This window comes from Quercus robur, chromosome 11, assembly GCF_932294415.1.
Source record: "Quercus robur chromosome 11, dhQueRobu3.1, whole genome shotgun sequence".
NCBI classification, from domain to species: domain Eukaryota; kingdom Viridiplantae; phylum Streptophyta; class Magnoliopsida; order Fagales; family Fagaceae; genus Quercus; species Quercus robur.
Genome location: NC_065544.1, coordinates 25,629,686 through 25,773,339, shown reverse-complemented (window position 1 = coordinate 25,773,339; position 143,654 = coordinate 25,629,686). Strand labels below are relative to the sequence as shown.

Here is a 143,654-nt window from a genome sequence, read left to right as displayed (position 1 = left end):
GATTAAATCAAAGGCCTAACCATATATGAGATGTGTACTTGTGTGACTGTTATGTGTTTAAGTATTTAATATGCCAAGCTTCAAACCCTCCCAACTTTTCTCTCTCTCATGTTACTTTCTTCCACTAAAGTGCAGCTCTGAGATGGTTAGAGAATGAGCCTAATGTAACAATCAGGCGCAAAGAATGCTTTGATGGATACTTGGGTTCAACTGAGGATGATGGTTCAAATGTTTTTGTGGATTGGGTGAAGAAGAATCAGATCAAAGCCGTAAGTATTTTAAATATTTGCTGGAGCTTGTCTAGCCTTATGTTATTTTCCTTGGTTAATTATGAGCTGTTAGTGCATTTTATCTTCCTAATTTTTTGGTTTTTATAAGCATGATTTCTTTTTGGTGTAGATATTGGTTGTAGGGATATGCACAGATATCTGTGTTCTGGACTTCGTTTGCTCTACATTATCTGCAAGAAACCTTGGTTTTCTCACCCCTCTTAAGGATGTAGTGGTGTATTCCCATGGATGCGCTACATTTGATGTTCCTATCCAAGTTGCCAAAAATACCAAAGGAGCTTTAGTTCATCCCCAGGTAAATAGGATTACATTAACCTTCCTCATACACTGCCTTCTCATAGATCAAACAGGGAATTTGAAATATACAAACTTTGGTACTTTAAAAAGGACTCATTATGAATCTAAAACCTGTTTGTAAATGGAATTCATAGGAACTTTACCAAGGAAAAAGAAGACCTTAACGTCACAATATTTCTGCCAAATTTTGTAACATCTATATTTGCCAAATCCCCAAGCTATGGACATGATTCAGAAAACTAGCTATATTTAATTGTATATGTGCTAGCCTCACTATATTTAATACAAAAATGAGTGAATGAACGAATAGAAGCCACTCTCAAAGGTATTCTTGTGTTACTTGCAGGAGTTTATGCATCATGTCGGCCTATACATGGCTAAACAAAGGGGAGCAAAAATAGCAAGTGAAGTGTCATTTGATGCACCAAAGAAGCTATGAGCTAGCTAGGATGCAACATTACTAATATAGAACTTGTGTTAATGGAGTACTTTGTTAAAAGGATTTGTATCTTCTGTTCTGAATAAAGTTGTGCAGGTATAGGAATGGAGCTTGACATAAAGAAAGTTGTGTTGGAGTGTGGAGATATGAAAAAAAAATTATAATAAATATATATATATATATATATATATATATACTGATTATAAATATAAAAGCAGAGACTTCATGTGGGAGTGCATGAGCTCCTGTCATGTGACGCTCTAATATTGCGTTTAGCCTTTTTAACCTTTTCTCATTAAGTTGCTTTTACTGTTACCTAAAAATCACGTTAACTTCTTCTTACTATCATCTAAAAGATGGGTTATTGTTGAAAATTAAACAAAACCTTATGAAAAGTTCAAGCCCACTTATTCCCTTACATATTTTGACCTAAGTATGATCATTTTCTATGTGTAGATGAAAGCCAAGACCTTAACCCACTTACAGACTCTCTTTCTCCTCCCACATGCGTAGATGAAACTTGAAAGCCAAGACCCTGACTCATTTAGAAGCTCTCTTCCTCCATACAAGCTTCCCTTCAGACTACACACTCTCTTCAACTTCTTTACAAACAACGGTTTGTAGTTTGGATTCACTAATCCTATCTGACCAAAACAATGTTCCTACTGATTTTTCAAGTCTTAATTCAACCATTTTATGTAAAGAAATGGAGATGTATGGTCAAGGAAGATATATAATCACTCTAAAAAATAAAAATAAAAAGGAAATGTACAGTCTGACCTCAACAGTACCACAACTCTATTTTCTCTTCCTCTTCCAAAACCTCTCTCTCTCTCTCTCTCTCTCATATTTTGAGTGCTATATTAGGATTCTCCAAATTGAAGATAATATTCATCTTACCAATGGACTACACATTGGAAGGATTGTCTACTAAGATAACAAATGCTTCTCTTGCTGTGTTACAAGAGTAATTCTTAGGTAGCTAAAAGCCTTGTAGCTAAATTGGCACCTCCCTATATACAAAGTGCTTGAGAGTCTAGGGGGGAAAGGGTTCGAACTGCGGGATTAGCAGCATGTTGTAATTATTTTCTCAACAAAAAAAAATAATAATAAAGAGTAATTCTTAGGTATTCCCGAAGCATAGTAAATAGTGCTTCCCTATCTTATATTTTTGGTAGAATCTACTCATTATATTCATGGTGGGGTCCATCATGAATGTGAGAGGAGGGAGAACCATTTTACTATACTCCAAGAATACCTAAAAATTTTCCGTGTTAAAGAAAAATTCAAATGCTATGTGATATGGCATAGTCACCAATAGTCATATTGCATTCAACTATATTCATATTAAATTTTGAGTCGTCTATGATGCTATGGTACTAGATATGAAAACCAATTTGTTAACGACTTTTGATATGCTCCTACAACTGATTCAGAAATTCACAACAAATTGAAACAAACTGTTTGTGTGCCTTCGCATTGCAGGTTTTTTTTTTTTTTTTAAATACAAATGCATGAAAGTGGTAGGTCCATCATAAGCGTAACGACGATCATAATTTCAGATATTGACAAACAATTGAGATACTAAGGTAATAGATTCTAATAGCATAGAAACTAGAGAGAACTACAGAAACATTTAGTTAGTTGCACACCAAATTTTTTTTTTTTTTTTTAAGTCTTCATGTAGTATTTATTTCAATTTGAGGCCAATATAATTTAATTATACTTTTTATGCAAAACTTGAGACCAACATACTTTTAGACAAAGTTTTCCCATGCATCACATGAGTTCCCGACTAGTATATATAATAATGGAAACCTTGTAATAAATTTTGCAAAGCTCCTATTGCATCACGTCATCAACATCATTTTTTTAAAACTTTGTGCAACCTTTCATCTCCTTTGACCGTTGTCTTCTTATTTTAACATTTCATCTTCTCCAATCATTATTTTCTTAAATTTTCCATTTTATACACTTTATACATTTATAAATTTTTATATTTATATCTTTTTAAATTCTACCATTTTACCTTGTTCAACCTTTCATCTCCTTCAACCCTTCCTCTTCTATTTTATTTTTCATATAAATATCTTAAACTTCCTTTCCACCCCTCTTACATACTCCTTCCAAGTTCTATGCAAAAAAAAAAAAAAAGGGTCAATACTCTCTATTTTTTCAATTTTGTTTATCTTTTGGTGAATTTTTTTTTAATTGTTTCTACAACTTTTTTCCTCCACTAATGGTTCTTTTTGTTATTGTTAATTTAATTGTCAAATAGATTTTTTTTTTTAACAAATATGTTATGGCTTAAGCATTTAGGCCTTTTCTTGTTTCAATTCCTGATCACATGTTCTTTCTTTATATCACTTAGATTTGATTTGAGTTTGGTATAATAATTAGTTGTTGTGGAAGTGAGAATTTGATTTTTTTTTTTTTTTTTTAATAATCTGTTTAAATGTTGAACTATGAGACTTTGCTAGGTTTTATTTATATCCCTTTGGATGTAGAATTTGTAGTTTGTGTAGAGAAAATACTCACAATAGTTGTTTTTAAAGTACTCTATAGTGGCACCTACTCAGGCAAAAAAAAAAAAAAAAAAAAAAAAAAGGTTAATTAAGAAAATAATCAAATAAGTGACATATTTAAGATTTTGCAATTGGATTTTTTTTTTAAATAATGATGTGTATAGAAGCTTAATTATGAGATTTTGCTAATTTTTTTTATTTGATAATCTTTTTGAGTGTGGAAATTTGCAGTTTCTGTGGTGAAAGTAATCTTAATAGGTTATTAAAAGCAAGTTATTTTCTTAATAGGTGCACTTAATCACTATTAAGCAAAAAATCTTAATATGACATTTTGTGCTTTTTTCGCAAAGCGTATTCGTATGGGTATATTTTTGAATTTGGAAGATATTTATGAATGTATAATGTACGGGGCAGGGTCCCAGGCCCATCGCTCCTTGGGCCCTGGCCTTGTGGTACTGTACATTGGGCCTTGGGCCCTGACCTTGTGGTACAGTACATGACCCCGTCCCCGTTGCACCTATGGCCTTGATTCGGACACACTATAAGGCCCAATCTGAACCCAAAAACCACAATGAGTTCATCCTGTATTGAACTTGTCAAAAGCAAACCCTTGCTAATCAACTTTAACTTGGTCGAGAGCGCGAGTGCTTGGGGGTAGCCAAGTTCTCAGCAGCCCGATATTGCCTTAGGGTTCATCACTGTCAAGCGGACTTTTAGAGGCTGGAATCAATTCCAATGCCATTACCATTGTTTCGATCAGAGCGCATTTTCATCAGGAATAATTAGATTGGACCCCACCCACATGAGTGAGCTGAGGGAATAATCATGACGCCTCCACCAACATGAAGCTATAAAAAGGAGAAGAGAATGAGAAGGTAGGGGGTTAGCAATCTTGAGAGGAAAAGAAGAAAGGAAGAAAAGAGAGAGAGAAAGTAAACAAGCGAAACCCGGGAGTGACTAACACAGAGAGGAGAGTAAGGGTATTCATTGGGATTAAGGGAAGCCATATAGTGATTTGAGGTGGAACTGCCCATAGTAGGAGAAATTATAAGATCCACATAGTGGACAAGTGATGTGGTTCACCATTCCACTAAAAAACTTCCACCTGTTTAAAATTGTTAGTTAGAAATTTTTTTAAAATAGAAATTAATTACTGACTTAACAATTTTAAACAAGTGGAAGTTTTTTAGTGGAATGGTGAACAAGTGACGTGGTCCACCAGATGACTCTATAATTTCTCCCATAGTAGGAAATACTAGGCTCACTATACAAGTAGATTGTGAGCCCAATTCTAAACCTGATCCACATAGCAAAATTTGGGTACGCACATATAAAAAAAAGAAATGTATTTGGTAAGAAATGTCATGGTCATACTTTTCTATACTTAAATAAGGTATCAAACTATAATATTAAATGATAATGTACTGGATTGGGATTAAAAATTAACATTAAAATAGATGATTACAAGTTGAAGTTTTGAAAGGTGGGAAAGTTTTACTTTTCAGTTTTCTCTTTCCTTTCTAACTATTGTAATTGGAAAACAAATTGGTCCTACAAAGGATTCAATTGGTACCTTATTTGAACCACCAATGTTCCTTGATGACCAAGCAAAATTATTGATCTTCCAGTGTTTTGAAGCAAATATTTCGCAAGCATTACTGATCATAGGAGTGTACAAATATTTCCTTTATAGTGAAGAAATGATTGAAAGCAAACAATTGATTCAAAATGTTGCTACAACTACAAGTGGTGATATAAACGCCACGTACATTTATGGGAATAGATCACATTTTGCATGTCTTGGATGACAAACATGGCAAACATAGAATTATGACTTGCCAATAAACCCTTTGATGACAAACATGGCACTCCTATCTGAATCAAAATTCATCAAAATTAATCTCTTTAAAATAAAATCACACATGGATGGTAGTGCTTGCTTTGAAAAACTTGGTTCTCAAGATTCAAGAGTTCTTCTCAATCCCAACTCTTGATTTCAAGAAAATCAAGAAAGCGGAAATTAAATCAATTAGGTAGGGCCATAGGAGAGCTTTTGTGTTGATGATTTAAAAAAAAAAAAAAAAAAAAAATCTAATTAGACGTTGATGAATATGAATCTAGTAATATTTGCTCTCTCTTCACGTAGAGCTCTTTGTATTTCTTTTTCTTTTTAAAAAATAAATAAATAAACAGAGCTCTTTGTATTAAATAGGTAATGTAGGGTCACGCTTCGCGACGAACCGCAATAGAGTTGGGTTCGCACGTGAATGGGCCCAAACAATATCATTTGTAGAGAGTGGATTCGAAAGGCTAGGCCTTAGTTATCTAGTGGTGGTTCTGATGGTGTTCATATGTGATTTAAGCGTTTTCACCCTTGGGGCCTTTCTTCTGGAGATAGACTGGGAGCCCCCTTTCTTAGATTACTTAATTTTTCTTTTATACTAGTCTGCATTCACTTTCCTTCGTCCACGTGTAGGGTCGACATTTCCAAGACTGATACTTGTCCTGTCAATCCAAACCCAAAGTTGTTGGGAGTGGTTAATAAAGTTAAAGGATAAGGCTCTGTTAGGCGCAGAGATACGCATGGGGAACATGGTAATAGCAGCCTTTTCTAGATATTTTAGATTTCCCTTCAAGCATGTCCCCTTACCGCTTTGCCCCTCTTCTTGGTGGATCTTTGGGTCAGCCGAGGACTGCACTGTCCTCGGCTGCTTCTCCGGGCCAATTGGGCCTTATTATTCTTGAGCTCGGGCCATGTCCTTTTTCGGCTTAGGCCTTTGAACTCTCCATCAGCAAGTGGGCCTGGCCCATCAATTATTGGACCCCACAATAGCCCCTCAAAACCCTGCTATCCGACGTCATGGTTGGAGAGGGGGGTTTTGGTAATACCGAGCCTTTATTATGGCTCATTTAATTCATCCCTTGACTGGTGCTGGCGACTCTTCACCTGACCAGAGAATGTACCGGCCTACAAGACGTTTCCCTTGATTTGCGCACGATGCGTTTATGCCATTTGGTTATCTGAAGCGTGCCTTTAATGTCTTCTCTTTACGAGGCCTCCCAGATTCAACGGTTTTTGATGATGTGGGGGAATGAAACGGACGCATTCATGTTTACAGATTTCCTTGGAGATCTGAGCGTATTAGGTACTCCTTTCCTCGTCCCCTATATAAAGAGGGAAGACAAAGCTTACTTTCTCATACCTGAGTCCTTCAGATTCCTCCCAGGGTCTACCTCTTCTCTCTGATTATACCTTATTCGATAGAAAGTTCACCACAGTAGTCAGCCATGAATAAGCCACTTCACTCCCAAAAACACCATGTCCCAATAAAGCTCAAGATGGCTCGGTCAGGGCAAGGATGGCGGAGACTCAAGATTCGTCTCCTCTTCCTTTTAGCCAAAATTCGAAGCAGGGACTCGTCACATCTCACTCTCGGTGTGACCGAGTCAAAGACATCCATTATCACCTCCCTCCGCTCTGTCATGAGCATATCTAACATGGCACCAGTGTGTTAGGAGTCAGGACTGGGGCAGGGACCAAGTGCCCCTGCTTTTTCCTCTCTTTGTTCACTGGCGCCTCCTTCTGCCTCTCTTTCTTCTTCTTTCCACCACCAGATCCATCCTGGTGCTTTTCCTTTTCCCTCTTTTGCTCCTCTTTCTTTCTTTTCATCTCTTCCCTCTTCTTCTCCTCCTTCTTTTACTCATGTCCTCCACCTTCCTCATTCATCTCCTCCATCTTCTGCTCATGTCCTCCATCTTCTTCTTCCTTGGCGCTCTTTGATGACAAGAGCTTGCTGAAGTGCTTCCATGTGTTCCAATTCTTCTTCCTTCTCCTTTATCTTTTTCTAAAGAAGGTTCTTCTCCTGATACGAGCAGCACTGAGGCAGAGGTTGGAGAAACTTTGAAGGCGAGTTTAAAAGACACCTGACTGTTTACTTATCTGTATTGCGGATGCTATTGTTGCTTTGGCAGTTCATCTTTTGTATAGGCTTGTTTAAGCCCTTCTTTGTACGTTGTAATGATTTTTCACATTAATAAAAGTTGTCGTTACCTTATTTCGCATGTTATGTTTTTATGTTTTTATAAGTTTACAAACGCTTCTCGGCACCGTAATGTAGCATTTGAATCAATGACAACTAAGGCTAAAATGTTTGCTAATAAAAAGGTGTCACCATAACTTTAATAAAATTATTTAACATAGCAAAGCCGACCAGTGAGGAACGAAACTCACCTTAAAATTAGCCAAGATGAGGACTAAGTACTCGATACGGTGTAGGAAGTAACTATCCGAGGACATGTCACTCGCCAAATGGACAGTTTCCTTAGGTTAATGAAAGTTGGGTCGTTTCGCCATCTTCTTAACACACTGGCTTTAACCTTTTACAGTATTTGAGCCGAGAACCTTCCCAATTCGAGTAGTCGGTTTCCCAAAAGGCTTGAGTCCGAGGACTTCGTAACGCCTGGGTTCTGTCTAGAGCTTAGATTTTTTCTCAGTGCTTGGTTTCCCCATAGGCCTGAGTCCGAGGACCGTGTAAGCCCTAGGTTCTGTCCAAAACTTTTTGAGTTCAGTTTCTCCCTGTCCTCAGGTATTTCACGAGGTGCCGAGCAAGAAGTTGTCCTCGGCAACAGTTATTCCTCGGTGTAGGCCATTGCCCCTGGGCCCCCATGCAGAACAGGCCTGGGCCGCGAATTCACTTGGCCCACAACTTAAAGGGTATTTCTGTAGTTTTTGGTTACGTAGTACTTTTTGGCGTCCCAATGTTCGAGGTGCACCTTCCAGAGACTCCTTTAATCTCCTGGTTGCAGGTGGCGTTGGAGATTGAGCCTAAGCCATCTTGTCTGTAGCGTTCCTTGGGACGCTGCACGAATTAAATGCCACCACCTTATCTCTTTAAATAAATAGGAGAGAAAGTTACTTCACCCTCGCACCAATTCTTTAGTTTTCTCCCAAATCACAGCTCCTATACTCAGTTCTGTCCTCCCTTAGTACAACATGTTTGAGGCGAGGGCTGGGAAGAAGGAACTCTCTCCGCCACGGAAGCGCCGTGCCCTCATGAGACTCAAAATAGTGAGGTATGGGCACAGGAAGCATAAGTTCAAGAGAATACTCCATTTCGATCGAGGGGAAAGGATGTCTCTCCCTCTTTTAGTCAAAATCCGAAGCAGGTTCTGTTCATGCCAGAATTTTGGTGTGTCAGAAGAAAGATTCTCCGCCATCAGCGCCTCTGCCTTGTGGCAGGCAAATATTTAGAGAAAGCCCCTCAACTTCCAACTCCCTGCACCTTTCCTTCAGCGGTGTCAGGATCAAGTTGGGTCTCTTTTGCTGTTTGAGTTGTGGGCATGTGAAAGCATTGAGGAAGAACAAGGTCTTGGAGCTGTAACCAACCTCTCCTCTGATCTACTTCCTCGGCTTTATCTTATTCTCTTGTATCTTCCTTTCTTTTTGGTTATGTAGTGAGCTTTGACATAAACTGATTCCAGCTTTTCATTGTACGCTGTACTATTTCTTTGTTTTAGTAAAAAAAAATGGAAATTTCTTTACTTGTTTTGAATACAGTTCCTTTGACAACACTACTTTGTGAATGGGTGTGCTCCATGTGTGTGTTTCTCCTCGGCGGTGTTTAAAGCAAGAACTCTTGAAACACAATTCAACTAATTCTAATTTACCGACACTATCAGGCATAATAGTAATAACTCATAGTAAGTTAAACTTAGGAAACTAACCGAGATAACGGCTGAACGTTCTGTAATAAGTGCAAGAATACTGTCTGAGAACGACAAATTCTAAGTAATTCATCCGAGGGAGTGACCGAGCATTGCATGACTTCAATTATGCTTCTGGAAACACGTTACTCCATTCCGTACTGGTCCCTTTAGTGTTGAGGATCCGAGGGCCAACTAGAGGATCCATGTAGTTTTTCCTTTGTAAGTAGTTGGTTTCCCCAGAGGCTTGGGTCCGAGGACCATACAAGGCCTTGGTTCTGTCCAAAACTTGTATTCTCTTTGTAAGTAGTTGGTTTCCCCAGAGGCTTGGGTCCGAGGACCATACAAGGCCTTGGTTCCGTCCAAAACTTGTATTGTCTTTGTAAGTAGTTGGTTTCCCCAGAGGCTTGGGTTCGAGGACCATACAAGGCCTTGGTTCTGTCCAAAACTTGTATTGTCTTTTTAAGTAGTTGGTTTCCCCAGAGGCTTGGGTCTGAGGACCATACAAGGCCTTGGTTCTGTCCAAAACTTGTATTGTCTTTTTAAGTAGTTGGTTTCCCCAGAGGCTTGGGTCCGAGGACCATACAAGGCCTTGGTTCTGTCCAAAACTTGTATTGTCTTTGTAAGTAGTTGGTTTCCCCAGAGGCTTGGGTCCGAGGACCATACAAGGCCTTGGTTCTGTCCAAAACTTGTATTGTCTTTTTAAGTAGTTGGTTTCCCTAGAGGCTTGGGTCCGAGGACCATACAAGACCTTGGTTCTGTCCAAAACTTGTATTCTCTTTGTAAGTAGTTGGTTTCCCCAGAGGCTTGGGTCCGAGGACCATACAAGGCCTTGGTTCTGTCCAAAACTTGTATTGTCTTTTTAAGTAGTTGGTTTCCCCAGAGGCTTGGGTCCGAGGACCATACAAGGCCTTGGTTCTGTCCAAAACTTGTATTGTCTTTTTAAGTAGTTGGTTTCCCCAGAGGCTTGGGTCCGAGGACCATACAAGGCCTTGGTTCTGTCCAAAACTTGTATTCTCTTTGTAAGTAGTTGGTTTCCCCAGAGGCTTGGGTCCGAGGACCATACAAGGCATTGGTTCTGTCCAAAACTTGTATTCTCTTTATAAGTAGTTGGTTTCCCCAGAGGCTTGGGTCCGAGGACCATACAAGGCCTTGGTTCTGTTCAAAACTTATATTGTCTTTTTAAGTAGTTGGTTTCCCCAGAGGCTTGGGTCCGAGGACCATACAAGGCCTTGGTTCTGTCCAAAACTTGTATTGTCTTTTTAAGTAGTTGGTTTCCCCAGAGGCTTGGGTCCGAGGACCATACAAGGCCTTGGTTCTGTCCAAAACTTGTATTCTCTTTGTAAGTAGTTGGTTTCCCCAAAGGCTTGGGTCCGAGGACCATACAAGACCTTGGTTCTGTCCAAAACTTGTATTCTCTTTGTAAGTAGTTGGTTTCCCCAGAGGCTTGGGTCCGAGGACCATACAAGGCCTTGGTTCTGTCCAAAACTTGTATTCTCTTTGTAAGTAGTTGGTTTCCCCAGAGGCTTGGGTCCGAGGACCATACAAGGCCTTGGTTCTGTCCAAAACTTGTATTCTCTTTGTAAGTAGTTGGTTTCCCCAGAGGCTTGGGTCCGAGGACCATACAAGGCCTTGGTTCTGTCCAAAACTTGTATTCTTCTTTATTTATTTATCTTCCAAAGGTTTAGCTCCTCGAACAAGGTGGGGGAAGCTAGTCTGATGTTTGAAGCCCCTAGACTTGCCCATGCCTTCGACACTGTAAGACGTAGCCCCTAATGGGAACTTATGTTGGAATAGCAACAATGTGTCGCCGGTCATAAAGGCACCCTCCTAGACCCTTGTTCGACAGAAGCTCAACTTCACCACCGCTCGAGCTAACACGCAAGCCTTTCCCACAGACGGCGCCAATTGTAGGGTCACGCTTCGCGACAAACCGCAATAGAGTTGGGTTCGCACGTGAATGGGCCCAAACAATATCATTTGTAGAGAGTGGATTCGAAAGGCTAGGCCTTAGTTATCTAGTGGTGGTTCTGATGGTGTTCATATGTGATTTAAGCGTTTTCACCCTTGGGGCCTTTCTTCTGGAGATAGACTGGGAGCCCCCTTTCTTAGATTACTTAATTTTTCTTTTATACTAGTCTGCATTCACTTTCCTTCGTCCACGTGTAGGGTCGACATTTCCAAGACTGATACTTGTCCTGTCAATCCAAACCCAAAGTTGTTGGGAGTGGTTAATAAAGTTAAAGGATAAGGCTCTGTTAGGCGCAGAGATACGCATGGGGAACATGGTAATAGCAGCCTTTTCTAGATATTTTAGATTTCCCTTCAAGCATGTCCCCTTACCGCTTTGCCCCTCTTCTTGGTGGATCTTTGGGTCAGCCGAGGACTGCACTGTCCTCGGCTGCTTCTCCGGGCCAATTGGGCCTTATTATTCTTGAGCTCGGGCCATGTCCTTTTTCGGCTTAGGCCTTTGAACTCTCCATCAGCAAGTGGGCCTGGCCCATCAATTATTGGACCCCACAGGTAACTATACAAAATACAATACGTTTTCATAAAGCCATGTACAGCAAAGAATTTGAAATTAAATAGATATAAAATTCATCAAATGGAAATTATCATTATATATCTGTGTTGATAAAAGAATAAGCTTAATTAATATTAATATTATCTTTATCTTCAACGTTGAGGTTGAGGTTAATTTGAGCTTGAACTCTGCATTGTAACTGTATAAAACATCAATGCTCATTTGCTTCTCTCATCCCTGTATAAAACCTAACTCCTCTTCTCTAGCCCCCAATTTCCCTGCCTCCTAAGTGTTAGAAATATTGAATGAATGTATTGTATCTCTCTCAAATAATAAAATATACATGAGTACCTTTATATAGGAGGCTGAGTGTGTATTACAAGTAAACAAGGTGGGCCTAAAGCCCACAGCCTATTACACATTCACAACCCCTCTCAAACTCAATGTGGGTGTGAGACCAACTTGAGGTTGTCAACCAAAGCAAGAAGGCGTCCCTTAGGATGTGACTTGTTAAAGATATCTACAAGTTGATCTTTAGAGGAGACCAAGAACAGCTTGAGAGCACCATAAACAAAATGATAACAGATAAAATGACAATCAATCTCAATGTGTTTAGTCCGTTCATGGAAGACATCATTGTGAGTAATATGAATGGCACTCTGGTTGTCACAATAAGAGAAGTAGCAGAGGATGTGGATACACCTAAGTCCTTAAGAAGCCATCATAGCCAAAGGAGTTCAGATGTGGTATCAGTAAGGGCACAATATTCTACTTCAATACTAGAGCAAACCACAAGGGTTTGTTTCTTGCTTCACCAAGAAATCAAAGAAGAACCAAGAAGAAAGCAATAGCCAGTGGTGGACTTGCAATCAGTGGGATCTCCTGCCCAATCAACATCAGAGAATGCATGGAGAACAAAAGGAGACTAAGTAGAGCAGAAAAGGCAATGGAAGAGAGTGCCCTTCAGGTATCGAAGAATGCGCAAAACAACAGCATAGTGAGTCAATCGTGGAGCAGACAGATACTGGCTCAACTAGTGAACAACATAAGAAATGTTTGGACGAATGACAGTGAGATAAACTAAGTTGTCAACCAAGCATTTGTAAAGAGAGGAATTAGACAATGGTTTCCCCCCGAGGGAGTCAGATGCGCATTAAGTTCAACTGGAGTGTCAACAATCTTGCTATCAATGAGTCCAACTCAAGAAAAAAGTTCAGAAGTATTCTTGGCTTGATTAATATAAAGTCTATCTGTAGAATAAGTGATTTCAAGACCCAAGAAGTAGCTGAGATATCCAAGATATTTCATTTCAAACTGCTGACTGAGCCTTGAGTTCTTGAATGCCACTAAGGTCATTACCAGTTATGATCATATCATCCACATATTGGAGAAGCAAAATAGTGTCTTTGTTAGTGCGACGAAAAAAATAAGGCAGAATCATAATGATTGACAATGTAACCCAAGTGAGAGATGACAAAGCTGAACTTGGTAAACCAAGTTCGTGGAGCTTGTTTAAGGCCATAAAATGCACGTCGAAGGTGACAAACCTTATTTGGTTCAATAGAGAGACCAGGAGGAGGTTGTATATAAACTTCTTCACTTAAATTCCCATTAAGGAAGGCATTTTTAACATCCATCTGAAAAGGTCCCATTTAATGGCAGCGGTAACAGCTAAGAGGGCACGAACAGATGAGATTCGAGCAACCAGAGTAAAGGTCTCTTCATAATCAATCACATACTCCTGTGTAAAACCTTTTACAACAAGACGAGTTTTATATCGCCCAATGGACCCATCAGAGCGAGTCTTGATCTTGTAGATCGACTTACAACCAACCACAGATTTCCCAAGAGGGAGAGTCACCAAATCTCAAGTTTGATTTTTAGATAATGCATCAAGTTCATTTTTCATTGCAAGCTGCCATAAAAGGTCAATGGAGGTCTCACGATTTGTGTGAGGTTCGTGCAGTGTAACAAGGGCAGTGTAACAATGATAATCAAGTAAATGTGCAGGAATGGATTTTACCCGAGTTGAGTGACGAGGTGGAATGTCTTGTGCAAGATCTTCAGGTGGAGCAGGAGTAGGGGACCCAAGCTCAAGGTTTGGTGGCTCGTCTTCGACCTGTTCATTAGAGGGTGATCTAGGAGATGTATAAAAAATATCTGGTGGTTGAACAGAGAAGTCTATAGGAGGATCAAGAGCAACTATAGAAAGAATATGTGGCTCATTTGGAAAAAGATCTAACACAAAAGAGGTCAATAGGGAGGCACGAAAGTGAGAGAGCTCTACAAAGGAGCGATGTTCCCAAAAGACAACATTGCGGGAGATACGAAGACGATGAAAGACAGGATCATAACACCAATACTGCTCTTGAGTTTCACCATAGCCAAGAAAACAACAAAGTCTAGACTGAGGCTCAAGTTTGTTATATTCATACGGCTGAAGAAGAACGAAACAGGCAGAATCAAAGGAGCAAAGGTGGTGATAGTCTGGAGGTGACCCAAAAAGGCGCTCATATGGAGTTTGATTTTGGATGATAGGACTGGGAATACGATTAATAACATGAACAACATGAAAAGTAGTTTCACCCCAAAAAGGAGCAGAAACTTTGGCAGAGAGAAGGAGAGCACGAACAGTGTCAAGAATATGACGAAGTTTTCATTCGACTCTACCATTTTGCTGAGAGGTACCTGGACAAGTTAGTTGATTCATAGTGCCATAGGAATGTAAAATAGCTTGGAAAGCATATTGAGTGTATTCAAGAGCATTATCAGATCGAAAAATTTTTATTTGTTTGGAAAATTGAGTTTCAACCATTTTTGCAAAATTAAAATATACTTGCAAAAAATCATAATGATATTTCATATGAAAAATCCAACTATAGCGAGAATAATCATCAAAAAAGACAACAAAATATCGAGATCCACCAATACTAGAGACAGAGGAAGGTTCTTAGACATCAAAATAAATTAGGTCAAAGATATCAGTGGATATTGATTCACTAGTATTGAAAGGCAAGGCTGGTTGTTTTCCTAACTAACACGAAACACAATCAAAATTTTCCAAGGACATTAATCCTAACAAACCTCTAGAAGCCAAGTGTTGTATTCAAAGGAAGATGAGTGACCAAGTTGGGCATGCCAAAGTGCAAGGGAAGGAATAGAAGAAACTGTAGCAGCTGCAGCAGGAACAAAATCCAAAGCAACAAGTGGAAGATGAAGGTTGTCCACGGGAAACATACAGCCAATTCTGGGACTGGTCCCAAGCTCTTGTCTCGTCCTCGTATCTTGCACAATACACCAGAATAATCAAAGGTAATGCAATAACCCAACTCAACTAATTGTCCCACAGAAAATAAATTGTAAGAAAAATTAGGAACATTAAATACCCCAGGAACTGAGAGGTTGGAGGTCGAGATAGAACCTATATTATGACCAAACATTGTGGAACCATTAGTTGTGCGAATATTAAGAGGGTATGGTGCAGGTTCAAGTTGAGAAAATGAGGATGGGTGAGGTATCTTGTGGTTGCAATAAGCAGAATCCATAAGCCAAGAGGAATGATACATACCAAATGAAACTGAAAGAGAAGAGGAATAAAATGCATTACCAACCATATGAATGGTATTAGCGATGATATTTTGTAGGTCAACTGTGAAAATGGAGATAATAGATCCAAAAGACTTGGACTTTGCAGAGACGGGAGCCATTGGTTGGATACTCTTAGTTTTAGCAATAGTAGCAGCAAAAATGAAAACAATTGATTTGTTGCGTTGATAGCAAGTCTTAATATTATGGCCAAGACATTTGCAAAAATGTTTGTTGGATTGTCGGTGACGATTGTTGCAATAAAAAGAAAACTTGTCCTTATTCTTCGTTTAGAAGCAAAATATGCACACCAAAAAAAAAAAAAAAAAAAGAAGGACTGCAAAAATGAAATCTACTCGAAAAACTAGGTAATGAGCACTTGGACTGCAAAAAGTCAACTATGGGTCAAAGTCAACAGTCAACGCATGGTCAACAGTCAAGATAGGGCTTACGTGACAGATGACTTCAACAAGCGACGTGGTAAATGACATCAGCAAGATAGGGCTTATGTGACAGATGACGTCAGTAGGGCTAGCGTGGCAGTGTGACGTCAAAGATGACGTTAGCAACGACAGTGGCACGCGTAAATGAAGATGCAAAAACTTCAGGCGTCACGTGAGGGCGCGTGGAGCTTCCGTTGATGCCGATTCTTTTTCGATGAGGTAGATCGGAGAAAGACAATTCTGATGGTGGTGACGGCATCAAGATTGGAACAATACTTAAGGCGCGTGGAAGATCTTCGCTAAAACTTTGACCGACATGTGGCAACATGTGAAAGGTCAGATGGGGATGATTCCGACGACGTTGAGTAGATCAGTTTAAGATCTACAAAATGATATTTCTGGTGTCATAATCGGAGAGCACAATGGACAATCCTAGAAGGCAGTGGTCTTTGGCGGTGGAGATTCAACCTTGAGGACCTCTGAAGGCGACGGAGCAGTCGGGAGAGGACGCAAAAAGCTTACTAACTAGAGAAGTTGAGGCAGCAGAGAATACCAACAAAAAAAGACTACAAGACACAAGAAAAAGTTAGAGTAGTGGCTCTAATACCATGTTAGAAATACTGAATGAATGTATTGTATCTCTCTCAAATAATAAAATATACATGAGTGTCTTTATATAGGAGGCAGTGTATAGTACAAGTATGTGTGCTATACAAGTAAATAAGGTGGGCCTAAAGCCCACAACCTATTGCAGGTTAACCCCAAGAAACAACCTAGAAAATCCCTCATCCATCCAAGAAAGTAAGAAAGAATACCCTAGCCATGCAACTGCGGCCACAGCCACAGCCACACGTCATGAGAATCCCCAATCCACAGCCATAGCCACAGCCACCACCACTGCCACCACCACACAACACTTTCAGCCATATCTTGGTGGAATACCACTGCTTGCCGCATTGTGAAGTCCTGCATTCCAATGGTACTCGTTCTTGCAATCTTTGATGCAATCGCTATTGCAATAGTATATTTAATTAATAATGTACACTATAAAAATCAGCCTGAGATGTTCTGCACATGCCTTCGTCGTCATTAGCAAAATCGATCCTTGAACAGTGTGCTCTTGGTAATATTATTTTCTTCATTATTATTCTTTTACTTTTACTTGTTTGTGCACACTTTTGTTGTATAATCCTAAATGGGTTTTTCTTGTCTTTGATAATTGTGGATTTTATTGAGCATAGAATTATAACATAGTATAGGTTTAAAAATGTTTGAAAAACAATTACTGATATTACAACCCAATGCTCTATCATGTTTGATAGTTCTGCTATAATGGTTTTTATTTTTATAAAAAATCAAATCAAATCAAATTGCCCGTGATCATGAAGAATGAATTATGGGTGAGAAACTTGGTTCTTAGAGGACTAACCTAGGATGCACGGATGCGGCAAAACGGCTACCGCACCCATGTCCGACGCGGGGACGCGCTAGCGACGCCGCTGCCTGCGAATCTGTGCCGCATCCTTTTTTTTTTTTTTTTCGTTTCCTGACTCATGCCAATTCACGCTGACTCGACTCAAACTTGGGCCGACTCGGGCAAAACCTTCGAAACACACCGATACTAGCGTCGAACCGGCCGATTTAGGCCGAAATTCAAAAAAAAAAAACGGGGGGGGGGGGGACGTTTTGAGGTATGGGGGTGATGTGAGAGTTAAGAAAAAGTTATTCCCTATGAAGCACGGGTGCATTTTCGGGTGCGGAACTCGGCAATTTTTGAAAAAATTGGGTGTGGGTGCAGCGGGGTGTGGCGATTAAAAAATTTCTAAAAATATTTTTATTTATATTTTTGATCTGCCAAAAGAGTTATAATCAATCCCCAAAAGAGTTATAATCTTGATCTGCCATCTCTCCAAAAAAAAATTTGTCATTCGATTTTCTTGATCAACTTGAATTGCATAAAAAAACATAAGATCTTCTGCTTGCTTCTGTTTAAAGTGGTTTACTAAACTTTGAGCATTTCCAACCTCAACATTGATTAACTTCTGCTTGTTCACCACATTATAGCAATCTCGTTTTATAAATCCAACATTTTCAAACCCTCCAGCTTCCTCAACTAAATAGGAATATGCGCTTATTGTTCTTATACCCGCTTCCTTGAAAGTTTTTATAACACCTAACTGAGCATCAATTATTTTTCAATTTGACCTTAGAAATGACCTTTCTTCTAGCTTTGCAAGCTCATGATTATGAGTAGGATTGAAGTGAGTAACTTTCCACTCACCATTTGTCACTATAAACCGGATACTAACTTCACAACTGGTCCTAGTTGGTAATTTTTTGAACTTCTTATCATCCAAATTGTCACTATCTCGTGGGAATCCTTCTTTTGAACACACATAATCTCGTTGTCTTACAACATTTTTTGCATATCTGATTTTTTCTTTCCGAACACTGAACCCAATTCGAATGGCATAGTCATTGTACAATTTATATGCTTCATCCTCACTATGCACCACCATTCCAAGCAAAGTTTCAATATCTTCAACGCCTTCCTCATTGACTCTAATATCTATGATTAAAAACACCACAACATTCAAATGCATCAGCAACAACAACAATCAAATGCAAAAAAAAAAAAAAAAAAAAAAAAAGAAAAAAAAAAGAGGAGGAACCCAACAATCTTTATAATACTGAACTTCAGGTCTCAATCAAAGACTCATTCTAAAATAAAATACCTGCAATCTAGAGTTAAAAAACAAGGGCTCATAGTCAAGAAAACTAAATAGAAAGAAAATAAAAATAAAAATTTCATTCTTTTAAAACTTTTTTATCTTGGGCTTTTTATCAAACATGTAGAAGGCACTGTATTATAAACTACATATTATAAATCCTCACTATGCACCACCATTCCAAGCAAAGTTTCAATATCTTCAACGCCTTCCTCATTGACTCTAATATCTATGATTAAAAACACCACAACATTCAAATGCATCAGCAACAACAACAATCAAATGCAAAAAAAAAAAAAAAAAAAAAAAAAAAGAAAAAAAAAAAAAAAAGAAAAAAAAAGAAAGAAAAGGAGGAACCCAACAACGTTATAATACTGAACTTAAGGTCTCAATCAAAGACTCATTCTAAAATAAAAGACCTGCAATCTAGAGTTAAAAACAAGGGCTCATAGTTAGGAAAACTAAATAGAAAGAAAATAAAAATAAAAATTTCATTATTTTAAAACTTTTTTATCTTGGGTTTTTTATCAAACATATAGAAGGCACTGTATTATAAACTACATAGAGACAGAACAGAGCAAGAAAATAAGACTTTGAAGAGTGAAATGAGACTTTGTAACATACCTTGATCAACCATGGTTAGTTACGATGGTGAGCATTGGATTCCAGCAACCACTTCAATCATAAGGGAAAAGAGGGAAACAAGCTAAAAAGAGTTAGACCCAAGAACAAAGTTAGCTTAAAATCTCATAGAGCTTGTTCATGCAAAGATAATTTTCTTCAATGATGCAGGGAGGGAGAGAGAAGAGAGCTGGGCGGCTTGGAAATTTTTGGGTTTTAGAATTTTTGGTGAAGTGGCTAAAGCAGGATTATAGAAGTGGAAGTGTATTTCAAGTTTTGTTATTTTAAAAGGCTGAAGTAGTATTGTAGCAGGTGTGTTGCTGACTAAGCTTTTCTTTTAATACATGGCTGCTTTTTATTGGTTCATATCACCAGGAAGACCACGTCATTCCTCCACCCGGAAGGAGCAAATAATTTCTCGTAGAATGGGTTGTGGGTGGGGTAATAAATGGGGGAGATATTTAAACAAATTTATTACTTTTTTATTCTACCATTTGATAGATCAAGAGATTTTATCTATTTGTTTAATTATTTTTTTGGGATGTGTATTGCACTTTGCACATGTGGTAGAGAGCTAATGTTTCACACAAACTCAATAATGTAGTGGGTAATTGAGGGGAAAAATAAATAAATAAATAAGAAAGAATAAAAATTTATGGGTTTTAGCAAGTTAATATTTAGTTGTTTAACGTTATTTTGATATTAAAGCTTTCAACTCAGGTATCAAACTAATTAAAGCTTTCAATCTCAATTTTTTAATCTCAAGCTCATTATACTCTCACATGCTCTGAGCCTCTGACTATTACTTATTGTGAATCTGTGATCTGGTTTTTTTAAAAAAATTAATTAATTTTTTATATAAGTTGTAATGTTGTGACTTAGGTTTGATTTATTATTTAGTTAATAGTTACTATTGCTCTTAAATTTGGTATATGTTTACATAATGTGAAAAAGTATGCTTAGCAATATATTAAAAATATAAATAAAAATATTTTTAGAAATTTTTTAATTGCCGCATCCTACCACACCCGCATCCAACTTTTTCAAAAATTGCCGAGTCCCGCACCCGGAAATGCACCCGTGCTTCATAGGGACTAACTCTTTCTTAATTCTCATAAGCACAATATTTTTTTCCAACACCAGATTTAGCTAACCTTTTTTTTTTTTTTTTTACCTACTCAACCTAATAATAACTTATTACAAGGTAACTAGTTAATTTGGTTTGTCTCAAAAAAAAAAAAACAACAGGTCAATTGCACTATCATAACATGCAAAATTGTCCAAACTTTAACTATGAAAAACTAATTCAAACTTATGAAACAAAAATCATCTATGTTAAATTGAATTGATATAATCTGGATGAACTTATTTTCATCTTTCAGTAGAATTTACAGTTTATTGTTTAAACGTCTTTTTAAATGTAGAGTTACTTTTGCACAATAAATAAACTAAATGGATGGAAATAGACTTGCAACACTAGGAGGCTAGTGATTAAAACCAAAACACAGTTTGAGAAAGTCAAATATGGAAAACCATTTCCTTGTATAATATATTCTCCTATGGATCTTTTATTCCTTGGATTACAAACTGACTTATCTTCTAAAATTTTTCTTATCTGTAAATCAGGTCCAGAAGTATGTTGAATGGAATTAGATGCATTCCATATGGTCATGTTCAATCTCTGGATTTGCTACCACAACTAGAATTACTAGAAGAAGTTCCAACTTATTGATACGCCACCACATCAATATCAAGTAAAAAAACTAGTTAAATTTATGTAGGATTGAACATGGGGGATAATTATAATTTTTTTTTAAAAAAAAATTATGTGATTTCCCTAACCCTAGGTTTAGGGTTATTATTTCCTAGAATTAGGAATATTTAGTGCTTTTCTAGCCAAATTAGGATATCAATTCAAATCTCTTCTAGAATATTTTTACTTCAAAAATTAGCATTTTTTGGAGACTTTAAATATGCCTACAATATGCAGAATGAAAATTGAGGTTCAAAATTTCATGAATAATAATATTTTTATAGAGTTTTTTTTTTTTTTTTTTTTTTTTCCTAATAGATTCCAGATTTTCCTTGTGGATACACAAGAACTCCTATGTAACATTTTTTTGTAAGAATGTTACAAAAGATACTTTTTCTTTTTTAGATCTTACTCGTTTGTTTTTCACTTTTGAACTATTGCGTACCATAATTACTTTTGATCAATTCATTCGATTTTGGCATTTCATCTGATAAAAATATTTTCTTGAACAGTGATCCATCGACAAAATCGAGAATTATTATCCTGTTGTAATTTTTTACCAAAGAAAAATATATCTAGTCATAATATATATAAATATATACACGCACTTTACCCTCATATTAAATACAAAGTTGGATTATAAAGGCAAAAAGAAAGAAAATATAGAATACAATGCGTTAATGATATTTAATGAGCTTCAGAGCCACACCAAAATTATCTATTTAATGCGTTTTTCAATTAAAATAGGTGTTATAGCATTAAAAACAAAATAATGGTTAAAAATATAGATGAACGTTGATAATAAATGTTAACTTCAGTTTCTAAAATGACAATCCACTCAAATTTAAAGCATATAATTTGTATTTTTGCTACCAATTGGGACGTGTTCATATACAATATATGTACTTTTTAAAAAGTATAACCGTTTTCAAGATACAGCTATACTTCACGCGATAAACAAAATAGCTAATAAAAATAACCTCATCCAAACACAAGTTATCGTATCTTCAAGGGTATACACCAAGGGAAACTTTTTCTCTAGGTTCAGTTAATGGTACAGGTACACAACTTCCAAGAAAATTCAATGCATCCTACCATGGTGTTTATGGTGTTTATCTAGCCACATTACTTTCAAGTCTTGCATAGCATAACACAAGAATATGACATAATAAATTGAAAAAGAATTATGATGAGTTGATTACATGGCACTTAAGTTTTATCATTTTGAACTAAACCCCAAAGATAAGGCCATCAGGCCTCACATATTTACATCTCCAGTTAAGGTAGTTCACAAGACCCATCCAAGGTTTGGAGCTATCAAATAAGAGTTAAAATATAAAGCATATTCTGATCAAGTTACCAGACAAAGCCCTGATAATTAGCAATTAATTTGTAGTAAAACAAAAACTAAAAAATACATTGATGTAAGGGGTTGCTCCAATAAATGAGAAATGGGAGCACCATTTGTTGCAATTTAAAGCTACAATACACCCCAGTGAATAGTCAGATACTCGAAAATGTCTGAATACCCTTGTTTGTCAAAAAACAAACAAAAAACTGCAATGGTTACATTGAGTCAATAAGCCAGTCAGTTGGGTGAGCATAGGACATACAGCCAAAGATCTTCAGGCTTTCTCTGCTGCTTTGGGGAGAAAAACCAACTTTTCGCTAATATAGGACATACAGCCGAAGATCTTCAGGCTTTCTCTGCTGCTTTGGGGAGAAAAACCAACTTTTCGCTAATATATATCTTCTACAACTGCACAACAAAGATGATACAGGAAGGCCTGTAATGATAGGCTCTACTATCTGTCATTATAGGAGATATTTGCAAAATCAAATGCACATAGAGAAGGCCTGTAATGATAATTTTCTATCGAATAAGGTCAAAGTTCTCATCCAAGAAAACCTTTGGTTGTGTTTGGATGAAATTAATACTTGCACAGAAGATTTCCTGTAATGATAATTTCCTCTAAATTAACACCCATCAAATACTAATTTCATTGTTGTATAATTCATACATAAACAAGGAAACTCATTTATACAACCTGCAATATATATATATATATATATATATATATATATGAATCCCATCCATTACACCACGGCCACCCACTGTCAAACCATATTTTGACATATAAAGTCGTGAACATGATCAACACCTACCCATTATAGTACACATACAAACACAGTTTAAATACAAATATATAAAAATTTTGTGAGCTATGGGAGTTGAAGACCATGAAGAAAACATAAAGGTCTCAATTCAGAAACCAAAAAACCTTTTGGGAGAGATTTCAACTCATAGAAATTGCCATTAATTTCTGGTTTTCAACTTCATCTTTTAGCAAGTAATTTTAGAAAATAGGGCAGAAGTCTACAAATAACAATGGGTCTGCCATACTAAGAATCACAGACACAGGACACAACATGACAAGATACAGAGATGACAACATGGCAATTGAGGAAAAAGTAGAACACGATATGGGGAGACAGAAATTAATTAATTAACATTTATTTTAAGCATATGTTATGTTTATTTTGGATTTTAAAAATAAGTAACAACCGTTAAAATGTTTGTGGCCTAAAATCCATACTTATCATTGAATGGTGTTGTATGTGCAAGTCAGTTGGAATTTGTTTCTTCATTGCCCTATTGCTCAAGAGCTATGGAGTATGGTGCTTGTTCTGTTTGGGGTCATGTGGGTTATGCTTTGGTGTGGAGGAGCTTCTAGCTAGTTGGAAAGGCATATTTGGTAGAGCTGACAATAGTATGATTTGGAACACAATCTGCCTCATGTGGTGTCTTTGGTGTGAGAGAATGCAGTGACTTTTACAGGAAGGGAGAAATCTGTGCCAGATCTTAAGCTTTCTTTGTGGATGAATGCTTTCCCTTTATTTTCTTTTGCTAATATGTTTGAAATGCTTTCATTTTGTGCTTAATGTTGATGTACTTTATGTACACATCCTGTGTACGCGGTTACTTTGTTCCCCATTGTTTGATGTGGTGTATTTGGCAGGAAAGGAATGCTAGAACTTTTGATGGGTGTGTAGTGTGTACGAATAATTGTGGATTTGAAACTCCAAGTGATCGTAACATTATTCTAGTGGATGCTGGCCATGGGACATATCCTTTTTGTAATTTATTGGAGTTATGGATCATTGTTATTTCTGATTTGCATTATGTTGTTCATATACTCCCTATGTACTTGATGCATTTTTTCTAATAAAGCGTATTATTTATCAAAAAAAAGAGGACATAAATTTTTTTTTTCTTGTCAGATATAAACTTTTTTTTTTATTGAGAGAATAAATTATTAGAATGAAGGAGATGTAAACAATTAATACCAAAAAGAAACATCAGGCCAAAAAGTTGGAATACAAACCCTCATATAAGCAAAGACGGAAGAATCCCAATGAGAGAAACTAGCAGGGAAGGAAATGTTGGAAACAAAACAATGTACAAGCTATCAGGGATAATGTTAGAGGAGGGGAAATCAAAAAAGTTGGAGGAAGTAGTGGATCGCATCCTTTCCATTTCCATGCTTCAGAAGAGTAGAAGATCATGAACCAGGCAAGAAAGAAAGACAGCTGATGAGTTTGGAGGGGCACAAATGAGATTCAAGAGCATCGATTTGATTGTTCTGAGTGGCCAGAGTGCAGTTGTGTTGCAACCATGTCTTCTTCATATCTTGATGTATATGAGAAAAAACTAAACACACATGCAGCCGTGTCCCCAACACGTTTCAGACACGAACATGCAAGGGGTTTGCCATGTCTTTGGTTCCATGCTGCCACATCACAGACGGAAAAGCTGATTGGCTACCAGTTAAAGGAAACTATGAGTTGAGGTACTCCCTGGATGTCGATTGGGTTACAGGATGGATGACAAGGCTGAGCCCCTTGGAGAGGGCTTAGGAGGAGAGTGGCGAGCAGAGCTCCTCAAGCTAATTGATGAGTGCAAAGATGGCAAGCTTGAAGCAGAGGACTTCCTCTTGCTCCTCATTGATGAGATTTCCTTAGTTAATAGCTTCTTCCATCTTATTCTTCCTTTTTTATAGGTAATAGAATTTTTATTGAAAAAATGAACATCGTGTTAATAGCTTCCTCCATCAAGAGGAAGAGAAAGCCGGGGACTAGGTAATTTAACACCTCAAAGGCCATAGTGGTAGTCATTGAATCCAATTTTGAGGGGGTTTGTGCAATTGATGGAAGAGCAATATCAGGTTTTGTGTTCATACAAGGACCAATAATATGATGATGAGAGACGACCTGTCACAGAGTAAGTTGGAAAAAGACATCTATTTAGGAGGAATTTGTACCCAGGATTTTGAGACGACAAATTCCACCTAATAGTTTCAGAGGAATTTTTTATTTGCCACTTTTAGCTTGACCAAATTCAGAAATCACAAGTATTAGAATTTAAAATGCCAACCTAAACCCAAAATTCAAGGTAAAAAATGCTGCACCCAAACACACAGTAAAATCACCCATTAACATAAAGGTGTAGGCCATATTTGGTTCTCTAGTGAACAGGAAAGCCTCTAATTAAGGATTTTAAGGTGTCATTCAGTGCATAACCTTTTTCAATTTATGCCAAACATATTATATATAACAGGCCAGTAAATATGCTCTCTTTTTCTGGGCCTTCCCCAGATACTACCAATCATGGTCATAAGGAAGTTAGTGACACCTTATGTGGTTGAAAGTCATATTGTAGCAACATACTAGTTAGAAATTCCAATATCAATAGATGCATAAAATGCTTCCTTTTTCAACATGCAAGGTTCAGGGATTTAATCTGTTGTGTGTGCATGTGCAAATCAAAGAAAGCTTAATTCTAAACTGAGCTTAGAGGGGGTGAAAAAATGTATGTAAGCTGTATGCAAGGTTCTGGGATTTACTCTGTTGTGCATGTGCAAATAAAGAAATCTTGATTCTAAGCTCAACTTAGAGGGGGGACTAAAATGTATGCAAGCAATTCAGTATTCACGAGTTGCTATGTGATCCCCTTTTCCAAAGGAGAGATGGCGATGATGGTGATCCATGACTATGACCACACCCAACAATGATACGCACATGATAATGAGTTAGAAATTGCCAACATTTGTAAGGTTATACTAACATTTCAACTTAGCTGATAAAATAATTTCTTATCAAAGCATTTCAACTTTGCTAATTGTCTAAAGAAAGTAAACCCCAGTTAATCATGAGCACAACATGAAACTTATTTTCTTTTTGCACAAGGGGAACTTACCTACAAAATCTGAACAAAGGATTTACATGCTGGAACATAGTATGTACAGCGAGAATCTACTCTTGAAGCCTTAGCCTATTGAAGAACACCAAGAAATGTAGTTCAGGGGCCCAATAGACAAATCCAACAACAGGCCCTCCTTTAATGTACTGCAAAATTTCATTGAAGGTACATAACACAATCAGTACGCATTTGAGAAAGAAAGAAAAAAAAAACAGTATAGTACATGTTCAAGAAAAACATAGTGAATACTACAAAACAGTTAGACAAGATAAATAGTGAAATGTAGACCTTTCCATCAAGAATGACAAGTTCACCATCAACCCATCGAGGATTGCGAAACCCAGGATCAGCAAGCCTACCTTGACCTTTATAACGAGCAATCTGAGTAGCCAACATGATCACAAGAAGCACTTAAATTTATGGAAAAGAGAAAGTGGTGACAATGAACAAGAGAAATGCATACAAGAGATTAGAAAAATTCAGATGCATAAGTTAAAATGATACCACTCCAAATTCTTCTGGAATAATCCCCTTATGTGGAAGCTGATATCTTTTTCCAACCTTTGCACGGAATGCCACCTGCGGACCAACAATGTCATGATTATGGGGATAAACTTCATAAAAGGATGATTATCGTGTCTCAGGACCATTGTTTTTTTCTTTTCTTTTTTTGGGTATTCAGCACCAGCAATATGCTCAACCTTTAGATTATGAGCTAACCCAATCTCCATAATCTATGGAACTATAGTATCCTAGACTCAAAAGAGAATACTAATAACAAATCCCTCAGAAATATTACAAGGTTTCATTTCAGTAAAAAATTTAAAACATATTTTACTTGCACTAATATATGAGCAAGAAAATTCACAAGAAAAGCTAAAAATGAGTAACAAGATTTTATTTTCCTAAAAACAGTGCCAACAAACTTATTAATGCCAAGAGGTTGTTATTAATACCTTCTACATTCATTCTATCTATATACAAACAATAGAAATTTTTTTTAATAACTATATACAAACATAGAATCTTGCCGAAACCAAGTAACCCTTGTTGTTGCAAAGACACAGCAAGTGTAGCAAAAATCCCCAAGGGGTTGGCCTAGTAGTTTCTAAAGCCTCATGAGATTCATGAGGTCTTGGGTTCGAAAACTCTAGCCAACATCTTGCTGCCACCCCCAAGGAATTCCTTCTTATAATTACTTGGTGTGTGAGGAACGGGAGACTACACACACCTGGGGCAGTCAGGTACTCAAAAAACTCTAGACATCCTTGTTAATCAAAATAACATGTAGCAAAAAACACACAAAATTTTCAGTTGGATTTTAAGTTAGGAAGCACATATACCGCATAATAGCCACAATACCTGTATGTGATACATATCAGCTATAGATGCTAAGATATGTATTGGATGCATATCCTTAATAGCAGGATATAGTTGGAATATAGAACAGATCTGACATGATACTTTTGGAGGTAAAAGTTGAATGTTCATAAGGAAAAAAGAGGGGGGCTCCATGTAAAATACAAGACTAGTGCCCTTGAAAGTTTTATAAATATCAGATATGGATCATGGATCATGCTTTCTTTTGTTATTTATTGCTTCTAAAATAGTTTCATCATTTATACATATTCTATGCCTTCTATTGATTGCTGCTTGTCTCGTAACCTAAAAACTAAAATAATAAATACTCCAGACATATAAGCTTTTGAAAGCCCACATTTTTCCACATCATTGGTCTACTACATATTTTTTTATTGAGTTTAAAACCTACTACCCCTCTTGGTGTTTCCAAAGGAGACATCCAAATCCCCCCCCCCCCCCCCACGCGGTCCCTTCCCATTGTTATAAATATTGAATTATCTCAACAAAAAAAAAAAAAAAAAAAAAAAAACCTCCATTAGAATTTCGCCACAACATATTTTCTTTAAATAATACAATAAATAATTCCATATACAAACATAATCATAAATGTATATTAAAAATTTCAAATTCTATAAAAATAAATCAGAAAAATATCATATTTTGTTGAACTTTTTTGTGCATTGCATAAGTTACTAACTAGTTATGTTATTTAATTTACCCCTATTGTACTGATCCTATATTTTCAAGAATTGACATCACCGTGTATGTATCATATTGCATCTTTATCCCATATAATGCGTCACAAATTTAGAGAAACATAATAAATGTATTCTTTTCCACATATACAAAGCACAAATAGCGTATTTAACTACTTATGACCTAATTTAAGTCAGCCACATTGATACAAGAGCAAAAAGGTTTTAAAACAATATCAAATGCTTCATATCGGTTAAAGCAGACCAACCAGTTTTGTTATTTTATATCATGACTACCATAATTATTGTGAAGTATTCATAACATTAAAAGCTGACCCTTTGCATCATCAAACTGAAATCACATATTAGAGGTTATGGTAAAGTCTAACATAACCCAAAAAAAAAATTCCACCTGGGTTTATAGGAGCTGCATGGGGCTCCATGGTATATTTTGACACCCAAGCTCCTTTGCATCTACAGGGTGGGCATCTTATTGAATTTAAAAACAAACTGATGCAGGCAGTAACTCACTAATTTAGTTGTATTCTAGAAATATTTTATTTTAGGGGACAGGTTTTTTTGTCCTCCAGCACCGTTCCCAGTAGATGGTTAGTTGTGCTTGATCATGTGCGAGGTTTTATAAGGCATGTATCGATATTTTAGATGGCCAAATGAAAAGTTGGGTAAGTAGAAGCCTATATAAGGCATTAATTGTTATTTTCAGAAGTCAAATACAAAACACAGTCATTTGTTTGATGTGCCATGCATCTTTCACTTGAGTGTGATGCTAGGTTAATCTTTCTTCTTCTTTCCCTCTATTTTCTTTATCTTTTCTATTCTCTCTCTATCTGCACAGATATGTTAGTTTTCCCTGAACCAGTGCCAAAATTCTTACATTCCAAGTCATAACTCACAAGGTACTGAACTATAAGATTCCACATCTACTTATTTAAAAATAAAAAAATAAAAAGAACTATAATATTCCGCACCACAAACTGCAGCAAATTCCAATGGTCAGCAGAACATTTCAATGTTCAACTTTCCTTGCCAGTATAATAGGCTTGTTTTGGGCAAGAATTCACATAAAAAAATTTCCCAAAAAAAAAAAACCAGCGAAAAATCATAAAAGCTAAAAGATAATATGATACAAATTCAAAAAGAGAGGTAAAAGAGAAAGAATGAGACACCCACTGACTTGAATTAAAGTAAATACCTACCCTTTTTGGAAAAAATACAAAATGGCCTTCTTTGTTTTTCCTTTTTTTCCTGCATTTCATTGAGGCTCTCTAGGGTGAGTGCCTCACTAAAGGCACCTTGCCTTAGGACCTCAAAGGCACCTTAGTGGCACCTTGCCTCACATGTGCACCTAAGAAAGTGCCCAGTTTGTCTTTGACTACACTACCTACCCCTTCAGGCATGAAGTCACATCCAAAAGTATCAAAAAGGGATTTCATGCCATCTTACATACCAATGTCTGACACTTAGAACCGTTAACTTCTATTTTCTAGCTAGCCAATAAGAATTTACTTTCAGCAAAGCTCATTTACATCCAATACCAAGTATTAAACTACCAGCTGTAGCAGACTGAGCTGCAAGTATCTCTTGTATAAGAACAAGATTCCTAACAATTCAAAGTTTTTTTTTTTTTTTTGCGAAAGAAAAAACACACAAAAGACAGTGAAAATTTGTAGAAACACTAGTCACTAATAGGAACCATACAAACTTGTTAATAAGCTCCACTAAATCTGGTGTCAATACCATGGTAACATAAAATAATCAAATTTAAGAAATTACCTTGCCAGCTGGTACATAAGGATCACCCGTAAGTTTCACAGCTTCTACATATTCATAAAATTCAAGATCTGAAGGCTCCTTTTTCCCACCATCTTCTTGCCACTGACCAAATTTGCGTCTCAGATGAATGACTTCCGAGGTGTACAGCCCATGTGCACCAATGTAAAGTCCTGACAAAATGGACATTTTCTCAACTTTTAGTCTTTACACTGGAAGTTGGTTCAAGGTCCCAAGAAAGAGACAGTCCAGTCAAGTATTTAGAAATAAAATAAAAAAAGTACTATAAGTAGCTAATTGTATATAAAGATATATAAAAAATGAACATGTTCTTATATAAAAATCACCATTCAGAGGATCTGATGAAGTTGGTATTTCAATGCGATTGAAGGTTGTTGATCCAGACAATGATTGATAATTTTGAGCCTGGATGAGTGTGAGATTTATTAATTCACCAACATCTTTGAGTACCTGGAAGTGAAGCATAAGATTATAAACTAAGCATTGATGTGGGTCTACACTACAAAATAAAATTCGTAAAAAGATATGCCAAGTAAAAACTTCAAACCAACCTTCAAAGGTATCTTCTCCCTACCGATGAATTTAGAAAGATCAAACATAACATGGTCGATGCTGCGTTGAACTCGACGCTTAGCTGATTTATCTACTGAAGCTTGTTCCTTGCCACCAGAATCATGCTGAGTGATATTTTTCTCTATAGAAAAGCAAAATGACAAATGCCCCTTCTTCTCTAGCTTAGCAGGTACACGGAGTAAATCTTTAGTAGGCCCACTGTTGGAAAGTTTCTGAGCAAGACCGCCAACAACAAATTTAACAGCAATTTCATTTCGGTCTTCACTTTCAATAATTTCAGGATCATCATCCATTTCACTTTCATCACTTTGTTGGTCACTTTCCTCATTAACTCCATCACTCTCTTGGTCACTTTCCCCATTAACTTCATCTTTTGCTTCTACACTTTCTATCTCATTGTCCTTCTCTTCATCTTCTTCCTCAATTATCTGCTCAATAACCTTGGATATTAAATCCCTGTCTACCTTCCCCGGTGCCGTCACTTTTAAAACCTTGACCTTCACACCAGGAATCATATCTCTCAAGATGTTCTGGAAACCAGACAGACCTTCAGCTAGATCAGAACTATCATCCCTATCATCACCATCTTCAGGATCTTCAGTATTCACAACAATTAGATCACTTTTGTCTTCAGTTGAGTCTAACGGATTCAAATTTCCAGTGGCATCCAATGCTTTAGAGCGAACTGTTGGAGAATCTTGAAAAAATCCTCTCCGATTTAAGAACACAGCCTGAAAATGATATGATGTGCAAAGATAACATACAAAACATGATGATATAGCACACAATAAACATAGAATCCAAAACATCACAAGTGAAACACTGGGCAAACTCATGCATGCCTATAAGTATATAAGGATGCAAGTATATCCAATATTGCAGAATCTCAAATTATAGATGCATAATAGAAATTCCTCAAAGAAACAAGCACCCTAATGTGTGCCGTTTATCAACCAAAATTGCCAAAATATGAAATGTGTGAGAGATGATAGACTCCATAAGGATAAAAATTTTAAGGATGAAACAAATCCAAGATTGCCTGAGAAAAGAGCACCAATATAAAGCGACACCCTAGTTGTTTTTCACTTTTTGAAAACGTCACTTTATTAAGGCCAAGTTTTCACCGTAAAACACTTGGATATAGTTTTTTGCATTTTAAGGTATTTGGTACAACCAAAATTACTAGTAAAAAAAATCATGGTTAATAGAAAACTATACCAAAGAGGAAAAGAACAATTTAATGCAAAAGGTGTAAATCAATTTCTAGATCAAGCTTGTGGCCCTTCCCAACTCCCCAACTCCCTCAACCAATCACCCCCCCCCCCCCCCAATTCCTCCCCCAACCCAAAAAATAATAACCCTCCATGCCACCTTCACCACCTCTCCCTCTCCTAGTTCCTCCATGCTGCCACCACATTCCACAACCACTACTGCCTACTGAATTTTGTATGTTTTTGCTGGTTTTAACAAATATATATATATAGGTAGAGAGAGAGAGAGAGAGAGAGAGAGGTTTTTAGTGCAACCAAACACTACAAAATTATTTTCAAGGTCTGGACCAAACCCCCCCCCCCCAAAAAAAAAAAAAAAAAAACACCATGCTCTCTCAAAATATTTGCCATTGATGACATTTTTCTAGGAAAATTTTTTTATCGAAACAAGAAAGGGTGTAAATGTTTAAAGCACAAGAAAGAGAATAAAAAGATAAAATGTAATACCTATCATAAAAAGAAAACCAAAACCACAAAGTAAGCTTCTCGACTACATTTAACAAGGACATCCATTGACTTGTGCCAAAACCACTAAAGGAGGCTCCTTCAATTAAAATCTAGTTTAGGAAATGCAGTAATTTCTGAAGTATTAAAGAAACAACTCTCCATCATAAACAACAATGAATCTAGGTGCGAAAATTCATGCTTGGAAATGAAACATTGGTTACCAGTGATGAATGAAAAGCCTGTGAGGCTCACCAAATACTTGAGCAACAAAGCTGTTTCCAACAACAAATAACAATATAACTCCAAATATGCATGTTCATACTACTAAATGATTTATAAATTGTGAATCACTTAAGTACTTTGCAATTCACCACCTCACGCAAATTGCCATTCCTTTTTTTTTTTTTTGTTAAGGTACACACGCACCCAATGGATCATAAACCCACAATGTCATCCTCCACCTAGAACTTATAAGGGGAGGAGATGCCAATTGAACTTGAGCTCATTGGCAAGAAAATTTACATTCCTTGCTGAATCAATTATTATACCAGAAATAGCAGAATTTTTCTCATGCATGACATATGCTAAAGCTTGTAGTGTTCATGTTATCTGTTATCATACATATCCATCAAATACAGCTTTATTTCCACTCTAAGAGCATTCACAGCAATGTAGATAAAAGTATAAAACAACCCTTAGTCAAAAAAAAAAATTTGTGAAAGTCCCTAAAGCCACATGCATCGGCCTCAATATTTTGTCCCAAATAGCTAACAAATGAACAGTGTTTCAATACAATTGTTGAGCCCTATTCATCAACAAACTAAATTTCACCCAATTTTAAATTCATTTCTCTCTTCCTCACTGACAATCTCCCCTCAACCAGACCAAGCTCTCCCCTCTCTCTCTCTCTCTCCTTCGAATCAAACCTCCATGGCCAATCAAGCTCCTCCTTGAACAAATCTCCATCCCGTGCAATCCATAGATGGTTCCGTTTACAGATTTGGGTCAGCGGCTGGGTTGTGGTTGATTTGGGTTGCTTGTTGTGGGGTTTTTTGGGTTGATTTTTGCGGTTCTCTCTCTCATGCATAGATCTATGGCGACCTGGGTTTGAGAACTCCATTTGTCAACGGTGGTGGATGGGCAATGGTCTAGGTTTACCGATTTTGTTGGTGGATGGGTTCATTGCGATTTACTGATTTTGTTGATTTGGTGGATGGGTTTAACCGATTTTGTTGATTTGGTGGATGAGCTTGACGGTGAATTCTGTATTCAATGGCCCGGGTTTTCTAAGGCAGGGATGCTTGGTGGTGTGAGTGTGCAGTGGTGTCAGGTGTGGCTGTGAAATGGGATGGGGAAGAATGAATAAATAATATTTTGTTAAGAGTAAAGAAATAAATATTGAGACCGATGTAGGTGTGTGTTTGTTAAAATAGTAAAAGTTGAGTTTTTGGGACTAGTTTAGCTAAAATTGTGTAGAGGTTGATGTGAATGCTCTTAAGACCAAACCAAAATGAAACCTCAGTTCCTTTCTCTCTTTTTTTAAATTGGTGACTCACATCACAAGACTTGAACCAAAAGCCTCACCTACCACCCCATACTTATTGGGGTGTGAATTCCATTTGACTCAAAGGCTAATGGAATGACCCCTCAAATCCATTCACCTACAACTCTCTCTCTCTCTCTCTCTCTCAACTTCCAGGCACATGGGATAGTCACAAAAAGGTCTTTAGTGAGTATTTTACAGAGAACTCAGTAAAAAGTACAAATTCAAAAGCACCCATAAAGGGATCTACGTCAAATTCTTTGCAAGTAGAAAAGATGATTCAATCAGCAAAGTATACAACAACCTCAAGTGGCTAGAGAAAACGAACCTGCTCTTTGTATTCACCTCTCTTATTCACTCTAAGGAATACTTCAAACAATGGAACACCAGCTGCAGCTGTAGCAAGTTGCCTGGAAAGGGGGGAAAAGAGAAACAAGATTGAACAATCAGCAAAAGCAGCACACCATGTAGCAGGATCTGATTGAAAAAAAAAATTAATCAATGTACCAAAAGTGCTTTAAATTATAAGTAAATATGAAAAGGTACCCAAGATAACCAAACCAGTGTTGACTAAATATATAACCAAACCTTCCTGATAAGATATCTTCCAGATAGGATAGCATACAGCAGTTAAAATAAATAATCATACTAAAACCAGTGAATTTTGGCTAGAAGACCAATGAAACAGCTGTAGCCAAGGGCTTGTGGCTTATTGACATTCCAAAAGAAAAAACCAGAAATCCCTAATTTGCCTAATCAGGGCTAGACATGAACATAGGTAGGGGTGAACAGACCCAATCCGCCTCCAACCCACCACATCAGTTTTGCACCGTGCCAACCACTACAGAGAGATTCTGATGACGACCAGGGCTGCAAATGGAAGTAAGCCTCTCAAGTCCAGATCAAAGCCTCTGGTATCTCTCTTCCGTCTCTCCCTCTCTCTCTTGTACATAGTGATCGAAGCAACTGACCACCGTACCAACAATAACCACCACCGATGTAGCCAGAATTTCAATCCAATGGCATGGCGGCGGTTCACATTTTACGAACCACCCAAAAACCTTTCCCCACACCGGCTGCACCAAACCGCATTCACCCCTACATGTAGGAGCTGCTTTTATACATTCCCACCCCTGCCCCCAGGCTCTTTTAATTGACAACAGGTAAAGCTGTTAAAATCTGCTTTTTCCTCTATTATCAGCTCTAATTGAATTTTTTGTAATTTACATGTTCTGCTTCTATTTTTTCAGTCGCAAAAGTCTTACAAGCAAGATTTTCTAAAACTGACTGCTCTCAACTCCATAAAGGCTATCAGCCATGGGTGGAACAGTTCAATCTTCTGTTCTGGCCGGACTGTATATGCAATAAAAAATTATTGAAATTTTAATGTTTGAAAAGCACGTGTTTTTTTTTTTTTTTTTTTGATACCCTCAATTTTTCTCTCTGGTACAAAGGTTTAAGACCGTAACAGCATTTCTTCATTTTGAAGGGCAATACAATACAACTCACAGAAAATTTGAACACAGATTTCCGACTGCAATCTAACTACTAGGGATCTATGGTAGCATTCCTGTCCCCCCGATATATTCAAACATTAACAAGGAAAACCCATCAACTCATGAACAACTATCCCTAAACAAACCCATTTTCAACAAAGAATAATTAAAACAATGGAAAGCAATAAACAAGGAAACCCCAACAAAACAAAAGGCACAAATGCGTTTTTAATTCCAACAGAAAACAACTCCAATATCAAAGCTCCAGTCTTGGTTAAGACTTAAAGAGTCTGACTAAAGCTTGATGTTGATTGTTAAGAAGTGTAGTTTCACGAAGAACATGATATCCAAATGAAACTTTTCATTAATCAAGAAGACCTCACCGAGGGCTATAACTTCTTGCCACATATCTTCCATGCTCTGGTGTTATCCGAATTATTAAACCAAGAGGATCATTAATATCTTTTGAAATGCCAGCCCACCATCCCACCTGGAAAATGGAATCAAAAAACAAACTACATAAGACCAGGAAACAAATAAACATAATTATATTAGCTGCTCACGCAATTTCCTTAAAAAGAAGAGGACTCATTTACAAACTGGTTTGTTTTTCTAAGTAAAAGGATCTCATTGATAAAATAGAAATAGAGAAGTATAGCCCAAGTAAACGGGTATTATACATCAGGACACTGTAATTGAGATAAGAGTGGTAAGGAAAATCATCTAAAGTACTTGTCCATAAAAGCTACAAGATCTACAGAAAATCATAGCCAGTCAACTTGTTCGATCTCATTAGTGTTCCAAGGAACTGAGACTTCAACTGGATTACTGAACATTCTTTGCCTTTGAAACTATGCATATTCCTTTCTCTCCATATAGTCTACATCAAACACAAAGGATAGCCCCCAAAATTTCTGACTCTGCCTTTTTCCCAAATAAACCTTTCCAACAAGTCGATAAATCTGGCACCATTTTTGAAACAACACATTCCAAATAAGCACAAATACCCCCACTTTCTCCAATTATCTGTTGTTAAAAATTTACCCTTTGCTGCTGTCCAAACAAAGAATCCAACACAAGGTGAAGCTCTAACACACAAAATAGGTCTCCAATCCTCATATTATCCTATACTCCAGACCCTGGTGCACCTTACCAGCATACAGATCCTCCAAGAAAGAATCCATGGACTCTAGCCCCCCATCTTGAACTGTCCAAATAGAAGGGCTCCATTGAGTATGCATTTGACACATCCAAATATCAGCCATCGTTGCCTCTATGGTTCTCGCAATTTTACAGGGCTCTAGGTTATCATCCCCACACCAACAATCATACTGAAAACAAACCCTAGTATCTGCCCCCACCTCAAAATATATATAACTTTCAAAATTAGCCCAACTTTGGAATATATTTTTCCATAAGCTCACACTGAATAATGCTTAAACAGAGTCATGCCCAAAAATTATCTTTCAGATTTACAAATTACAATTACTACCGCTTTCCTTCTACTGACAATCGAATTTTCTGGAATTCATTGTCACTCCTAGACTGTCCTTGATACTTCTTTCCTTGACTCAGAAATCTGTTTGAAGTTTAGTCATGCATCTTCCCCTCCGTAGGCATTGCCATGTTAGCTTGTGTTGTTTGTTGAGCAATGTGTTGACCCTTGTAAACTTTGTTTCTAGCTGTCATAGTCATTGGTTGGACAAAACAAGAGTATGAATTCTCTAAATTCTAGTAATTTCCTCACCACCATGCTGAAACCTCTCCAACCACTTCCTAAATAGCCTTCCTGGATGATGACCATCCCCTTTTGTGCACTACCTCCGTACTTGGTTAGAGTCTAATTTTGTCCAAACATGATGGTGCATCATGGGGCCATGAAGACTTTTATGAAGTCCTTGGACAAGTCTGCATGAATGCGCTCAACCAACATGGCCAAGAGCTACCTTGCACTATCTCTTTTTTTTTTTTTATAAGTATACCTTGCACTATCTCATCCTATGAATATAAAACATGGAAAATGTTTCCCTCTCAATGATTCTTAGAGTGAAAACATTACCTCCTTCCTCCATTGCAACCTAAAATGTTTTGGATTCAATGTGAAAAAGTTAAGAGCCACCCATGATCCCACCTTGCATCTCTATTTTCCAAATTATAATCAGTTTATATATAAAATTTTGACACTCACTACTACTTGAAACAAACACTTGGCATCTGCTTCTAGGGACTATTGTTGGGAAAAATCTCTTATGTTCACCTGTAAAGCATATTTTTCTATTAGGAATTCAAAATGTTTTCCGTTTATTGAATCCATAAACCATTTATTGGTACAAAAAATATAAAGAAATTTTCTTTTTTTCATTCATTGCACATTGAACCAGCACTAGAATCACTTATCAATCTACATTTTAAACTTGCACACGAAAAAAAAAATATATATATATATATATATTTGCAACAAAGACATATATGCACAGTATGATTCCAATTTTTAATTAAAGTAACTCACCAATCCAGCACCAGCATTATCTCTTATATAAGCCGCATCCTGGAATCGCTCTTCCACTACAGCTTTCTGAAACAAAGACAATGTGACACACACGCACACAAAAAGTTAAAAGGAAGAAATACAAGCCAAAAAATGCTTTCTAATGATGTTTTTCATACATTGAGATAAGCCATGACTCTGCCAACGGTGTCATTAGTAGCTGCAGCTGCAATGGCCACTTTGAGCCTCGCAGCATCTTCATAATCCTCTGTAAAAACAGCACGACCTAACTGTGACTGTTCACACAAAAACCTAGTTAGTAGGGGTAAAAGAAAGACTAAAATACACTTCTTCTTTTTGATAAGTAAGAAAATTTCTTAATCAACTACGTATACAATAAGAACACAAAATTAAGCATGAAAAGTACAACAATCAAGTAAATCAGATAAAGTAGAAAACAAGACACCTGAAGCATTTATCCACTCAAATAGAGTACTGAAGAATAAAATCTTCAATCCTGCACCTATCATTCGCCCTTCAAAAATCCAAGCATTCCTCTCCCGCCAAATAATCCACATGAGGCAATGGGGGATCCTGCTCCATATTGCGACATTGCTGACCCTACTACACCTCCCTAGTCAACTAGCCAGGACTAAAGTACATTTTGAGACCTTAAAGTTTGGAGTTGTTTTCATTTTGGTCCCTTTCGTTCCAAAACCTTCATTACGACTTTGATTTTGTTTTCATATTAATCCTAAAGTCCATTTTCAAACCGTCCATAACCATCAAAATAAAAAATCCCAACATTCTACAGTTTTTTTAATGACGCGGAGCCTTGGTAGCAGGGCCCTTTGGACCCACCCCTACATTCTCCCTTTTCTTTATAAAGTGGAACCTCACCAAGGTAGGGCCCTTTCTCCCCGCCTTAGGGAATAAACCACAGATACACGACCCCACTCGCCTAAACGGTGTATCAATAATACTTTCTACACGACCCCACCGGCCAGAACAGTTTTATCAGAATACATTCTAATATATTTAGAGCTAATATTTCATGAAATAGTTAACATAACGCGCACTTATTAATGATCAAATTACTAACAAGAAATGGAACCAAATATGGAAAAACAGAATTAAAATAAAATAAAATAAATAAATTTAGAAAACGTAAAGATCCCAAAAATGAAAAAACCTCTATATACCTTCAAGATAGAAACGAGTCGCTCTTGGGAGTCAATTTCGTCGAAATGCTTTCGCCAGCGTTCCCAATTCCAGTCTTCTTCTTCGCGTCGTTTCTCTTCGTCGGCGGCGGCGGCGGCGGCGGCAATTCCGGCGTCCCTGTGAAGATCGTTGGGGCGAGGATTGAAGAAAGAATCGAAGCTCTTGATTGCGCTCTTGAGGAGCGAGTCCCACCGCCAGTCATCGGATGAAGATGAAGATGTGGAGTCGTGGCGGCAGCGGCAGAGGGCAGAGTCGGAAAGCCGAGAAAGGAACGGTGGGGAAGAGGAGGAAGGGTAGTTTGGTCTTTTGAGATAAGGGTGGGAAGGGATTTTGGTGTTTGGGAAGGTAAGGTTGTGAGATGATGATATTGAAGCCATAAATTAAATTTTTGATAAAACAGAGAAGAAAGAAACCTCTATCAAGACACAGTAAGTGACTGAGTTGAGTTTTTGTGTGTGTGTGTGTGTGTGTTTGGTATTTATATATGGGGTTTTAGTGGTCGTGATGAGAGAAAGTGAAAACCAGGTTCTGTGGTGACACAAATCCGACAACCATGTGAGAAAAAAGAAAGAGACAAAGAGCAGTCCTTGATTATTTTGATGGATAGTTTTTTTTTCTTTTCTTTTCTTTTTTTTTGATAAGGATGGATAGCTTTTTTTTATTTTTTATTTTTTACGTAAGGGAAAAAAGTGAAGGGTAGGCCAAGTTGGGGATAAGGTTTGAATTTTCAGTTCATGTGTCCTGAATTTTCCAGTTCAACCCAAAATAGTATTTTTTAGGTTTCTACTCCCTAAGATAATTCTGGTTTGAGCTCACAACTCCTGACTTACACGTGGATAGTGAATCACTAGATTGCCTCTCCCTAGATTGTGATAATACACTCATTTGGATCTTCTAGTTTGGTCAATTTTATCATGTACAAATCTTTAACCGGATATGTCAGAAGATATCCAATTGCAAATACCGCAACTGTTTGGGGAATAAGAGCTGTAATGTAAATGGTAAATAAGAATAATCCTTTGTGATTGACTTTTTCCTTTGCCCAACTCCTTTTGGATAATGGTCGGCATACAACTTATCATAAAAAAAAAAAGAATGGTTGGTATACAAAATCAAAATTCGTTTTACTGTGGACTACTCTGTTGAGTTGTCTTAAAGCCCTGGAGGAGCGAAAATTATATCTTGTACTCGGCATATATGCTAGGTCTCTCACACATAGGCATGTCCCACACACTATGGGACCCACCCGTGTATGCCGGGTATACCATAAATGAGCTCTTGGAGGAGGGTTTGATGTTCAAAACCCCTTTTGGTTGAATAAAATAAACATAGCTTATCATTTGGCCAAAAACAAAACAAAACAAAAAAGTACAAAGATAAAATAAATAAATATATATATATATCATAAGATAAGAAACAATTAAATATTAACAATTTAGTAAGAAAAACATCACAGTGGGGTCATGGGCCCAGATTATACAATTTGGTTTTGGGCTTAAGGCCTAAGCCGAGGATAAGGGGCCGTCCGAGGATGGGTAAATATAGCCAAGGAAACCCATGCTAGTGGATAAGGAAGACAATATTGAACATAATGGCCTAGGAGTTTGTGCCGAGGATGAATTTGTCTTCGGCTAGCCAAGGCCGAGGTCTGTAAAGGATGCTTGCTATCTAGAGGTGCGATCCATGAAGTTCTGGAAATATAGATAAGCATTGCAGGAACAAAAGACAAAGAAGAATCCCAAAATATCTTGAGAAAAGCTGCTATCACCACATTAATGAGGAAGTGACCTCTGCACAGTATTATTGCAGCCTTACAACTACCCCAGAAGACTTCTAGAAGAGGCTGATGGGACAAGTATTAGCATAAACCATCAATTATCCACGTGTAGGCTGGAGATGAAGAAAGATATGTGGTATAAATAAGGGTAGAAACCCCAGAGATAAAAAGAGGAGAAAGGAGAAGAGAAAGCACTGTGACAATCTCAACAACTCCTGTAACCATTATCATCCAATATATACTAGAACAGAGCTCCTCAGAGTGTGCCGAGGACAAATTTTCTTGTACAAACTTGGTTCGTTTCTGTTTGATTGTCTTGGAAACTCATTATAACTGTTATCTCATTCACTAAAGCCTAGTTCTTCTACCCGCTCTCTACAAATTTATTATACTGGGTTCACTAGGCCAGTATCCCATACATTTTGGGCCTGGGCTGAAAATCGTGTCTCTACAATTGGCACCGTCTATGGAAAGAGCTTGTGTGATAGTGAGTGCAACAGTTAGTTATGGTAGGATCAGGCCCCCATCAGCAAGAGTCCCTAGGGAAAGCCATTATGGTGGCCAATTTACTATGTGAGTAAGACACTACATGAGGCACACACAGTTGTTGTCCTAATTCAGTTTCCGCTCAGGTCTATACTTTGATGTGGGGATTATATGAGGAGGATTGCTAAATGGGGCACAGTTCTAGGGGCTTCTAACATCAAGTACATGCCTCGTACCTCTGTCAAGGGTCAGGTCCTCGCGAATCTGGTGGCCGAGTTCGTTGAACCTTCATTAAAGGAAGTGGCAGCAACACAGAGCAATTCAAGGGGGCTCCGCGACAGGGCTAGTTCTAGAATGTATATATTGATATCTTCTAATCTATTGAAGTGGTTAAACAGAACCTTAGCTATGTCGGATCCCCTCGGATCTCCTGCTAAGCGTCATACAGAACCTTGGGTATGTTGGGTCCCTCGAACCTCCTGCTAAGTGTTAAGCAAAACCTTAGTCATGCATGAGTCCTCGAATCACATGCTTTGGAAAAATTAACACACATGACATCTTTCTATAAGTGTCAAGACAGACCCAAAATTATAACTAACTCCTTAGATTGGTAGCTCTGAAATGAGCAATTTACAGTACAAATATGGGGCATGTGAAACGGCACTCCCCCGGGTGTAAATCAAAGGATCAAAGCAGAATTAACTCTTAAGAATTCAAAACCCCACATTTTTCCTCGGATGAGAGGAAAAAACTGGAGTTTTGAGGGGTTATTGTGGGGTCATGGGCCTAGATCATACAATTGGGTTTTGGGCTTAAGGCCCAAGCCGAGGATAAGGGGCCGTCCAAGGATGGGTAAATATAGCCAAGGAAACTCATGCTAGTAAATAAGGAAGACAATATTGAACATAATGGCCTAGGAGTTTGTGCCAAGGATGAATTTGTCCTCGGCTAGCCAAGGCCGAGGTCCGTAAAGGATGCTTGCTATCTAGAGGTGCGATCCATGAAGTTCTGGAAATATAGATAAGCATTGCAGGAACAAAAGACAAAGAAGAATCCCAAAATATCTTGGAAAAAGCTGTTATCACCGCATTAATGAGGAAGTGACCTCTGCACAGTATTATTGCAGCCTTACAACCACCCCAGAAGACTTTTAGAGGGGGCTGATGAGACAAGTATCAGCATAAACCATCAACTATCCACGTGTAGGGTGGAGATGAAGGAAGATATGTGGTATAAATAAGGGTAGAAACCCCAGAGATAAAAGGGGGAGAAAGGAGAAGAGAAAGCACTGTGGCAATCTCAACAACTCCTGTAACCATTATCATCCAATATATACTAGAACAGAGCTTCTCAAAGTGTGCCGAGGACAAACTTTCTTGTATAAACTTGGTTCGTTTCTATTTGATTGTCTTGGAAACTCACTATAACTGTTATCCCATTCACTAAAGCTTGGTTCTTCTACCCACTCTCTACAAATTTATTGTACTAGGTTCACTAGGCCAGTATCCCATACATTTTGGGCCTGGGCTGAAAATCGTGTCCCTATAATCACCTTAATTAATTTTTTTTTTTTTTTGAAAAAAAAGTTAAGTGAAGGGGTTATTTTATTAATTGTGGATTTGTGCACAAAATTTTCAAATGTATGGTGGTCTAGGATCCATTTAGGGTGAATTTGGTTTGGCTTTTTGTATTTGAACTATATGAAAAAGTGGTGATTTATAATTGCTGATAGGAGAATGCAATGCAAAACGAACTTTTTCACGTTTGCAAGACTAAAAAGTAAGATTTCAAAATTTTACTAAACATTCGTCACGTTTTCAAACTGCCAGAATTAGCCCAAGAAGCTCTAACTAAACGAGCACTTACCTTCTTAGAGATTTTTGATAGATGCAATTCTTAAGACCTTAGATGTCGTCTTCTTCTTAAAATTTTTATATGGATCTCATAAGGACTTGAAGATTATCAGACCAATGTGTTGGCTTTAGATGACTTCCCCTTAAAAGAATTTTTTTTTTTTTTTTTTTTCTATTTTTATGCCGCGTGAACAATCATTTTCTTTATATAATTAAGATTGCTTTTTGCCATTCACTATGACTCTATGAGTGTATAATTAGGGAAAATTGCAATGCATTTGGCTTTGTTGAAGTGTGATATTATGGCTACGAGGCATGTGAAGGGGAAATCGCCCCACGGCTTTTGGCCAAGACATGGACTCATCAAGCTCTCAAAAGTGTCAGGTAGTATGTGAATGAACCCGATTGCAAGAATCACACTAGTTGTGAGGCTTTGATCATGAAAAAGATGGCATTTTTGGGGATGCAAAGCTGGGATTCTCTAGCCCAAGATTAGAATTTAGAAGCAACACACCAAGTGAGTCACAGGCTAATGTTTGACTTGCCTTGTCACACAATGCCTTTCAACACTCTTCCACCATTAAAGTGCTGTGCCTTTAATTTAAGCTTCACAAACACACAATTCTGTCTTCACTCCTAGCCTTCCACTCAAAATTCCTCTCTAAACTAGCTTCCCAGTAAGTATTCCGCTGCAAAAAATCAAAAACTTCTATCTGGATTCCCCCACCATTCAATTCAAGAACACACACCAACTATTACCTAACCAAGATCGTGTCGCATGTTCTACAAGTACAACATCATCCAAGGGAATTTCTTCTTCGATCTGCATCATCATTCTCATCTATAAGACCACCACCTAATAAATCCCAAGGTTCACAGTCGCCATTCAAAATATCCACCTTCTAATACATCATCATTCTCATCCATAAGACCACCTTATAAAACTCGTGGCGAATCTTCAATCTTATGCCTTGTCTCAACCATCTCCAAATTCCTCTACAACGATCAACCATAGCTTAAAGTTGCAATTTTTAACTCAAATTTGAATTTCGTGGCTTTGATCTAGTTTACAAGAAGGGTTTAAGATGAAATTCCAATAACAAGAAAAATTAAGGTAGAGGAAAAGATATTTGGATTGAAGTTAGAGTAATCAAATATCCATTTTTACGCTCAAAGAGCTTAAAAAAAATATTTATCCGAAATTTCATAAAATTGATGAGAAAAGACTACCTACAATGACTCAAAAGAGGCTATTTATAGTAATATTTAATAACCTTAGAATTCTAACCCTTCAATCACATATAACAGTTAATTACTAACCATAGAACTTCATTAAAACCAAATGCTAGTTAAATGACCTTTCAAAATACTGAGGACATAATGATAATAAAACATAAATTTTTTTTTTGGTAGAAATAATAAAACATAATATACAGGAAAAATAATAATAAAAAAACATAACATACAGGAATAAAAGACTAATCTTACAATAACTATGGATTAGACAAAATAAACTATTAGACCTTCTTCGTTTTGGGTTAGAATAGCCCAGGAGGGCCATTCTATTCCTTCATACTAACTCCCATACAAGGGAATAGTTAGATTATCCCTTATATATATTTACATAAAGTGGACTTTATTTCAGAAATAATAAATAAATGACAAAGCTGACATAAAAATGAGAATTTATTTCATAGCACCGGGTGATAATTGCATAAATTTAATTGTGCGAAAAATTCAGAAAAACAAGTGTGCTTACTGCTCAACATTTATCATTTTACAGAAAGTTTGTTGTCATTTTTTTTTCTCTTGTTCTTAATACCATGACATAAATAATGAGTATATATTTACAAACATAAACAGTGAAGTGATTTATTTTTACTGATAACTTGAGAAAACATTCCAACTCTGTTTTATTTCTTTTCAGATTTAACTCTTACTAGTGCCTGCTATGCACAAAGACTTCTTGTGTAACAAAGGATCAGAAATGACTTGGGGCTCAAAATCTGGCTTCAAATAATGAGCAAGCAACTCTGCATACAACTCATACCGGGCAGTCATACGGAACCCCCACTTGTCTTTCAGCTGCCTACAGAGGTTAAGATCCATGTCTGTGATCAGCAACCCATCCCTGTTACGAGAAAGAGAAGGAGTACAAGAAGCATCTGGGGCTGAAAAATGACTGGATCCATAGAAATGCCCAAAATCTGCATGTTGTGGCTTTCCATCACCTGAAGTGAATGGATTGGGGAATGTCTCAGTCCCAACACGGTTGATTGACCCAACAAAGTAACTGTTTGCTATTGCAGCATTACGGGCCTGAAAAACCGACAAATAATATATTAACTTACTATTGAGAAATCTTTTCCCCATTTTTTTGGGTATTATAAAAAATTAATTAATTTAAGGTCGAAAAATTGCAAATATGTCAGTGTAACAAATGGCTGACAAATATTTTCATTTGAATGACCATCACCTAGACCATTATCTGAATATATACTTGTAAGATAAAGTAGCTTTTGATAGATTACATAAAAAATTCATGTAGATGAACCCATCTCTCAATTGATTTTTCTAATGTGAAAGTGCCAAAGTACAACAAAATCATAATCATCTCAGAAGCAGAATCAAGATTCAAAAGAGAGAAATCCTTAAAACAAAAGTGAATTGTAATGATAAGGCTAATGGATAATAGAATCACCTCAATGGGCCACATTGGTTCACTGAGTTCACCAACAGTAGCAGAAGGGTTGAAAACAATCTCTGCACCATTCAAGCCAAAAGCTAACCAATTCAAAGGATGGTGCCTCCCATAACATATATTAACAGCGATCTTTCCATAGTCTGTCTCAAAAACAGGATGCCCAGTGTTGCCTTCTATATAATATGTGCTCTCATTGAAGTCACCAACTCTTGGTATATGATTCTGCCAAAACAGCCAATCTCATTATGCCCCCAAAAAAGAACCTAAAAAAAAAAAAAATTATAACAGTGAACAACCATCTTGTCTACCTTCCGATGCTTGCCAACTATGTTGCCATGATTTCCAATTATAACAGCAGTGTTCCAAATAGTCTCTCCATGATTGACATCCCTCTCAAGAATTGGACTTATAATGACCATATTATATTTCAGTGCAAAATCCTGAAGAAATTGTGTAGATTCCCCATCAACAGGCTCTGCAAATTCGCACCACCTCTTCTCCCGTGTACAAAAGGCAAATGGCATCATCCATGCTTCCTGAATTAAATTTACATAAATTTCATGAGATTTTTAAGACTTGAGATGGAAGTGAATCAATAAAAGAATATTCAACCCTCACACCATGAACTACCTGCAGGCATAATATATTGACTCCTAAAGCACCGGCAGCCTCAATGATTGGCTTTAGTTTCTGATAGATAGCCCTCTTTTGGTCCAGAAAGGACGCAGTTGTTGGAAGAGCTATAGAGTTCTGAATAAGACCAACCCTCACTATTCGAGGTGCTCTCAATAATTCTTTGTCAGCGTGAAAGCAGAAAGCCTGAAAAGATTTAATATGAAAAAAAATCAAATCAATCAATAATGAAGCGGAAATTATTTAAGATTCTTTTGTAAGTAACTAAAATTCATTAGAAAAGTTCAAACGGGACACAACCCTAGTACACCGGGAGAAAACAAAGGAAGGACCTCAAAGAATTTTTCATATGTAAAAATAATAAAGAGAACTCTATGGAAGATTTCAATATGCATATTTTGCATGGAAAAATCCTAAGTCTTTTTTTTTTAAATTGTACAAAAAAATCATATATTTGAATAGGAAGAACAAATGTGTAATCTCAATTATAATAATATCAGCTGACATCAACTAAAATTGTTTTTTTAACTAACTTCCTACCTTAATACCCCAAGTATTCTCCTCTCTCTTTCACTCTTTCCCCCTCCCTCTCTCCCTCCAAACCAAAACATTTGTTTTTCCTACACACATGATGTGCATGCCATTTGGCTTAAGCATGGGCAGCTATTGGCATAGAGCAAACACACTATGCCAGTAGGCAACACAGAACTGCTATAACCTCAACTAAAACAGCCAACAGAAAAATAAAATATATTTGGCCACCTTTCTACAGTGAATATTCAACTTTGAAGGTTTACTACTTTGCATGAATGCTTCTTGGAAAGTAGACGATTCTTTATGACACTTTAGAATGAGACTGGTGATTTCAGTACAAGTGAACAATTCCACAGAGGTTTCTCTTAAAGCCTATAGATAAAAGCAAAGAGTTTTCAGCAGTCTGGACAATTATGCAGATTATTGTTTTTTAACTTTTTTTTATAGGTAAATAGGAGGAGGGGGTTAGAGGAGTTTGAACCCCCGTGTCCAGGCACCACAAGAGGTGTTGGAACTACTAAGATATCCCTCGAAACCCAACCAAATTATCCCTTCATCATTAGTTATTTTGCACACATAACTACAAATGTCCATTCTCAGATAAATGACATGCATGAGCAAGATAAGCATTAGTCCCATTTCCAGTGAAACCAGTTAAGTGTTCAACCAACACCATTAGCACTTTAGCTGAAAATGGCACCAAACCAATACATAAAGGTCAACATTCTTATTATTTAAGCTAGATCTCCCTTGACTATCAGCTTCTGACAGTTTTTCCAGCAGTGATTGGGCATACAATAGATATATTATCATATCATACCATTCAATTCAACAACCACAGCTCAAATATTGCACTTTGAAAGCATTCGATGAGACCATTTGCTTTTCCCTTGAAAAAACCATAGGTCCATTAACTTTTTTTGACCTTTTCCTCGACACTTTTTACCACCAAAAAAAATGGGCAAGAATTCAACAAAAAACTGAAACTTAACAACCACATCATATCCATTCCAATAACTCTAATTAATCAACTTTGTGAAATCAACAGATACATAAAGCAAAATGAAAGCGGAATCAATGGTGAACCTAGCACTTCAAACAGATTCTAAACCACCATAGCAATGGGCAAGATAAATGCCTACCTTGAGGTCAAAATCACATTCTGAAGAGACAGCATAAGCAGATTCTGGGAGAGCTATGTTATCATTTGCCCTCCCACAGTTAAGCCCCAGAAGCACACGGCTGACTTCCTACAAAATTGTAATCCCATCATCAGAAAATGCCCAAATATATCTACGTGAGGTCGTTTTTCCACCCAAAGCAACAAGTCACGGGTTCAAGGCGAGAAATATCAAATACCCTGCAAAGTGGGAGCTTCCCTCTTTTGCAGGGTAACCAAACTTCCATCACAATTAAGTACCAATTATTATAGAATTTCAAAAGTCTGTATAAGCAGCAAGTAGAATTGCTTTGGCCCCCTCAAAACAAGCAAAGCTTCTTTTTTCATCAATGAATGTTATTCACATGGTTATTTAGAGGTAAATATATATATATATATATAATGGATTTTTAACCAACTCCAGTAGTTTTAATTTATAGTTATACAGAACACCAACAATTTCTCAATTGTCCCAAATAAACTTACTACAAATACAAGGAATCGCCAAATTCAGCCACTAATAAGTTATTATAAAAATGAAAACACTGAAGTACTCTGAAGTGGAATCGTATCCAAATTCAATACAGTTCACAAAATGGAAATTGATCGCAATAAACTATCATTCTCTATCGAAACCCGTTGGATCAATGAAACTGATTCATATATATCAAAAAAAAAAAAAATGGCACTAGTTGATAAACCCAGAAATAATAAAAGGAAAAGAAGAAAGAAAATAACCTGGAAGAGTTCAGGCTTGAGATTTGCGCTTAGCAGAGAGTGAAGCGAGTCATACCCACAAAGGGAACCGTCATTTAAGGCCTTCGTTTCTACTTTAACTTCTCCATTGTCAGCTTCAATCTCTTGGGTTTTCTCCATTTTCTTTCTTTTTCTTCTTTCGCAGTGAGAGAGAGAGACAGTGGTTGTGTGGAATGGAATACCGACTACGTATATTGACTGGCTCAGATGATTGTCTCTCTGTGAATATCTTAGAGGTTGTCTCGTAGTGCGTTTGCGTCCAGATTTTAACAACGTTGGGAGTTGGTTAACTTGATTTAGCCTATAAAAACCGGTCTTTTTTTTTTTTTTTTTTTTTACGAATATTCAATTTTTGCAAAAAATAATATTAAAAGCTATCGTCTAAAGTTAGTGAAGTCGAGTTTTAAGCAGATGGGCGTGAATGGAATAATGTGACATTTTAAAATAAAATTTCTCGCTTGGAACTCAAGTTTAATAAACTTAAGTTCTGTCAAATACTTTGAGAGAGGCAAGACAAAGATATTTTATTTTTTATAAAACTCGAGTTTCACGAAAAAATTTTCCATTTAAAATGCCACATTAGATGGTTCACGTTAGTTTCCATTAGCCTGAAACTCGAGTTTCAAAAGAAGCTACATAACTAAATAGCTTAGGTAGAGGTTTTTAATAATATTTTTTGCAAAAAATGAATATTTGGAGAAATAGGCCATAAAAATGTAAGGGTAAATTCTTTTATGGTAACGATAATCTATTATCTATTATGGTTTGGCTTGGATCCCATGGGCATTGAACCTAACACGATTTGAACGGGTGTTCAAAATTAATAACTTCTATTTGTATGTATTGTGGCCCTGCCAAACTCTAGTACATTGGTGAAGATTTACCTGAACAATCAATTAATTCTAACTCTTTCAACTTTTGATGTGAAATTATTATCACATAAAAATGATTATACACTAGGATATAGATATTACAAATTTTATTATATAAGTCTTACAAACTGACATGATACCAATCATATTAAATTAATTCAAACACTCTTTTATTATATTGTTTGAGTGACATCAATTGTATTCTTGTCACATTAGTTTATAAGTTTTTTTTTTTGTGGTGAAATTTGTACTAACTTTGTGATTTGGTTGGATTTTTATTAATCTTTTTTTTTTTTTTTTGAAAGTGCTAAAATTACAATAGTTTTACTATAAAAAAATATTTTATGAAATGATGTGGTGATGGATGTGATTTGTGACCCTTCAACAAGATAATAAATGAATATTTGAATTACTTATTATAATGGAGACACATCCATTTGTAAGATTTATCTTTATCTAAATATATATATATATATATATATATATATGTAAGGTTTATAACTTTATATAGTAAAATTTGTAGTATTTTTGGTATTACTCAATTTTTTTTTACCTTCTTATTAGGAGTTGCAAAAAAAAAATTTATAAATCACATGTTTACCTAAATAAATAAATAAAACCACTTATTGCCTCTCCCAGGCCTGCCTTGCTTATTCAATAATAAAATGTTTTAATAGTTAAACTACTCAAGATAATATGTTGTTTATTCTTGATAATTGTTACAAAGTGGTGGAGGGTAATTCGGATCTTGGCTAGGGCCCCATTTCTAGCAATGTATTCCAAAATCCTAGTCTTCTTTAATCAGATTCTTAAAACCAATCAGAAACTTCCAAACACCAAACGATTCAATCCCAAATTCATCAATGTGCTACGAGGGACAATATTGTTTCTACAGTAATACCAGAGGCATGAATGGCGGAGTGCCAAACTGACTTTGCTTTCTCCCTTTGTGTCCTCTTTTTTCTGCTTGTTGCTCACTTTCTGCAGTACTTCTTACTTCTGTACTTTTCTGGAACTCAATGCCACTGCTTGGCTTCACCATATTTCCTATAACAGCTTCCCCCCACAAGTTCTATGATCATCAAGAACTTATTACATTCATTGAGTTATTTCTCAACTTCATTCTTATAATGAATGAATATCTCTAATGCCTCATTCTTGATTACTTAATAAGTACTCATAACAGACTCTTGTGCATTCCAAATTTTAGACAACTCAAATATGTCAACTAAGGCATGTAACATATATTTCATTTAAAGAAATATTACAAAACATATAGTGGGATTAAACACATTAATATCCAATCAAGTTCACACATGCTCAAAAAATATATGTACATGTATGTAATTAAATAAGATTATACGTGCTGAAATACAATAATCATGTGTCCTCCATATCAATACATAAAATTGTATCTTAAACTTTATAAATAAATAACACCTCTAGCCTAAGGGTGAATGATATAGTCTCTAACTTATATCCCCACTTTTGAAATTATCACAAATAGCTCTTATAATGCTATTTTTTATTATCAATTAGAGGATCACTTGATGAATTAGAAAAGGCTAAACCAAAAACTAAAAGATGGCAGCCACTCCCAAATGTGAAATTTCCAATTTCCTTTATTCTTCAATCCCGTATACCATTGCACATAAAAGGCCAAGGACATGTTATTAGCATTAAAGACATGTTTAATTGCCATTTACATCTACCCTTGATATTAAATAAATATCATATTATCAGATATTAGTTCTACTGCCAATATTAAAGTTCACATTACAATGCAAACTTTCATAATATATGCATTGTATATGGTATACCCAAATACAAAACTAATACGTGAGTTCCAGTTAGTTCAACTGGTAAAGTCTCTCTGATAGTTGAATAAGAGATCTTGCACAAATATCAATGGTCAAACATTAACTTGGTTATAATCTTTCCATGATTGAGTGTGAGTTTGGATTGCGGCATGTCTCTGCATTTTGTGCGTCTGCGTTTTTGTGACTGGGTCTCATGCACTGTTCACATGACCTGTAAGTACGGAATTCAGCAAATATAACTTTAAAACTGGGTCTCACAGCATTATTCACATATTTAAAAATTATTTTGTTACAGTATTTTCAGCAATAAATTTTTAATTTTCAAGAATAAGCGGTATCCAAACAGACCATTAATGCTTCCTCTTTTATGCCATTGCAAACACAATAAATAATTCTTGCTCAGTTGAACGAATCATGCTTGTGTAATATTACAGTCAACCAAAAAGCAACTATAATAGTTAAATAAGTATAGTTCAATCGGCTAAACTCCAAATATAACAGTTATATATAAACATATATATATATATAAGCCACCTTTGCAGAAAGTATTCGCACAGGATGTAACTGTACTTCTGCAATATTGTTTTTACCCTACACGTATCAGGCAATCATAGAATTTCACACAATAAAAAATTTTAACTGAATACATTGTTACACCGAAGTCCAATTACAACCCTACAACAGTAATAGGATCTTACCGACGCAATAGCTGTAGCTATCATCAACATTAGCACTTACGTCGGTTGACACAAACCGTAACAGGCAAATACAACAAACCACCAAAAAACAAGTTAACGGTGGCAGTGTAATTCGACACATTATTTACAAAACTTTTCACATAATCAAAAAATAGATTAAGAAAATAAAATCTGCTTTAATATTGTTGGATATATTTCAATAATTTACTTTTGTGATTGACCAAAAGGAATAAACATGCATATCTAAATACAAGCAATAACACAAATAGATGTGATAAACAAAAGCAATAAATAAATATTGTATATACTATATAAGAAGAAATCTGCAAATAATTAAAAACTCACAAACCAAATGCGTGAAGGATGAATAATTCAAATCAAGTCTTGTGTTTGACACAATCTCCCTTAAAGCAGATTTTGCCCTCATACAATTTGTGGTGCTTTGAGACTAATGGACATCTGCCTCCCAGGATAAAATGATCTACAACACGGAGAAAAAGCACACAAGATTCGTGCTCTGCAAACTACTCTATGTTTCTTTCTCTCTCTTTGACTCAAATGAATGCACAAAAATTTTCTCTCTGGAAGAGTTTTTTTTTTTTAAAAAATTGTTTCTCATGAATAAGGGACTATGAACTATACATTACTGAATAAACACTCACTGTTTTAGAAAATAACTGCTGTATACAGACTTACTAACTCAAGAAATAAAATAATAAAATATTGTTATTAATTGAATAAGTAGGTCCAGTTCACACATGCCTGAAGCCCAACTCAATATCTAACCCAAAACTCATATTTTCTATCACTTTCTATGTGGGACTCAAGGATTCTCACCACTCCAAATCATGTTCAAGTGATCACATTAGGAATCAATTTCTTATTCACTCCATCCTATTTTTCCAACATATAATTGTAAGGTTTATAACTTTATATAGAAAAATTTATAGTATTTTTAGTATTATTCAATTTTTTTGGCCTTCTTATTAGGAGTGACAGGAAAAAAATGTATAACTCACATGATTATCTACTCAAGATATTATGTTGTTTATTTATACTATTATTTAAGGGGCTTCCCTTGGACCGAATTTTTTTTTAGTTCCAAAATACCCCTCATCCTAGGTGTAAGTAAGAGCAAAACTTGGTAAAAATACATCTTTAACTCCCACTAAAACACTGCCTACAAAACAGGACCACTCTCCTGATAGTTTTCAGATTGCTTTATTCATTTACTGGCTTCTCATGCGCGTGCTCAGAGGTTCTTCTATTATGTTGGAGAAAAATTAATAATTTGCATTCATTATAATTTAGGATTACTACATTTTTCAATCACAAAATACTCAGAAGTGTGATGAGTATTATGAGCTTATTCTTGATAATTGTTACAAAGTGGTGGGGGGCGATTCGGATCTTGGTTTTGAGAGTTCAAATTTGGAATAATGAAATGATTTTAAGAAAAACCTATAACGAATTAATGATGAAGGCCGACAAGGCTAGGGCCCCATTTCTAGATATGTATTCCAAAATCCTAGTCTTCTTCAATCAGATTCTTAAAACCAATCAGAAACTTCCAATCACCAAACGATTCAATCCCAAACTCATCCATGTGCTACGAGGGACAACATCGTTTCTACAGTAATTAATACCAGAGGCATGAATGGTGGAGTGCCAAACTGACTTTCCTTTCTCCCTTTGTGTCCTCTTTTTTCTGCTTGTTGCTCACTTTCTGCAATACTTATTACTTTTGTACTTTTCTGGAACTCAATGCCACTGCTTGACTTCACCATATTTCCTATAAACCTATATTTGTATACTACTTATTATCAATACATTTTTTACAGAATTCAGTAAAAACAAAAAACAAAAAAATCCTTATAAATTAAGATAATGTGAAATATTTTCTAATCTAAAATTGCCATAATCTAATATAAAAAAAAATAAAAAATTCAAACACTATTAACATTACAAGTAATGTGACCATAATTACAGCAAACCAAACGCCCTTAAACTTCAACATCTTTTTTTCTCCGAGGCCAACCTGTTAAGCACCTTAGAAGTTGCAACTTCCATTAGAAGAAGAGCTTTTGGTCACCATATTGATAATTTGGAATACTATCAGACTCAGTATGGCATACACAGACAGTTCTAGCTCTTGAATTTACTTTTTTAAGTGCCTAGCTAATTGGGTTGCCAAACCAGTCTAGCCAAAAATTCCGTAGGTGATGCGATGGAGGTTCAAATCTTCAAATCAAATGCAACAACCAGTCAACATATACTTCAAAATGATGCAGCAGTATCGTCTATAGAGTCGACACTTTTTATTGGTACTTTAGTCAATTAGTATAGATATCCGCGTATTCATTGTTATCCATTACTCTAATTTTTCCATTATTGTTTGTTAATTAATTACTCCCTCGTCATCAAGAATCTTGTAACTTAATTGGTTAACATTTCTTGGTGTCTGATATATAGGATTTACAGTATATCCTATCCTTCAATTATCATTTTTAAAAAAAAAAAAAAAAAAAACTCTCTTTATACCAAAATTATTGGTCATCTACTCCATTTTTGGATATTCTAAAATATTAAATATAATTATTTAAAAAAAATTGAAAAAAAATATATTCTAATTTATGATTTACTTTATTTAAAAAGACAATACCATTATTTGACTAGAATTTTAATAAAGGTAGACCAAAAACCTTATAACTCAACTAATTCACACATCTTGGTATTTTCAATAAAAATATTGAAGATTCAAATCTCCCCTCTCTCATTGTAACTACCAAACTATCAAAAATAATGATGATAGCTTTAGAAATTTGTACATTTTTTAACTAAAAAATAGTTAATCAAATGGTGTTTTATCTTTTAAAATTGTATTTTCAAAACACGCCTAACAATACGGGCGACAGATAATAATTGATACTATTAAGACTATGATAACAATGTATAGTCTAAGACTCACTCTCATTTGTAGTAAGGAAAAAAGAAACCATAAATATATTTAGTACATATCAAAGAACGTTTTTATGCATAATTTTTTTTTTTTTAAAAGGTCAACATAAATAAATATTATGAGATTGTAGACGCAAATGAATGAATTTTTGAGAGTAGTATATTTTAATTAAAAAAATTTATTCATTTACAACTCATAAATCATAAGAATAATAAAATATTTATTATTGATTTATTTTATTTTATTTTATATGGGATGATATTTGTGTCATTTTAGAACACTCATGACACACGGGGTTGTCTAAACTAAAGTCAGAGAGTCACAACAGCAAGTCAGACAACAAAACGTGGCAGCAGGACATGACACTTCTTAGTTCTTACTTAAAAAAAATCAAAAACCGCCAGATGTGAGTTGAATTGAGTTCCCCTTTTCGTTTCCTTGAATAGCTGGTGAAGGAAGGAATCAGCATCATCAATATCGCTTACAAATACACAGACAGAGAGAGAGAGAGAGAAAACAGAAAATGTAAGAATCTTCTCGCACAAGAAAGAAGAAGAACCATCTAGGAGAGCTAGCTCAGAGAGAAAAAGAAAGAGAGAGAAAAAATGGGTCGAAATGGAGAAGGAGAGAGTGTAGGAAGAACATCTTCACCTTCGAGCGCCATCAACAGCAACGCCCACACCAACAACACGATACTTAGAACGAGACCGGACCCCTTTTTGATAGTCTGCAGGTGCTTTAGCGTCATAACCGCTCTCACTGCCATTCTCTGCATTGGCGTCAACGTCCTCTCCGCCATTCGATCCTTCAAGGACGGATCTGATGTACTCTCTCGCTCTTTCTCACTCTCTTTTGTATGTGAGAGATTTTTATTTTTATTTTTATTTTTTTGAATTTGTAGATATTCGATGGGATATTTCGGTGTTACGCGGTTGTCATTGCTTGCTTTGTGGTTCTTGCTGAGACCGAATGGAAATTCGTTATGAAGTTCTGTCAGGTCATTCTTTCTTCACTTTTGATTTTCAATTTTCAATTTCCATTTTATATGTTTAAGAATGATTGTTAGAGGTAAAGAAAACCTTTCTTCTTCTTCTTTTTATTTTTTATTTTATTTTTTTTAATATTCTCTACAATTAGTTTATTTGAAAGGAATGTTAAGATTTACTTGGTCATGGAAGGAACCATGTGAGTTTTGATGTAGCTTGACCAAGCTTTGGCCAACTAGAAAAAGGCAAACCGATGCCATTATATTTGGTAGAACATTATTTTGACACAGAAGAAGATGTAATATCTTATTATTGGGGAATTTGAGAATATTTTTCTAGTGCAAATCTTTTGTTGAAATAGGAAAATGCGTTGTCCTTTGGAACTAGAAGGGGCCACATGGTTCTTTTTTGTAGTAGAAGAAGAAAAAGACACCCACAGGTGGAGTCAGCTAGATTGTGACGGTTTCTTGGTTGAGTGGATTTTTTACAGAAGTGGTTCACTAGAATTGGTGATGGCCTTTGGCAAAGAAACATTAGGAAAACAAAGGGAAAAGTACTTCTCTTTAATCAAAAAAGAAGTACAAGAGAGGACTCCTACATGTTTATATGATTCCTCAATTGGGAGCTGTCCCTTATAATCATAATTCTTTGGGGCATCTCCCTCAAAGATGGAGGAGGGTGCTTTGTTCAAATGCTAATTTAATTCTTGTAGCGATAAATTGAAAAAGAAAAGTATAAAAAAAGTGTCACTCAGAAACTAGCCTTTAACTTCTATTTTAGTTGCTTATGTCAACATGAGCCTTGTAACAATCCAAGGTAAAACGCTAGTCACATTTGTGCTATACCCCAAAATGACTAGTCTAGTCACAATTATAACTCCTTTTAGTTGTTAATAAAGCCTAAATCAACCTAGTATATGTCTAATGTGGAACTCATCAATCATCACACACCCACACAACAAACACTCAATCAATATCCAATCAATTTGGGTCATCACACACCTACAAATAGATGTAGTCATAGTAAATTCTCACCCTCTCTCTCTCTCTCTCTCTCTCTCTCTCCTGTGTGTTTGGATACTAGCATTCTTTTGTTGTTTACTCAACATGCTAAAGTAAGTATTAATTATTATCTATGGACTCTTGTTAAATCCAAATGTCCCACCATATGCTTGATATCATTTAGATCATCGATCCCATTATCTAATTCAATATTTCTGTTTTGCAGGTGTTAGAGTATTGGGCTGCTAGGGGTATGCTGCAGATATTGTATGTGTACAATTTAGTAATAAATTTCTTGTTTTCTGTGCATCTCCTTTCCCTGACAATGTCTTGATTTGGAATTAAACTCCCAAACCTTAAGCAAACAACAACAACAACAACAAAGCCTTAGTCGTAAACTTTGGGATCGGGTTTGGATCCGTAACAAATTAACCGGGGTTGGCCACATGTATTCATTTCCACCATTCTATCCTATTCAAAATCACACTCTTTGTCACCTTTTTAATCTATACAACCTTTTTTTAAACTATTTCTACCATTATTAATTTAGGCCTTCCTCTATCTCAACTTGAATCATAGCACCCTTTTTCATTGGTCATTAGTCACTCTACTTTGCAGATGACCAAATCATCTGAACTGACTCTTCCTCATTTTTTCATCTATAGGAGCTATCCTATCTTCAAATGCTAAAACTTTATCTTTGATAGTTTCGTTTGATTGAGCCAATGACAAACAGATCAGGCTTAGGTTGGTTGGTTGGTTAGTTTGGAATGCAACCAAACTCATTCATCATAACCGGCACATTACAATAGAACATAAACGGGATATGTAATTAGAACAGAGTCCATTAACTATACGTTATTATTGGGTTCTCTATAAGGTACTTTTAGATTCATTTTATACACAATCTGACAAACAAATCCTATGCGTTATTTTTAATGCATGAAACATTATCTTCAGTGTTGCAGTGATGACAAGAGCTTTCCCTGATTATTATGGGGTGCAGAAGGAGCTTGTTCTTCTTGAAGGCATATCAAGTTATATGCTTATGGCTTGTGGTGTAGTTTATTTAGTTTCGGTAAGACAATGGAAAGCACAGATTTTTAATTCAGGAGATTTGTGCGTGTATTTTTTTTCCTACTTCTGCTAGCTGGCCTATATATAATAGTACAGAAATGTGACCTGTTCAAATTTGTAAAACAGATTGTTTGCATGTCTTGATGAAACCCATTTTCGTAGTCAAGTGAAATAGGATTCTTAATTGAACCTTGTGGCTCCAATTATTCAAGCCTTCCTCGGTTGAGGATAAAGAAGTAGTCAACTAATGAATATGTGATCCTTTTATTTCTTATGTCTTCCGAGTTTGTTGAGCAATGAGGTCATGACAATTTATATGCCCTATCCTGTTGTATTTTATGATCTAGGATTTTAGTTGAGTTTTGATATTTAAAACATCTTTGGGCTGAATGAACTGAAAAAACCTAATAGTTTAGCTTCTTCTTCTTCTTCTTCTTCTTCTTCTCTCTCTCTCTCTCTCTTATATTGTAATTTGTAAGGTAATGATTTTCTCTAATTGATTCCTGTTCCAATTCCAAGGGACTCCTGTGCATTGGCCACCTCAAACGTGTTCGACAACGGGAAGCAATTACGAGGGATCAAGCAGTCAAGGATCTGGAGGTAACTGTATTATGCAGTTCCATAAGTGGCAGATATCAAACAGAATTGGCATTTCATGCTGAGGATTGTTTTTGTTTATGATTCCTACTATGCTGTGCTTGAATCTTTTATTGTGACATCAATTTATTGAAGTTTACTCATCATAGATTTATATTTGAAAAAAAAAGGGAATAAGCATCATATCTTTCTAATTCAGGCTTGCAAGTTGAAGTTTTTGAACCAGATATTGATAACCCTACCTTATGTCTTGGATTTCAAATGGAAGTAAAAGCTAACAACAATGAACTGGGTGATTTAATTTGGTTTTCCAAAACTCATTTCCTACCATAAAGAGTTGCATGAAGTCTTGAACTCATATACGGTTTTACCTCATCTCATCAAGATGAGTTTTGGTGCTTACAAAGGCCGTTGCCTAGTATTGGTCCTAACTGAGGGCTATGTATTAGGTAATCCTAGTACACTGCTTTAAGGTGATAATATTTAGAAGGTTAGGATTTCACACCTTCGTTGGTCATAGCAGGATTCATTTGATGGCCGTATTTCCTAATAGAACACACATAAAGTTGCATAAGTTTGATTTAAACCACTCAGCAGAATGAGTAAATGACTGTTGATTGTCTCATTAAATTCATGTAGTTTTGGAATGATGTCAATTCCTTCCTTCAATTGTGTGTATGTTGATTTATTGCAGAAATTTCCTGTGATAATTTGCTTTTGCTGACAATGACAGGATTTGGAGCGGCGTAGAGAGGAACTTGAACAATTACTTCTTGTGGAAAGGGTGGAAAGGGTCTGAGACCATTTTTGCATGAGTAGACCAAGAATCACCCTGTTATTCCAGTTACCAGAGGCACGGATAGCAAATCTGGCAATCTCTCCTATGAGTTTGTATTGTTGTACACTCGTTGTTTCATTATTTTCAAGTGTTACTCAGTTGCCTTCTTGGAATCAAATACTTGGCAGGAGTCTAATTTTTTCTGTATAATTGTATAGTTAATGAGGCATGTTTTGCTCTTTCTTGGCTGTTTGGATAAAGTAATGGCTATTGTCTTAGACAAGAGTAACCCCAACTCTAACATTGATATCCTTGGCATTCTTTTTTCAAGAGCATTGCATACTTATGGAAATCAGTGTCTGATGCTCCCTTTTCATTTGTAATTGATACATTGGCTTCATTGTATCATGTATGTGGTATTGTTGAATATTACGAATTCTGATGTGAAATGATTGAGAAGTTAAACTAGAAGATTGGAAAAACACAATTGCAACCTATCAAATTCAACAATTCATAGATTGTCATTATATGTTGGTAGCATTGGCATCAAGCAGAACAGAAATTATGTTTCAGAGTTCATTAAGGAGTGTAATGAAATGAAAGGGATAAATTGAAAATGAATGAAGGTTTTTTTTTTTTTTTTTTTTTTTTTTTTTTTTAATAATGTGTTTGGGAGTTTATAGAAGGAGGAAATGAAATAAAAATACTTTTGATATCGTGCCCATTATATTTTATTTGTATTGTAAAGAAAATAAAAATGTAATTCTTCTCAATTAATAAGGGAAAAAGAAGTTTCACCACTTTTGGGAGGAATGCATATTGAGGCATAAAATGATATAGAATGGCCATTTCTTCTTAAATATTTCATTCATTGTTACAAAACTCTCAAATAGGATAATAGATGAATTATTCCTTAAAAATCCAGCTCAATTCATTTCAGTTCTTTTGCTCCCTTGCTACACAAGTTGTAGTGCCTAGTTTAAACATTATCTAATATGTTAAACACGACAAAATGGATGTCCTCGATAAAATGATAAGGCAGGTTGACTATGCTACTAGAATAAGATAAAGGTCAATATATATATATATATATATATATATATATATATATATATATATATATATATATATATATGGTGTGAGTGTTAATAGAGCAAGTAGTTATTCATTGCGAAAGAGCATAGCTAAATCGGCACCTCCTCTCCTTTTAAGTTTTTGGAGAAGAGTGAGGTTGTGAGTTCAAAACTCATCAAATGCATGTAACTTGCTTGAATTGCCAATGAGTCCTTAAGGTTTTGGTGAAGAGAGGTTGTGGGTACAAAACTCATCAAAGAAGCATGAGGTTATGAGTTCAAAACTCATCAAGTACTTGTAACTTGCATGAATTGCCAATGAGTCCTTAAGATTTGGTGAAGAGAGGTTGTGGATACAATACTCATTGCTCATCATGTTCGTGTATCTATCACACCATCCATCTATGCACTCTAAAAGTTATTTTAATAGCACCCCCCTACATAAAGTGGTCCTCTCATAGACTCACACTCTCCGCTAGTTCAATCGTAATGGACTCAACTTATCTTGCATTATTCCCCAAATTAAATAATTCCTCCATTTTTTTTTTTGTTTCTATTTTCCAAAATTATTTATATATATCAAGTGTTTGTAAGCAGAACCTAAACTAACCATTGTGCAGTTTAACCAATCCTTCACTCCAAGATCTCAATTGGAGTTAACATTTCATAGTTCATAAGCGAAATCTTTGCTGCCTAATTCATAATACATCAAGAAATCATTTGAAAATATACTTGTGTACTTTGCCATCCCTCCTTGCCAAAGTAAACTAATCCTATCCATAGCTAAGAAAAGAATGCCAAATTTGTTTTCCTAAAAAAGAACAAATTGAGTAATTTTCTGTTTATGAAAACAACCAAAAATGGTACTCCCAACAAGTCCTTCCAATCCAAGCATGAAAACGAATCCAAAAATTTACTCTCATATCTGATTTCAATCCCACAATAAGAAACTTATTTAGCTTCCCGCCCACCAAACAGGCCTCTCTGCCTCTCTCTCTCTCTCTCTCTCTCACTAAAAAGCTTTTACTTTCATTCTCACTGAAATTCAGAGTCTCTGATCTCTATCTTCAACCGCTTGTCTTTCACTTGGCTTACTTACTCCCACTCACACTCACAGGTATCTCATACACTTCATATTCTATAAAATAATGTACATCATATGCTTCCTATTCTTCAAAATAAATGCTGAGTTGTAGAAGTGGTGTTTTCCACATGTATTTGCTCAAAATTTTTATTAATAGTTTTTCTTTTTAAACATTTTTTTAATACACGACTATATATAATTTTTTTTGTTCTTATTTCTTTCTCCTATAATTCTTAAGTTGATTAGAAATCCCAACTTGATTACACAAGTAGTAAATCTAATATAGTTCTTTTTAGGGTCTGTTTAGATACCACTTATTTTGCTGAAACTAAAAACTTATAGCTGAAAGTATTGTAAATAAAGGTAAAAGTTAGTTGAAATAGAACAGTGAGGCTCATGAATAGTACCAAAAAGTGCAGTAGGGCCCATGAATAGTACAAAAAATAAGCTGAATAGTGAAATAATTTATAATCTTCATTACTTCCCAAACGCACACTTACTTTTAACATTTTTATATATCCTCTATCTTCCAATTTTTCATTAATGTTTAGAAATTTAGATTCTTTTTAATTATTGATTGCAGCTTTCCCTTAACTCTACTTTCAAGTGTTTTTTGAATTGTTTTTTAATATTGAATTCAAGGCTTTTCATATAAAAAATGTCATTATGAGATAGTCAATATGTTTGATGAAAGTTTTGAAAATGTAAAATAATCATTCAGTAAGTTATTGTTTCTCAATAAAATTATATGTTCTATAGGTTTATGACCAAAATAGTCCATCATATGAGCCTCTAACTAGTTTAATAATTAACTTTGGAATTCGTAAAACCCAAATCCACATGCGATATTTCTTTTTCCCAATTTTATTAGTAAAAATAGGAAGAAGTCTAAAGAAAAACAAATATTTTGTCTAAAATCTTTGAGTTTCAAATCAAATCCATTTTCTGCACCAAACACAACCTTAATATGTGTGTTATATAGAATAATTGTTTTAGGAAATTAAAATAAAGACCTAATTTAAAGATTTTTTAATTTCAGTTATATTCTTTTACTCAAATTTCTCACTAGATAAATGCAGATTTTGCAGGATTTCGCTAAATGATTTGAAGCCACAAGTACTAGATTTTTGGTTCCATTTGATTATCCTTGAATCCAATATAGACGCACTTATATTTGATATAAATTTTGTATGGACATAATTTTCCTCCAAATTACTTTGGAGGAAAGCCTTTTCAACCCATTATGTGGTGACTCAAATGAGTATCTACATGTCAATTTAGTCACATCCACATGTTGTTTTAGTCACGTGACATGTTTAAAAGTCATGTGACTTGTTTTGAACACTCATTAGCAAAATATGATGGCCATTTGAACCATGATGTAATGGGTTGGAGGAGATTTCTTTAATTTGGTTGGGAGGAAAACTTAGTTTTTCTTTTAGCTTGATAAAAAATTCCTTGAGCAAAGTCTTCAAGTTTGCATGTGTCTCAAACTTTCAAATTAAGATGAATTTTTTTTTTTTTGTTCGTTTTGTTTTTGTGTAGTGGCTTTGAGACTATTATTGTTCTTGATCTTTGTTAGTTTCATTTTGAATACATGAATGTACTAATATTCCTTGCCTGAATTTCTTCCCATTGTTGTGAATGATTTCAGCGAGTCTGCTTAAGAGCTAATTTTAGAAGTATAAATATAACTGAGCAGCAATTCTTAAGACTTTACTTTTCATTTTGCAAATAGCATAGATTTGCATATGTGCATATTCAGAGGTTAGAAGGGAACTCCATTTTCCTTGCTTGAACTTCTTTCGAAAGTACTAACTATTTTTGAAAAATGGTGTTGAGTTTAAGTTTTAAGAAATTTTGCCAGAAATTAGACTGTTTTCTGTTTAGTTTCATTTCATGTTCCTCTGTATTTGGTTTAGAAACTGTTGATTCTTACTCAAGTCACAAGATTTACATAAACCACAAATGAATACCTCTATTAATGCAGGAAAATTTGGGGATTCATGCCAGGAAGGACAAACTGGGTGTGGTCAGTAGAGGAAGTGAGAGATCATAGAGGGAAGAATGGTGGTGGAGTCCAGCTAAGGTGCATATGTGGAAGTGCCATGTAAAAGATGCTAGAGAGGGGTTGTGCTCAGGATCAACAGCCAAGAGAGAACCTTTGTGAAAGATGAAACATAAAAAAATCTCACCCTTTTGTCATTAAGGTATGGGTATTTATGAGCAAGTATACATGTGGAGGGATCAACCATTATTCCTAAACATAGTGAGGTGGAAAACTATTATTCATTAAAGCATCATAATATGGGGATTATTCTTATAATTGAAGTCAGAGTGTGAGATAAACATTGCTAAGAGTATTTTTCCTTTTGGCTTAGACACCTATGTTACACATGTAGGTGTCCAATGACAAATGAATGACATATCTTGTAGTTAGCTTTCTTTCCTTAGGGAAAAAGTATAGAGCATAAAAAATTAGGAGTCTCTGTTGACATATATGGTCCCTTCTGGCATCTCAGTGGCCTTCGATCACATTTACACTTAGGTCCTACTAATTCCTCTTGTCTTGTGACCACCAAACCACAAGCCCCCTTGAGAACCTCAGGCATGGCATACTAATCTATCATGACATGACTCATTCATCCATGTGTTGCCCTTCTGGTAAGGGCCAGGGACTAAATAGTTTCGCATGTCAACAGAAACCATCAACGAGGGAGTGACTCCAACATGAAAAGCTAATTTTATAAATTTCTTTTAGATTTTTAATCTTTACCATTAACTAAGACTTTGCTCCAATCCTGAACCCCATTTATTTTTGTGTGATTGGACAGGAGGGGTTGTTGACATTTTACATTCAGTTGTTTGCTTCAACTGGATGACTCAATTCCATCTTTAATTGTGTAAGAAATTGTTTGAAATCTGTATTTAAAAGCAAGGGAAATGGAGGACATCTATAAAGGGTTAGATGAAGTCAAAGCAGAGATGAAGAAACTAAAGGCAGATTACAGATTTAAAACAGAACTTTCTGAGAGCTTAAAAAGAGCACACAATGAACTGTTACACAAGTATCAAGAAGCTAAGAAGCAGATTGAGAAGCAAGCTCAAAAATTAAATGCCAAGTCTGAGGAGATATCTGAAGCAAGGAAAATTCATGAAGACTTCACATCTGTCTCGCATCAAAATTTTTTTTCTCATAGGCATTCAAGGTCTGTGAATGAAAAACTCCGAGGTGATTGTGGGCAGAAATGGCAACAGTTGGAAGGAGATATTAGAGTGTGGGTGTTGGCTTTAAATGAAGTGATGGCTAGAAACAAAGAATTGGAGCTCAATGTTTGTGAAAGGTATAAGGAGATTGAGGGCCTTAAAAGACTCTTACTGGTTTCAGAGAGAAAGTGTTTTGAAGCAGAACAAAAGGCTCAAAAAGCCATTGAACTAAGGCAGAGAGATGATATGATACTAACATTGGACAAGACAGACGGAGATGTTCAAAATCAGTTGAAATGGAAGAGTGAGCAGTTTAAACATCTTGAAGAAGCTTATAAAGGGTTTCGAGACCAGTTGCTGTTGAGCAAGGAAGAGTGGGAGAAGGGGAAACCAGCATTGCTAGAAGATATCTCATCATTGCAGACAAGCTTAGATTCTCGAACTAGAATCTTGGAAGGTCTTCAAACACGTTTAGAGACGTGCAACCAAGTATCTGATTTCAAGTCAAGTTTTGATGATGTCTTCGCCCAGTGTGAAGAAGAGAAGTCAAAGATCCAGAACCTGACTGTTCAGAGGGATGAAGAGATTGCACGGGTAATAAATTCATTGGAAAGAAAAGGAACACTCGCAAAAGAAATTGAGCTTAGAATTGTTCACCTAGAGCAAGAGAATCAGGTCCTCGGAGAATCTCTCAAAGAACTTTGGGAAGCTCAAATTAGGAATGCTGGAGCCACTTCTTCACTAACAACGCTGCTCAACAAGCTGATAGGCTTGGAGCAGGTACATAGCAACTTTTCCAATAATTTGAAAGCAAAAAAATCAGAATGGAGTTTTCTGATGGAAAACATGAGAACATATGTAGATAGTTGTAAATTTGAACTGAAAGATAATGAGAAACGAATACAGGAGCTTCAGATGGACCTTGAAAATTGCCATTCTACGATTAAGGTTTTGAGCAAAGAGATTTTTATGCTATGCATGACCTTAAAATCAGAAATTTCAGAGGCTTACTCTAAAATGCTTTATGCAAAAGCTGAAATGGAGCTGCATGACAAAGAGAAGGAAGATAAATTTTCCTTTCTTATAGAGAAGTTAATTTTGAATAAATCTTATCTTGATCTTGGGCCAGAAAACAAGGAATTGGCATCCTTGGGGGTCGATTCCTTGGAATGTATGCAGGTTTCCAAGAACAACGAGGTTCAAAGGTATAAGAAAATGCTTGAGGAATCATCTGAATGCCAACTTCAGTTGAAAAAGCAAGTTCTGCAAATGGAAAGTGCACTAGAAAATGAGAAAAGAGGTGCCTTTGAGGCTTTAGAGAAGGCAAATCTTGAATTGGCAATTCATGAAGCCAGTCTGTTAGAAAATGAATTACAGAATTGGAAGTCTGATGCTGAAAGCCCGAAAGTCTGCCTTGATGAAAATCAGGAAACCTATAAACAACTGGAGACTTCCCTCATTGCACAGGCCAAGCTTGAGCAAATGCTTAAGAATGAGAAAGAAAGCTTAATCTGCATTGCCAAAGAGCAAGAGAAAAGAATTGAAGGTCTTCAGCGACATATTTTTTCACTGGAAGCTAAAATTGCAGCCAAAACTGAGGAACTGGAAGCCTCCATAAAGGACAAAGACAGCATTCTCCTAGTTACTGAAGAGAAGGAAATTTGCATAGAAAATCTTCAGAAAGATATTACTTTCCTGAAGCAAGAGTCCAAGAGAAGAGAAGCGGAAGCTGCAGTTCTTGGAAGGCAGGCTGCAGAGAAAGCCTTTGAGAAAAAGAAAGAGAGGCATTTGCAGATTATGAATGAGAAAGACCAGATCATAAAAGATCTTCAAATACTGGCTATTTCATTGCAACAAGATCTTGAAAGTGCAGTGATCTCCTGTTTTCCAGAGCTCATAGAAAAGCATGTCCAAATTGTTGTTCTCGGTGAAGCTATAAAGAATACCGAGTATCTAACAAAGCTTGAGATTGAAGAGAGGAACAAAATAATTGCCAATTTGGAAAAAGAAACTTGTAATTTACGACAGAAACTGGCACATGAGGAGGAATATTTGCTTTGTTCAAGACGAGAGGAGGAGCAGCTTCAAGCATTACTGGAAACCAACAAGTTGGAAATTGAAAAGTTAATGGCTGAGAAGAGGAGCATGGAGGGCTTAGTTAAAGAGCTCGAGTTTGAAAAGGGAATTCTGCTTCAAGACAGTATGAAGTTATCAATAGAAAGAGAGGATCTTTTGGTTCATATTCAGGAAATTTGTGATCGGATTGGTGAGTTTTCTTTTGAGGATGTGAAACTGATGAAAAATTTAGGAAGAATATTGGAGAATTCTGTGGAAGAGACTGTAGGAGAAACAGATTTGATGGAGGATGGAGAGCTCTATGATTCTACCAGAGAGAATACAGACACTTGTTTCTTGGCAAAACAAAGAAACCTGAAGCAGGTGGTGATGAAAGATTGCCACTAAAAGAGGTCAACCATTGGCAGCTATAATTAGGAGAAAATTTTATGTCCTGAAGAATATGCCACAAGGTAATTCATTGATCGGTAACTTAATTCTGCATGTCATCATGTGTTATGTAATTCATTGACTGAAAACTGAAAAGAGATGAAAGTGTGGTGCTTAAGATGCCATGTTACATCTGAAGCTCAGAGGAAACATTTCCTGAACTTCATCCACAACATTTGCATGGTCTTTGTTTCAGAATTTTTCCGAAGCATTATATTGAAATTGTTTAACTAATAAAACATGAAATGCTGTGAAAAGTTTGAGTCATTTGTTATCTGGTGCAAAGAAGGTTCTTATACATGAAATTATGTAATGTAAATAACTAATATCATATTGGGAAGGGATAATTTTTCTGTGAATCATTTCTTCCTCTTTTATTTGTTTGGGGATGTGACCATGAAAAGTGAGTCATTAGTATGATTGGTCTTTATTGTATTTGTATATATAATACGTTCCTATTGAATCCATGACTAGTGTATTTTTGAATTTATAACATATTTTAATTTATATTGAATGTTATTCATAAATGTCAGTAGAATGACAACAATTCGAATTGTGTAATTTGAAGTCAGTTTCTGAATTTGGTTTTGGCGTTTATGTTTTTTGATTTTTCTTTGTATCTTAACATAGTGACATTCTTTTGTTAATTGATATGTGTCTGGATGTATGTTTGTTCAAATTTTTGTAACTTAACATGGTGACATTTTTTTTTGTAAAAATTTGCAGGAGTTGATAGGTCTCTGGATGAACAAGAAGCAACACATTAGTAGAAACTAGAAGGGCTTTTGGTCATTTCCATTAGCATTCCCCATAAGACAAACCAAATTCTGAAGAAAGAAAAAAAAAATACACGTTGGTAGACGTGTTACAGTTGTTTTCCCTACAATTTCTATGCAAGCTGCAAAATACGTGTGATCACATTGACATGAAAACTAGGTTTGATGCCCTCAAGGTTGTCCTATATATATTTCACATAAAGTTTCAAAATCCCAGTTTCAAATATCCATCAGCATCCATGTTCTTCAACTAAAAAAAGAGAGTCCAAACTCCAAAGACATTCTAAGTGCTAGCAATTTTTAACACTAGAAATGAGTCGTAATAATAGCCAAAGACATTTCGACTTGTGGATTCTTATTCATTAGAAATGAGCTGTCATAATAGCCAAAGACATTTCTGACTTGTTGGTTCTTTATTCACTTTGCTTTATTCCGAAGGAACAATATTCTCTGTTATGTGCTTATGTTTGCTTTATTCCGAAGGAACAATATTCTCTGTCATGTGCTTGTGTTTTGGAACAATGTTAATTCCTTTCCTTCTATTGTGGGTTGATATATAGCAGAAATTTCCTGTAATAATTTACTTATGCTGATTGCTGACAATGACCGGGATTGGACTGGTGTAGAGAGGAACTTGAACAATTGCTTCTTGTGGAAAGGGTCTGAGACAATTTGCATGAGCAGACCAAGAATCATTCTGTTATTCCGGTTTCCAGAGGCAAGGAAAGCTAGTCTGAATCTCTCCTATGGATTTGTGTTGTGTTGTTTCATTGTTTACATGTGTTACTCAGCTGCCCTCTTGGAATCAAACACTTCACAGGAGTCTTAATTATTTTCTGTATAGTTGTATAGTTAATGTCAGGTGGCATGTTTGCTCTTTTCATGACTGTTTGGATCAACTTATTCCTATTGTCTTAAACAAGAGAAACTCCAACTCTAACATTTGATATCGTTGGAATTCTTTTATCAAGAGCATTGCTTCTCCTTGAAAGACAGTTGTACAAATTCTGATAGGACATGAATACAAGTTAATCTAAAAGATTGGATTAACACAAGATGTTACCTATTAAGAAGGCTTAATTTGTCAAGAGTCTTATAGCTCAACTGGTTGACATCTCTTTATATTTATAATGAAGATATTTATGATTCAAATCCCTCCATCCGAACTATTGAATTATAAAAAGGAAAAAGGAAAAAAAAAGAAAAAAAAGCTTAATTCAACAATTCGTAGATTGTCATTATATGTTGGGAGCATTGGCATTAAGCAAAACAAAAATTGTTTCTTGCATATTCAACCGACTCTTGATGTTTAAGCTAAAATTATGGCTTTTATCATTATGTTTTGGATTTATCCCTCTAGATCGATGGTTTTTTATGGAGTTGCCACTTATTTTATTAAACAAGGGAAAAAAAAATCCAAAATGAAATATTCCTTTCTGTCATTAAAAGAATTTGAATTTACATTAATAGAATATAAAAAAAAGAAATTACATTGCCTTGTCTTTCCTAGTTACAATCTAACAAAATTACACAACTTTAATTTTTATTTACACTAGTCGCAAACCAACACGATGCGTGAAAATATATAATTATTTTGTAATATGATATAATATATAATTTATTCTCCTTAAAAATTGGACTATTTTTAAAAGTATTATCCATTTTTATTCTATTATTTTGGGTTTTTTAATAACTAAATCATGAAATCAATGAAGAATCAAGAACCAAAAACAATGTCTATACATATCTATACTATATATGATAATGGAAGTTTTGAAAAAAACTTTCTTTCTCTTAAAGTTCCTTAGAAATTTCTCTGACCACTTAAGAAACCTTCATTGTCAAACTCTCATGTATCTAATTCAATGATCCTAAACCCTGCAAGAACCAAATTCAACATTTAGTATTATCAAAATCAAATAAAAATTAAACCCACAATCATGTTTTGAGATTTTCTATTTCCTCGTGACCAAACTTTTGAGGTAGATTTTTTGTTGTCTATTGAACTGCAAGATAAAATTATTATGTGTTGCACATAATAAGAAAAAGTGTGCTAAACATAATATTTTTTGAAGCCAAATAGAAAACAAAAAAGAACCATTGAGTCAAAAAATATGAAAGTAGTAATTGGAGTGTAATTAAAGCATATACTCTATTATTGTTTCAAAACTATCAAAGGTAAATACATTAAACTTTGGTTTTCTTTTCTTCCCTTTTTTTTTTCCATAGAGTTAAACAAATGTCAAATGTAAGAAAACTAAATTGTCAAAGATAAACAAATTGAACGAGAAAAAGACAAATATAAAATAAAAACGGTACAACATGAGTATGAAGTAAGAAGTTATTGTAGAGATTTCTAATTCTTGAAAACCCTTCTTATAATTGACAAACCAATCCTAGCCACCCATAGCCCCAAAGTGATCACATTGTCGGCAACCCACAAAAAAGCATATCATCCACAAACTTCAGAAATCTAATGGAAAAATCAAAGTTGGGGGAAAAGAAAAAATAAGAAGGGAAAAAACACACCTCAAAGAGACTTTCTAAATCTGATGCTACTTTGACAACTTTTGCGGAGGTAGAGAGAACAACTGGAAATTTATAATATTAAAAATAATATAATTAATCACAGTGGCAATTGAAGGGTTTAAACTTCAAAAGAGCAAAAATGTTTTGAAGGGAAAAATAAAGAGTTGAGAATTGGAAGAAGGCTAAATTAATGGTGAGTTGGATTTAATGAATTAAAGAATGTGTAAGGTTGTTCATATTGAGTTGGATTTAATGAGTTAGAGAATGTGTAAAGTTGCACTATTTATTTATATATTAATATTGTTTAACAAATGAAGGGAAAAAAAGTGACATGGTCGATGATATGGCTCAATTGGAGTGTAGCAACAAAAAATATTACGTTTCAACTTTTAGACATATATAGATATAGATTCTAAAAATGAAAATTACATTTGGAAATGGTAGATTTACCCATTGATCTAAAATTGGAGGCTAAATAATAGAGTGAGAAAGTGTTAAGCACCCACCTGTCCAATGCAATTTGTCTTATGGAACATAGTGACCATAAGTTCTTGTATTGCAATCAAGTATCCAAGCATGTCAGAACCAAGGAAAAAAAAAATTAACAATTAGGAAAACAAATCTAGCAATAAGGGCTTTGAAAATGGAGTTTAATGAGTTATCATCATGTGAGTACATTGAAACTCTAACATAAACATATTGTCTTCATCCCACGGTGTCAAAGAAAAATGCGTTTAGAATTGATTTATAGTAAAAAAAAAAATTATTTATTATTTGATTTATAAACTTATTTTTATACATAATTTAAGATTATAAAGACTTGAAATTTAAATATTTAATTGATAATATAACTATTAATATTTGATATTCTTAACTTTTTATAAGTATGGAAGATATAATAAAAAAATGCAATTTAATAATATATTTATTAAAATTCACATTTAATGAAAAAAATATGTGATGAATTTAAATGATCTCCTAATCTTGCTAGTCTTAAAAAAAAAACCAATTGAGTCATTTTCTATTTATGAAAATAACCAAAAATGGTACGCCAACAAATGAGTCATCAAATTTTTTATTTTATTTCTCAAAAAAATACAAAAATGCCAAATTTCTTACTATAAAAAAATAATTTAAAAAAGTGAATTGCCAAATTTGCCCTCACATCTTTATTTCAATTTAAACCCACAAAAACTTAAAACCAGCTTCCCGCTCACCAAACCCGCCTCTCTCTCTCTCTCTCTCTCTCAAAAGCTTTCTTTTCAATTTCACACTCACAATTCGGCTTCACTCACTCACGCTCACAACTCAAAGGTACTCTCTCTCTCTCTCTCTAAGTTTGCTTCGTATTTTTCTAATTCCTTGCTAAAACTCGGTCAAATTCTCAGCTCAGGTAAATTGTTTAGATTTCCTTATCATTGCTGAGAAAATGTAGCCAAAAAAAAAAAAAAAAATTTCGAGATCTGCATTTTGTTGCTACTTTCACTAGATGATTTGAAAGCCCTCTGGGTTCTGGATTTTTTGGTTAAATCCAACAGACACGCACTTGTCTGTTATTTGATTTTTTTTTTTTTCAATGGGCAGAATTTTCTCCAAATTACTTTGGAGCACTGTTTTTTCAACCCATTATGTGGTGACTCAAATGAAGACCCACATGTTGATTTAGTCATGTTACAATAGCATTAATGCTATGGACACGAAAAAGACTAACTTTTTTCATAACAAATTTCACAACTGTTGAAGTGGTTGACTGTGAGTAGTGGACACAACCGACGCTTTTGAACTCACCACTCACAGTAGATCACGTCTGCAACTGTAAAATTTGTTTGTGAAAATTTTTTTGTTTATAGCATTATTAACTTACAAGTCATGTGACTTGTTTAGAAAACTCATAGGCTTCTTTTCAGCTTGATAAGAAATTCCTTGTGCACAATTTTCAAGTCTTCCTATGCATGCATGTACTTCAAATTATGATGAGGTTTTGATATATATATATATATATATTGTGTGTAAGTTTGAGAGTTTATTGCTCTTGATCTTTGTTAGTTGCATATTGAGCACATGAATGTACTAATATTCACTGCTTGAATTTATTTCGATTGTTGAGGATGATTTGAGCGAACCCGCTTAAGAGCTGATATTTTTAGTGTAACTATAACTGGGCAACAACTCCTAAGCTTTTGTTTTCCATTTTGCAAATGACATAGATGTGTGCACGTGTGTTTTGTCCATTTTTAGAAGCTAGAATGGAACTCCATTTTCCTTGCTTGATCCCCTTTTCTTATCAAAAAATAATTTTTGGCAATTGGGTTGAGTTTTAACTTTTAATTATAAGGTTCAGGAGATACTCGGCAGAAATTATACTGTTTAGTTTCGTTTCATATTCATGCATATCTGGTTTAGAAACTGTTAATGCAGGAGATTACTATTTTTTTTTCAGCAAAGTTTTATTGACTTAAAAAAAGAAAAAGGCCCTACAGAATACACAGGTTGTGTACCGTTGGTGTATCAAAGCATACAAAGTACATAAAAAATTCAGCTTCACATCCACCATAGATTGTTCCAAGCCTTTGAATATCCGATTATTTCATTCCTTCCAGATAACCCACATGATGCAAAGAGGGATAGCATTCCAAATGTCTCTGATACTGTGCCCAGCATACCACCCTTTCCAACATACCAACAAATCCGCCACCCCTTTTGGCAAAACTGACTGCACCCCAAACAAACAAATACAAAAGACCATAGCTCTCTAGCCATAGGACAATGTAATAACAGACTCCCCATCTTGCTTACATACAGCACCATTCCACAATTAGAATCCTTCATTGTCTTAAGTTATCGATAGTAAGGATCTTTCCTAAGGCAGCAGTCCAAGCAAAAAAAAGCTACTTTGGCAGGAACTTTAACCTTCCATATGCTTTTCCAAGGAAATGGAATTGTGTTCCGAACATGTAGACTTTATAATAGGACTTTACTTCAAATAGCTTACTCTATGTTGGTACCCAGCATATAATATCCTCAACATCCCTCCTCAATTTTGTTGAATAGATCAGAGTGAAGAATTCTCCCAATCTTGTAGAGCTCTGGAAAAGGTAATATCCCGCTGAACCTGACCCACCCTCCACTCAGCAAATCTGCTAGAGCAGCATCTTCTTTTGAGCCAGAATGTCTAAACTAGGAAATAAATACCTCTTTAAGATACCTCTCCCCACACAACCAGTCCTGCCAAAAATGAACATTAATGCCATAAGCAACCTCATATCTGATGAAACCAGAAAAAGTTTCCCAGCCCTTTCTAATATGTTTCCAGAGACATACACCATACACACCCACAGCAGGCTTTGAACTCAGCCACCCCCATTCATTGTCATATCTTATAGTTTCATAGCCACCACTCTCCTCCAAAGGGCATCCTTCTCAACAGCAAAATGCCAATGCCATTTACCCAATAAGGACTGGATAAAAAACACTAACCAGTTGATGCAGTAGATAACTCTAAGTCACAAGAGAAACATCAACAACAAATAAATACATGTATTAATTTAGAAAGTTTCAGGGATCCATGCCATGAAGGACACAGGGGATGTGGTCAGTAGAGCAGGTGAGATCATAGAGAGAAGAATGGTGGGAGTCCATCTAAGGTACATGTGAAAGTGCCACGTTAAAAATGCTAGAGAGGCGTTGTGCCCAAGAGCCACAGCAAAGAGAGAACCTTTGTGAAAGATGAAACATCGAAAGATCTTACCCTTTTGTCACAAAGCTACAGGTATTTATGGACAAGTATACATGTGGAGGGATCAACAATTATTCTAAATATAGTGAGGTGGAGAACTGTTATTCATTGGAGCATTGTTGTATGGAGTTTATTCCCATCACTGAAGTTAGACTGTGAGACAAACATTGCTGAAATGTCAATTACAAATGAAGGATAAACAGGCCCCTTTTCCCAGGGTTAAAAGTATTTCCTATTTCCCTAGACACCAATGATACACAAATATGTGTCCAATGACAAACGAATGATATATCTTGTAGTTAGCTTTCTTTCTTTAGGGTAGAACACACCAAATTAGGAGTTATTGTTGACATACATGGTCCCTTATGGCGTCTTAATTGCATTTGATCAAATTTACAATTAGGTAATGCTAATTGGCCTCTTATCTAGTCGCCACCAAACCACATGCCCCTTGAGAATCTCAAGCATGGCATACTAGTCTAGCACGACATGACTCATTTATCCATGTGATGCCCTGCCCTTCTAGTGAGGCCCAGGGACTAAATAGTTTCACATATCAACAGAAACCATCAACAAGGAAGTGTCAATTTAGATAGTAGACTGAAAACTCCAAGGCTTTGTTTGATAGGGAAGATGAAAAAGTGGGAGGATAAAAAAGATTTAATTTTCCATCATGTACGTTTGGTACAAAAGATGGAAAAGTGGAAGAATAAAAATAAATATAATTTCCTTTGTTTGGCTGGGAATAAAAATGAGAAGATGGAAAAGATAATTTTTTTGATTTACTATATTGTCCATATTACATAAAATAAAATAAAGAAACAACAAATTTGGTCAAATGGGTATTGAAGGTCATAATAGTAAATGCATTTCTTGTTCACATTTTCACCTCACTTTTCTCTCCAATTTGGGGGAATTGAAATTTGTGGGCTTGAGTGGAAAATCACCCACCCCATTTTCCTCCTCTCCATTTTCTCTCTTCAATCAAACAATGGAAACTCCTATTTTCCCTTCCATTTTCTCTCCAACTTTTCCTTCCTCCCCCTACCAATCTAACCTAATCCCGAAACAGACATAGTGCAAATGAAAAGCTCATTTGAAAAAGTTATTTGTTTGCTTTGTAAATTTCTGTTAGATTCTTATTACCACCATTCAACTAGGACTTGTGACATTTTTCATTCAGTTGTTTGCTTCAACTTGATGACTCAATTTCATCTGTAATTGTATTAGGAATTGTTTGAAATCCGAATTTAGAATCAAGATAAATGGAGGATGTATATAAAGAGTTGGATGAAGTTAAAGCAGAGATTGAGAAGCTAAAGGCTGAGTACCGAATTAAAACAGAACTTTCTGAAAGCTTAAAAAGAGCACACAATGAGCAATTACTCAAACATCAAGAAGCTAAGCTGCAGATTGAGAAACAAACTCAGGAATTAAATGCCAAGTCTGAGGAGATATCTGAATTGAGGAAAATTAATGAAGACCTCACATCCAGTTTGCATGAAAAAGAACTTTCTTTTAGGCATTTGAGTTCTGTGAATGAAAAATTTCGAGCTGATTGTGGGCAGAAATTGCAAAAGTTGGAAGGAGAAAATAGAGAGTTGGTGTTGGCTTTAGATGAGACGACAGCTAGAAAAAAAGAATTGGAGCTGAATGTTTGTGATAGTCATAAGGAGATTGAGGGCCTTAAAAGACTCTTGCTGGTTACAGAAAGGAAGTGTTTTGAAGCAGAACAAATGGCTCAAAAACCCAAAGAACTGAGGCAGAGAGATGTCGTGATAGTAAAATTGGAGGAGGAAAACAGAGATGTCCAAGATCAGTTGAAATGGAAGAATGAGCAATTTAAACATCTTGAAGAAGCTCATAAAAGGCTCCAAGATCAGTTCCAGTTGAGCAAGGAAGAGTGGGAGAGGGAGAAATCAGCATTGCTGGAAGAGATCTCATCATTGCAGACAAACTTAGATTCTCAAACTAGAATCCTAGAAGGTCTTCAAACTCGTTTAGATATGTGCAACCAAGCTTTAGCTCATGAAGAAAGCAGGAGGAAATTTCTGGAGGTTCAAGTATCTGAATTCAAGATACGTTTTGAAAATGTTTTTGCCCAGAGTGAAGAAGAGACGTCAAAGGTCCTGAACTTGACAGTTCAGAGGGATGAAGAGATTGCACGGCTAAGAAATGCATTGGGAAGCAAAGAAACACTCACAAAAGAAATGGAGTTTAAAATTGCTCACCTTGAGCAAGAAAATCAGGACCTCGGAGAATCTCTCAAGGAACTTCGGGAAGCTCAAATTAAGAATGCTGGAGCCACTTCACTAACAAAGCTGCGGAACAAGCTCAAAGGCTTGGAGCAGGTACATAGCAATTGCTCCAATAATTTGAAAGCAAAAGAATCAGAATGGAGCTTTCAGATGGAAAAGATGAAATCAGATATAGATAGTTATAAATCTGGACTGAAGGATAAAGTGAAACAAATAAAGGAGCTTCAGATGGACCTTGAAAATAGCCATTCTACAATCGAGGTTTTGAGCGAAGAGATTTCCATAGTATGCACGATCTTAAAATCAGAAATTTCAGAGGCTTACTCCAAAATACTTGATGCAAAAGCTGAAATGGAGCTACATGACAAAGAGAAGGAAGGTAAAATTTCCCATCTTATAGAGCAGTTGAAAGTGAATAAATCTCATCTTGATCTTGGGCAAGAAAACAAGGAATTGGCATCCTTAAGGAAGAGGGTTGAGTCCTTGGAATGCATGCAGGCCTCCAAGGATGATGAGCTTCAAAGGTATAAGCAAATGCTTGAGGAATCATCTGAATGTCAACTTCAGTTGAAAAAGCAAGTTCTGCAGATGGAAAGTGCACTAGAAAATGAGAAAAGAGGTGCTTTTGAGGCTTTAGAGAAGGCTAATCTTGAATTGGCTGAAAAAATTTGTGAAGCCAGTCAATTGCAATATGAAGTACAGAAGTGGAAGTCTGATTCTGAAAGCCTGAAAGCCTGCCTCAACAAAAAACAGGAAACCTGCAAACAACTGGAGACTTCCCTCATCACACAGGCCAAACTTGAGCAAATGCTTAAGGATGAGAAAGAAAACCTTCTCTACATTGCCAAAGAGCAAGAGAAAAGAATTGAAGGTCAGCAGCAACAGATTGTTTCACTAGAAGCTAAAATTGTGGCCAAAACGGAGGAATTGGAAGCCTCCTTAAAAGACAAAGATAGCATTCTCCTAATCGCTGAAGAGAAGGAAATTTGCATAGAAAATCTTCAGAAAGATCTCATTTTCCTGAAGCAAGAGTCCAAGAGGAGAGAAGCAGAAGCTTCAGTCCTTGGAAGGCTGGCTGCAGAGAAAGCCTTTGAGGAAGAGAAAGAGAAATTTTTGCAGCTTATGAATGAGAAGGACCAGGGCATTAACGATCTCCAAGTACTGGCTGTTTCATTGGAACAAGATCTGGAAATTGCAGTGATCTCTTGTTTTTCAGAGCTCATAGAAAAGCATGTCAAATTTATTGTTCTCAATGAAGCTATCAAGAATGCTGAGTATCTGACAAAGCTTGAGATTGAAGAGAAGAACAAGTTAATTGTAAATCTTCAGAAAGATCTCATTTTCCTGAAACAAGAGTCCAAGAGAAGAGAAGCAGAAGCTTCAGTCCTTGGTAGGGTGGCTGTAGAGAAAGCCTTTGAGGAAGAGAAAGAGAGGTTTTTGCAGATTATGAATGAGAAGGACCAGGGCATTAATGATCTCCGAGTACTGGCTGTTTCATTGGAACAAGATCTGGAAATTGCAGTGATCTCTTGTTTTCCAGAGCTCATAGAAAATCATGTCAAAATTATTGTTCTCAATGAAGCTATAAAGAATGCTGAGTATCTGACAAAGCTTGAGATTGAAGAGAAGAACAAGTTAATTGCAAATTTGGAAAAAGAAGCATGTAATTTACGACAGAGACTGGCATATGAGGAGGAATGTTTGCTTTGTTCAAGAAGAGAGGAGGAGCAGTATAAAGCATTACTAGAAGTCAACAAGTTGGAAACTGAAAAGTTAAAGGATGAGCAGAGGAGCATGGATTGCTTGGTTAAAGAGCTTGAGTTTGAAAAAGGAACTTTGGTCCAAGACAGTTTGAAGTTATCGACAGAAAGGGAGGATCTTTTGGTTCATATTCAGAAAATTTGTAATCAGATTGGTGAATTTTCCTTTGAGGATGAGAAACTGATGACAAATTTGGGAAGAATATTGCAGAATTCTGTGGAAGAGACTGGAAGAGCAATGGATTTGATGGTGGATGGTGAGCTCTATGATTCTACCAGAGAGAATTCAGACACTTGTTTTTCTGGCACAACAAAGAAACTTGAAGCAGGCGGTGATGAAAGATTACCACTAAAAGAGGTCAACCATTGACAGCTATAATTACAAGAAGAAATGTCCTGTAGAATATGCCACAAGGTAATTCATTAAGCTGTGACTTGTTTCTGAATGTCATTATGTGTTATGTGACATTACCCTTGTTTTCATTGTAAGTGTTCTCTGAAACTTTCAGTAGTTTGTATGCCATGTTTGAGAAATTTGGTTTTATATGAACCTCAAACTGAAATTTTATGCAATTGATTGAATGAGAAAAGATAAAGATGTGGTGCTTAATGGGCCATGCTGAGTTCCGAAGCTCAGTGAAAGCATTTCAATTTTCCTGAACTTCATCCACAACATTTAGATGGTGCTTGTGTTTCAGATTGAAGCATTATATAGTAGTTGTTTAACTTATAAAACATCAAATGTGGTGAAAGGTGTGAGCTATCAACTTTATAGTGCAAAGCAGGTTCATGCACATGAAATTGTGTAATTGAAATAACTTCTATCATAATGTGATGGAATGATTTTTCTGTGTATTTGGCCACATGCCCTGGGTGGGGTGGGGGGGGGGGGGGGGGGGGGGAGTAGTTATACTTTGTATATTTAATAAGTTCTTATTGAATCCATGACTACTTGATATTTGAATTTTTAATTGATGTCATTCACAAAAGTTAATAGAATGACAACTACAAAGTGTGTATAATTTGAATGTCAGTTTCTGAATTAGCTATCGGCACTTATTTATTTTCTTTGTATCTTAACATAGGGACATTCTTTTGTGAAATATTGCAGGAGTTGGTAGATGACTGGATGTATGTTAGTTTTTCTTTGTAGCTTCATGTAGTGACATTCTTTTGTGAAAAGTTTCAGGAGTTGATAGGGGTCTGGATGAAAATGAAGCAACGCGCTAGTAGAAACTAGAAGGGGCTTTTGTCGTTTCCATTAGCAAACACTGGACCATCCTGTGTTGAGCTAGAACTAGTGGCAAGGATTGTTATGATCTTACGTTTGTATTCTTTTGTTGTTTCATTCAATTACTGCTTAGTACATTAGGTTCTATATTGGCAGTAGTCTATTAATTTGTTGTATCATTCACGTGGAAGAACTTCGGTTCTGATTCTCTTTCAATTGTATGAAAACAATACATGCAAAACTGGTGGAAACAGGCTTTTAAGTCTACACCTGTTGTCCTATAATCTCATCTTCAATATTTAAGGTAGACTTGATCTTAGCTGAAAGGCCGAGAAAGTTATTAAGATTTGAGGAACACTGATGCTCTTTTACGCATGCATTTGCGTGCATGTGTGTTTGTATTAAATTACATCTATCTTCCTGTGATTAGGGATAAGTGCAAACTATCTCATTGGACATTCCAGTTTCTGATGTTGTTTTAGAAGGCAGATGTGAAAAACTTGCTAGCCAGTTTGATTGAGATAAAGCATATATTGTCCCAAACCTATCCACTGCTCATAATTCTCTCCTAGGACACGGACTTCATGGTTGCATTGCAGATGATTGTGATATGGGTCATAATGCAAGACAGTTGGCAGCATGATGGCTGAACCTCAAAGACTCATTGCCAAAATGATTACTAATGACAAATTATGGATCTGTTTGGGATTTGCTTTTTTTATTGAAACTGAATTTTTTTTGCTGAAAGTACTGTAAATAAATATAAAAGTTAGTTAAAATAATATAGTAAAACCTATAAATAGTACAAAAAATGCAGTGAAATCCATGAATAGTAACAAAAATAAGCCGAATGGTTAAATAAGTTCGCAAAAATAATCTTGCCAAACAAACACTACATTGAGGATGCTTGTGAAATTGGCTCATGAGAAGCCTTCAATTTCTTACATTTCTTTATTAGATGTAAATTTCAAAATTGGCGCGGGATAGAATTTGACAATGAGGTATTTTATTTCCCAGCCATTAGTTGGTAATAATGTCAACGGTACTGTTGGTGAGGGAACTGTTTCAGGGGAGATGGCCCTTGCATCTCCAAGAAACTGCAGGCAGGTGCTGGTGCTGCAGATAGTAATGGCTGACCAGACCTTTATAATTAGTTTCTTAGATATTCTGTATCATTTAGAGTGATGTTTGGAAAACCAAAAAGATGCTTCAGTCGAGTTTTTATCAATTTTGAATAGATGTGAACTTGTATGCTAAAAAACTACCTTGGAGTTATACGGCAAACTCAAGTTTCAAAATAGTGGTATATCCCTAAATATTTTCAAAACAGTGGTATATTGCTAAATGTTTCGGCCAAAAGTAGTATTTGACCATTTTGGCCCTTTTTCCCATGATCTGATTGGAAATGAAAAGTGTGGCTGAGCTTCCTAATCACTTATCATTTTGGTTTCTTCAAAATCAAAGGTCATAGATGGATGAAATGCCTTTTCTTTTTCCTCAAAATTGTCAGTAGTTGACAACTTTGGTGGCTCAAGACATTAAAATTATCACAAGCTCTCCCTCTCAGGGCATGAAGTGTTGGGGTAGAAAAGCTAGAATGTTATTTGAGAGTTTGGTATGGGCTAGAAGGGCGAAGATGAGAACCTCATAATGTTCTCTCTTCCTTTCTCAAATTTGGCTGGCTTCTGGAAGAGCCAATGAATTAGAAACTCTGTTGATATAGAATTTTCATGATTAAGATTTCATCTCTTTATATTATTACTAGTCATGATATATAGACTGAAAACTATTGATAGATCTCTTTCGAGCACGTTAAGCAGCAAAATACTTTATGTTGTTACTTGGAATTATTCTCCTTAATGATTTACACTAACTAAAATGTATTAAATCACTCTTCCAAGCATACGCCTGCAGCAAATACTATGGGAACCATTCCTCATGTAATTGATACAACTGATTTCAATTAGACAAATATGGTTGCCAAATAATAATTCCTGACAACGCCAGAAGCAATTTCAATATAGAATTTTAGTTCAAGATTGCCAAAAAATTCATTTCTATTCCTTCTTATCAGATGATTCTGGATTTTGAGAGAACTTTTTCCATTTCTGCTTGTTCTTCTCAACCATATTCCAATTTTCTGAAAATTTTGTGAGACCTTCTCGCAATGCTCCAAGATTTACCCCATTACCAACCAAAATGCTTGTTACACCCATTTTTGAGACCTATAATTACCAATCACAATATCTATCAAATGCAAGACCAAAACAAACAAACAGAATCTGCAAAATTCACATCCACACTAAACAAGAAACTCTTTTTTTTTGTTAGGTAAATAAATAGGGGGAGTGGGGGCTGGTAGGGCTTGAACCCCATTGCCTAGGCACTACAAGAGGCATTGAAACCACTAGGGTGTCCCTCAAACCTCATCCAAACTAAATAAGAAATGCTACTAGCCTACTATTCAAGCAAACAAGAAAAGAGAATTTCAACACCACCACCACCAATAGTAATAATTAAAAAGATAATGTATTTCAGTTTTACCGCTTGGATGTTCCTATTCTCATCATCAAAAAACAGCATTGAGTTGAACGGAACCCCTGTCCTCGAACGAATTCTCTGGAAGTGATCTGTCTTGTCATTCCTACTAGAAAAGATCTCCTGTATACTTAAACATAAAATAACATTACTCGATGGCTGATGCTTTAACTATAATAAGTAGTTACAAAACTTGTAATTTAAAGGATTGCATGTATGTTTTTGCACCAGTTTCTAATTTAAAGAATTGCATTTATGATTTTGCACCAGTTTCCAACAAGTACTGCCACCTGCCTGAATAAGCTAAAAACTTCAATACAAAATCGAAAAATAGGGATCAGGAACCTTACTACTAATATATATTTTTTAAATTTTGATAGCAATAAAAAAGGAACCCAATTTAGAGTGTTATTGTCAGTCACCTTAAGTCCAATGGTGAGTAGAAGGGACATGCATATGAAAATATTGAATATGGTAAAGGAAAATAATTCCACTTAAAAAAAGCACACAAATTCTTCATACTAAATACTTAGCAGATAATACAGCTTCCAAAATTTTCTTCAGTACAATTCTCTAAAGAGCCTCTAAGTCAGCTGGCTCATGCCATGTTTACTAAAAGAAAAATACACCATTTTGTCATACCAGTCCACAGATTGGAGTCTGGGAGAGGTAAAATAGCTGAACAAGATATTGAGAAATTTACCATACGTGAAATCATTAATATTGACAAGGGCCTTTTTCCACATAAAAGGGAATCTTCCGTTACAATCGATACCAAAATTGATGTGAATAATTCAAGAATTGGAAAGGCTACACCATTGTGCAGCTCTCCTTTTTTTTTTTTTTTTTTTTTTTTTTAAATTTTATTATATGCTAAACCAACAAGGATAACAATGACAGAGTGAAATTAGTTTTTTTGAAAAGTCAAAAATATAAACTTTAAATTAAGGAGGGGAAGGCAGACCTGGGCTACAAACATGGACTTGATGCTTAACTTGTTAATAAAAGTCTCAGCAATATCAGCAGTGGGTGATCTAGAAGCAATAGCCATATCAATCCCTTTGTCCTTGAGCGCATGAACTATGCCTTTAGCGTGTGGATACAATGATGGCATTTCACGTTTGGAGCGACATTCACTTCAAAAAAAAAAAAAAAAAAAACCCAGATGAAGAAATTTGACAACAAGAAGATATATGTAGAGAATCTTAAGGTACTTTTTGCAAGTGAAACTTGTTATGTTGTAACTGTAATTTTTTCACACAGGTTCTCATGAATTACATCAAACGACAACATTATACGGAACAAAAATTAGAATGGGTAGTACCCAATAACTTTAATTTATGAAGATTATACCAAAAAATGATTCTTTTTTCATTGAGGAATCATTAACATAGATGCAGTAATTAATGATGTGTTTTATTGTGTATATATGAAGAAGAAGAAGTGAGTACCAGTAGAAAGGCCAGAGAGTGTAATCGAGATCGAAGACAACCAATCTGGGAAGCACTTGGAAGACTCCTATTATCTGCAGAGCCTCTTCCTTCACCTTCTCGTCTCCCATCTCCTTGTTTTGCTTTGCTTTCCGATTTCGGATTTGCGGTTCCAACTTTTATTCCTCTTAAGGACCTCAACCACTATTTTATTTATATATATATATACCTACATACTCTACTGTTAAAGTCGCACGTGACTCTCACATGACTCACTTATCATCAACATCATCCTCACTTTGCAACAACACAACACAACACAACACAGACACGATTGAACCCTAACCCCTTCTTCTTCTTCATAGCCATTAACGCAGACATGATGAATAAAGCTCCTCAATGAACATGAACTCCTTCTTCTTCTTCATAGCCACATCTCGCCGATTCCATTGCTGATTCCCAATTGAGCTCTCGACCCTCAAAGAGACGAAGAAACAGAGAACCCCAACGTCAATGACAAACCCAAACAGCAGGTGAGTTGTTATGTGTACTTTCTTTGTGAATTTTAAGAATAAGTATTTCACAATAAATTCACAAAGAAAGCTTTTGCGCTCACTCGGAGCCGGAGCAGAAGAAAGGTTTTGCGTTTCTTCAATATATTATTAGTTTCTACAACAACAACAACAACAACAACAGCCATGTCCCTGTTTCGAATTTATAAACCTAAGACATACCCTTCTTCTTCTACTAGGCTAAGGGTTCTGCTATCCAACCATTCTTTTTATGGACTATTATATGACCCTTTGATTTCCCAGCATTACCGGTTTTGTCCTACTGCTTCAGATGTCCCTAACCGTCCATTTTCCACTTCTGCTTTCACTTTGTTTCACTTAGCTCCTTGTCAATTTCCCTCACAAGCTCTCAAATTTAAGGCCTCTGCCACCTTCTATGGAAGACCCTTTTCTTCTTCATCAGCACCTAATGGTGATGATGATCATGGTGTGTCTAGCTTGACAATGGTTGAATCTGAATCTGAATGTGATTTCGATGCTGATGTTGGGAAAACAACTGTTGGTGTAGATGATGATGATGATGAGAGTTGTAGCACTGTTGGTGATTCAACCATGGTTGAATTGGGAAATGGTATCAATGAAGAGGGTATTGTTGTTGATTCTATGGTGGCTAGCGATAATAATGATGACGTGGGTTTGGAGAGGTGTGAGGTTCATTTGAATGTTGCTTCGCGGGATCCTGTTGAAGTGTATCGTGAGTTAAGAAATGCCGAGAAGGGAGCGAAGCAGACACGGTGTGATTGGGAGATAATGCAACAAGTGCTTAGTTATTTTGGGAAATCGGGTTGGGCGTCTAATCAGGCTCTTGCAATCTACATTGGGATGTCATTCTTTCCTACTGCAGTGCAAAAGTTCCGGAACTTTTTCTTCAAGAAATGTTCTGCTGATGTTTTTAAGTATGTGGTGTCGCTTGGTCCATCCGATGATGCTGTCAAGTTCTTGTTTCCTATATTCGTGGAGTATTGTTTAGAGGAGTTTCCTGATGAGATTAAGCGGTTTCGGGGTATGATTGAGTCGGCAGACCTTACCAAGCCCCACACTTGGTTTCCATTTGCACGGGCCATGAAACGTAAGATAGTATATCATTGTGGCCCAACCAATAGTGGTAAAACTTACAATGCTCTGCAACGGTTTATGGAGGCCAAGAAGGGTATCTATTGTAGTCCTCTCAGATTATTGGCTATGGAAGTCTTTGACAAGGTGAATGCACATGGGGTTTACTGTTCTCTACTTACAGGTCAAGAAAAGAAATATGTCCCTTTTTCAAACCATATTGCCTGTACTGTGGAAATGGTGTCGACGGACGAATTGTATGATGTAGCTGTTATTGATGAAATTCAGGTGATGGCAGACCCATGTAGGGGTTATGCTTGGACGCGGGCATTGCTTGGATTGAAGGCTGATGAGATACATTTATGTGGGGATCCGAGTGTTTTGAGTATTGTTCGAAAGATCTGTGCAGAAACTGGGGATCAGCTGCATGAACAACATTATGACAGGTTTAAGCCATTGGTGGTTGAAGCCAAGACCCTATTGGGAGATCTTAAAAATGTTCGTTCTGGGGACTGCGTGGTTGCTTTTTCGAGGAGAGAGATATTTGAGGTTAAAATGGCAATTGAGAAACACACCAATCACCGCTGTTGTGTAATTTATGGTGCTTTGCCACCAGAAACTCGTAGACAGCAAGCTACCTTATTCAATGATCAAGATAATGAATTTGATGTGCTTGTTGCTAGTGATGCTGTTGGAATGGGTTTGAATCTTAATATTAGAAGGGTTATTTTTTATAGCCTTTCGAAATACAATGGAGACAAGATTGTTCCAGTTCCAGCATCGCAGGTGAAACAAATTGCTGGAAGAGCTGGCCGAAGAGGAAGCCGCTATCCAGATGGACTCACAACAACCTTGCATTTAGAAGATTTAGACTACTTGATTGAGTGTTTGAAGCAACCTTTTGTAGAAGTAAGGAAAGTCGGTCTCTTCCCATTCTTTGAACAGGTTGAACTATTTGCTGGGCAACTGCCCAATGTTACATTCTGCCATCTACTTGAAAAATTTGGTGAAAATTGCCGTCTAGATGGGTCATACTTTCTGTGTCGACATGATCACATAAAAAAGGTTGCTAATATGTTGGAGAAGGTACAGGGGTTATCTCTTGAAGATCGTTTTAACTTTTGTTTTGCCCCAGTTAATATAAGAGACCCAAAAGCAATGTACCATCTCCTTAGGTTTGCTTCAGCATACAGTCAGAATGTTCCTGTCAATATTGCAATGGGCATGCCAAAGGGTTCTGCTCGAAATGATTCAGAGCTCTTGGATCTTGAGACTAAGCATCAAGTGTTGTCTATGTATATGTGGTTATCAAACCACTTCAAGGAGGAAACTTTTCCATATGTGAAGAAGGCTGAGGCAATGGCAACGGACATTGCTGACTTGTTAGGTCAGTCTCTAACTAAAGCTAATTGGAAACCAGAATCAAGGCAGGCTGGGAAACCAAAGCCTCAACGGAAGGAAGATGGTTATGAGAGGCCGAGATCACTTATCAAATTATATGAGAAGTAAGTGTCTCCAAACGGTAATTTTGTTCGGGTTCTTCTTGAACCGGCAGAGTTTTCATTTTAATATATTTATATTTTTTTACAAGGCACAATTTTAAAGGTTCTTATCTAATAAGCACTATTTGTTGTGGTTTCAATCTGTCCTGTGGTTCTTTATCCATATAATCCTGGTACTTCTCCTTGTGGTTATAAGTTATTAAATTCCAATAAATACTTTCAGGGTTTGATGTTCTTTTTTGTACATAGTTTTACTTCCTTTCATTGTATTTTTTTGGCTACTTTGTGTCTTAAGTAGTCTTTTTTTCAATAAATATTTTTCTTACTTATCAAAAAAAGAGAGGATATGCTGCTCTTTCTCTTTACCAACTTGTGGTTGGGGCACATGCATTCATGTTTGCAAAATGCATTTAGTGGTAGCTGTAATGGGGTAGTGTTGGGATAGGTTGATGTTGCATTTTTTTGTGAATACAAAAATGGTATGTGGTTGTGGTGAATACAATTGCAGGTGGCCTGATGGTTGTGCTGGTGATCATGGTGATGTCGTAAGGGTGAGATGATAGTAGTTGGTGGTGTGATGGTGCTGGGGTAGGGGGTGATGGTAGAGTTTGATGGTGGCAGGGTTTGTTTGGATATGATTGTGTTGGTAAATGGAAATTCATTATTAAGATCTTTATCTTTGGTTAGAATCTTCTTAGTGGGTATTTTCTAAAAGTTAGATTTTTAGTTTAGATTAATTATTGGAATAATTTCAACTGGTGTGCATTAAGAATTTGATGTTGGCAGTGGATGGAATATTTGGATGCATAGTTGTTGTTAGGAACCTGCTTCAAGTGAGGTGGTTGCTGCTGCTGCTATGCTTACTGTTGAGCTAATGGCACGCTTATTAGTGCTGTTGCCATGATTACCGGCGCAGTTATTACTTGGAAGTGTGTTGCTGTTATTATTTTGAAGTTTGATGTACTACTTGTGTAATGTTAGTAGCTGTTTAGCAATTACTAAGGTTGTTAGCATGTGTGCTATGTTACTGTTAAGCCTAATGTTGTTAAGTAATTGAGCATGTGCCTGAATTGGGAAGTTAATTGTTCAGTTAGTGGTGGTTAGGCTAACAGATTGTAATTTCTGTATTTGACCCCTATACACTCCCTGTGTACTAGGGTGTCCCTTTTCAATATCAATAAATCTTATTACTTATCAAAAAAATAAAAAATTGTTTGTTAGGAGATCAGTTGTATTCGAGCAGCCTAGTTAAATAAGGCTGGCTCTTGTTTGTAAAGCACTCAAGCAAGAACAAATAATAAATCCATTTGAATTGAAGGGTGTATGATAATAAATCCATTTGAAGAGGGGTGGTTGGATTGAAGGGTGTATGATAATAAATCCATTTGAATGGAAATAAATTTATTTCCAGACAGCTTGAATGATGCATGATAAATTAGGTAGTAGCTCCTTTCTGCTGATAGCTAATTGTGAATACTACTATTTTAAGTCAGAGAATCTCACTGGATTTATACGAAGGCTATCAATTGTGGAGCTTTGCTTTTAGATTTTTTTGGGGTCTCTTGGGTATTACCTGAGAAATTGCTTGACCTTTTGTTTGGTTGGAGGAACTGGTTGGGTAAGTATTCTTCAGATATTTGGAACCTGGTGCCATTATGTTTGATTTCAATTATTTGGAGGGAGCGTAATAGACGTATGTTTGAGGTTTGGAGAGCACAGGGAGGGGACCATGTTTTAGCCTCATTTGTAGGCACTTTGTTTGATTGGTCTCACGCATGGGGATTCACAACTAGTGACGCCATTCCTGTGTTTATAGTCTCTTTCTTATTGAACATAAATTTTTTTTTTCTTGTGTAATTGTTTTGGCTGCTTTGTGCTTTTTGTATGTAGTCTTTTTTTCAATAAAATTATTCTTATAAAAAAAAGGCTCTCCTAAATATTACAATCTGAAATTCATCATATATATTAAAATGCCTGTGTAGAAATTTATTTTCCTTTCTTCCTTCTTTATATAAGCATAGAAATGATGTTCATCCATATATATACATATTTGAGGTGCCAATTGCATTTTTTACCTTGCAGGAATAGGCTTGAAAAGGCTTCACAAAATAAGCTTTTAGAGAAGGTAGTTGCATAGTGATATTGCAGGTAATGATTCTACTATGTTGCCTCATTTCAAATCTTGGCTGCCATGTTTGCTTTGTTACCTTTGTTCATCTGCTTTATTATATATTGCTGTTATTGATTTTTTTTTTTTGGTCCTGGTATTTAAAATTTGCATTATATTTTCTTATTTTTAACATCTGGTTCTTCACTTCTTCTGCATAGTTTTCACATAAATCTACACAGGCAATGCTGCAATTTTGAAATGATTTTATGATTTCTTACATTATGTTTGGTAGGATGAAGTGTAGAAATGAGATTTTTCGTACCTACTTGTGTTGGGGTGGTAGGGTAAAGGCTTTGTTCACCATTGTACCCTGGTTTGGATGTTTTGTTGTGAGTTTAGACAATCAATTTTTGAAAGTCTTTTAAGAACCCACCCCACAAACTCCTCCCCCCTTTTTCATTTTTTCAGATATTTTATGTAGCACATAACTGTAGGGTCCATTTGGTAGGAGGGAAAATAGTAAGGTGAACCATGTGGGTAGCCCAAATTAATCAACGCAGATATGATTTTCCTTCATTCTTTTCGTCACCTTTTGTAAAACTTCATTGTAACCCAAATTAATTTGATGAGTAAAGAGGACCATCTGCTTGTTGTCAAAATAAACTGAATCATTTTCTTGTTCATCACTTTCCTTTTGCTATCGAAGGAGAATAATGTTTCTAAAACTTGAATTATTTGTATGGTTTAGTGTCCTGGTTCTAATCTTTGACCATTTTTCATATAAGTTTCATTGCTCTGCCAGATTTGCTGGAATTGTTGAAGGAAAGATAATTGCAAACCTACTTAAATCTTCTAGCGAAGTGTTGGGTTTTGACTATGGAAGAAATTGTTATTGCTTGAACATCTCCTGGAGCTTGGTGTAACTTAAACGGTTGCTATATTTATCAAAGGTATGCAACTATGTGGGTAGACCTGAGGACTCCTTTTAGAATAGTCAGCACCATTTGGTTTTTTGGTTGTGTCAATTGAGATTTTTGTATCCTTTAGAGTGGCACACAAAATTTAGCACTCCCGGTACTTTAATGAGCCTTGCCTTTTACTTCTAGATTATATTCACATATGAAAGTTGTATGGTGAAATTTCACACTCAAAATTGTGTTAACCTTTTTAAAATTTTGTTCTGTTTGTTTGTTGAGCAGCAAGGGTGAATGTAGGATCCTGTCATTAGCATAGGATGAGTGTTTATATGAATATAACATATTTCATGATAAAATGCATGGTTAGAAGAGTGTATATGTGTGTGTGTATATAATGGGTAAAACTTATATACTTTAGGTGCAGTATATTAGGTTTTCCTTTCTCCAATTAAATTCAAACACTTTTTGAATTTAATTAGTATTGGAAAAGATGACATTATTCTTATCTTATTGGTCAATGCAGCCAAGTGTTTGAATTCAATTGGAGAATCTAATGTACTGCACCTAACATATTCTATCTAAGTTTACCTATATATTACAGATATAAAAATAACAACACATCTTTGCACTACTATTGTATGCTTCAAAGACCTCTTTTGCCTCTTTCAGGCCACCAATAAAAATGTAATGGAGGATCTTAGACTTAGGGAAAGCAATGAGGGAAGGATACACTGTCATAGCTTGTAATAGTTGATTATAGATTTGTAGTGTTTCTTTGTGTGTGCTTTCATGGTTCAGATTTTCAGGTGGCTGCAATCTACCTGTTTCCCTCAGCCTTCTGCACTGAATTCATCACACCCCCCCCCCCCCCCCCCCCCCAAAAAAAAAAAAAAAAAACCAAGTGGTGTGATTCTTCATCTATTTTTTGGCCCTAAATTGTTCCTACTTATGCTGGAAGGAAGCTATTGATATGGACTTTATGTTTGAACTGTTCTTTCTAGTTTGTAATGATTTCAAGAACTATAATGTGTTGCTTGATAGTTCCACTTGTTCAAAATTGGTTAGTAGTTGCATTAGAGCTAGAAAATTCAAAATTTTTGAGACTTCGCTTGAAGTTTTCAACTCTAATGGTAAAGTCAGTGTATTGGCCTTTGGTTCTGCAATAAGAGGCTACAACAAGCTTCATATGTATAGAAGCACCATTGTAGCATTTGGGAAAATGAGATCTGCTGGAGTTGTTCCGGATTCTGAATGTTCTTGCCATATCATGGAAGCTTATATGAGACTTGGTGATTCTGGAAAAAGTGGTTGAATTTTTTTTGTGAATTAGAAAGTAGTCAACTAGATTTTTATTCATCACCATTTTGCACTCGTATATTTGGGACTCTAATTGAGTCCCTAGGAAAATCAGGAAGAGCTTTTGAAGCTCTTGAATACTTAAAAGAAATGACAAGGAAAGGAATTTCCAAGAATTCTTCGGTTTACTCTTCTTTGATTTGTTCTTTTGCAAGCTTGCGAGAAGTAAAGGTGGCTGAAGATCTTTTTGAAGAAGGGAAAAGCAAACAAATGTTGAGAGATCCGGGGCTGTACTTAAAACTAGTGTTGATGTATGTGTAAGAATGACTAATGGAGAAGACACTTGAAATTGTTAAAGCAATGAAAATTTCAAAATTAAGAATTTCTGATTGTATATTCTGTGCAATTGTCAATGGCTTCTCAAAGAAAAGAGGATTTCTAGCTGCGGTTAAGGTATACAAAGAGCTAATTTCTCAGGGATGTGAACCAGGACAAGTTACATACTCCTCGGTTATAAATGCATATTGTCATCCTGGGCTCTATTCGAAAGTTGTAATGTTATTTTCAGAGATGGAACAAAAGGGGTTTGATAAGTGTGTTGTGGCTTATTCTAGCATGATTGTAATTTATGGCAAAACGGGGAGGCCTAAAGATGCAATGAGGCTTTTGGCCAAGATGAAAGAAAGAGGGTGTGAACCAAATGTTTGGATTTACAATTCTTTGACGAAAATGCATGGAAAGGCCAATAATTTAAGGCAGGTTGAGAAGCTATGGAAGGAGATGAAGCGAGGAAAGGTTGCACCAGATAAGGTTAGTTACACTAGTGTTATTAGTGCTTATAGTAAAGCCAAGGAGTTTGAGATGTTCCTGAGATATTACAATGAGTTTAGGATCAATGGGGTGAAATTGACAAGGTCATGGCTGGAATTATAATTGGAGTTTTTTCAAGGAGTAGTTGGATCGATGAGTTGGTGAAGCTTTTACGGGATATGAAATCTGAAGGAACACGATTAGATGGGAGGCTTTATCGATCATCAATGAATGCATTAAGGGATTCTGGGTTGCAAGTGGAAGCCAGATGGTTGCAGGAGTATTTTGCTAAAATGTAGTTAGATTGAAGCACATTTTTTTTTTTTTTTTAAATATCGATTGCTTCTCTTATAAATAGTGTATATCAAATCAAAATTTTTGTTGTATGATATTGCATTTTACCTTTGGAACCAGATGAATTGCTACAAAACATTATTTTACTTAGTTTTGCGGTAGTTGATGATTTTTTTTCTACAATATGATCATACTACCCCAATTTCTTGGTATTTGGCAATTGGCATGTGGAATATGTGCTTGATAAAAAAACTGAAAAGCACATGAGAGCGCATAAAATCTTAATAGCAAAGATTTTATAAAATCTTAATACCCACATATTTCTCAAAAAGGTTGATATACACGTATTAACGACATAATGTAAAAGATAGTTGAAATATGATCTTTTACCCTTTTCTTGAATAGTAATAATAACAACTCAGGTTTTGTATTAGGAGATCAAATGATAAGCAAAAATTCCCCAACCTACGGCAGAAAAATCATTAGGATCTTCAAGTGTAACGTTGAAATTGGGGTTTTGGTGTGTGGTCATATGAAGAGTAGGTGGTCAATATGAAGATTGGTTTACAAAAATGAAAATTTCATGCTATTAGGAGAAATTAATTATTAATTTTGATTTGTCGTATTTACAACATTTTATTTTTTAGTGAAACAATTTTGAGTTCCAATTGGATTATGTTTCTATTGGATGAATATTTTGGAACCTTTAAGAGGTGAGAAAAAGAATGAACAACACAATGGTGGTTTTTTTTTTTTTTTTTTTTTTGGGTTGCAAAAATATCAATATGAGGTCATTATCAATTTGGTCCATAAATTTTGGTAGCAGTTAATTTAGTTAATATTATTTTAAACTTGCAGTTAATATGATCCTTACTGTCAACTTATTAACTGCAAGTTGACTATAAATTGAAAATAACATAAATCAAATGCTAGCAAAATGTAGGATTAAATTGACAATGACCTACTTTCTCAAAAAAAAAAAAAAGAAAGATAATGACCCTAAAATATAGATATCAAAGAATTTTACGTTTTTCTTTTCTTACTTATTTTAATCATAAAATATAAAATTTTAAGACCTTATTAATGAGTCAGACCTAGGCCAAGAGTCGGCCTAACACTTGGAAGAGGCAGAATTGAAACCAACATGTAGATTTTGTGTTCAAAATCTTTGTTTTGGTCCTTTTTCTACCAATTTTTTTCTTTTGTTAGTTATCATCTTTAATTCAGGATCCGGATTCTTATTGGATTTATTTATAAATCTTATCGGAAAGTGATGAGATGGAAGCATCACCTCAAATTGAAATTTTGCTTAAAATTATATTTATACATACTATTAGAGTGTAAGAAGACTCAAGACGCCACCTTTGGGAATCCCCAAATATTTATGAGGCCACAGTTGATTATCTAGGTTCTGTTTAGGATCCGCTTATTTTGCTGAAACTGAAAACTTTTTATTGAAAGTATTGTAGATAAAGGTAAAAATTAGTTGAAATAGTATAGTAAAACCCATAAATAATACCAAAAAGTACAGTGAAGCCCATGAATAGTAGCAAAAATAAGTTGAATAGTAAAATAAGTTGGTTTTTTAATTTGGAACCAAACGTACACCTAATGTGGTTAAGTATAAGTCAGCTTGTTTAACAGGTCAACCGGAAAATGGATATTTGTTCCTAATTTACAAATTATGTAGTAAAATGCCCCTATTTTGAAATTATTTAGCAAAATGCCCTTATTTTTGAAATTCTATTTTAACAAAATTGAGTAACAGATGGAACTCAACATTAGTAATGTCGAGTTCTATGCATATTTTGTCACTTAAATTTTTTTGAAAATTTAAGTGAAACTTGACATTACTAATGTCAAGTTCCACTTAAAAATATACATATAATTTGATTTTGAGATTATCGAGTTTTATACATAACTAGATTTTGTTAAAATTAAGTTTAAAAAACAGAGACTTTTTGCTAAATAGTTTCAAAACAAAGCATTTTACTGCATAACTTGTAAATTAGGGACAAATGGCCATGTTCCCTCAGGTCAACTCTACTAAGTAAATCATGTAAGGCAAAAAATGGAAATGATTGACAAAAGAATCTCACACTTGCATGTCAAACATAATCACGAAAATATTCTCTACCTTTTACCAATATTTAGATAGTGTTGAAACGTCATTGAAATTTTATTTTAGTAAAGTCCATATATCAATGAATCTCACTTCATCTTCCACTATATATGTGTATATTACCTTTGTAACGTGGCTTCAATAACATAAAAAAGATAGACAGTTAGAAATGGTTGGGTAGAAGAAGGCATGGCTATTGAGGAATCCCCAGTTGATAACAATATCCTCGCAAGTTAGGTCAAAAGTGTTCCGTATTGTCAAATTATTTATTTATTTATTATGAGAAGATTGTAACTTTTATTCATGAAAATGATAAATACAATACATCTTGAGTTAAATATGACTTGATCATATTTGGTATTTTATTGATGTATAATTATTCTTTTTAGGGTTTATGTTTAATTTTACAAAAGCAAAGCAAGGAGAAGAGGGGAAAAAAAGTAAGATTATTCTTTTTAGGATTTATGTTTAATTTTACAAAAGCAAAGCAAGGAGAAGAGGGAAAAAAAAGTAAGTCCTAGGTTAGGAAAAATAAAATCTTTTTCACATGTGTTTTTTTATTATTATTTTTGGATAAATTGTTACAAGTGGAGAAGAGGGGATTCAAAATTTGGTTCTCTTTACAAAGGAGAACAATAAATACCACTATGCTATAAGACTTATGGCCTTTTACATATGTGTTTTATTTATTTATCGAATTTCACATATGTATTTTTTTTAAAGAAAAACATATGTATTTAGGTGTAAAGGGGAAGAGAAAAAGAAAAGAAATTAAAAAAAAATTATTTTACTCTTTTATCCTTGAAAATTATAAATTAATAATTAATATGAGTGTATAAAACTCCAAATTTCCAATATGATCTGAATTCCATTCGAACACATTTTCTAATGTGCTAATCTGATCCCTCTTTCTCTTCTCTGATAAAATTCAATCTTTTTTTGGTCTTTCTCGATTATACAAGGTTGTTTATATTATTATGAGGTGCATACATGGATTATGAAGCAATGTTATGAGGTGATGTAAATGATTATAACACATTGAGGTGATGTAAACGATTATAACACATTGAATGAATTCTGTTACAACTACCATCTATAGCAACTTTTTTTAAAATTTGTTAATTTCTCTTAATTTGTTAATAATTGTTAAATTTGAATTTTTTTACTTCAATATGGTGATTTTAATATTTCGAGTAGGCAATAACCACCAAAATTATAAAAAAATTGGTTATATAACCTCTTTGATACCTTATGTTGTAAAAGTGCATGTCATTATTTTTTGAATCTTACATTTAATAGTTTTTTTGTGCATCGCACTGGTTAGCAACTGTAAGGAAAGTAAAAGTGTAAAACAACACAATCAAATTTGATAAGGAGGCAAAAAATTAAACTTTTTTAATTAATTAGGAAGTAAATTAATAGATACATCACAATTAACTAGAAAATTAAAAAAAGAAAAAGAAAATATCATCTTAGACTTATTTACTCCTGCTATTTTACATAAATATTCAAAATTAATTTAAAATTGTCCACATTAAAAAAAAAAAAAAAAAAAAATCTCTAACATTTAAAATATGAAAGTTGATGTAAAAAAACGATTTGTGCGACTATCATTGTCAGAAAAGGAAAGCTGTTTATTTATTTATAAAAGAGCTATCCCAAGTATGCCACAGCTTAGCTATGTAGTGAATTATGAGTAGTAAATGGATGTCTTCGTATGAAGTTATGAACCACTGTTTCTCAAAAAAGAAGAAGTTATGAACCACTTGACATGGCACAACCATAACTCTTTATAAAAATGAAAAAGAAAAAAATGAAGAAGAAAGGGATGATTGGTCCTTCTAGTCAATACCCTGCGCCTTCACAGAACCTTCGTAAAAAAGCAGAAGCCGCGTTTTACTGTCTCTCTCTCTCACTTTAAAACTCCAAATTTTCAATACGATCTGAATTCCATTCGAACACATTTTCTGATGTGCTGATATGATCCCTTTTTCTCTTCTCGGATTAAATTCAATCTTTTATTTTATTTTATTTTCCCAATCAAACGCACTGATCGATTCAGATCATTTCAATTAATTCTGAGCTCTCACCGAACCGAGGCTTCTACTGCAATAGACTCACTCCTCGAATCCGTGAAGCTACTGTCAAAAAGGTAAACTTCGGTTTTTCCATGCGTTGACTCTCTCTCTATCTCAATTTTTTTTATTAATTTTTATTTCTTAATCTTATGCCTTATAGATCTTAATGGATGACCTGACCGATGAAGGGGGCTCCTCTTCTTCTTCCCCTCACCGAAGGAACTTCGACGTTTTTTTGAGCTTTAGAGGTCAAGATACCCGCTTCGGTTTTATAAGCCATTTATATCAGGCTTTGTGTGATAATGGCATTTACACCTTCAGGGACTTAGATCTTGAGAGGGGAGAAGAAATTTCAGAGACACTTCTCAAAACCATTGAAAAGTCAATGATTTCGGTCGTTGTGTTCTCTGAAAACTATGCATGGTCCAGCCGGTGCTTGGATGAACTTGTTAAGATTATGCAGTGTAGGAAAAATGGCCAATTAGTTCTACCGGTTTTTTATAAAGTTGATCCATCAGAAGTACGTAATCAAAGGGGAAATTTTGGGGCGGCGTTGACTAAATTTGAAGAAAAATTCAAGAATAAGGTGCAAAGTTGGAGGTCAGCTCTAAGAGAAGCTACTAATTTGGCTGGACGGCATTACGACAATGGGTTAGTATCTCTTAATTAGTCTCATGCTTCGTGGTTTTTATAATTTTAATAGTTTGTCATAACTAGGGGTGGCAAAAATTATCCATATCCATGGACCCGTCCATTACCCACCTTATTTGGATAAGTCTTAACCCAACCCATTTAAATATTTGGGTTAAATGGATAAAGACTCATTTGGTTATTTAATTAAACGGGTCTATATGGATAAATCCACTATACCCACTGAACCCATTTAAATTTTAAAATTAAATAAACCCACAAATTACCCACTAAACTATATAACGTTAAACACTTTCCCTTTCTCTTAAATTTTCTAAGCCAAAACATTCAGCCCTCTCACTCTCACTCCCCTAAACACTTTCCCTCAGATTTTCCCTCAAATTTTCTCAGTAACCAAACAAAAGCAAGGAAATTCTTGGGTTGATTTCTAAGTTAAAGTTTTCAAAAATTTTGGGTTTGGGGTTTTCAGAGACAAAAAAATTTCGAAACTACATATCTTGATCTGAGTCGAGATTGACGTTAGCGTGAGAGGCTCTTTGCGGTACCAGAAGAATTGGTCGAGAAAGGAGAGGAGGCCACACGCTAGAGTTCCTAGAATCCATGTTCGGAATGTGAAGCTTGGGGGAGAAGTGTCGTCGGTGATCGGAACCATCAGAGCTACTTGCTCGATCGGAGAGTTCTCAATGTCGGAGAGAATTTCCGGTGAGCTCAAATCGGAAGCTTGTACTGTGCATTATGAGTGAAAAAAAGTTTTGATGCTTAGCTTACTGTTTGGAGAAGTGGAAAGTTGGGAAAAAAAAGTAAGGAAAAAGAAAAATGAAAAATGAAAATCTTACTGAGTGGAGCTTTGATTTCTTTGTTAATGCTCATCTTCTCTCTCTTCTTCAAATAGAATGGAACTTTTAAAAACAGTGGAGCTTTGATTTTACAACGTATAATGCTTAGCTCATATTTTTAAAAACTTGGACCCAAAAAGAATGGAACTTTTTACTTTTGAGTATTTAAGGGTATTTTAGTAATTTTGAAAGTCAATAAAGTATTCCACTATAGTTTTAGAGTTATTTGGGTCATATTGGGTTAAATGGGCGGGTTATTAATTAAATGGGTTGGACGGGTAATGGATAATTAATTTATATATAAATGGGTCATAAATGGATAAATAGATAATTACACACCCAACCCATTTATGACCCAACCTATTTATAACCCAACCCGCCCATTTGCCACCCCTAGTCATAACCACTAGCTACATAACAAATTACGAAATTATTCTATTTTAATAATATCTTGGTAGTTAGATCACACAGTAAGGGTAATGATTGGAATAGAAAAATTTTAGAGTTTCTGCCACCTATTCTTTTGAAAGTTTTTCCAAAATTTCTTGATTATTTTAGTAAAGTATGGAAAGGCTAAATCTGATTTCCTAGCGAAAAAATGTACTAAATTAATGATACTTCTCATATCCTTGAGTAATATGTCATTTACTTTAATTAATACTTATTCAAGTGTAGGTTGTATTGCACAAAATTAGACATCTTGAATTTAGTTTATTTACACATTACTATTTCCAACTAGTCCAATTCATTTATTGTCTATTATGCTCTGTGATTTGCAGTGGTCCTGAATATAGATTCATCCAACAACTTATTGAAACGATATCAGATATCAAATTAAATGGCACACGGTCATATATTGCTAGATGCCCTGTTGGAGTAAATTCTGAGCTCTCACCAAACCAAGGCTTCTACTGCGATAGACTCACTCCTCGAATCCGTGAAGCTACCGTCAAAAAGGTAAACTTCGGTTTTTCCATGCGTTGACTCTCTCTCTCTCTCTATCTCAATTTTTTTTATTAATTTTTATTTCTTAATCTTATGCCTTATAGATCTTAATGGATGACCTGACCGATGAAGGGGGCTCCTCTTCTTCTTCCCCTCACCGATGGAACTATGACGTTTTTTTGAGCTTTAGAGGTGAAGATACCCGCAACGGTTTTACAGGCCATTTATATCAGGCTTTGTGTGATAAAGGCATTTACACCTTCATCGACCATGATCTTCGGAGGGGAGAAGAAATTTCAGAGGAACTTCTCAAAACCATTGAAAGGTCAATGATTTCGTTCGTTGTGTTCTCTGAAAACTATGCGGAGTCCCACTGGTGCTTGGATGAACTTGTCAAGATTATGCAGTGTAGGAAAAATGGCCAATTAGTTGTACCGATTTTTTATAAAGTTAATCCATTAGAAATACGTAATCAAAGGGGAAATTTTGGGGCGGAGTTGACTAGACTTAAAGAAAAATTCAAGAATAAGGTGCAAAGTTGGAGGACAGTTCTAAGAGAAGCTGCTAGTTTGTCTGGATGGCATTACGAGAATGGGTTAGTATCTCTTAATTAGTCTCATGCTTTCGTGGTTTTTATAATTTTAATAGTTTGTCATAACCACTAGCCACATAACAAATTATGAAATTATTCTATTTTAATAATATCTTGGTAGTTAGGTTACAAAGTAAGGTTAAAGATTGGAACAGAAAAATTTTAGAGTTTCTGTCACCTATTCTTTTGAAAGTTTTTCCAAAATTTCTTGATTATTTTGGTCAAGTATGGAAAGGCTAAATCTGATTTCCTAGCAAAAAAATGTACTAAATTAATGATACTTCTCATATCCTTGAGTAATATGTCATTTACTTTAATTAATACTTATTCAAGTGTAGGTTGTATTGCACAAAATTAGACATCTTGAATTTAGTTTATTTACACATTACTATTTCCAACTAGTCCAATTCATTTATTGTCTATTATGCTCTGTGATTTGCAGTGGTCCTGAATATAGCATCATCCAAAGAGTTATTAAAAAAATATCAGATACCAAATTAAGTGGCACACGGTTATATGTTGCTAAATGCCCTGTTGGAGTAAATTCTCATGCCAAGGAGATAGAGTCGCTTTTAGATATTAAGTCAAATGATGTTCGAATTGTAGCGATTCATGGTCTAGGGGGAATAGGAAAGACTACAATTGCAAAAGCTGTTTATAACAGAATTTTTGACTGTTTTGAAGGAAGCTGCTTTCTAGAGAATGTTAGAGAAAATTCAAGGACAAGTGATGGCAAAATCCAGCTACAAGAGAAAATTCTTTCTGAGATCTTAGGGGCCAGTCATGTGAAGGTGGATAATGTATCCTGGGGAATTAATGTGATAAAGAAAAGGCTTTGCAATAAGAGAGTTCTTTTAATTCTTGATGACGTTGATAATTCAAAACAAATAGAAGATTTGCTTGGAAAATGTGATTGGTTTCTTGCAAGAAGTAGAGTCATTATAACAACAAGAGATGAACACGTGCTAGCTACTCTTCCACAAGGTTGCAAAACTTACAAGGTCAAGGAATTAGGCACACATGAAGCTCTTGAACTCTTTAGTCAACATGCTTTCCATAAAAGCAAACCCCCTCAAGATTATTCTGAATATGCACACCAAATTATTGACTATGCCCAAGGCCTTCCACTAGCTCTGACAATCATAGGTTCTTATTTGTGCGGAAGAGCAAAAGATGAGTGGAAAAATGCAATACATAAATATGAAAAAATCCCCAATGAAAATATTATTGAAACACTTAAAGTAAGTTACGATGGATTGGATGAAAATGAAAAGGATATTTTCCTTGATATTTCATGTTTCTTTCGGGGATGGTCCAAGGATTATGTTGAAAATATATTAGACACTTGCGAATTATTTCCGAATCATGGTATTACAACACTTGTTAATAAATGTCTCATAAATATAGAGCAAAATGGCACATTGTCCATGCATGACTTGATACAACAAATGGGCAAGGAAATTGTTCGGCGAGAATCACCAACAGTCCTCTACAAACGCAGCAGGATATGGAATCATGAGGATGCTTTTAAAGTACTAATGGGAAGTAAGGTATAATTTATTTATTCTTCAAATTTTAACCCTTTTTTTTCACAAGGTAGAAGTAATTATTTTTTTCTTTGACATATATAGTTTTTTTGGAGATAAGCTACGAAGTATGAACATGAGTATGACATAGTGACTCTACAATTTTGAAAAATTATAGGATATGACATGATAAGGATATGCATGGTAATTAATTATTAAATATATTTTTATTTTTATTTTAAAGCATTTATTTTTTCATATAATGTTAAAACATATATCAATTTAAGAGCAATAATGGATAATAAAGTGAATTCATGATTAATAAATGATGTTTAGAAATTAGAATACATACCAAGAATAAGATTTAAAAGAGTGAATAAAAGATAACTAGAAAAGTATTCAAGATTGAAACTAAAAAGAAATAAAAGATGAGTGTCAACAATGTTTTAAAAAGAAAAAGGACACAGCTGGCATGCCGATAGAAGTGTCCTAGACATATCCCATGTCTAACGGCTCCCCAAATGAAGTGTCCCCTAGAATATTAGTTTATCAATACCATTTTTGCTTAAAACATTAAGAACATTTTAGTTTTGGAAAATTCTATTGTGATATATGGTTCACTTTATGCTTTATCCAATCAGGGGTTAGATAGAATTCGAGGAATAATGTGGCATTCGCCTAATCCAATAAGAGTGCAACTTCACCCTGAAGCTTTTGAAGGGATGGACAATCTCAAATTTCTTATAGTTCGCAATGTACAAATTTCTGAAAAACTTAAATCTCTCCCCAATGGGTTAAGGTTGTTTGAATGGCCTGAATATCATTTTTCCTTTCCATCCAATTATTCTCCGCAACAGCTTGTTGCACTCGAGATGTCGCATAGTTTCGTTAAATTGGAGGAGCTATTCAAGCAGGTATGAGTACTATTATTTATGAGTTTTGATTTCTTTAAATGCTTTTAAAATTTTTTGAATATAATATATATTTTTTTCATTCCTTTTAGGTGGTCGATTACAAAAATTTGAAACTTATCAATCTAAGTTTCAGTGAATCCATTACAAATTTCCCTAATTTGTGCGCCCCAAACTTGGAGACATTGAACCTTTCTTTTTGTAGAAAGTTAATTGAGGTTGATGAGTCCATTGGATCTCTTGCTAAGCTGAAAATATTGAACCTTGAATACTGTGAGGAACTTCAAAAACTTCCAAGTAGTCTCATGTTGACATCTCTCAAATTTTTAAATCTAGATAGCTGCACAAGGCTTGAGAAGTTCCCCAAAATTCACCTAGAAATGAAATGTTTAGAGGATTTAATTTTGAGTTCTAGTGGTATTAGAGAGTTGCATCCATCATTGAGGTATCTCACTAGGCTTAGAACACTGAAGCTAGATAATTGTGTACAGGATTTTCCAGATAGAATCAATAAAATGCGACTGACTCCTATTCCATGCACTTCCTTTGATACCCTTTCGGAATATGGGCTTCTGAGCTTGGAAAGTCTACATCTCAGCTACTGTGGTGCAAATTTAATTGATTTGGATTTTTGGATGAAGCCCGAATACTTCCCCAAATTGACAATTCTATATCTAAGTGGCTCCAATATTGTTTCCATCCCGGAAAGTATTATTAGCTTTACTAGTTTAGCAGATCTTTACATAGACAATTGCAAGAAGCTTCGGAACATTCCAAGCCTTCCCCAATCTATACGGAGAGTGAATGCAATAAACTGCTCTTCAGTGGATCCACAATCATTCAGAAGATTATGGACTCAGGTATCTCTCTCTTTTAAGTTTGAGTTGTAAAGAAACAAATTTTGTTATTTTTCCTAAATACATATCATGAGATGTTCTAACTTCAATTTCCTTTATTTGCTAAATGCAAGCAGTTTGGACAAATTTTAGAGATTTTACCAAATAGTGTACGTGAAGGTGAAAGAAGTAGCATATTAATGGATTCCTCTCTCCTTAATGGGGGAAATTATTATGAAATTAAGGTACCAAGAATTGAGATTCCAAGTTGGTTCAAATTCGTCCATCAGAGTTATGGAAATTCTGTATCATTCAAGATTGGTAGCAAATTTCCAAAAATTGTTGTCTGTATTGCTTTTCAATTGGTGGAGGCACATATAAGCGGATTTTTTTCTGTTTACGTTTCCATCAATGGTTGTAAAGAAAAAATCTCATTTCAAGATATTGAAGAAATGTCTGGGCATCTGTGGTTATTTTCTGTATCTAATTGGAAATTGTTTGATTCAAATCCATATGATGAGAATGACATTGAAGTTATATGTGAAATTGATGAGTCGAATGAAAGCTCTCTTCCTTTTGAGAACACTAAATTCGTAAAATGGATGGGGGTCCATGGAGAATGCATATGTTGTGGGGTTTGCAACAATAGAGGAAATTCCAGGGGTGTCAAACTCCGACACCGAAGACGAAGAAGAAACTGTCGACCAACCCGTGGCATGCATCCCCAAAAACCTTACCTCTCCCGCTTTGGATGGCTTCAAATACTCTGGAAACGGAGCTCCAAACTTTGGAGATGGAGCTCTCGTCCAACCCTTTTGATGTCTCTACTCATGATAATGATGATTCTGACACTAATCTATATCCACCATCAAAGAAGACAAGAAATCTTGATTGAACTTCAAAGAAATATCCTTCCATCTTAAAAACAACCTTGATGCCAAGGTATGCCTCTTTAGTTACATCTTTGGGTGCCTTTTTTGTCACTCGCTTTTCTCTCTTTCTCTAAATTTAACATCTCATTCATACGAGTAATAACGAAATCAAGCTGCTGGGCTTTGTAATTATTATTTATAAAAAACTTATTTATTTTCTTTATTTTAATGCAGGTGGCGATTGGTTGCCATTGAAGTAATTGGTAAGCCAAAGATCCCTTTTCACCTTGCAATTTCATTTTAATTTATTATCATATTTGTCTTTTGTTGATTTGATTTGTCTGCTATAGGTACATAATTTCTTCTTAAAAGATTTTCCAAACTTCAACTTTACCAAATAATGAGTATGCTATTTGATTTTTTGAAATTGAAATTCAAGTCATGCGCACAAACTGTTTAGTGAAATGCTTCTTCAGGATATTGAACTAGTTTGCTTAGATGTTTCAAACCTATGCTACTCCTTGAGCCAAATGTTAAGGTTTTATTGTTAATTTCTACAAAAGTTTTTTGTTTGATTACTTCTGCTTTTCTTGTGGGTTTTAAATTTTTATATTGTTAATTGTTATGTATGTTTCTTTGCTTTTATTGATTTGCTGAATAATCTATATCTATAATATATATAAAACTAAAGACATTTGACTTTTCTCATAATATTGTGTTACATAAGCTTTTGAGTTCTTACAATTGTACACCATTATTTTAATATTTTTTTTGAAATTTTATTATATTTTGAAGATAAAGCATCTATTAAAATCTTATTACATTATATTTTCAATAAATGGTAGTTGCATATACAAACACAATCATAATAAATAAATTCCTATTAATAATTATCAAATTTCATATTTTAACAAAAAAATATATATAAAAGTTAAAAGAGTCATATCATGTTTAACTTTTCTGTGCATTGCACAGGTTACCAACTAGTATTAACTCTATTTGTTCATAAATTTATTGGAAGATAAATGACAACTGGACAAGAATGCATCGAGCTGGTTTTGAAGAGAAATGAAAATTAAATTTGCAATAAACTATGGCCTCAAAAGCCTTTTCTTCTGCAGGCCCTGCCTTGAGAGTGGGGCTCCCTTTATATTATTCATATTTGAAGAATATTATTCACATTTGATTGGTTGTGGAGTTATTAAGAACATGTTTTTATTTGCTTGTTTCCTTCGTTGTTAATTAGGATAATTTAATTGATGAGGATGGGCAAGGCCACAACTTCATCATTGTTGGGATAACAACTGTACCTAGTGGTAAAGCGTCTTTATCCCTTATAAGTTTTTGTGCTTGAAAATGATCCTTCTATTCTATAGGATTCCTCTGTTTGCATCTGATAGACCATTCTCTAAAGCTTATATTCAATTCTCAAAGTAGATTCGAGTCATGTTGTTGCCATTGGAAAACAAGATAGTTAGTAACTGATTTGGAAGTGCAGATAAACTGATTTGGCCTCATGATCAGTCAAGTCTCTATACAGTCAAGAGAGCCTAGCTTCTCCATAGTTGATTCTCAAATGGAAGAGCAGAACTTGGTGTCCTGGCTCTCAGATGTGGGCTGACCTGTGGAAGCTTGAACTCCCTTTCAAAGTCTTTACTTTCCTTTGGAAACTACTAAATGATGGTCTTCCAGTGAGAAGGGAGTTAGCAAATAGGAATCTCATCACTGATGCATCTTGTCCTTTATGTGCTATTGAAGAGGGATGCCTGGATCGTCTATTTATTGCCTATAACTTAGCTTGTGCATGTGTTTAAGATCCCACTTACCATTGGAAGGTAATTGAGTCAAAGTCAAGTCATAATTGCATTGCTACTTGGCTGGAAAGAGTTTATAAGCGTAGGACCAGTGCAATCACCTCACTGTATTCTTTGCCAACACTCTTTGGGCTATTCGGATACATAGAAACAAAGTAGTGCATGAAGGAATAAGTGTTAATGCTAGCTTTTTAAGTCCTAAGTCATAGTGCTGACCTCTCTGCTATTTATAGGGATGCAGCAAACGCATGGGAAATGGACACTTCTGTTAAACAACCTGATGTGCTCTTCAGCAGGTTACTTGGCAGTATGGCACATGATCGGATGTTGAAGGTATGGATCCTTCTTTCTCTTTTTGTGATATGCCTATACGATGGTGTAAAACCTATAGAGAATTTGGTAAATATAATTGTGGGAGGGTTTCTTGTCTCGGCCCCCAATTAGCAGGAATTGTCTGCTTTGGCTCATGCCTCACGGTTTTGCTCAATCCCACATCGGGGAGAGACGCCTCCTCCCACATATGCCTTATAAGCTTGAGCCCAAGACACATGTGTACCACTACTACACATGCGAAGTAGAGCAAGTCTCAAAAACTGCTACCTCATGCTGTGGTAGTGCACTCCTACGGGTCACACATGAACCTACAAAGGGGGAAGGTGAGGGTTTCCCCTTAAACCCCAAAAGGCGCCTTTTAATGTGGGAGGGTTTCTTGTCTCGGCCCCCAATTAGCAGAAAATTTCCGCTTTGGCTCATGCCTCACGGTTTTGCTCAATCCCACATCGGGGAGAGACGCCTCCCATGTGTGCCTTATAAGCTTGAGCCCAAGACATGTGTACCACTACTACATGTGTAGTAGTGGTACACGTGTCTTGGGCTCAAGCTTATAAGGCACACGTGGGAGGTGCCTCTCCCCGATGTGGGATTAATGTCGAAGGGTTTCTTGTCTCGGCCCCCAATTAGCAGGAATTGTTCGCTTTGGCTCATGCCTCACGGTTTTACTCAATCCCACATCGGGGAGAGACGCCTCCCACATGTGCTTTATAAGCTTGAGCCCAAGACATGTGTACTACTACTACATAACCGTGAGGCATGAGCCAAAGCGGACAATTCTTGGTAATTGGGGGCCGAGACAAGAAACCCTCCCACAATAATTATTGTTGGATGTTTATTCTTATCATATAGAAGAGAGAGTGATAGAACCAATCACAAGGGTCCTTTACAATTTTATACTGCCATTCATAAATTTTTTTATCCATGGTCAAATACAATTTCTTTCATGTAGATTTGGAATTTCTATCTAGAACCAAAGTTATGGGAATCTTGATATTCAATGTTTAGTGATATATAGATTTGTTGGGGGAAGAACACCTTGGGGAGACTCCAATCATGAACAACTCCTACTTTCTCCCCCTTGCCTTATCGGTTTTTTCTTCATCAACATGTCATCCATGGGCCTCTTGTACACCATCTATGGGAACCACGTGTCAACACTGCATGCTCATCCATGGGAACCCCGCAAGTCCATGTCCTTGGGAACCTTGGACCACACTATTATTTAGTACCTTTAGCAACACTCATTTGTTAGGCCTTTTGCCATGATCTTTTGTGTGGGCCCTTTAGGCTTACCTTGTCCTGGCCAGGTAGGGACCTTAAACACCTTGTCACCTTCGCTGCAAACCACCATGAACTCGGATGTCACTTGTTGGGAAGATAACACTTTGGAGAAACTCCAATTGAGTAGTTAATATAAGAGCATTTGTATCAACTTGTGCAAATTTTTTTGTCTATTTTAGCATAAGAACTTAATTTTTTATTTTATACAATCACTTTTCAAAACACCCCACATCAGTTTTTCTATTTTATACTATATTTTATTAAAATATTATTTATCAATTATATATTATTTTTCCAAATCATATCCCTCTCTCTTTCTCGGCTTTACCATTCTATAAACCACAAATCACAGCAAACTGCCCACCAAAACCACCTCTCTCTTCCTCAACTAAAAACCCCACCCAAATCATAGCAAACCAACTATTAAAATCACAGAAAAACTAGGGCCAAGAAAGAAACCCAAGTAAATTACCCAGCTTTTGAAGCAAATTACCCACCTTTGAATGAATATTGGCAATAGAGTTTAGCTTAACCATTGACACGATGCTCTAAAGCTTTTGATCTTGTCTTAGGCTAGTGGGGTTGGTCATTGGTGTGATTTTTTCTTTCTTTCATATAATCAAGCAAAATGGTTATTATTGATGGAAAAAAAATCCTACTCTCCTTGAATGGAGCTTAGTTTTACCTTCATGCACTTCTTTGTCCTTCCCTGTTCTTCTTGATCATTGTAATTTGGGTTTACTAATTTCTACCACTGTAGTACTTGGTTGGATATTCTTTAATAAAGAGTTTTTACTTTATTTATCAAAAAAAAAAAAAAAAAAAAAAAAAAAAAAAACAATCCTACTTTGAACAAACCATAAATTTTTCAAGGTAAACCCATTTGATTATTTGCTACACATTTATAGATTAGTGGGCAAAAATGTGTAAGTGTGGCACCACTGACGTGAGTGCTCTAACATATAGAGATACATTTAACCCAAAAGGCCTAATGGGTTTAAGCTCAATCATGTTATTTTAAACATTCATTCTTCTTATCAGTATTCAATGTGGGACTTATACCAACAAGATTACCATCAAAATATATAGAATTTGTAACCAAACACATGGTTCATAATTAGGATTTCTGCTTATTGTGTTTATCATTGCATTTGAACAATTCTTTTAACTTTTTCTCATTGCTTGTTTCGATGATGGACATGTAATTGATCCTTGTAAATGAACAATTTCATCAACATTTTCTTCATATAATCATGCTAAATTGTATTTTCAAATGTTGTTACCATGGATCATTTATCACTTTTTGATCCTTTGCGCACTAACTATTTGAGGGAATACCGAATATCACATATCAATAATTTAATGTGATCAAGGTGGTTTTGTCTAATGGGAGGGAATCTATGTGAGTATTTGATTTTCATGTTTCAATCTTTCAGGTACCAAGAGAAAAGGTGCAATTAAAGGAACCAATTTAAGCAGTTCAAAAAGTTTCTTTGTTGGTTGATTGTAGATGGATGATGGTGTAGATCTTTTAGTATCATGTCAATTCTAATGCAAAAATTTTCACATCAGATTTCTTTGATAATCCTATCCGTGACCTTCATTTGGCATCGTGATGATAGAGTAATGTTTTACCATGCCATGTAAATGGTGGTGTTGGTTGATCTTTTTTAAGAGGATTATGATGTATTTAATTTTGGTGTCTCATGTTTTCCTTTTCCCTTGTTTATGCATGGGAAGAAGATTATAAAGTATTAAAGTTGTTTTGTAATATTTTCTCTCTCTCTCTTTCTCTCTCTTTGTTTTTAATCTTGTTTCCCTAGGAGGACTTGGTGAGGATCATAAGGCATTTATTTTTGGTGCTGGTGTTGGAGATAGTAATGGCTGAGCAGATCTTTATAATTAGTTTCTTAGATATTCTGTATCATTTAGAGTGATGTTTGGCAAACCAAAAAGATGCTTCAGTCGAGTTTTGAATCAATTTTGAATGGATGTGAACTTGATGCTAAAAAACTACCTTGGTGTTTGATAGGCATAATTCAGGACTTTTCCCATGATCTGATGGGGGATGAAAAGGTTGAACTTCCTAATCACTTCTTATCATTTAGGTTTCTTCAAATTCAAAGGTCATAGACAGATGAAATGCCTTTTATTTACCTTCAAAATTGTCAGAAGCTGACAACTTTGTTGGCTCAAGACATTAAAATTATGAATAGAAAGTGTTCGGTAGAAAATGTAGAATGTTATTTGAGAGTTCGGTATGGGCTAGAAGGGCAAAGATGAGTACCTCATAATGTTCTCTCTTCCCTTCTCAAATTTGGTGAGCATCTGAAAGAACCAATGAATTACAAACTCTGTTGATCTATTGTGCATTTGGCATTGGTTTAAAAAGCCATTTTTTTTTTTTTTTACTATTTAATTTATTTTTGCAATTATTTATGGGTTCTATTACACTTTTTGGTATTATTTTCGGGTTTTATTGTACTATTTCAGCTAACTTTTATTTTTGTCTACATACTTTTAGCAAAAAGTTTTAGCAAAATAAGTGGATCTCAAACGGATTTTGATGACTAAGATTTCATCATGTTTGTGTTATTACTGGAAGAACCAATGAATTACTAGTCATGATATATAAACTGAAAACTATTGATAGATCTCTTTCGAGCACTTTAATCAGTAAAATACTTTATATTGTTACTTGGAATTATTCTCCTTAATAATTTACACTAACTAAAATGTCTTAAATTCTTACAAGCATATACCCGCAGCAAATACCATGAGAATCATTCCTCAGGTAATTGATACAACATATCTCAATTAGACAAGTATGGTCACCAAATAATAATTCCTGACAATGCTAGAAACATTTTCAGAATAGAATTTTAGTTCTAGATTAAGCAAAAAAAGAAAAAAGAAAAAAGAAAAAAGAAATCATTTCTATGAACCTTACTACTAATCTTTATTTATTTAGTTATTTATTTTGATAGGTGTTGTTGCCCATTTTTTGACAAAGGGCCCAACAGTAGAAGAAGCCCAATAATAGAGTAGGTAAGAAGGAAATGAGGGGCAAAATGGTAAAGAAATAAGAAAAAAAAACCCAGTGGGCTGAAACAGCAGGATTGATGGCCAGCAGGCCCACGAAAATAAAAAGAGGTAAAGAATGAGTAAATGGGTCGAGGAAGCCCAATGGATAAAGTAGTAAGCCCATGGGAATAATGAGATGTAAAGAAGAAGTAAATGGGCCGGGAAAGCCCAAGGAATGAATTAGTAAACTCAATGGGCTGGCTTAAAGGCCAATAAGCCCAAAAGGGTAATAAGAGATACAGATGTAGTAAATGGACCGAGGAAGCCCACAAAATTTAGTAAAAAGCCCAAGGGAGTAAAAGAGGTAAAGAAAAAATAAATGGGCCAATGAAGCCCAAGAAATAAAGTGGTAAAATGGGTTGGCATGATGGGAATGTTGGCCAATAAGCCCAAAAGACGTAAAGACGTGGAAAGTGAGCCAAGGAAGCCTTGAGCAAAAGATTGATGAAGAAATGAGTTGACATGGTAGGAACATCAATCTGGAAGCCCACGGGGTAATAAGAAATAAGAAATAAAGAAAAGGTAAAACTATAGCAGATGCAATGAAGTGATATGGTAGGATTAGTAGTCAAAAGGCCCATGGTCATAGAGAAGAAAAGCATAGGCCCAACAGGAAGATGAAGGCTTTTGCCTAAGTGATACCTAGCCCAAGAAAGGATGAAAGGAAGAAAATGTGACCCCAAAAGCCTACGCATCCCTCACGCCACAAAGGATAAACATTAGCTAGTACAAATAGCAGAACCAGACAATGCAAAGACAGCAAAAATGGTGTGAAGGCCAGAAAGAAACAAAGGGTCAGAGCACCACCTACTTGTACCCAGCCAATACATGAGAGGTAGGCCATGGATCAAGGTATTCGGAGAGTATGGTTTGGTGGTGGGGAGAAAAGGGGGTTTATTCTGGAGTTTCGGCTCAAGATTCTTTGGGGAAAATGTCCTGCTGGGATGGCATTTCACCCAAAATAGATAAGTATGGGTTGAGACCACTTGATGCATGCCATAGAAGTAGGTGGTAAGGAAGCTTAATCCTTATCTAGATGGGTAAAACAAAAACAGAGAGTGGTAAGAAATAAGACAAGTAATTTTTTCTGGAAATAGAGAGTGGAGTAACCAACATATTCTGAGCAGAGGTAGTGGCTAAACAGTCGGCAAGCTAGTGGACAGTCCTAGAAGGATACCCATAAGGAGCCAAAAACGATTGAGGCACAAAAATGATAAATCCTATAATGGTAGATGATATAAAAGGGGAAGCTAGGAACTGTAAAAAGAGGGAGACGGAGGAAAGGTAGAAAGAAAAGAGAGAATAGAAAAGAAAACAAAGGAATACATAGAAAAACCAAAGAGAAAAGAAATAAGGACTGGAAAAAAAAAAAAACTAGATAGAAAAAATGAATGGAAGGAATAGAGGCATTCATCAATAGGCCACATTTTCTCTACCTCTTGACATACCTACTCTCTGAAGATTGAGAATTGAAGCTCAAACCATTAGGCCCTTTCTCCGAAGTTTGTAACTTCTGTGGTAGAAGCCTTCCTTGAGGTTACTTGCGTTGGAGATTGGCTCTCTTCTTGACCTTGCTTCTATTGAAAAGTTCAGCCTGTTATCTGGTAGACAAGCTTTTACCGACCATATTTATTTGTTGTTCCTACTGTGGCCATGCCATATGCTTAGCCTACAGCACTCATGCTAGGGCGTGTCTACATTAGGTTGGCTTAACTTGTGCACAAGCTGGCCTGAAGTGTAGCCCTAGTAAGGCTAGTCCTAACTCTCTTAGCTCAGACTAACGGACCGCAGCGCAACAGAAGGGATTGAGACCCAACACTGCAAAAAAAGTCCTACCACAATAGCTAAGAATAAAAAAGGAACCAAATTTAGAGTGTTATTGTTAGTCACCTTAAGTCTAGTGGTGTATAAAAAGGACATGCATATGAAAATTTTGATTATGATAAAGGAAAATAATTTCACTTAAAGAAAGCACACAAATTCTTCATACTAAACACTTGGCAGATGATACAGCTTCCAAAATTTTCTTCACTTCTGATGAAGCAAGATTTCACCTCATCAGTGCGATAGACGACTTGGAATCTTGTGTTAAAGAAAGCACTCAACAGATAGTAGCACCAATTTGGGGCCTGCCAAGGACCCTCCAATACTTAAGTTAGCTTATACTCTTTGGAAATCTATAATCTGTAGGGCAATTGTGTGTTCGTGTCTTTTTACCTGTCCTCCTTGGCTTTATATAGCCTTATGCTGAGTTAATACTCAGTATAATGTTATATTGCAGTTGGAGGAATTAATGCTCAATGATGGCCATTTAATCCCAACACTTTCTGTTTGTAACTGACTCTTAATTCCGCATTATAGGACGAGGATAATAGTTTCGTGCTATTTATTGCTTGATCATTGAATGTTGTCTAGAGTTAATACACTTATGCTCGTCCATACTCTTACTCGTCATTGTTATAGATGTTTGCGAGTGACAGGCGACCATTTATATGCTACTAGTCAGTTGCCCCCTTTATTCCTTTGTTGTCCTTTGTCTGGACGAGTGAAGGAATATGGAAAGTCCTTCTTGGGCGGGTAATTTTATTCGTGCCCCGAGATTCTTGTCCCATCATATTTATTATGGGGCGACATCGTTGCCACGTTTCTTTCTCGTGTTGGCCGCATGTGTGTTCTTTCCTTGTGTTTCCCGTGCATTGATTTTGCTTCCTTTTTTAGCAAAAACTTCTCATATTCTTCTTCTTCTTCTTCATTATACACTGAGCTTGAAGTTTGAAACTAAAAGAAAGCTTCTGCACCTTCTGTACGGTAAGACTCCCTTTCCTCTAGATTCCATTAATGGTAGATTTTGCTTTTATTAGGCAGGAAACTCCCTCTGTTTCGTTCTTCTTTGCTAGGCTAGGTGTATTTCTTGAGTCTTTTGGTGGGCATCGTCCCCACATTGGTTTATTTGTGCCTTGAGATTTTGGGGCTTTTAGGCCTATCTTGACTAGTCTTTTTCCTTTGATTCGTCGTTCTTTGATCGCTCATCATCTAGATATGACTGCTATAGAGTACAGAGATAGTGACAATAGGTCTAGTGAGCTTGAAATTAGCTTGTCATTGAGTGGCGAGTCTACTGATGAGGATTTTGAGATTGTAGTGTTAAAACCCTTGTCGTCTTCAAAACCCTCTTCTTCTTCAAAACCTTCTTCTTCTTCGTCCTCAATCATTTTCCATGCTTTCTCCGAGTCTTGTCTTTTAGAGTCGAGACATCTGAAATCTATCCGGAAAAGGCTCTAATTCCCTAAAGGGGTTGTTATAAGGTTACCTCGTTCTAACGAAAAAGCACGTTCCTTTGCTTATGGCGAGGTGAGTTTTTACGAAGCTACATTTTCATGTGGACTTCATTTCCCTGTTCATCCTTTTATTATGCAGCTTCTTTCTGTTCTCAATGTTGCACTTAGCCAGCTCGTCCTTACCGCACGGAGGATGATCATTGGCTGTATGTCTATTTGGGTATCTGCCCATGATGGGGACATGATCACCTTAAATGATTTTCTTCACTTGTATCATTTGAAGGCTTCTACCCACTATGGGTATTTTGAACTCTTGCCTTGGAACAAGGAGTCTAGGATTGTCTGTAGCTTTCCTACCTCCTTTCGTGACTGGAAGTCATGATATTTTTTTTTTCATTTCTGGATCTGGATGGGAAACCATGTTTGGCGACTTGTGGGGTGAGGTCTTGTGGTTACTACAGAAATGGGAAATTCCCTCTCTTGGTGCGTCTCTCTACCTCTTCGTTAAACTAGCTATTTTAACTCTAACATTCCTTGATTTTTTCTTGCTAACTTGTTTCGCAATTTTTGATCGTCCTATATTGGAAGAGCGTTATCAAAGACGAATTCAAGTTGCCCTCAAGTTTGCCCTCACAATCAACGATTTCGATGACCTAGTTGACCCTCTTTGCTTATACGAGTGTTGTCTTGGACCCGAACTTTCTGCATTTTTTTTAAAGAAGATTACCCAGGAAAAGAAAAGTAGGTTTAACTCACCATTCTTTCTTGTTTCCTCTTTCTTTATAGGATCTCATCTTTCTAACCTTCTATCTTGCAGAAATGGCTACCAGGTATAGCAAAGACAAATATGCTCGTGTGAAGAGCTTGAAGAACGAGCCTTTGTCTTAGCTTACCCCTGGATCGAAGAAACGTAAGCTTGATGAAGGGAAAGATGAAACTCCTGCCCCCTTGTCTCTTTTTGGCACCCCGTCTTCTCCCACACCTTCCCTCGAGATGATGACCTTCACTTCCTCAACCACACGCTCCAAAGGGAAAGGTAAGGTTGGTAAGAGTGTTCAGGAAGACCCTGCTACAGCCCTTGGAAGACCTCACAGCGTCATTGTTAGGACATATGTGAGAATTGTTAGAGACATATGTGAGAATTGTTAGAGACATATGTTATGTAAATTGGCTAATCCTTTGACAAAACGCACTTTACTTGCAATTGGGTAGATCTAGGATGGGTTTAGTACTTCAAGGAACAAGAATTCAAGTTTAGTATTGAAGCCATGAAAATCTGTCCAAGAAACAAGTGAAGAAGTGCTGTTCATTAAAGCTTGACAGAATCATATCTATCGAGGATTAATGTTGAAGCCCGACAGCAGTTCGACAGAAGCTGTATCTATCGAGAATTACAAAATTAGAATTTTCAGATCTAATTTCATGCATTTCCATGTGTATTTGTGTAGGGTTTCTTTTTTCACAACTCTAGACATATATAAAAATTATTTTAAGGGCCGTCACAGATGATGCAACTTGATGCAAAGTGATTATACATGCATATTGTGATCGGAGACAATTTGCCCTAGTTCATCATATTCTCTCTAGAAGCTACTGTGTCTTTGTGCCAAGGGTTTTGTAACCAAGGAGCTTCTTGATCTTCATTGTTGGATGAACTGAAGAACTTTGCTGCCAACATCTTCCTTAAGTTGGTGTGTTAGTCACGTACTGGGATTCGTGCATTATCGGTTAGTCACGTACTAGAGCTGTGCATTGAAAAGAGAGATTGTCGCTACATTACAAGTCCAATTGGGTATTGGGGTAAGGGTTTAACTGTAGGTTGGTATTAGGTACTAGAATTCCTTTTACTTGTAACCACTTATTTTGATAATAGTGGATTCTTGGGAGTGGTGAACTTAAATTCACTCGGTGGGGTTTTGCCTTAGTGGTTTTCCCCATTCGTAAACAAATCATTTGTGTCAAATTTATTTTCCGCTGCATTTAACTTAGTTAGTGATTTGTTTGTACTACCACGCTTATTGCATGAAATTGAATCTTATTAATTCACTTGGCTAATTAATTGATTACTTTACCAAAGAGGTCAATACATTCTTGGCCTATCAAGTGTTATTAGAGCGGGCATACTCTGATTAGGTTTAATTTTTGCTGTGTGATTCATTGACCCCTGTTTGTCATGGATAGAGAACAGCCACTTATTATACCGCCTTGATTTGATGGCACTAACTATGTATACTGGAAAGTACGCATGAGAGCTTTCTTGCAGTCTTTAGATGAGAAGGTGTGGCAAGCTGTGGAGATGGGATGGACTAAGCCAAAGGAAGCGTCAGCTGATTGGGATGATGCCAAGATCAAAGTGGCAAACTTCAATAGCAAAGCATTGAATGCTCTATTCAGTGCGGTCACCAATGAGGAGTTCAAGAAGATATCCTCTACTGAAACTGCTAAGGAAGCATGGACTATACTCCAGACAACCTATGAAGGAACTAAGGCTGTCAAGGATTCAAAACTCCAGAGGCTCACTACTAGCTTTGAGGAGATAAAAATGGAGGAGGATGAGTCATTTGATGAGTTCTATGCCAAGTTAAAGGACATAGTCAACTCAGCCTTTAATCTTAGGGAAACCATTCTTGAACTTAAGGTGTAAGAAAGGTGCTAAGGTCTCTGCCTGAGAGATTTTATGCCAAGATCACTGCCATTGAAGAATAAAAGGATATTGATTCTATTCCTTTGACAGAGCTGGTTGATAATTTGCAAACCTAAGAATTGGGTTGTGAGAGACCGCGCTCGCAGCCCGTTTTCATGGAATGTTAGGCCAAAATCACGTGAATGGGTGGAGTCGTGTTATTGCCTCTCAAAATGGAGGTTCGACTAGTTATATTTTTCTCTTTAGATTAAGGGTTTTACAATGAAGTCGCCACTTATTTAATTATTGGAAAAATAAGAAAACCATGAATGAAAAATTCCTCATTTTATTAATTTGAAATTGAATTTACATTGATCATAAGAAAATTACATGTCTTTGGTCCTAGATACAATCTAAGATAAATTACATGGCTTTGTTTCCTAGTTACAATCTAAAAATCAAAAATTACATGGATAAGCATTTGATCTACTAACCCTTGATCTTACAAGGTGGGAAGGTGTTAGGCACCCGCCTTGCCCGGTGAAACCGGTCTTCTAGACTATGGTGGCCAACATTCATATCACATCATCTAATATGTCAATCAATTTGTATGTTGAATTTAATGTGTGTGCATGTGATAAACCTTAATTCAATTTATTAAGCATGGCATTTGGATTGAAAAATAAACTCTAGTGAATGTGTGTGGATAGTGATAACCTAGATTCAAGGATTTGAAAGAATTACTAAACAAACATGTTTTTCATATTTTTGATGTGAATTTAAGATTAAATCTAGTGATATGCATGAACATGTGATGAACAACTAAGAACATGTGAAGAACACATGAGAACAATTAAGAACATTCAAACATATTCAAGAGAATTATCATGCTTTAATCTTAAATTCTCATCATGGCAATATAAGCAAACAGTTAGGGAAGAAGATTATACCTTCATGCAAGATCCATATGATGGAGGAGGGCATTCTTGATGGAGGTCCTAAGGGTGGAGAAAAAGAAGAGCTAGGAGAGGGAGAGTGAGTCTCACTCAATACCTTGAGTTTCAGGAAGACCAAGATATGACAAGACTACTCAACTTCACTAGAACTCAAGAGAAGAGAAGAGAGGGGGATTTTTTTTTTTTTTTTTTGTGTCTCTTGGAATGAAGGAGGGGAAGAGTTTATATAGTAGTGGTGGAGGAAATATGAATGGAAGGTCATTTAATGGGGGTTGATAAGGAATCATGAACCTAGACCTCATTTTAGCCTTTGGGGAAATCTGGTGCATTAAATTTGGAGATTGATGAGAGTGAAGAGCAAGCAAAGTTTGGTTTTCCCGTAGCTGCTGTAACAGCTTGTAGAGCCAAATTTGAAAAATCATATCTGCCTCAATTCTGATAGGAATTGTCTCATTCTTATACTCAAATTGAAGCTCCGGATGTCTAGTTTCTGGGAAAATTAACCTCATTCACAGATTCAAAATATTCTGAGAGATATCAATGAAATGGTGAGCAGAGGTCATTTTTTAGAAAATGGTTTCAGTACAATTAACATTAATAGGTCCCCAAATTAGCTCCCAATTAACACTAAATGACTCCAATCACTCCCATTTCAGAATTAATTGGTTTTAAATTTACTCTAATTAAAAGATAATTGCACAAATTACTCATTGAATAATTAATGTTTAACTATCTAGTTAATTAGGTGTGTGTGACTCTACCATAAAATGTAGTTCTAACCAATCAAATTATGACATATCATCGATCTCAAATTGATTATATTTATAACCAATTGAAATCAATTGTTCATAATCACATATAGTCGGACTCAATTTGTGATAGTGCATCTCAGCCATTAAAACTTGATTTGATGATAACTTTCAATCTAATGGTCCGATCAGGGCTCATGACCAGTCAATTTAATCGTTACAACATCAAGATCACTTTGGTGAAATGAGATTAAGGATCTAATGACCAGAATCAAGATGTATATTTTCAATGTGAAATTACCCTTTTACCTTCCATGTGAGGTTAAATACGGGTTACAAAATAGGGTGTCAACAGAATACCCCTCATTGGTAAAGCTTGAAAAGCGAATGCCAATGTATGAAAGAGACACCTAACTTTGCAATCAGTATTTAATCGTGATAAATTTATGATGCATGGAAATAAAAATGCAGACGGTCATGTTCTAGATCAAAATGTGGACCGAATCTCGAGGGAGATTGCCTACGTACCTCTTAGGGGGAGGATCAAGTCTAATTTAGTTCATGCATTCAGAATATTTATTTATTTATTATTATTTTTTTTTGTATGAGTACAAGATATGCTTACTTGGAGGACAACGGATTTGGGCTTTAGCTCATGCTTTCAGAGGACCAAAGGTTCTGGATCCTGGCTCATGTTTTCAAAGACCTAGGATTTTTGGATCTTGGCTCATATTTTCAGAGGACCAAGGGTTTTTTGGGCTTTGGCTCATGTTTTCAGAGGACCAAATGGCTCATGTTTTCAAAGGACCAAAGGTTTTTGGGCTTTGGCTCATGTTTTCAGAGGACCAAAGGTTCTGGATCCTGACTCATGTTTTTAGAGACCTAGGATTTTTGGATCTTGGCTCATGTTTTCAGAGGACCAAAGGTTCTGGATCCTGGCTCATGTTTTCAGAGGCCTAGGATTTTTGGATCTTGGCTCATGTTTTCAGAGGACCAAGGGTTTTTGGGCTTTGGCTCATGTTTTCAGAGGACCAAAGGTTCTGGATCCTGGCTCATGTTTTCAGAGGCCTAGGATTTTTGGATCTTGGCTCATGTTTTCAGAGGACCAAGGGTTTTTTGGGCTTTGGCTCATGTTTTCAGAGGACCAAAGGTTCTGGATCCTGGCTCATATTTTCAGAGACTTAGGATTTTTGGATCTTGGCTCATGTTTTCAGAGGACCAAGGGTTTTTTGGGCTTTGGCTCATGTTTTCATAGGACCGAAGGTTCTGGATCCTGGTTCATGTTTTCAGAGGCCTAGGATTTTTGGATCTTGGCTCATGTTTTCAGAGGACCAAGGGTTTTTGGGCTTTGGCTCATGTTTTTAGAGGACCAAAGGTTCTGGATCCTGGCTCATGTTTTCAGAGGCCTAGGATTTTTGGATCTTGGCTCATGTTTTCAGAGGACCAAGGGTTTTTTGGGCTTTGGCTCATGTTTTCAGATGGCCAAAGGTTCTGGATCCTGGTTCATGTTTTCAGAGGCCTAGGATTTTTGGATCTTGGCTCATGTTTTCAGAGGACCAAGGGTTTTTTGGGCTTTGGCTCATGTTTTCAGAGGACCAAAGGTTCTGGATCCTGGCTCATGTTTTCAGAGACCTAGGATTTTTGGATCTTGGCTCATGTTTTCAGAGGACCAAAGGTTTTTTTTTTTGGGCTTTGGCTCATGTTTTCGGAGGACCAAAAGTTCCAGATCTTGGCTCATGTTTTCAGAGACCTAGGATTTTTGGATCTTGGCCCATGCCGATGTGTGTGGCCTTTTACACTAGTACCTGCAAAATAAACGTTTTCAATTAGTAACAGAGTTATTCATTGAAAAGAAGTTGGCATACCTGGCGAATGCCCCTAGTTTTGGACATATTCCATGCTTCAATGAATGTTGAGGGTGGACAGTTGTCTTGATGTTGCACCACTGGAAAATGTGGAAGAAGATCGTAGCTTTCTGTTCCTGGAGAAGAATTTAAGGAAGATTTTTTTTTTTTTGGCAAAATTTGGAAATTTTGAATTTTTTCAAGGAATTGAAAACTTTGATTTTTTTTTTTTGAAAAATTTGGAAATTTTGAATTTTTTCAAGGAATTGAAAATTTTGATTGATGATTTTTTTTTTGAAAGCAACCTAAGAAGTACGAGCCTAATGCCCCTAGTCCCAAAGCCCTTTTTGAAAATTTCCTTCTTCTTTTTTTTTTTTTTTTTTGAAATATGAAGATTTGTTCATTATCAAAAAGAAGGTGAAGATGAAGATGGAGTAAAAGTGATGAAGATTTATTCATGATGATTTTTTTTTGAAAAACATATCCTTTGAATGAGAATAACTTTGGCTGGAAGTTGATGCAGATTGCTGGATAAGTCCTTGCTCAATTCCTCCAAAAAGATAATTTCAATTAGCAACGGATTTATTCATCGAAATGAATTGGAAGTACTTACCCAATGCCCCTAGTTTGAGGCATATTCCATGCTTAGATTGAAGCTGAATTCATTTGATGTTGTGATCATTAGGGAACATGAAAGAAGATCATGGTCCGCCATCCTTGGTTCCTGCAAAAAGGCTTTCTTTCTCTAGCTTGTTAGAAACCAATTATCATGAAAACTTGCATACAATATAAATAGGCCAATGCTCTAAGTTTAAACATGCTTAATGCAAAACAAATGAGCTTAGCCTAACATGCACCCAAACAATTTTGTCACATTGTTTTGACTTTGTTCTCCAAGGTTGTTTGGATGAATGGGACTGGGCCTCTGCAAGGCTGCCTACGTACCTCTGTCATAGAGGATTAGGTCAAGACGTAGTTCAAGAAAACTGGATTTTGAAAAAAAATGATATATATATATATATATATTTTTTTTTTTTTTGGAGCTGAGATTTCACTTCTCTTTTTTTTTTTGAAAAGAAAAAAAAAAAATTTCATTTTTTTTTTTTGGGGGAACAAGAGGTGATCCTTTGAACAACCATTTTGGAAAATCAAAGTGTTTAAGAACCAAACAAATCTCTTTGATTAGGAAGGATCAAGATCATTAAACTCATGTAATCAAATTTGCTTCATCCTTTTGAACATCGTCAGATTGAGTCTCCAAAGGCAATCAAGAAATGAAATGTGATAATATTTATGAATCACATTGTTGGGTGCAAACAAGGAGAGTGCTCCAGGTTTGGAAGTTCTTTTGAGTCATTTTGGGGATTTGAGAATTTGAGAAATTTTGTTTTCGGACATATCATCCTGTGGGGTTTGACGATTTTAAGCATTTTTCCTTTTTAATTCAAGAGAAAGATATTATTAGAGTTTAAGATGCGCCTACAACTAGCAAGACTTCAAGGAGGTCTTTACTCATGGGTTGTAATGTAGGTTATGAAATGAAAGATATAAAAAGGCTCAAAATTCCCTATGATGTTCCCCCAAGTATGCATTACTCAAAAATCAAGTATTGGAGGAGTTTTCCCATTTCTTCTTTGCCATCTTCTCACAGTCTTCATTGATCACTTGTATCAACATTTGTTTTTATGCTCATTCTCCTTGAATCATACCTCTAGACTTTCATCAATTTCTTTTTAGGTTGGATCTTCAAGTTTCCAACTTGGTAGGATCTTCCAATTTTTTTTTCTTTTCTTCTTCTTCTTTTCTTTGGCCCTAACTTTTGCCTAGACTACCCTTTTGGGTTTTCAGTCTAGCGGGCTTTCTTTTCTTTTCTTCTTCTTCTTCTTCTTCTTCTTCTTCTTTTTTTTTTTTTTTTTTTTTTTTTTTTTTTTTTTTTTTTTTTTTTTAAATGTTTCTCATCTCTTGATTGAATGAACTTTTTTGGGGGATATTTTGCCTTCCTTTTTTTCTCAGCTTAAGTCATTTTGATGCACTCTCTAGATCTCTTTCTTGCCTCGATGTGCTTGCACATTTCTATGCTTGATGAATCTTTCCTTTTTTTGATGAAATCTCTTTTAGATGAATCTTGTATTCCTCTTGGTATGATGACTTTTAGGCTCTTCAAACTTGATGCACACCTTTTTTTTTTCTCACATTGATAGAATTTCATAATCTCTTATCTCTACTCATCTTTCATGTCTTCTAGGAGAGCTTTATCAATTAGCTTCAAAGCTACAAGGTCGACTCCTCTTCAACATGAGACTTAAGCATGCATACTTTGAATTTTCCCACCCTAGGTTTAGATTTTAGTGGGTTCATGCGAAAAAGAGGCTAAGTGTTTAAAGGCTCAAATGGGCTAGCAATGGATAATGATCATTCTAGGTATTAAGGTATAATCTTGTTTTACCAAAGACGGCCTCCTATCCCTAGTAATGCTTGCTTGCAGGCACAGTGACTTGAGCTCTTTTAATAAATTCCTCTTAAAAGAAAAAGTATGAATACTCTATTGGAGACACAAAAGTTTTCAGAAATTTGGAATGAATGTATGAGCTTTTTGAATTTTCTGATGGATAGATTTTCTTTGATTGCCTTGTAAGACAATTTCTTCTTTTATTCAAAGTAATTTAGCAAAAGTATTTACATGGATCAAATGAAATTAATCCTTTCTCAGTACACGTTGATTGTTCAAGCCTTTAAACATCACAATTTAGAAAAAGTTTTGTCCAAGGGATCCTCATGTACCATTTTGAAAAGGAGACTTCTTCCTTCTTCTTTTTTCTTCTTTTTTTTTTCTTTTTTTTTCTTTTTTTTTTTTTAAATCTTGAAAGGAAAAAAAAAGGGTCTTTTTGAAAAAGTCACTAGGAAGTCCAATGCCCCTAGTTCAAAGAATTTTTTTTTAAATGACTTAAGGGCTCAATGCCCCTAGTCCAAAGATTTTTTTTTTGAAAAATTTTCTCTCTTTTTGGGAAAGATTTGGAAATCTTGAAATTTTTTTTTGAATTTTTTTAAAAATATATACGTGAAAAAAGTACATCAAATGCTACATGGATTTTTAGAATTCAAAGAAATATAGAAACATGGAATAAACTAACAAACTTTAAGCTTAACCATGATGTTACAAACCAAACTTGCTTCTTCTTGATCCATTTAGGATGCTTGAGACTCGGTATGCTTGAACCTTGATTACGATGAAATAGTTTGGGCTTGCACTTGGAAGGCTTGAACCTTGATTATGATCTTTTGGTATTTGCTTGAAATGGCTTGGGCTTACACTTGGAAGGCACGCATCTTGTGAGCTTTTGGCCTTTGATGTTGAACATGTGTATACACCTTTGATGGGCTCAACTGTTGGGCTTAGACTCATTCAAGAAACAAATTGGGCTTCCATTTCAAGTAGAGTTCAATCTTAGGCTTTTGGGTTTGAGTTCATTAACAATATACAATTTTCAAACAATCATGATGGGCTCAAGCGTTGGACTTGAGTCATCATGGTTCAAACAACGGCCAAACAAATGCGTAATGAAATGCAAATTACATGGACCGACCTAAAGGTAGGTTCTATGGGTCATTACAACATGGGTAGAAGGTAGGTTAAAGGTCCCCACAAGCTAGGACGTTGTACCTCCCAACTTGTGACGCCAGGAGTGCCGCGTTGGTCCAAACGGTACAGTTTGTCCCTATGAACCACCATGGCATAACCATGATGATCCTTGTCGCAGTGGGTGGTAGGTTCACCGCTGGGTATGTGAGTCTTAGGAAGACCACAATCCACGGTTAATACTACTGGGCTTCCGGGCTAGCACACGAATAAAATAAATTTCATTCATGCAAATGATGCATGAAATGCAATATAATGACATATTAGACATATTATGTACAAAAAGCAATAAACAAACAATGACATGGTTGGCCACCATAACCTAATTGAAGCTTAGCCCTCAATATCCCCAGTGGAGTCGCCACTGTGAGAGACCGCACCCCTGACCCCTTTTTTATGGGATGTTGGGCCAAACCCACGTGAATGGGTGGAGTCGTGTTATTGCCTCTCAAAATGGAGGTTCGACTAGTTATATTTTGTCCTTTAGATTAAGGGTTTTACAATGGAGTCGCCACTTATTTAATTATTGGAAAAATAAGAAAACCATGAATGAAAAATTCCTCATTTTATTAATTTGAAATTGAATATACATTGATCATAAGAAAATTACATGGCTTTGGTCCTAGATACAATCTAAGATAAATTACATGGCTTTGTTTCCTAGTTACAATTTAAAAATCGAAAATTACATGGATAAGCATTTGATCTACTAACCCTTGATCTAAACTCAGAGGCTATGTTACAAGGTGGGAAGGTGTTAGGCACCCGCCTTGCCCGGTGAAACTGGTCTTCTAGACTATGGTGGCCAACATTCATATCACATCATCCAATATGTCAATCAATTTGTATGTTGAATTTAATGTGTGTGCATGTGATAAACCCTAATTCAATTTATTAAGCATGACATTTGGATTGAAAAATAAACTCTAGTGAATGTGTGTGGATAGTGATAACCTAGATCCAAGGATTTGAAAGAATTACTAAACAAACATGTTTTTCATATTTTTGATGTGAATTTGAGATTAAATCTAGTGATATGCATGAACATGTGATGAACAACTAAGGACATGTAAAGAACACATAAGAACAATTAAGAACATTTAAAAATATTCAAGAGAATTATCATGCTTTAATCTTAAATTCTCATCATGGCAATATAAGCAAACAGTTAGGGAAGGGGATTATACCTTCATGCAAGATCCATATGATAAAGGAGGGGATTCTTGATGGAGGTCCTAAGGGTGGAGAAAAAGAAGAGCTAAGAGAGGGAGAGTGAGTCTCACTCAATACCTTGAGTCTCAGGAAGACCAAGATATGACGAGACTACTCAACTTCATTAGAACTCAAGAGAAGAGAAGAGAGGGGTATTTTTTTTTTTTTTTTTTTTTTGTCTCTTGGAATGAAGGAGGGGAAGAGTTTATATAGTAGTGGTGGAGGAAATATGAATGGAAGGCCATTTAATGAGGGTTGACAAGGAATCATGAACCTAGACCTCATTTTAGCCTTTGGGAAAATCTGGTGCATTAAATTTGGAGATTGACGAGAGTTAAGAGCAAGCAAAGTTCGGTTTTCCTGTAGCTGCTGTAACAGCTTGTAGAGCCAACTTTGAAAAATCATATCTGCCTCAATTTTGATCGAAATTGTCTCATTCTTATACTCAAATTGAAGCCCCGGATGTCTAGTTTCTGGGAATATTAACCTCATTCACAGATTCAAAATATTCTGAGAGATATCAATGAAATGGTGAGCAGAGGTCATTTTTTAGAAAATGATTTCAGCACAATTAACATTAATAGGTCCCCAAATTAGCTCTCAATTAACACTAAATGACTCCAATCACTCCCATTTCAGACTTAATTGGTTCTAAATTTACTATAATTAAAAGATAATTGCACAAATTACTCATTGAATAATTAATGTTTAACTATCTAGTTAATTAGGTGTGTGCGACTCTACCATAAAATGTAGTCCTAACCAATCAAATTATGACATATCATCGATCTCAAATTGATTATATTTATAACCAATTGAAATCAATTGTTCATAATCACATATAGTCGGACTCAATTTGTGATAGTGCATCTCAGCTATTAAAACTTGATTTGATGATAACTTTCAATCTAATGGTCCGATTAGGGCTCATGACCAGTCAATTTAATCGTTAGAACATCAAGATCACTTTGGTGAAATGAGATTAAGGATCTAATGACCAGAATTAAGATGTATATTTTCAATGTGAAATTACCCTTTTACCCTCCATGTGAGGTTAAATATGGGTTGTAAAATAGGGTGTCAACAGGGGTTTGACTAGAATCGGGAAAGGAAGCAAAAGCAAAAGCATGGCACTGAAGGCTAAAAGTAATGAGACTGATGAGTCTTCTGATGATGAAGATTCCAAGATGAAATCTTACATCACTAGACAGTTCAAGAAGTTCATGAAGAATGCTAATGCAAGAGGATTTGATAAGGATCGTAAGTAATCCAGTTCTTCTCATTTCAAGAGCCAAGACAGAGGAAAGAAGGATGTTAAGGATGGCGGTCAGTACACTATTCCCCCTAGACCAAAGTGCTTCAGATGTCAAGGTTTTGGACACATAAAACAAGAATGTCTAACATATCTCAGGTCAGTTGGGAAAAGTAAGGCTCTTACTGCTACCTTGAGTGACACCGAGGCGGAGATTGAGTCAGATGACAGTGATGGCGAGGGAATTTTAAATGCCTTAGCTGCTGCAGTTGATCTTATTGAAGGAGTTACAGAAATAGTAGATGATGAAGAGGACTTGGTGGATTCTAAGTTTGAGAAAATGGACGACCAAGATGACATCCATACAGCCTATGCAAAATTGTACAAGGTTTTTGAGAAGCATGAGAAACTGTATAGGCTGGCCACCAAGAAGTTGAGTGATGTTGAGCTAAATTGAGAGGAGCTCTCTACCAAGGTTGATGAAGTAAACCGAACCATTAGAGCTTTGTGGTTTGAGAACAACTTCCTTACTGAAAAGACAAAGAAGCTTGAAGCAGAATTGTTCTAGGTTAGAGCTCAATTGGAGAGGACTTCCAGTGCAAAGCTCGATGAGATACTAAGCTTTCAAAAAGTTGCTTCTGATAAAACCAGTTTGGGGTATGATATCTCTTCTGCTAATATTGCCTCTTCTAGTACTACTGTGTTTGTCTCACTTGCTGATAATGTTAATTCTAAGAATGATGAAATTAAAACTAAAATAGCTAGTGAGAACATAGATAAGGGCAAATCTATTATAGGAGCACCCCCTAAGGTTGAACAAAAAGAGACTAGAAACCCTAGGACTAAGAAGGTTAACAACAAAAAGTCTCAACCAAAGAAGCCGCATCTCTGTCATCATTGTGGAGCTTCAGGGCATACTCGTCCAAATTGCTACAAGTGGTTAGCCACTCAACAAAGCAATAGTATGCTCTTGTCTGGAAACCAGAATCTGTTTCCACCCTCTTTTGCTCCTCTTGGAGATCTTCTCAGAGGCCCTCATGCTCCTTTTGAACTTGAACGGTTTCAACTCTTCCCCCTTATTACCGAATCAAAGGTTCGCTTAAAGGAAAGGTTCTTCCAAGGTATGGAAGGAAAAAGGCTCAAAGTGATTTAGTCACTTTTTCTCTCTCTCCCCTTTTGGTTATGCATTACTTGTTTGTTTTGCTTTCTTGTTTTTGAGTCAGTCTTGTTTTATACTTTGCTTTGTTTAATATTTTTTTGTTTGTTTGTTTTCAGTTTTCAGTTTTTCTTTATTTTGTTTTCCATATAAAATTTTTTTTTTGAAAAATAAAAAAAATACAAAAATAGTGTGTGTTTGTGTACATTGGTACTTGTGTACCTTTGATGGCCATTGAAACAAAGTTTTCTAAACTTTGTATCTCTTGTAGCTTAGATGAACATTTTAATGTACAACTAAGCAAGTGAGCTTTGTGGCTCGTGTTGGTGATGAATACGATTAAGTGATCTCTTATACTTAACACTCATATCACTCTTTTTGATGGGAAGGACTAAAAAATCTTAAGAGAAAGGCATAAATAACCATCTCACCACTAAAGCCCACCAATCATGTATAACATCTGTGTGCTTCGGCATAGCAAAATTGTGATGTTTATGGCTTAACATAATTAGGTATTTCTTTTCTCTCTTTTATATGCCCATGCATGATATGCTAAAAAAGTAAAAGAATATGCAAAGAAAATCAAAAGTAAAAAGAATCAAAATGCTTTTAAATATGCTTGCAAGCGTGTTTCTAGGAGATGTGGGATTTATAGGATATATCTCGAAGGTGATAGTCCCCATCAAGTAGTTATGATTGTGTGTGAGTGTATGTGATTTTCTCATATCTCAAATCGTCATAATATGAAACACTTATACACTCTTGCTATGTTTTCACACACAACACACAAATTCTTTGCTACTTTTGATAACATGTGCAGGTACAATGTGATTTGGCTATCACAAGGAATACATGTGTTAATGTATGCTTACTAAACTGTCATAACTTGTTTTTGAAATATAAAATTGGTTAGACTTGTTTAGTGTGTGTGTGTGTGTGTGTGTGTTTTGGATCATGAATGCTTTGCATTTGTTTTTTGTTGAGAGATGTTTTTGAGAGCTTAATATGTTGAATGGATCTATGTTTGAGTAGCTTGGTTGTTACATTCATCTCTATGTGTTTTTCCTCTCTTTGAAAAACTTGTTTTCTTCAAGCTTGATAGCTTCTCGACAGATCCTTGACAGATTCACATCTATCGAGCCCCTCTTTCTTCTTTTCTCGACAGAAGTTAGCGCAATTTTGATCCATCAAGCTTTCTGGAATTTGTCTCGATAGCTTTTCGACAGCTTCTCGATCAATCGAGAAACTTTCTGTCTGGCCGATAGATTCTCGACAGCTTCTCGATCCATCGAGGTATTTTTGCCATCGACAAATCCTCGATAGTACCTTGACAGATTCACTTTTGTCGAGATTTAGTGCTCGACAGATCTCGATAGCTTGTGTTTTTCTATATATAGCTGAGGCGCAATCCAGTTTTCATTTTCTCACTTCTCTTTCGATACAAAACTTTCTCTCTCAACCCAAAACTCTTTCTCATTCTCAAATCTCCTCACCCACTGCATTTTCGGCCTCTACCAAGATCAAATCACTTGGTAAGTGTCCTAAAACCTTCTTTTTCATGCATTCATGCATTTTAGACCTAGGTTTTGGGGTTTTTGAAAATTTTTGGGGTTTTTGAGTTTTTTTTTGAAATTTTAGGGTTGGGCTTTGTGAATTTGATGATATATGATCATGCATTGCATTTCATTAGCATTATAAAATTTTTTCATGCATTTAGCTGTGTGCTTGATTATTGTTGATGTATGCTGGTAGGTTTGGATTGGGCTTTAACCCATGATGCAATTTATTTTTAGCACGTCACATGTTCATGCATATTTCATGCATATGTATCCTTTATTTTCTTTCTACTTGTTATGTTTATGATGTGTTTCCTCTCTCTCTCTCTCTCTCTCTCTCTCGGATAGACAACGCATGACACCTAAGCTTAAATCTACTTTAAGTGGCCCAGTAGGACTTCCTTGAAAACTTTCAGAAACGTGGCATTCATCTAGAGCACCATGTCATTTTGTCGGACTTTTCCGACACTCCTTTACCCAGTGTCATTTGAACTTGGGGATGGGAATCTCTTTGTGAGATACCCTTGAGGTTCCCTATCGTGTTTATACATGAGTTTTACTCCAATATACACGGTATCGATACCTATGTATCTCAGTTTGCCACGACATTCAGAGGTACACATATCGTAGTCACTCCGGATCTTATATCCAAGATACTACATGTCCTAAGGGTATCGCATCCTGATTACCCCGGTTGTCAGCGTCTGCGGACTGTGTCCAAAGATGAGCTTCTGTCTCATTTTTGTGAGACACGTTCTGTATGGGGAGAGCGTCAAAACACCCTATGCTCAGACTTTACAAAAGGTCCGAGATTCCTAAACATGGTGATGACATTTGTTCTTACTCCACTGTCTCACTATAACTCTATCATAGAGCCTCGTGCTCAATTTTTCTTGTCCCTCTTAAAGTATCTTACTATTGACTTCCCCACTCACTTCATCACTTCCATCATTGATGTTTATCAGGATACGACGACCCATGATAAGCTCTTTTTTCTTTTGGCTATCACGCAGATTCTTCACCATTTTTCTATCCCTATTCCTGATTCTCCTTACTTCATTGTTATGGGTGCCATCAGCATAGCTTCTATTCGGTGGAGTGAGGCCCAGCTTTGACTGAAGCAGCCACGGACGGAGACGATTGATCCTGCAACTCCTGCTGTTCCTTCCACCTCCGCTCCTTCTTCCTCGGGTGGTGGTGTGTCTCTTGAGGCCATCATGGCGGTTTCAGCACATGGATGCTCGCCTTGACACTTTCAGTGATGAGTTGTGTCAGGTGAACACCCGTGTCGGTTGTATTGCATGACGACAGGCTCGCCTTGGTGGTTTCCTTGTTTCTCCCTCTCCTTCTCCGGAGGCTTTGGTAGATGAGGATGGCGATGATGGTGTTGATGATGATGATGAGGATGAGGATGCTAGCTCTGCCAATGATGAGGAGATGATGACCTTTCAATGGCTTACCCTGTGTCATTCGTGACAAAAATGGGGAATAGTTTTGGATGAGAGTAGTCTTGTTTTTAGGGGGAGAGTTAGCATAGGATATTTTTTTTGTTAGGGGGAGTGTTAGATTTTTTAGGGATGTAGTGAATATTTTATGTACTTTTCTTTTCTTTCTCTTTAGTTACATTATCCTCTTGTACACTAGTCTTGTGACCATTTATTTATGACATACATTGTATATATATATATATATATATATATGATGATGATGTATATTTCTTCACCTATCTCTCCATGTGTTGTTTCTTTTCTCTCTTTATACACATGTTTCTTTATGTATGCAATCTTTATTTTTGTTTCACACTAAGATTTCTTGATGAGTTTTGTTTGAAGTGTTTCAAAAAGACAGGTTGTGAAAATTTATCATGCCATGAACTCTATTCTTGCAAAGTTTTTCAAGAGTTTGTGTTAGGGTTAGATTTTTTTGTATTCCAACAAGTGGTTATGAGTTTAGTGATTTAAGACTTCTCTCATGATTCATTTGTTTGTTGTGGTTTTGTCACGGATTGCCAAAAGGGGGAGATTGTTAGGACATATGTGAGAATTGTTAGAGACATATGTTATGTAAATTGGCTAATCTTTTGACAAAATGCACTTTACTTGTAATTGGGTAGATCTAGGATGGGTTTAGTACTTCAAGGAACAAGAGTTCAAGTTTAGTATTGAAGCCATGAAAATCTGTCCAAGAAACAAGTGAATAAGTGCTGTTCATTAAAGCTCGACAGATAATTTGACAGAATCATATCTATCAAGGATTAATGTTGAAGCCCGACAGCAGCTCAATAGAAGCTGTATCTGTTGAGAATCACGAAATTAGAATTTCCAGATCTGATTTCATGCATATCCATGTGTATTTGTGTAGGGTTTCTTTTTTCACAACCCTAGATATATATAAGGATTATTTTAAGGGTAGTCACAGATGATGTAACTTGATGCAAAGTGATTATATATGCATATCGTGACCGGAGACAATTTGCCCTAGTTCATCATATTCTCTCTAGAAGCTACTACGTCTTTGCGCCAAGGATTTTGTAACCAAGGAGCTTCTTGATCTTCATTGTTGGATGAATTGAAGAACTTTGCAGCCAACATCTTCTTCAAGTTGATGTGTTAGTCACGTACTGGGATTCGTGCATCAATTGTTAGTCACGTATTGAAGTCATGCATTGAAAGGAGAGATTGTCGCTCAGGGATGGAGCCAGAGTTTCGAGTTAAGGGGGGCAAAATTCTTCTAAGATTGAATCTCATAGAAGGACTAATTTTTTTTTTTAAGAACAAAAGGACTAATTATTATCACTAAATAAAGACAAATATAAGAATTTGGACGGTATGCATAAGAAATTAATTATAAATTTATTACTTATCAATTCATAATTTAGTTTTCAATTTATAAATTTATTAGCTTGGTATAGCTAATGCATTTCCCTCAACAACCCATTAGCCAACCAAATGTTTTTATTAACTGTACAATTTTTTTTTCTTTAACTTTACTTCTTCTTTTTTATAAATTTTTTTAACTTTACTAAGTAACTTTTTCGTAATTACTCACTCTATCTATTCTCTTTATAAGTTATAATAGGTTACACTCACACATACTCAACTCAACACTTCACAGTCTTGCAACATATTTCACAAAGAAAAATTATTAAAAAAAAAAAAAAAAAACAACAACAACAACAATACAGTCACAGACAGAGACACAAATAATATAAATGGGTATGTTAGGCACATTTTTTTTTAAGGGGCCAAGAGTTAGGCATAAAAGGCCAAGAGTTTGGAGATAGGGGGGTAGGTTTAAGTTTTCTTGGGCCCAAAATGGTAACTCAAGCCTATTGCATATATATAGCTGTTGGTCTTTTCAAAATCTCAGGGGGGGCAATGGCCCCCAATGCCAAACTGTAGCTCCGTCTCTGTTGTCACTACATTACAAGTCCAGTTGGGTATTGGGGTAAGGGTTCAATTGTATGTTGGTATTAGGTACTAGGATTCCTTTTACTTGTAACCGTTTGTCTTGATAATAATGGATTCTCGGGAGTAGTGACCTTAAATTCACTCGGCTAATTAATTGATTAATTTATCAAAGGGGTCAATACATTCTTGGCCTATCAAGCTTAATTCTTCAAAAGTGTGTACTTTTATTCTATGAATTAATGAAAAATCTATTGTAATTTGTGTAGTATATACTGTAAGGTAGGATTGTTGCATTGTAAGTTAGGATTGCATTTATAAGGCGATAAAGTAAAGGAAGAGCTTAATAAAATATGCATGTATCTCGGACTTAATCAAATGATCGATATTAAAGTACCCTAGGCATTATACACTGAGGTACAATATATATGGAATTACGTTCTCCACTTAGGTAAAGGAAAAGCTTTAACTTACCCAAGATGAGTGGCCTAAGGACCCAGGCGTGAATAAGGTTGTGTTCAACACTTAGATGAGTGGCCTAAGGACCTAGGCGTGAATAAGGTTGTGTTCAACACTTAGATAAATAAAAGTATTAATTTACCCAAGGTATATGGTCTGAGAACCCAAGCATGACCGAGGTTTTGTTTAACACTTAAACAAATAAAAATATTAATTTACCCAAGCTATGTGGTTCGAGGAACCAGGCAGGACTGAGATTCTGTTTAATACTTAGATAAATAAGAAGCATTAATTTACCCAAGGTATGTGGTCTGAGGAACTAGGCATGACCAAGATTCTGTTTAACACTTAGATGAATGAGAAGCATTAATTTACCCAAGGTATGTGGTCTGAGGAAGCAGGCATGATCGAGGTTCTATTTAACACTTAGATAAATGAGAAGTATTAATTTACTCAAGGTATGTGGTCTGAGGAATCAGACATGATCGAGGTTCTGTTTAACACTAAGATAAATGAGAAGCATTAATTGACCTAAGGTATGTGGTCCGAGGAATCAGGCTTGATTAAGGTTTTTTTTAACACTTAGATAAATGAGAAGCATTAATTTACCTAAGGTATGTGATCCGAGGAACTATGAGTGACCGAGGTTTTGTTTAACTGATCGGTGCAAAACTGCAAGTGCACAGTATCGTAGTTTTATAGTAAAGTGATGAGAAGAGTATCGTCCTTAGGGATTGGTAACTTACTTTTGACAAATACCAAAATTATGCTAATCTCGATTTTATCTAGAGAAGTCACTAAGGTTTTTGTAATTGAAATTCAAAATAAAATCAATTTAAATAAAAGATACGCAGGGAAAAAGAAAGATGTTGCTTGAAAATCAATTTAATGAGAAAGAAACTTCTAGGAAATCGATTTCACCTAATCCCTCACTATGCTCTACTCATCTAGCTAATTGAATTTAATTCTCTCTGTTTGTTAGCAATCTCCAAACTCATCCAAAAGCCTCTTTCGATAGTCAATTGGAAACATTCTTGTTCATTATTTTACACAAGAGTATGCAATTTAATAAAGCAAGAAAGCGTTAAGACCAACGATTTTAATACTACATAGGTTCATACAAGTCTTTCGATCTCTATATTTACCTATGCTGAAATATTCAAGATCTATCCTATAATCCCCTCTTTCGACAGCAAATCACAAGATTAAAATCATCTAATTAATGGCCAGTTAATTAGAAGCAATAAGCTTAGAATAAATCAGACAAACATGAAGAGAAATTGTTCAAATTAACATAGAAAAGCAAGCATAGTTCGGAACTAGATTACATCGTTTTCCTAGAATAAAGAAAATTTAGTTCATGCTAAAAATTAAATTCAACATAAACGAATTCACCATAATTTTTCTGAGAAGATTTGAAGGAAAAAATGAACGTAAAAGAATCTTTTTCAGTGTCTTTTCTGCTTCAGCCCTCCTTTCTACTTCAACACTCTTTTCTTTTGTTCTCTGTTCAGCCCTCTTTCTTTCTTTTCTTCTGTTTCAGCCCTCTTTCTTGTTTCTGTTCAGTGCCACTTTTTTGTTTCTGTTCAGCACTCCTTTTCTTGTTAAGCGCCTCTTTTTTGCTTCATTTAGTGCCTCCTTTTTGTTGTCTTCTTGTAGCCCTACGTTTTTTTTCTTTTCTTTTTGATGTGTTGCCCTATTTTTTCAGCCCAAATACTTTTTCAGCCCAAAACGTTTTTCAGCCCTCTTCTTTTTATTTGTGGTTCAGCACCTCCTTCTTTTCTTCTTTTCAGCCCTTCTTTTTTTCTTAAGTGCCTCATTCTCTTTTTCTTGCCAGTTTCCAAGGCCAAAAATATTCTCTTTAGTTGCTTCACATCTCTTTTATTTGAGTAAATCTTTATTTTCTTCAAATCTAGAATAAAATTTAAATAACAAAAATCAAGTCTAAAATCAACAAAATAAATAAAATTAGACTAAAGTTTAAAGTTGAGAAGTGATAAATTACACTCAATTATGCAAGTCATCATTAACACTTAGATAAATAAGAAGCATTAATTTACCCAAGGTATGTGGTCTGAGGAACTAGGCATGATCGAGGTTCTGTTTAACACTTAGATAATAAGAAGCATTAATTTACCCAAGGTATGTGGTCTGAGGAACCAAGCATGACTGAGGTTTTGTTTAACACTTAAACAAATAAAATTAAAGCACGTAGTAGTAGAAAGAAAAGATGGCAAGATTGCCTTTCATTAATAGTAGTACCTTTGAAGATTATTTACATTCCACGAACATGGTACAACATTTTCATCTAAATCTTCCAAAAAATAAGCTCTTATCCCAACTACCGAAGTGATGTGGTATGACCTTTCCCAATTAGGTCCTAGTTTTCCCTAAGATGGGTTCTTTGTAGTCCCCACCACTTTTCTTAATACCAAATCACCTGACACCAATGGTCTAGCCTTCACACTTGTATCATACCCCTGCTTAAGCTTTTGCTGATAATGTGCTAATTGGACCATGGCCGCTTCTCTTCGTTCGTTAACTAAGTCCAAACTCCTTTCTAATAGTTGATCATTACTATTGGAGGTGAACAAGCTTGTCCTTAACGTCGGAAACCTAGTCTCCAAAGGGATACAGCCTCGGACCCATACATCATAGAAAATGGTGTTTCCCCAGTTGACCGACGAGGAGTTGTCCGATATATCCAAAGAACATGTGGGAGCTCTTCGACCCATCTACCCTTTGCTTCATCCAACCTCTTCTTGAGTCCACTAACTATAACTTTATTGATTGCTTTCGCCTGTCCATTCCTTTGCGGATAGGCCGAGGTTGAATATTTGGTTCCTAATGCCCAGTTCATAGCAATATCTCCTGAAAGCCTTACTATCAAATTAGAGCCCGTTGTTCGAGATGAGCGTATGTGGAATCCCAAATTGAGTGACAATATTCTTCCAAACAAACTTCTCCACGTCCACATCCCTAATGTTAGACAATAGTTCAGCCTCGACCCACTTTGTGAAATAATCAGTTCCAACAAGAAGCCACCTTTGGTTTCCCACCGCCCTAGGAAATGGCCCTACAATATCCAAGCCTCATTGTGCAAATGGCCATGGACTAGACAAAGGATTGAGCACACCCCAAGGTTGGTGAATTTGGAGCAAATCTCTGGCACTGATCACATTTTTTAACATACTCTTGCACTTCTTTTTACATGTTTGGCCACTAGTAACCTTAAGTAAGAGCCCTGTGTGACAATGATCTTCCCCCTGTATGACTTCCACATATTCCTTCATGTAATTCCTCCAAGAGTGGCTCCACTGCCTCAGGATGGACACAAAGCAAGTACGGTCCTGAAAACCAGCATTTATACAACTTTTATTCATTGGACAACTAAAAGTGAGGAGCTTTCCTCTGTACCTTATTTGCCTCCCCACTCTCGAGAGGTAATACACCCTTCTTCAGAAATAAGACTATGGGGTCCATCCAACTGGGACCAGCCCTAATTTGAAGTACGCTTACTTTCCTCACCTCCTCCTTAGTAGGCCTTACCAGATCTTCAACAAGGATAATTCGAGGAAGGTCCTGTTTGGAAAAGGTCACCAACGTTGCCAAAGAATTTGCATGAGCATTCCTACTCCTCGAGACTTGTTGTATGGAAAAAGACTCAAAACCAAATTGTAATTGTTGAGCTTTAACCAAATATCCCTGCATTCTCGAATCCCTAGCCTCTAATTCTCCTTTGACTTGGCCAACAACCAGCCTTAAGTCTGAGAAGACCTCGACGACCTTGCCACCCAGTTTCTTAACCATAGCTACCCCCAACCAGCAAGGCTTCATACTCTACCTCATTGTTAGTGGCCGAGAAGCCTAACCTCAAGGAATTCTCAATAGTGATTCTATCTAGAGACACTATTACTACTCCTACTCTAGATCCCTTTTGATTAGTCGCACCATCAACATATAACTTCCAAGGTGGATGTCCATGGGAAGAAACTGTTAAAACTTGTTCCCCTTAAAACCCCTGCTTCTCGGCCCTGACTACTACTAGAGATTCAGTAAATTCTGCCACCAAATTCACAAGAACTTTCCTTTTAACCACGGTATGAGTAAATAATTTATATCAAATGCTCCCAAAGTTGTCCCCCATTTGGCGACCCTCCCTGTATAATCAGATTTCCGAAGCAATGATTGCAAAGGGAGTTGAGTGAGAACTACAACCGTATGTGCTTGGAAATAATGGGGGAGTTTCTGCGTAGCATGCACTATAGCCAAAATGGCTTTTTCCAAGGGTAAGTAACAAACTTCTACCTTTTGCAATGACTTACTCACATAATAGACTAGCTTTTATACCCCATTCTCCACTCTTACTAAAACCAAACTAACTGCATGAGAGGCCACAACAACGTAGGCGAAGAAGACTTCTTCCTTTTCGGGTCTGGACATAATGGGTGGTCGAGAAAGATACTCCTTCAATTGTTTGAAGGCAAGGGCGCATTCTTCATTCCATTCAAACCCTTTCCACTTGTTCAAGAGCTAGAAAAATAGTCTACATCTATCTGCTGATTGGGAGATAAACCTATTCAAAGCTGCAGCTATCCTAGTCAACTTTTGCACCTTTTTAGGATTCCAAGGAGGCTGTAAGTCATTGATCGCTTTAATCTGATCAGGATTAACTTCAATTCCACGATGGGTGACCATGTAGCCCAAAAACTTACCAGAACTAACACCAAAAGAACATTTGGAAGCATTGAGATGCAATTTATGTCTTCTCAGCACCTCGAATATACTTCCAAGGTCACCCAAATGCTCAGAAACTACCTTGCTCTTTATGACCATATCGTTAATATAAACTTCGATATTTTTGCCAAGTTGAGATTCAAAAATTCTAGCCATCATCCGCTGGTAAGTGGACCCTACATTCTTCAATCCAAAAGGCATAACCTGATAATGGTAGATTCTAGTGGGCGTCATGAAAGCCATTTTCTATTGGTTAGCCAGAGCTAATGGTATCTGATGATACCTCTAGAAGGTATCCAGAAAAATCATCCGAGGATGATCGATTGTTGCATCCACTAATTGGTTTATTTGAGGAATAGGGAAAAGATCCTTGGGGCATGCCTTGTTCAAGTTAGTGAAATCCACGCAAACTCTCCACTTCCCTGATTTCTTCTTCACCACAACTGTATTGGCCAGCCACTTTGGGTAAAAAAACCTCCTTAATTGCCCTTGTGCGCTTGAGTTTCATCACCTCTTCCTTTACAACCTCGGCGTGTTCTTTGGAAGAGCTCCGAGGTGGTTACTTCGTTGGAGGAATGGCTGGGTTAACATTCAAATGATGACAAATGAAATCCAGATCCACTCCGAGCTTCATAGGCACTCCAAGAAAAAACATCTACATTCCTTTTAAGGAAAGCTAACAATTCCTCCTTCTCTTAAAGAGGCAATTGGACTCCAATTTGGAAGTATCTCTCTGCATCAGTATCAATAATGACCCTCTCTAATTCCTCACACTTCACCCCTTCATCTACAATGCTCGAGGGCACTTCCACATCCATTAATTGCTACAAGGCCTTCTTGGGGAGTTCCAAGGATTCGCCCTTGGACTAGTTTTTGATAGCTACAACCAAGCACTGCCTTGCCATGGCCTGGCTTCCAACCAGTTCTTCAACCCGGTCCTCGGAAAGGTACTTAACCTTCAAATGCAGAGTTGAAGATATGGCTTCCATGGCATGAAGCCATGGTCTTGCCAAGATGGCAGTATAAGGTCAATAAGCATCCACCACAATGAAATTTACCTCTACTGCTTTTGACCCCACCTGAATGGGCAGTCTAATCATGCCCCTCAAGACGACGGTCTTTCCATCAAACCCCACCAGAAGGGAATCATAACCAAGTAGATCCTTGGGCGTCAACTTAAGTCCCTTGTACAGATTAGGATACGTGATCTCTACACCACTGCCTTAATCTACCAGGACTCTCCTTACATCATAACCTCCTATCTGAAGGGTAACCATTAGAGCATCATTATGTGGCTGATAAGTTTCAACCTTGTTTTCATTAGAGAAGCTCAAAGCAGGTCGGGCTTGCATCTTTCCTTGTTTAGGTTCAGGGAATGGATCCTTGGTGTGTGTACTTGATACTGATATGATCTCGGATGAACATATGCCCATCTGACCTGGGGTTGCCAGGGTTACATTGATTGTTTTGAGGGATGGTCTTAAGGGATTTTCTCGCTAATACACTGATCTAGCTTGACTTACCTACACAAATGGTTGGTACAGGAACTGCTTCAACTTCCCAACCTTGACCAATTGCTTGAGATAATCTCGTAGAGTTCAGCATTCTTCCGTAGTGTGCCTATAGTCTTAATGATACTGGCAATAAAGACCTTGGTTACGCTTTGTAAGGTCTCCTCCCATCTTGTTCATTCTTTGTCTTATCAAGGATTTGGTGTACTAGTTCCCTGAAAACCATGTTAACTGTCTAGGTAGTAGAATGCTCTACATGTCCTAGGAAATCTCTCCTAGGTCTATTGTTATTATACCTTTTCGACCTGAAATCCCTTTCGTTAGTAGGAGTTACCTTAGCTTTCCCCTTCCTCTGATGCTGATCTTTCTCGACCCTTTTGTACTTGTCAATTCGGTCCATTAACTGATGCATGCTTTATGCAGGCCTCTTGGTCAAGGATTTTCTCAACTCATGCTCAGTAGAGAGAACAACCTTAAATGTCCTTGTAGCCATGTTCTCAAAGTCTCCATCTATCTCATTAAACATTTTCCAATATCTGTTAGGGTAAGTCTTTAAAGTCTCCCCTTCTCTCATTGCCAGTGACAGCAAGGAATCCAGGGGACAAGGAACTTTGCTACATGTAACAAATCAAGCTCCAAAGGCCCTGGTAAGCTTTTGAAAGGAGCTGATAGAGCCTTCCTCCAGACCATCAAACCATCTCATCGCAACAGGCCCCAAACTAGACAAGAATACTTTGCACTTCAGTGCTTCATTCCTTGAATGAACAGCCATCCTCTGATTAAAATGGCTAACATGTTCCACCGAGTCCGTCCTCCTATTGTAAAAGGTAAAAGCAAGTTGTGTGAACTGATGAGGAAGTTTTTCTCTTTCAATTCTCCGTGTAAATGGTGACTTTGAGATTTGGCGAAAGCTCTACTCATTGCATCATTTCCCAAGCCCAAATGGGCCGGACTTCTACTCCGTTGCCTATGAAAACACTCTTCCCTATAGGAAAAGGATTCGCTAGGAGGAGTTCTTGACTTTGGTTTGTAACTGTCATCATCACCAGACTCAAACCCTGAACTTGAAGGGGACTTCCTCCTTTGCTTGCGACATAATTTTCTACGAAGATAATCAATCTCCAATTGCAAGTTTCTAGTCTCTTCCCCATGCGAGATATGGCTTCCAGTTCTTGAGTGACTCTTGCTGGTATGAGTCGTGTGCACACTTACTTCACGATCTCTCCTTTGTTCCAAGTTAAGAAAATGGTCCTGGTGTTGAGACCCCACAAATTCTTCTCAATTTGGCCCTAAACCCACCATGACTGAATAAGATCATGAATGCTTACCTGTTTCCCATAGACGGCGCCAATTGTAAGGATAAAAATTGACCCTCAACCCAACAGATGTGAGTGATGGCCCAATGAGCCCACAATAATAGATTTGTTAGAGTGTAGATTTAACAAGTGAAAACTTAATGAATCAAGTATGGGCCACAGTGGATTGGTTTAGTACTATAATGATTGAAAGATATACTTTGAAGAGAAACCTATTCCTCGGTCAAACCTGAGGAGGGCATGTTCTTATATAAATTCCAGACTTTTATGAGTACATAGAGTTCTTTTTTTTTTTTTTTTTTTTTTTTCTTTTCTAAGATCATATGCCTTTCCCTCATGGAGGTCCTCCCCTTATATAGCCTTTCCCTCTCCTTTCATCCTAGTCTTCCACTTGTTGATTAGGTAGATGATCTCTTGGATGCTTGTCCCATCAGATACTTCCTGGAGTCTCTGTGTGTAGCTGTAAGGCTGACTACCATTGTTCAGGCATCACTTCCACATAAATGCGACTAGTTGTTTAGGTGCAGTGCATTTAATGTGGTGGTGGCAAACTTCTTCTTAGATATTTATTAATTCACTGTTGACTCCTTTCTCCGAAGCTTTTCTTCTTAAGCATGGTTGTCTCCCACACAGCAAACACTGTTGACTCTCATGTTGCCTCCTGAGGAAGTTTGGCTCCTAGGGAGACATCACTTGCTCATCGTTATCTATCCTTGTCTTTAGTCCATCAACCCACAAGCCCTTCTAACTTATTGACCATTCTCAGGCATCTTGGCATCCTCAGGCATGGCCCACGGCACAATACTCCCACTCAGTTCCTTTATCCCCACAAAAACTAAAATTTTATTTTCTATAAAAAACTCATTGTTCTTCATAATAAAACCATATCTGTATTCCCCTACTAAAATTCATGGTTTTACATAATAAAAACTGATGAAGCAGGAATTTGCCTCATTAGTATGTTCCTCGTTAGTTAATGGATGACCTACAAAACCTGTGTCACAGAAAGCACTCAGTGGATAAGGGCACCGGTGTGGGGCCTGACAAGGACCCTTTGCTGCTTAAGTTAACTTATTCTCTTTCTGGAAAAACTATAATTTGTATAGTTGTGTGTGTTTGTGTCCTTTTACCTATTTTTCCTGGCTTTATATAGCCTTAGGCTGAGTTAATACTCAGCAAACCATTATGTTGCAGTTGGGTAATCAATGATTAATGATGTCAATTCAACTCTAACGTTTTTTGCTCATAACTGATCCTTAATCCTGCATTATTGGATGAAGGTAACAGTTTTATGCTATTCATTGCTCATTTATTGATTATTGCCTGGAGTTAATGCATGTACGCTTATCCATACCCTTACTCGTTATTGTTAGTGACGGCTTATGAATGATGGACGATTTGTATGCTACTCGTCAGTTGCCCCTTTATTCCTTTGTTGTCTATCATGTAGACGAGCTAAGGAATATGGAAAGTCTGTTTTGGGTGGATCACTTTGTACGTGCCTCGAGATCCTCATCCCATCATATTTATTGTAGGGCGATATTTTCGTCAGCTGAACACCATGTTCCAAGTTTGTGTTGGCCGCACGTGTAGGTTTTCCTTGAGTTTCCCGCGCATTGAATTCATTTCCCTTCTTTTTTTTTTTTTTTAATCAAAAAAGCCTTCTCATATTCCTCTTCTTCTTCTTCTTCTTCTTCTTCATTATACACTAAGCTTAGAGTCCGAAACTAAAAGAGAGTTCCTGCACTTTTTGCACGATAAGACTCCTGTTTTTCTCTTAATGGTTGATTTTGATTTTATTAGGAAGGAGACTCCCTCTGTTTCGTTCTTCTTTGCTAGGTTAGGAGTGTTTCTTGAGTCTTCTGGTGGATGCCATCCCCAAGTAGGTTTATTTGTTCCTTGAAACTTTGGGGCTTTTAGGCCTGTTTTGATTGGCCTTTACCTTTTGCTTCGTTGTTCTCTAATCACCCATCATCTAGAGATGACTGCCATAGAGTACAGGGATAGCGACGCTAGGTCCATTGAGTTAGAAACTGGTTTGTCGTCAAATGGTGAGTCCTCTAACAAAGATTTTGAAATCGTAATGTCAAAACCTTCATTGTCTTCAAAACCCTCCTCTTCTTCAAAAATTCCTTCGTCTTTAATCCCCTTTCATGCTTTCTCTGAGTCTTGCCTTTTAGAGACGAGGCATTTGAAATCTATCCGCAAGAGGTTTCAATTCCCTGAGGGGGTATCTATATGATTACCTCGTCCTAATGAGAAAGCATGCACCTTTGCCCATGGCGAGTTGAGTTTTTACGAAACTACTTTTTCATGTGGCCTTCATTTTCCAATTCATCCTTTTATTATGCATCTCCTTTCTGCTTTGAATGTTGCACTTGGTCAGCTCGTCCTTAATGCATAGAGGACGATCATTGGTTGCATGTCGATCTAGGTGTCTGTCCATGATGGGGACATGATTACCCTGATTGAGTTTCTTTACCTGTATCGTTTGAAGCCTTCCGCCCATTATGGGTATTTTGAACTTCTACCTTGGAATAGGGAGTCTAGAATCGTTCGTAGCTTTCCTATTTCCTTTTGTGACTGGAAGTCACAATATTTCTTCATTTCTGGATCTGGATGGGAAACCATGTCTAACGACCTGTAGGGTAAGGTCCCGTGGTTGCTACGAAAATGGGAAATCCCTTCTTTTGGTGCGTCTCTTTCTTCCTCTTCATTAAACAGATTGTTTTGAGTTTTACTACTTTTCTAATCTCTTTTTTGTCTCCTCTTTTGCAATTGCTGATCATCCTTTGTTAGAGGAACACTACCAAGGACGAATTAAGGTAGCCCTTGAGTTTGCCTTCACAGTTGATGATTTCGACGAGCTGGTTGACCCTCGTCATCTGTACAAGTGTTGTCTTGGTCCCAAGCCTTCTGTGTACGTTTTGAAGAAAATTGCCCAGGAAGAGGAGTAGGTTTTTAGTTCTTTCGTGTCTTACCTTATAGATTTTTACCCTACTAACCTTCTTTTTGCAGAAATGACCACTAGGTACAGCAAAGACAAGTATGCCCATGTTAAGAACTTGAAGAATTAACCCCTGTCCCTCATTACCCCTGGATCAAAGAAACACAAGCTAGATGAAGGGAAAGACAAAACTCCTGCCCTCCAATCACTTTTTTGTACTCCTTCTTCTCCTACTTCTTCCCTCGAGATAATGACCTTCAGCCCTCTGACCACACGCTATAAAAGGAAGGCCAAGGTTGGCAAGAGTGTTTGGGATGACCCTACTATTGCCCTTGGACAAGCTCATAATGTCATTACTAATGACAAGCTTAAGGTTCTCTCGTCTATCTCTTCTCATGAACTGGTCAGCCATCATAATCACAAACTAGTGCAAGTATTTCGTTCAACGTTTCTTCATCATTCGTCAAGTAGTTATACCTGTTAAAAATTACTAACCCTTTTATTTTTTTTAGGTTCATGGTGAGTCCCTTCGCTTAACAACAGATTACTTGAGCAGCGAGGAGAAGGTAGTAGTGGCCAACTCCAAAGTTGATTTTGTCAAGGCCGAAAGCTCACAATTAAGGAAGAATCTAATTGAAGCTATGGACCAGTCAACCAAGGCCAATGAGAAGGTGAAAGAACTGAA

General features: G+C 36.1%; 9 protein-coding genes, 1 long non-coding RNA gene and 1 pseudogene across 17 annotated transcripts in view; 8 read left to right on the top strand and 3 right to left on the bottom strand.

Moving 5' to 3' along the window:
• Window positions 1–1,301, top strand: part of LOC126706558 (nicotinamidase 1-like) — a 3,144-nt gene extending 1,843 nt beyond the window's left edge. The window contains exons 3-5 of the mRNA XM_050406088.1: window positions 136–269; window positions 400–585; window positions 934–1,301. Of these exons, the coding sequence (XP_050262045.1) occupies window positions 136–269; window positions 400–585; window positions 934–1,026 (413 nt within the window). The 3' untranslated portion in view covers window positions 1,027–1,301. The remainder of the gene's footprint in view (window positions 1–135; window positions 270–399; window positions 586–933) is intronic.
• A 20,923-nt stretch (window positions 1,302–22,224) lies between these two features.
• On the bottom strand, window positions 22,225–39,656 carry LOC126706291 (protein EXECUTER 1, chloroplastic). Of its 3 annotated transcripts, none has more exons than XM_050405693.1 (12): window positions 39,059–39,656; window positions 38,036–38,152; window positions 37,878–37,943; window positions 35,752–35,858; window positions 34,201–34,282; window positions 30,590–31,342; window positions 30,365–30,488; window positions 30,021–30,190; window positions 26,674–26,748; window positions 26,458–26,550; window positions 26,167–26,315; window positions 22,225–22,718 (listed from the first exon to the last, which is right to left on the bottom strand). In XM_050405693.1, exons 1-11 carry the CDS (start codon window positions 39,452–39,454, stop codon window positions 26,223–26,225), a joined length of 2,076 nt encoding a protein of 691 aa, XP_050261650.1. In that variant the 5' UTR covers window positions 39,455–39,656; the 3' UTR covers window positions 22,225–22,718; window positions 26,167–26,222. The 3 variants fall into 3 exon arrangements, with proteins under 3 accessions (XP_050261650.1, XP_050261649.1, XP_050261648.1); XM_050405692.1 differs by having other exon boundaries at window positions 22,225–22,696; XM_050405691.1 differs by having other exon boundaries at window positions 22,225–22,668; window positions 39,059–39,655.
• Window positions 39,657–44,929: 5,273 nt separating this feature from the next.
• LOC126705836 (beta-ureidopropionase) lies at window positions 44,930–49,255 on the bottom strand. Its single transcript, XM_050405053.1, has 6 exons — window positions 48,962–49,255; window positions 48,207–48,314; window positions 46,528–46,716; window positions 46,206–46,433; window positions 45,895–46,119; window positions 44,930–45,512 (listed from the first exon to the last, which is right to left on the bottom strand). Exons 1-6 carry the CDS (start codon window positions 49,097–49,099, stop codon window positions 45,123–45,125), a joined length of 1,278 nt encoding a protein of 425 aa, XP_050261010.1. The 5' UTR covers window positions 49,100–49,255; the 3' UTR covers window positions 44,930–45,122.
• A 6,464-nt stretch (window positions 49,256–55,719) lies between these two features.
• LOC126705626 (uncharacterized) lies at window positions 55,720–60,238 on the top strand. Its single transcript, XM_050404727.1, has 6 exons — window positions 55,720–56,152; window positions 56,230–56,325; window positions 57,542–57,582; window positions 58,276–58,393; window positions 58,912–58,992; window positions 59,723–60,238. Exons 1-6 carry the CDS (start codon window positions 55,934–55,936, stop codon window positions 59,786–59,788), a joined length of 621 nt encoding a protein of 206 aa, XP_050260684.1. The 5' UTR covers window positions 55,720–55,933; the 3' UTR covers window positions 59,789–60,238.
• Window positions 60,239–63,184: 2,946 nt separating this feature from the next.
• Window positions 63,185–69,542, top strand: LOC126706641 (uncharacterized protein At4g38062-like). Of its 2 annotated transcripts, none has more exons than XM_050406178.1 (3): window positions 63,185–64,134; window positions 64,759–67,659; window positions 69,039–69,542. In XM_050406178.1, exon 2 carries the CDS (start codon window positions 64,868–64,870, stop codon window positions 67,592–67,594), a length of 2,727 nt encoding a protein of 908 aa, XP_050262135.1. In that variant the 5' UTR covers window positions 63,185–64,134; window positions 64,759–64,867; the 3' UTR covers window positions 67,595–67,659; window positions 69,039–69,542. The 2 variants fall into 2 exon arrangements, with proteins under 2 accessions (XP_050262135.1, XP_050262134.1); XM_050406177.1 differs by lacking the exon at window positions 69,039–69,542 and adding an exon at window positions 68,363–68,911 and having other exon boundaries at window positions 63,186–64,134.
• A 2,615-nt stretch (window positions 69,543–72,157) lies between these two features.
• LOC126706201 (uncharacterized protein At4g38062-like) lies at window positions 72,158–80,281 on the top strand. Of its 4 annotated transcripts, none has more exons than XM_050405535.1 (4): window positions 72,158–72,255; window positions 74,501–74,710; window positions 75,908–79,110; window positions 79,885–80,281. In XM_050405535.1, the coding sequence occupies exon 3, from the start codon at window positions 75,943–75,945 to the stop codon at window positions 79,063–79,065; it is 3,123 nt and encodes a 1,040-aa protein (XP_050261492.1). In that variant the 5' UTR covers window positions 72,158–72,255; window positions 74,501–74,710; window positions 75,908–75,942; the 3' UTR covers window positions 79,066–79,110; window positions 79,885–80,281. The 4 variants fall into 4 exon arrangements, with proteins under 4 accessions (XP_050261492.1, XP_050261490.1, XP_050261493.1 ...); XM_050405533.1 differs by having other exon boundaries at window positions 79,879–80,281; XM_050405536.1 differs by having other exon boundaries at window positions 79,807–80,281.
• A 1,539-nt stretch (window positions 80,282–81,820) lies between these two features.
• LOC126707405 (uncharacterized) lies at window positions 81,821–84,113 on the bottom strand. Its single transcript, XM_050407018.1, has 4 exons — window positions 83,916–84,113; window positions 83,429–83,600; window positions 82,471–82,587; window positions 81,821–82,151 (listed from the first exon to the last, which is right to left on the bottom strand). The coding sequence occupies exons 1-4, from the start codon at window positions 84,023–84,025 to the stop codon at window positions 81,984–81,986; spliced, it is 567 nt and encodes a 188-aa protein (XP_050262975.1). The 5' UTR covers window positions 84,026–84,113; the 3' UTR covers window positions 81,821–81,983.
• A 96-nt stretch (window positions 84,114–84,209) lies between these two features.
• LOC126707403 (DExH-box ATP-dependent RNA helicase DExH18, mitochondrial-like) lies at window positions 84,210–90,312 on the top strand. Of its 2 annotated transcripts, none has more exons than XM_050407015.1 (3): window positions 84,210–87,024; window positions 89,104–89,169; window positions 89,934–90,312. In XM_050407015.1, exons 1-2 carry the CDS (start codon window positions 84,593–84,595, stop codon window positions 89,156–89,158), a joined length of 2,487 nt encoding a protein of 828 aa, XP_050262972.1. In that variant the 5' UTR covers window positions 84,210–84,592; the 3' UTR covers window positions 89,159–89,169; window positions 89,934–90,312. The 2 variants fall into 2 exon arrangements, with proteins under 2 accessions (XP_050262972.1, XP_050262973.1); XM_050407016.1 differs by having other exon boundaries at window positions 89,917–90,312.
• Window positions 89,946–92,540, top strand: LOC126707404 (pentatricopeptide repeat-containing protein At5g13770, chloroplastic-like; annotated as a pseudogene).
• A 3,781-nt stretch (window positions 92,541–96,321) lies between these two features.
• On the top strand, window positions 96,322–103,840 carry LOC126704875 (disease resistance protein RUN1-like). Its single transcript, XM_050403867.1, has 9 exons — window positions 96,322–96,722; window positions 96,809–97,299; window positions 98,915–99,092; window positions 99,185–99,675; window positions 100,115–101,222; window positions 101,840–102,112; window positions 102,202–102,969; window positions 103,083–103,538; window positions 103,595–103,840. Exons 2-9 carry the CDS (start codon window positions 96,815–96,817, stop codon window positions 103,838–103,840), a joined length of 4,005 nt encoding a protein of 1,334 aa, XP_050259824.1. The 5' UTR covers window positions 96,322–96,722; window positions 96,809–96,814.
• Window positions 103,841–105,270: 1,430 nt separating this feature from the next.
• LOC126707101 (uncharacterized) lies at window positions 105,271–109,016 on the top strand. Its single transcript, XR_007648813.1, has 2 exons — window positions 105,271–105,964; window positions 108,682–109,016. It is a non-coding gene; the product is annotated as an uncharacterized LOC126707101 (long non-coding RNA).
• Window positions 109,017–143,654: the final 34,638 nt, after the last annotated feature.

Bases quoted from the DNA above. Each gene is read 5' to 3' on its own strand.
- LOC126706291 (XM_050405693.1), bottom strand. From the start codon at position 39,454: ATGGCTTCAATATCATCATCTCACAACCTTACCTTCCCAAACACCAAA. The intron at 35,859-37,877 runs GTGAGTTACTTT...TCCATTTTCCAG, and splicing joins ATAATGCTGGTGCTGGATTG to GTGGGATGGTGGGCTGGCAT. The intron at 26,749-30,020 runs GTAATTTCTTAA...GTTGGTCCGCAG, and splicing joins CTTATGTACCAGCTGGCAAG to GTGGCATTCCGTGCAAAGGT.
- LOC126705836 (XM_050405053.1), bottom strand. From the start codon at position 49,099: ATGGAGAAAACCCAAGAGATTGAAGCTGACAATGGAGAAGTTAAAGTA. The intron at 48,315-48,961 runs GTTATTTTCTTT...ACAATTTTGTAG, and splicing joins TCAAGCCTGAACTCTTCCAG to GAAGTCAGCCGTGTGCTTCT. The intron at 45,513-45,894 runs GTGATTCTATTA...TCGGTTTTTCAG, and splicing joins AACCAATGTGGCCCATTGAG to GCCCGTAATGCTGCAATAGC.
- LOC126705626 (XM_050404727.1), top strand. From the start codon at position 55,934: ATGGGTCGAAATGGAGAAGGAGAGAGTGTAGGAAGAACATCTTCACCT. The intron at 56,326-57,541 runs GTCATTCTTTCT...TCTGTTTTGCAG, and splicing joins TCGTTATGAAGTTCTGTCAG to GTGTTAGAGTATTGGGCTGC. The intron at 58,993-59,722 runs GTAACTGTATTA...TGACAATGACAG, and splicing joins AAGCAGTCAAGGATCTGGAG to GATTTGGAGCGGCGTAGAGA.
- LOC126706641 (XM_050406178.1), top strand. From the start codon at position 64,868: ATGGAGGACATCTATAAAGGGTTAGATGAAGTCAAAGCAGAGATGAAG.
- LOC126706201 (XM_050405534.1), top strand. From the start codon at position 75,943: ATGGAGGATGTATATAAAGAGTTGGATGAAGTTAAAGCAGAGATTGAG.
- LOC126707405 (XM_050407018.1), bottom strand. From the start codon at position 84,025: ATGGGAGACGAGAAGGTGAAGGAAGAGGCTCTGCAGATAATAGGAGTC. The intron at 83,601-83,915 runs GTACTCACTTCT...TTTTTTTTGAAG, and splicing joins ACTCTCTGGCCTTTCTACTG to TGAATGTCGCTCCAAACGTG. The intron at 82,152-82,470 runs GTAAAACTGAAA...TGGTAATTATAG, and splicing joins AGAATAGGAACATCCAAGCG to GTCTCAAAAATGGGTGTAAC.
- LOC126707403 (XM_050407015.1), top strand. From the start codon at position 84,593: ATGTCCCTGTTTCGAATTTATAAACCTAAGACATACCCTTCTTCTTCT. The intron at 87,025-89,103 runs GTAAGTGTCTCC...TTTACCTTGCAG, and splicing joins CTTATCAAATTATATGAGAA to GAATAGGCTTGAAAAGGCTT.
- LOC126704875 (XM_050403867.1), top strand. From the start codon at position 96,815: ATGGATGACCTGACCGATGAAGGGGGCTCCTCTTCTTCTTCCCCTCAC. The intron at 99,093-99,184 runs GTAAACTTCGGT...TATGCCTTATAG, and splicing joins GTGAAGCTACCGTCAAAAAG to ATCTTAATGGATGACCTGAC. The intron at 99,676-100,114 runs GTTAGTATCTCT...TGTGATTTGCAG, and splicing joins GGATGGCATTACGAGAATGG to TGGTCCTGAATATAGCATCA.